The sequence below is a fragment of the Malania oleifera genome, chromosome 10 (genome assembly GCF_029873635.1).
Source record: "Malania oleifera isolate guangnan ecotype guangnan chromosome 10, ASM2987363v1, whole genome shotgun sequence".
Taxonomy (NCBI): domain Eukaryota; kingdom Viridiplantae; phylum Streptophyta; class Magnoliopsida; order Santalales; family Ximeniaceae; genus Malania; species Malania oleifera.
The window spans coordinates 73,995,878-74,140,056 of NC_080426.1; the positions used below are offsets into that span (position 1 = coordinate 73,995,878).

Consider the following 144,179-nt stretch of genomic DNA (forward strand, 5'->3'; position numbering starts at 1 on the left):
GTGGCCTAGGTCCTAATCTTGATGAATGCGTGTATCTCAAAGTAACCTATGCACATGTATTTATAATTCAAAGCCATTCAAACTTGTGCCTCTCACTCGTTAGGATTCTCAAAGAAAAGAGGCAATGTAGGCTTAGTTCATTTTCATTGTGACTTTATGGTCCTCTAAGCCTAAGTATGATATGCCAAGATTAAATCACGAAAAATCTAAAACCCTTGGCTAAGTAATTAGATAATGAAAAAGGCATAAACTGGTTTAGCACATAATTGAGGGGGAGCATTTATCTTCTATGACTATAAATTGAAATGTTCTCTTGATCCAATATTGTACTATATGCTTATATGCCTTTATGGGAACTGAATTGCACATTACTGTCTATACCATACTGATTAGTTAAATATTTTTGATATATAACATATTTTTCTTGAACTATTGATTGTACTACCTGATTGTATGCTTGTGTTGAAATCCTCTTACATGGCGGATGCAGTTAATGTGTATTGCATGTTAGTAGTAGTTTTTAGGTTCTCGTGTGCCTTGAACTGAATTAATAAATTGCTTATTTAAACCTATCAGGTACATGTTTTATGAAAAAATGTTCAATTTACAGATGGCATGCTGTTGAAACTTTGATAGCTTTTCCCAAAGTAAAACCTTGTACAAAGATGATTATGATAAAACAAATCTTAAAATTTTTTAAAGGATGAGTGAAAACCAATTGAAAATTAAATTCCATCCTTGCATAATCATTAGGCAGTTAGAGGAGCTAAGCTCCATCTCTAGAGAAAGAGCGTAAAGATCCTATATGCATTACTGTTGTTTATTGAAATATTGAGGCTCTTCAGAAAAACCTTGAACATTATACCCAGTACTTAAAGCTTCATAATTTGATATGGACTGTTCTTGGTTTATAAGGATCATGTTATGTCTCAATATCATTTTTCTAATGCATGTATAATTTGTTGGGATAATTATACTGGTTAAATTTTCTTTTTTAATCAATATCCAGTATAGCTCGTAAGAAACTTATACTACTAGGCATAATGAAGTGAATCTTAATTTGTATAAGCAAATCGTTTCACCTAAGCCGTATCTTCAAATTGTTAGGGGGAGCAACTTAACTTAACTTTCCCAGGCTCTGAAATTCCTAAACAATTCTAGCACTTTCATTTATGTTCTTAATATATATTGAGATGTGTGCATCATACTGATCATGAATGTTGGGTGTATTTGAATCATGACATGCACTGTTTTGGACTACACTGAATATCTAGTATGATTGATTTGAATGATGTGTATACTTGGAATCAATCAGGTCTTTGATTTATTTTTGGGAATTGCTTTATTTTCAAATGGTATGCTGCTGAATTTTTAAAATTTTTTCCAAAATTGAATCTTATATCTGAATATCTTGTGTTTACTTTCCTACCTTTGCCCCTTTCTTGCTGATGTCAAAAATGGGGAGAAATGTCTAATGCAAAATTAGGAAAGCTAAATACATTTAAATACATAGCAGAATTGAGCTTTATTGACAATTGAAACTGAATGCTTAATTTGTGTATGTTTGTCTTCATTCATCAAATGCTTGCACTTAAAATTTAAATTCTACGCATATACTTAGGGGGAACCTATTTGGCTTTGCCCACTTTTGCAAGTTGTTTTGTCATCATCAAAAAGGGGAAGAATGTTGACTCTATGAGTCTGATCTCGTTTTGATTATGACAAAACCAATGTTTCTCACATGTGCACCAAGCTTCTTGAATAGGTTCATCCTAAGCATGCACTGTTGGTAGGAACTTAAGCAAGCCATATGGACTATGAAGATCAAGCTTCATTTATGGCGTCTAAAGAATTGAAAGAATGAAGACCTCTTTGCTATTGTATTTGCATTCATTTTTAATTGGTATGTAATATTATTGGGTCTATAATAATTTAAGTTCAAGGGTCTGTAATAATTAATGCCTTATCTGCATGGTAGGATAGATAAGCTCAAGACTATAGATGGACCTTAGGGATCACCTTTCGGTCGACCGACGCCATATTTTTAGGGTATATGCTCAAAGGCCTTAGATCGACCATAGGACCCTAAATATTGCACAAAAATGTCCCCCATAGTCATGAAAACAAACATCCTATAAATAGGGACAATTTAATAAAGAGAAAAAGACCGAAATGCCCAAACTTGACATGTTCGGTCAACCAAACTCAGTTACACTGAGATCTTCGGTCGATCGAAACCCCACCGGGTCAACAAGTTGACCCTTCGGTCTACCAACCAAGAATATATTGGCAACCCCCTAATCGACCGAACCCCCACATAGGAAATTCAAACCGCCTGGTCGACCGAACCCTTAAGTTCAAAATATCTCGATCAACTGAAGTTCGACCAGTTCAGTTGACTGAACCGCGGAGGTTTGGAAAATTGCCTTTGGACTGTCAACAATCTTCTCAGTTCAAATTTTCCCTAGTCGACCAAACTTGGCACTATGGTTGACCGAACCCTCAAGATGGTCGACCGACCCTCTTGGGTTGTCAAAATTTACTGAGGTTAATAACTTTGTTATTTTTATTAACCTCATTTAAACTTTTTCAAAAATGACTCACATGTCCCAAACAATTATAATTTTGGGGAATTCTATATATAAAATTAGTGTGAGATTGACAAACATAATTAGCAAATACCCTCTGAATTTCAAAAAGTCTATTTCTCATACTTAAGCTTCATACTCCCATTCTTACTCATCCATATTGCAAATACTTCTTTGTAAGAGTTTTCTTGTGTTTATCTCACCAAGCTTAAACTCTCTCTTACTTGTTCCGATTGATATTTATTTTTCATAAAGAGTAAGTTTCAAGTTCTCCTAGAGGGCTTCGTAAATAAGTCTTCCGTAGGAAAACTTCCTTGAGCTTTTGAGTTTTGCATATTCATTGCAATACTCAAGAGTTCGTATTGTATTTTGTTTGTGAAATATTTTTTACAAACCAATTCCAAATATCTCTCGTGCTTATTTTTTGAGAAATATATTTTGAGATATTTGCTTGTGTGATGAAGATCTTTGTTGTTGTATCTTTTGATTGATAATATCATCTTGACACAAAGATCAAATAATTTTTACAAACCATTTTTGAATATCTCTTGTGGTTTATTTTGATAAAAATATTTGTTGAGATATTTGAAGTGTGTTTGTGATCTTTGTTGTTGTATTGTGATTGAGACTATTATCTTGACACAAAGATCCTATCACTTACACTCCCACGTACTGATTGCAATATTTGCATAAATCTTTGAGATCAGACACTAAGACTACACTGAGCTTATCTTATCATATCATTCAGTAGTGTGTTGATTATAGTGGTGTATATATGCTTGTGTAAGAAGCATTTGTTTGTACGTAAAATTTCATATTTGTTGTATTCCAGGCGTGGGCTTGAAGAGGGAGACTAGCTCTATTTAATAGTGCCAGATTGGCTTAGACCTGGTTAGGAAAGCTAGGTGCACCATCTTAGTAAGGTGTAGGTTGAGGTCATCCCCGCTAATTGACTTGGTTGTAAACGGTGCCGCTCCACCCATGAAGTGAGCTTATAGTGGAATCCTTGTGCTGGTGAGACAAGGCAGGGACGTAGGCACAGTTGGCCGAACCCCGATAACATATCGTGTGTGAACTGTTTATATTTTCGCAATTTATATTACCGCACGTGTATACTTTATTTATGATTGCATAGACTTACCCTAGGTTGTGTATTACTGCTACTAGACTGGTTGAACTAGGGATAAATTTTTAAATTTCCAATTCACCCCCCTCTTGGAATTGCACTAAAGCTAATAGATCACTCTGTTGCCTACCAAAACTCCTCACTGCACTAGCATAGGTGACCTTTGATAGATTCCGAACATCATCGTTTATCCTTGGGTTATGAGCGGTAGACAATTTAAAATGATTCGCCAACAGTGTACCGGTGACCGATTTAATCTCACTAAAACTCTCCAACACCTTCTCCACAAAACCACCCTAAGATAACCACAATCTCCATGCAGCTCTGTCCCTGTGAATCTCTAACCCAAGAAACTTCTTAGCCACACCCAAAACCTTCATGTCAAATTATTTTCTCAACAGAGTTTCCAACTAATTAACCTAAGTCAAAGTATTCCTAACAATTAACATGTCATTCACATAAAGCAACAGAGAAATCACTCACTTGCATCCTATCACCCTCTTCCCTTCTAGAAGCGTCACCAACTCTCACATCCGATTCTTATGTAGTAACTCCATCTCCTCCACCATCGCACTCATCCATCTACTTTTTCCTTTATTATGCACCACTTCTTGAAAAATAGTCGGAACCTTGCTGGTAGTAATGAATGCATAAGACACCAGATCATTAAATTCATGCCTGGGTGATGGCCTAATAGTGCATCTGGGTTCATTGTGATCCTGCTGCTCTCCCGAGCTAGGACTCCCTGTATTATGAACAATGTCATATCTTCCATGAGTTTCCAACTCCACCTGCATCATATGCTCACTACTGCTACAGTTTTTTGGCATCTGTTTCTCTTCATCTACTTGAGTACAATGCACCATGGTTTTCTCATCAAAAACCATGTCTCCACTGATCACCAACCTTGTTTTCCATTGAATCCCTCAGCTTGAACCCACCGTTCTAATACCCCACAAAGATGTACTGTCTAGAAATTGCACCAAGCTTAGATCTCACCTCACTAAAAACGTGCACGACTGAACATTCAAGCACTCTCAAACCGGAGTAGTCTACCACATAACCTATCCAAACTTCTCTTGTAACTTTTCCATCTAGTGATACCCTTGGCAATCAATTAATCGAGAAAAATGCCATACTCATTGATTTTACCAAGAATTTCCTTGTAAGCACTGCATACAATCTGGTATGCTGCTCGTAAAACTCCTTGAACTAAACCAGCGTACTCAATTCCATTGTATGACCAGAGGATCTTTCTCTTATTCTGGTTTTCCACCTCAGCCACAACTTAAACTTGACAAGCATCTTTGACTTGTGCCTTACGAAGTACACTAAGACCTTTCATGATAAACTCACAAATCACATATGTCCAACACGATACGCTACCCTCACCGGTCCCCAAACATCTAAATAAATGTAGTTAAGAATACCCTCCGTCTTGTGTGTGGCTATTTTACACAAAATAGTATTATCTTACTCAGAATCAGTAGCTGCAGCTCCATCTAAAGCTGTGGTACCCAACAGTACATAGATATTTCCCACTAACTTATATCCCTTTATCACCATTAAGATATGCCTTTACACACCTTCATTATTCCACTTTTAGATTTGTAACTATACCCGTTACAATCTAAAGTGTCCTACGAAATCACATTCTTCCGTAGATTCGGTACATGCCTTAGATCACATAATGTTCTCACAACACCATCATATATTTTAATTTTGATATTTCCTATTCCAATAACTTTGCATGAAGCATCATTTCCCATTAGAACAGAACTAGAATTTACTGACCTATAGGTGCTGAACCAATTTCTATTTGGTGTCATGTGATAAAAACATCCCGAATCTAGGATCCAAGAATCTGTGAGATGTTCTAAACCTGATGAAAGATAAAGCATATCACCAACATTGCTCCCCGAGTCTCCTTCTTCCACTACATTCGCAGATTTTGACAAACCTAATTGATTTTATACATTCCCCTTCTTCCACTTCGGACACTCCGACTTTATGTGCCCAATTTTTACGCACTTAAAACACCTTATGTCCTTCTTCTTTCCAGACTGCGATCGAGATTTATTACCACTCAATCCGCTCCAGAACTTGCTTCTCCCACGTTCCTAATTGCCCTTCACCACAAGCCCTTCACCTTATAAAAATCTCATCGTTGGCCTTCTTTCTTTGATGAAAACCCAGTAGAGCGCCTTTTACCACTTCTGAATTCAGGGTTTCTTTTCCCCATGTTAGAGTAGTAACCAGATTTTCATACGTATGATACGTAGGTAGGGAATTCGATAGCATCAACACCTTGTCTTCTTCCTTGAACTTCACATCAACTCACATCGAATTACTTATAATCTGATTGAATACATTGATGTGTTAGTTCAAATCCAAACTGTGACGACTCGAAAATTTCACTTAATTTCTCTGATACCAACTGTGACACCCCAAACCCAAAACTGGAGTCCGGAGTGTTATTCTAAATAAATCTTTGATACCGCATAAATACACAGTTGAAGATCTCCATAACAACTACCAAAGTAACTAAAATATCCTAATATAACAATAAATCCATCCCAGTAACACAATGAAGTTCTGAACTTATCAAAACGTAAATAAAATATCAACAATATCTCCAATATCAATTTAATACATCCTTAGGAATTTCAAGATAAACCCAAATAACAAAATTAACAATTAATTTAAACCTCTCTATTAGGTCCCACCCATGCTTCACTGCGCAACTCTGATCACTGTTATACTCCACATGGCATCTAAAAAATATTGAATAATCATGGAGTGAGACAACTCTCAGTAAAACGAAATACATTATTATTAGTGTGTGACAGATGAGTTCTATTGTGATAATTACTTATATATGTCTCTTATATTACCCCTAAAAATACTCAACATCAGTATAATCAATATGATGCAGTTAGATAAGTCTACTAACATAAGTTTTACGACATATCATGCACAAGGTGAAGCAGTTTATAATAAATCTACTAACGTAAGGTTTACCACATATCACAAACAATATAATGCAGTTCAATTACATCTACTAACGTAGGTTTTACAAAATATCACATATAATTAAATTTACACTTCTATAGCACTTCTATATGCCACACATGCCTTCTCCTTTGATTTATACGCCACACAGGCCTTCAACATCAGTATAGACTTCACATAGAGTTTCTATATTGAGCATCACCACTTCAATTTATATGCTACATAGGCCTTCGACATCAGTATAGACTTCACACATAGTTTTTATACTGAGCATCACCACTTCAATTTATATGCCACACAGACCTTCGACATTAGTATAGATTTTACACAGAGTTTCTATACTGAGCATCACCACTTAAATTTATACGCTACATAGGCCTTCGACATCAGTATAGACTTCACACAGAGTTTATACTGAGCATCGCCACTTCATATTTATATGCCACATAGGCCTTTGGCATCAGTATAGACTTCACACAGAGTTTCTATACTGAGCATCACCACTTCATATTTATATGCCACACAGACCTTCAACATCAGTATAGACTTCACATAGTTTCTATACTGAACACCACCACTTCATATTTCTTAATCAAATGCAAAATCTAACTTACCATAAAATAGAATTAAACTATCACATTCACATATCCACATCAAACCTGCCATTTCATGATTAATGGAATTAAATTGTCATATCCCCATACTATATCAAACCTGTCATTTTATAATTTCATAGTAATCCCATTATATACATATATTCAAAAACTAGTATTACGCCACATACTCACAATAACATACCATAACAATTTCAACAAGTTCATATAAAATTATTTGTTAATTAATCTCATGCCACACGGTTATACATTAAAATTTTCATTTAAGTAATTCGGCGGGAAAAAGTGCGTATTACTAAAATCTGGTCCGATTGTTCTTCGAAAATTCTATTTAATTTAAACATGCAATTTTTCCTAAAATGGAGGCATAGGAACCACCCTCCTAGTTATTCCCAAATATGCAATACACTCAAAAACGACCATTCCATACGCCCAAATCATACAGAAATTCAAATACAGCGTATACATATAATATACTCAAATATAATGGGTTCAAAATTTTTTAAAAGCTGACATAATGTATTCCCCTTACTTGCTTACTGGGAACGTGCCTGCAAGTATCCTTAACCGATGCCCGCGGTGTTCGCACAAATCCCTGTATTCACATACCTAAGTTTAAGAAATTATAATTATCTAACATTCCTAGGCTCATACGCTCCTGTTAACCGGTTAAATTCTTAAAAAAAAAATGCAGGTATGATCCATTTCCCATATTTAAATTTAATTTATAACATATTTAAAAAAACCCAATATTATCAAATCCTCGTAGTTTAATCTCTTTTCAAAATATCTCCAAAAATCTAATTTAATCAAATCCATACTGTTTAACTCAATTCCAAAATATTCCTATAAATCTAACTTAATCAAATCCCTATAGTTTAACTTAATTCAAAAATATTCCCAGAAATGTAATTTAATCAAATACTACAATTTAATAAATAAATCATAATTTTCATACTCGTAAAATTACTTAGAAATTCATATAAAATATTTCAGTAATTATATACCATGATTTAATGGGGTGAATTCCTAAAATAATTGACATAATTGGTATTCCTTACCTTAGCCTTGGAGTGGTGCCTAGGAAGTCCAAACCTAAAATCCACTCCGATTAACTTACTAAGAATCAAAGCCGGGATCTCATGCTGGTATTCATTTTTCGATTTGGCTTACGAATGAAGAAATAATCTAGAGAGAGAGTGGAAGAGCGTGAGGAGAGGGAGAGAGAGAGAGAGAGAGAGTGAAGCACAACCAGGGGGTTCAATTTGGGATTAAGAATTGGCTCAGGATGCTTCCTCCTGAAGCATCCTCATATCATATATAATATTTAATATCATTACTTATTATATTATATTGTATTAGTAGTATATATATATATATATATATATATATATATATATATATATATATATATATATAATAATATTTATTTTATTATCTCATTTAATTAGTCACCTAATTAGTTAATTAGTTAATTAATAATAATTTTTAAATTTCATATTTTTTCATTTAATAAATTTTTTTAACACTTATATGTATATTATTTTTGGGGTCGCTATATTGTCTACTCATAAAAATTTCATTCTCGAAATTTGCTACATATAACTAACACGAATTGATAGATTACACCTCATGTCCTGATACTCCTTGCTTCAACACCAACATTCAACAACTTTAATTCTCATTTCCAGTTCCCAAAGATCCTACACCGACATAAACTTTCTCCCTTTATCATCCTCTAATTCCAAAATAAAATTCCTTCTTCTCCTACCACCAAGAACTCTATGGACGAGTCTTAGAGTTACAGTACCCATCCCTAAATTAATTCATTCCTGACTCCTACCTCCAATTCATCTCATGAGCAAGTTTCTAACTCCCGAAGTATCACAATCTTAGTTCTTAAAGTTATTTTATCATATTTAAAGTGAACAAATTCCTACTGAGTACTCACAATAAACGCATACTCAATTTTGCATTTTGGGCAACTAAACAAGGTCTTTCATCTAAAATGTAACTATCAACTTTAAAAGAAAGGAATGTTCAAGCAGTACATTAAACTTCACAGTAGAGAATCTTATTAACAATACTACAATAATCAAGAATCCAATAATTCTTAGCATATTTGTTAAGCCTAAATCCCCAATACTTTTGTGATCACTTTTAAAACCTCTCAACATAGAACTCCACAAAGAATTCTTAGCGACAATCTTATCCTACAATAAAAACAAGGGTGGGTACTAATCTTGAAAAACTCTTGTATTATCCATGAAGACAATAGGAAACTGTCATCATAGGTGGCACTCAAACTTAATTTATTATTGTCCTATACCAAGATATTATATTCTTGCGTGCACATGCGCCTATAGATCCAAACCCAAGTTAAATAAAATTTAATTCACAACCCAACATAGACGTTTTCATTTACTTCTATGCACATTCATCTTTGATTCTACTATTCCCTGAAATACATCACCAAAATCTCATTACACCCATTACATGAGTCCGACCCTCAAAAAGCCATAAGCTCTGTACATCCACTTTTCTTATTCTGTTATGGGTGGAAGCCTTATACAATAGGGCAAACCCAACTTAAGTGACCTCCAAAACTTAAACAAAAGTTGTCAAATATTTCTTCGGTATAATTGGTTTATCTGCAAAATAACTCTTAACTAAGACCTTATCATCGACTTCCAATTCAACTTCTGAAACAAAAGGAAATAGTGAACCTCCATAATAATTGCTTCATTTCAAAACTATGTATTAAAAGAAATATGAGAAAACTTACCAAGACTAGTGTATCCTAGAATTCCTTTATGTTGCATCACCTCTATAAAAATTTTGGAAACCCCGAGTACAAAAACATAATTGTAAAACAAGGCAATTCCTAATATCCAACAACTTTGATTCTCAATTACCATCACTGAAAACTAATATATGCGGACCTTCATAGACCTATACTTAGAAGATAAGGAAACTAAATTAAGAAACCCAATTAAACAAAAATATCAATTTCCTAAATAACCTAAAATCTTGCTTCCTAAGCAATAGTATCCTAGAATTATGAAGATTTGTCCCCAATGAAATCACCACAAATAATCAACCAAATATACTGTTGACATTAGGAAGTTAATAATAAATCTCTTGGTAACAAACTGCATTATTTTTCCATTATCAGAAAGAATTCAAAGAAAAACTTTAAAACGCAAATGATAAATAATGAAGACCACAACTATTTTTCTTCTTCAACTAACTCAACATATTATGGGTTGAGTCCCAAATGCAGTGGTTCAACAATTTCAGTAGCAACATCCTCAACTACCCTTTTCTCATTGGTTAACTTCTCTTTGAATAAACCAAAAGGAAAACATCTCTTCTAACTAACAAAGTTTTAGCCTATAAAACAATACTCATTCAGAACCACCAAAATTTCCACATTACCCCCCACTGTTCACCAAATTTGAACAACCGAATATGACCTCCTTCTATCCTCAGGAGGTCTGTTTGCAAATTAAGCCACAACTACGCTTGTCTTCTCCAAACCCATAATCGCTTGCAACTCTTGCAAGAACCTTTGCTATTCATTTGTAAACCCAACTCTATAAGGTTAACATTCTAATTTTCTTTTGTCCCCCTCCTAGTCTTTATCTCGCTAACTTTTTGTAATGAATACTTTTTCTTAAATTTTAAAAAACGAAGGCAAACATTCCCAAATTTTATCTAACCACCAAATAAGGGAACCTAACTCTATTAACTGCAAATTTGGGTTTTCTCCTCCAGGCAAACAAAACATTATATCCAAACTTTTCCACTTACAATTTAAAGGGTTCTCTTTCAATCTGACACTATTCTGTATAAGTTTCGCTTCCATTCTATATATGTTTGCTCGTTTATTTGAATTCTAATTCTACATATTAAATAACTTTGTTGGTTTCCAAACTATTTTTTTTTCCTTAGCTTATCAACTTAATTTATTAGATTATCTTGTTACACAGACACAAGAATTGTAACTTCCAAATATGAGATGACTGGACCAATTGATCATGGGACAAGTCTTAAGACACCTTATGCATCGTAGTCTCTTTTACATGTTGATATTCCCTTGGATGTTGCACCCATTTTTATGGGCTAGTAATATGATTTCTTATTGCAAGATCTTCTCATAATCACCTGAATTAATTATTTCCATATCATTCTGTGTGTGGCTCCATTTAATTTAAATTTATCCCATTATTTTTTGCCTCATTTTATTTAACCAATTAAAAAGATCCTCACTCTTTGAAATTCTAAATTCATTGGATGCTTGACTCATGGGCTATAAAAGAATATCTTCTGTTCCTCTTTTGCTCGAACAAAATCTACATTTACTTCCGTGACATTTTTATTGCAATCTGCGACTGAATTTTGACCCTATACTCTCCTTAATTAGTGGCCCAAAAAACCATGGCTGATTTTTGGAACGACTAAATATTTTCTTTAAGCACAAGAAATATGAGAGAGAATAACATACACCAAAGAACTGTACTTTTCATGAAACCTGAGGATAATCAATATCCACATGGAATTCACCATTAAAGAACCCCTGGGATTTCTAAGCATCTAAATCCAAGGATAACCACTAACATTCTTTCAGCTGCTCTCAGATCCCCGCACACTAAACCATAAAGGAACCATAGAGAGCTAGGAGTATATTATAATGTGCAAAGGGTCGCACATTACAAAAGTGCACAAAATTCTATTGCAAATGGTAGCTCATTACTTGCAGTGACTATTTACACAAGACAAGATCATAGTGCAACATTCCGAGAGAAAAACGTCAATGGTTTGCCATGACTTTTCTAGAACCGTAGACTATTCCAGAAAAATCATTGTAAACCCTCGATGAATTTCTGCTTTCGATTGCGAGACAAAACTCCAAAATTCCAAATTACTTGATGTACCTTACTTTGCTATGCATCCTATATCTGATCGCTTCTACAACACCCAGCCTACCCATTCCTATCCTCATCCTACTTCATACCTATGCTCTTGTAATAGTCATCCCGAGAGTCTATAGGACCTGTATCCTAAACTCTAATACCAACTGTAGCGACTTGAAAATTTCACTTAATTTCTCTTATACCAATTGTGATGCCCCGAACCCAAGGTCTGGAGTGTTATTCTAAATAAATCTCTGATACCGCATAAATACACAACGGAAGATCTCCATAACAATTACCAGAATAACTAAAATGTACTAATACAACAATAAATCCATCCTTGTAACACAATGAAGTTTTGAACTTGTCAAAGCATACATAAAATTTCAATAATATCTCCAATATCAATTTAATAAATCTTTAGGAATTTCAAGATAAACCAAAATAAAAAAATTAACAATTAATCTAAACCTCTCTATCTAGTCCCACTCATGCTTCACTACGCTACTCTGATCACTGTTATGCTCCACATGGCATCTAAAAAATATTGAATAATCACGGGGTGAGAAATCTCTCAGTAAGACGAAATACATTATTATCAGTGTGTGGTAGATGAGTTCTATTGTGACAATTATTTATATGCATCTCTTATATTACCCCTAAATATACTCAACATCAGTATAATCAAAATGATACAGTTAGATTAGTCTACTAGCGTAAGTTTTATGACGTATCACACACAAGGTAAAGTAGTTTAGAATAAATCTACTAACGTAAGGTTTACGACATATCACAAACAATATAATGCAGTTCAACTACATCTACTAATGTAGGTTTTACAACACATCACAGATAATTAAATTTATACTTCTATAGCACTTCTATATGCCACATAGGCCTTCTCCTTCAATTTATACACCACACAGACCTTTAGCATCAGTATAGACTTCACACAGAGTTTCTATACTAAGCATCACCACTTCATATTTCTCAATCAAATGCAAAATCTAACTTACCATAAAACAGAATTAAACTGTCACATTCACATATCCACATCAAACCTGCCATTTCATGATTAATGGAATTAAACTGTCATATCCCCATATCCATATCAAACCTGTCATTTTATAATTTCACAATAATCCAACTATATACATATATCCATAAACTAGTATTACGCCACATACTCACAATAACATACCATAACAATTTCAACAAATTCATATAAAATTATTTGTTAATTAATCTCATGCCACATGGTTTTATGTTAAAATTTTCATTTAAGTAATCCGTCAGGAAAAAGCACGTATTACTAAAATCTAGTCCGATTGTTTTCCAAAAATTCTGAAATTAGAAATAGCTTTCCAAGAGGAGGGATGAATTGGACTTTCAAAAAATTTCTTTTAATTCCTTTTTAGAATTCTTAAACTTATTTTATTTCTTTTAACCAATTTGTGACTTGTTTGTTTAATTTGTTAAGCACTCAAGAACTTAGTTTCTTTATTTAATCCTTAAGCATACAAACATCCAATCATTCAACCAAACCGATCAACTATAATTAGAAAGCAAACAACCAAGCCAATACACAACACTTATGTAATATAAAAACTCAAGATGGTTGTTTGTTTATATTAGCCAAATTTGAACCAAACCTTGTATAAATGAATTTCCTTCTTCAATATGATGTGCAATATAAAATCCAATCACTCTTTCCAAATATTTAGAATTTAGATAAACTCTAATTAATTTCTCTTTGGGATGTTTAACCAAGTAACGTACTCTCGTATGGTTTCCGCAAGATATGGCTTAACCAACATATCCCTTTCAGTTTTCGCAACCCAAATCAAAATAAAACTTTAGCTTGACTCCAAAATATACGTAGTACATATGATTTTCAATTTAAACCATCCACGCAATTTAAATATGTACTGAAAATAAAGAGTATAGAAAGAGAGAGTGAGACGAAGATTTTTACAAGGTTCGGCTTATACCCAGCCTACATCCTCACCTTTGGTAAACCACCAAAAGATTCACTAAACCTATTCCTTTAATGGGAGGAACAAACCTTTACAACACTCCTTGGTTAAGGCTAGAGCCCGCCTTCTCCAAACGATATCCCCTCCTCCGATCACTCCTTAACTAGGCTAGAGCCCGCCTCTCTAAGCAATATCCCCTTGCTTAGCCAACGATCCAAACAACCCTTAGAATCGTCAATCTAAGAGATAAAGATCAAATAGATGCGTACAAAGAACTTGCTCCTCAAAGAGCTGGTTAGTACACCAATTACAGCACAACTAATATACTTCAAAGTAAATCACAGTATGGAAATTAACTTGAAGCTCAAGGAAGTATATCACCGATTAATTCTTTCAATGATTGAAAGATTTAGTATTTGTAGCTCAATTCTAGTGGAATAAGATCAGTTAAAACTCAGTTGAATTCGTGCACAATATGTGAGCTTGAGAGCAAGAGAGAGCCTTGAGAATTTGAGAGCAATTTGAGAGAGACTTTGAATTTTTTCAGAATTTGAATTCTTGGTTGTGTTGATTCAATGATCTTTGAGACTTATTGATAGAATTTAAAAGTGTATAACTTTATCCTCAAGTGGCTTGAAGTATCCCCCAAGTTTCCATAAATTTTGAGTCCCAAACAACCCCATTTAAAAATTTGACCGTTATGAAAAAAAATCAAAACAGCCGCGTGGTAGATGACTGTCCATTTTGGGCAGTCGTATGTCCAATTAAAACAAAGGGGAAGTAGGGTGTCAGTTGTCTGTCCAAACACGTATAGAAATCTCATTTTGCTCTGACAGTCGTCTGTCAAGTTCTTGACAGTCGTCTGTCATGCTATCAGCTTTGAGCACCCTTCATTATTTTGATCATATATTTTTTTTTATAACTCCAAACTTGATGATATTGTGTCAAATGAAATCTAAGAGAAAATACTACAACTTTCATGTTGAACACATTTTAAAATAAGGATGTTTTGATTGAGAAAAATGTACATCAATGCAGATGTAGAAAAATTAACAGCATTTGAGAAATCCTCTTTTTGGTGCTTTTCATTCCAAAACTGATTCTAACCTTTTTAAAACAATTTTTGACCTTATAAAAATATTTTCCAAGTATGTTCAAAGGTATTTAGGTCCAAGACATTAACCTAAGAGTTTCATACATCCATATTGAAATTGTTTGAAGTACTTGCATGAAATTTCCTAGACTCTTTCAAATTTTCAATCCTTGAATTCCTTGAGGTTTTTATGCTTGCTTCATCTTTCTTTGAGCTTTCCATGTTGATCACTTTGGCTTTCATTCTTGAAGATTTTTCTTTAATATCAATGCTCTCATGATCTTCAAGTTTTAATCTTTAAATCCATGCTTTAAGCTTGATATAATCATCTTTATCTGAGGTGCAAGCTCTCACGAACTCTTTAACCTTGCATTCTTTATTTAGTCTTGAAAATACATCACTTAACATAGCATGTTAAGATCTACTTATTTGTTAGCATCAAAATAGGATATTAAGCCTTGTAAGGCCAATAAATTCTATTTAATTTAAATATGCAATCTTTCCTAAAATGGAGGCACACGAACCACCCTCCTAGTTATTCCCAAATATGCAATACACTTAAAAATGACCATTCCATACGCCCAAATCATACAGAAATTAACATACGGCATATATGTATAATATACTCAAATTTAATCGGTTCAAAATCTTTAAAAAACTGACATAATGTATTCCCTTTACCTACTTATTGAGAACGTGCCTACAAGTATCCTAAATCGACGCCTGCGGCATTCACACAAATCCCTTTATTCACATACCTAAGTTTAGTTAGCTCAACCTCGAAATTATAATTATCTAACATTCCTAGGCTCAAACGCTCCCGTTAATCGGTTAAATTCTAAAAAAGCGTAGGTATGATTCACTTCCTATATTTAAATTGAATTTCTAACATATTTAAAAAAAAAACACTAATATGATTAAATCCCCGCAGTTTAATCTAATTCCAAAATATCCCCAAAAATCTAATTTAATCAAATCCCTACAGTTTAACTTAATTCCAAAATATTCCCAGAAATCTAACTTAATGAAATCCCTATAGTTTAACTTAATTCCAAAGTATTCCCAAAAATCTAATTTAATCAAATACTGTATTTAATAAATAAACCATAATTTTCATACCCATAAAATTACTTAGAAATTCATATACAATATTCCTGTAATTATATACCATGATTTAACCAGGTAAATTCCTAAAATAACTGACATAAATTGTACTCCTTACCTTATCCTTGGAGTGGTGCCTAGGAAGCCCAAACTTAAAATCTGCTCTCATAACTTACTAAGGATCGAAGTTAGGATCTTGTGGTGGTGTTCATTTTTTGATTCGGCTTACGGATGAAGAAATAATCTAGAGAGAGTGTGGAAGAGCGTGAGGAGAGAGAGAGAGAGAGTGAAGCACGACCAGGGGGTTAGAAGCATCCTCATATCATATATAATATTTATTATCATTACTTATTATATTATATTATATTAGTATTATATATATATATATATATATAGGAGATTAGATATATATATATATATATATTATGCTATTTATTTTATTATCTCATTTAATTAGTCACCTAATTAGTTAATTAATTAATTAATAATAATTTTTAAATTTCAAAATTTTAATTTAAATAATTTTTTTAATACTTATATGTATATTATTTTTGGGATCACTACATGAACCCTTTGCCATCTTAAGCCAATACAACTTTTGCTTAAGATACAAATTATTCGTTAAAGACTTCGACATATACTAGCTTTCAAGTTTCTGCCAAACAACCGCAGGAGATTCCTTGTCCATAATGTGATACAACACGTCATTGGCTAAAAAAAGCTTGATAGTCGCCACAATGTTCGCTTCCAATTCCTTCCAACTTGTTTGATCCATGCCTTCCGATTGACCTCTGTATAATGCCTTCACCATACCATGCCGCGCTAACAGATCTTCAACCCTCCTCTACCATAGTCCTAAGTTTCCCATTCCATCGAACTTAACAACATCAAACTTTGCAGAAGAAACCCCAAAAGCCATTAAGACCAATTGTTTTGATACCAATTTGTTGTGCAAATCAATGCGCAGCAGAAACAAACAATCTTACAATGCAGCAACCAATAGTGAAATATATAGAAAAACACAATCAATCAGATTATATGATAGCAATAAAATAATGACACGAAGAATTATGTATTTCAGCAATGCCTACATCTTCACTATATTCTATCCAAAGACATAGAGTTACATCATACAACATGTATATATTACACTTCTGGAGGTTTTCCACTTGAAACCCAACCTATACAACTTCCTAATTCAAAATTTGAAAACCAACGCTGAGTAACCAAGCAAAATCGTCAACAGTTTCAGACATACCGTCGATGGTTTACTGTGGAGACCAAATAGTCGATAAAAATATTAGGGATGCGGCTCATATTCAAAGCAGATCACATGCATTGGAGAAGGCTACAGGAAGCGAGGGTCAATGGTATGAGAAGAGTCACTAGGAGGAAGGCAAACCGTCGATGGTTTGGGCCTTAATTGTCGATGGTTTCAAGAAAAATGCAGAGGGTGTTTTCCTCAGCACCAAACTGTCGATGGTTTGGCCTAACCATTGATGGTTTCAGTTAGCGTAAATTACATAAATTCAAATTGGGCGCTTGTAGATTGGGTTTATCAGAGGGATTTCCTCCAAGGGATTGCGACAAATGTAGTTTAGATATACTAGAACACTTCCATATGCATTGGATTCATACTTAAATAATATTGTAACCCAAAGATTGTAGCTTTAACATTGATCATAGTGAAAGCCAAAGTGTTGCTCTTGTGGATGTAAGCTATTGCTGAAGCATGTAAATATTGTGCATTCTAGTTGTGTTTTTTCTTCTTCTTACTATTGTTTGCTTGCTTCTTGAGTATATTTCATCATCGAGTGATTGCATTGATGGTTGTTGATTGATTCGTGTGTGATTGTATGCTTTTGCTGCGTATCCGATGAACGAAACAACAACAAGTGGTATCAGAGCTATTGGTTCAACAATGGTTGGGGTCTTTTCGATTAAGTTTGATGTGAACAAGTCTATGGAACTCGTACTTTTGGGCTTTGGCAACAAAGAGTGAAAGACCTACTAGTGCAACAAGGGATGGTGAATGCTTTGTATGGCAAGAAGTTGGACAACATGAACGAAGAAAGTTGGAAGGAACTTGAAGCAAAAGCGATTTCCACAATTTGGCATTGTCTGACCGATGACATTATGTACAACGTCATGGGTGAGGAATTGCCGGCTATGATTTGTTTGAAGCTCGAAAGTTGGTACATGTCCAAGTCGCTTACGAACAAGCTGTATCTTAAGCAAAAGCTTTATTAGCTTAAGAGAGCGTAGGGTTTAGATCTTTCTCAGCATATTAACACTTTCAATCAGATCATTAGTGATTTGAAGCACGTCGATGTGAAGTTTGAGGAAAAGGATATGGCATTGACGCTACTAAATTGCCTACCAAAGTCTCCTACATACAAAATCTAGTTACGACACTAACTTGGGGAAAAGAAACCCTAGAGTTGGAGGACATCACGAGTGCATTGCTAGGGTTCCACCAAAGGAAGAAGGCCAGCGATGAGGGTTCACATGCTGAAGTGCTCGTGGCTAAGGGAAATTAGGATCGTGGGAGGAGCAGCTGTAGGTCTCGGTCAAAGTCCAAGAATAAGAAGGACGTGCAGTGTTTTAAGTGCGGAAAAAGAAGGCACATAAAACCTAAGTATTGAGTAAAGAGTTTCACATAAAAGACTTTGTGCGGCTGAGAAGATTCTTGGGGATAGATATTCATAGGGGCAGAGCTGCAGGGAGACTGTGGTTATCTTAGGGCAGCTTTGTGGAGAAGGTATTGGAGAGGTTTAGCATGGTTAATGCTAAATCGGTGACTACATCATTAGCGAATCATTTTAGGTTGTCTACCACCCAGTGCCCAAAGACGAATGATGACATTCGTGACATGTCAAAAGTCCCATATGCCAATGCAGTGGGATGTCTGATGTATGCTATGGTATGTACAGTACCGGACCTAGCACAAGCTATTAGTGTGGTGAACAAGTTCTTTTCGAATGCAAGAAAACATCATTGGGAAGTAGTCAAGTTGATTCTCATATACTTCAAGGGTACAATAGGCTATGGAATTATGTTTAGCAGAGAACAGGGTGATCCATCAGTGGTAAGTTATGTGTATATAGACTATGCAAGGGACTTGGATGACAGGAGGTCTACCATAGGGTATGTATTCACCCTTGTGGGAGGACCTATTGGTTGGAGGTACATGGTGCAATCACTTGTTGCTTTATCTGTTATTGAATCAGAGTACATGGCAGTGGTTATGGCTTCCAAGGAAGTGTTGTTGCTTACAAGATTGGTCAAGGAGCAGTGTATCCAGTAAGGTGGAGTTCAACTGCATTGTGATAGTAAGCGTTTCATCTATTTGGTGAAGAACCAAGTGTATCATGCGAGGACTAAGCACATAGATGTGCGGCTTCATTGGATTAGGGAACTGATTGCTTCTGGTGAGCTACTACGCACTTGAGAAAGTTCACACGTCTAAGAATGCAGTAGATATGTTGACAAAGCTTGTTACAACAGACATGTTCAAGCATTGCTTGGACTTGATTAACGTCTCTAGGTGCTAGATGGGAGGCATCCCAATCTACTGTCCTAGGTGGAGTTGCGGGTTATGCTTTTGTATTTCTCCTAAAGGGTGAATATTTGCCAAGGTGGAGATTATTGGAGTATGTGAGTCATATTGAGTAGAATAAATGCACAGGGAAAGCATGGTGAAGCAAGAACAAGGAAGATGGGTTGCTTCTGGTCGATGAATAGTTGGAAAATAAGATGAACAATATTTCTCCTAAAGGGTGAATATTCGCCAAGGTGGAGATTGTTGGAGTATGTGGGTCATATTGAGTGGAATAAATGCATAGGGAAAGCATGGTGAAGCAAGAACAAGGAAGATGGACTGCTTCTGGTCAACGAATAGTTGGAAAATAAGATGAACAAGCTATTACGAAGATGGAGGGATGAAATTTTAATTTTGAATAAATTAAATATGGAGGGTAAATTTGGTATTTTGGTTTTCGTCGCCTAAGACTACAAGATTTGGCCTTTGTGCTTTTTAACAATCATTAATTAATGAAAATTTTTGTTGTAGTAAATCTTAAATTAACAATAAATCGAGAGTGATAGTTCAATAACTACTAACACATAAAACATACAAATATAAACAAATACAAAGTTCATACTATAAGAATTAAATAAATTTATGCAAATTCAGACTTTATAGTGAATTTGTAACTTTAATGTTGTGTTTGGAAGTATGAATTTCAAACGTTAGATTTGGATAAAGTTTAATATAATTTTGTGTTACATATTCTTCAAATTCACACAAATCTAAATTTAAAATATGTCCCAAATATAAATAATGTACAATCAAGACAATATAAGTTGCGCTAACAGATAATAATATAATAGTAAAAGACTTGTTGGTAGAGTCTAATTTGAGAGAGAGAGAGAGAGAGAGAGAGAGAGAGAGAGAGAGAGAGAGAGAGAGAGAGAGAGAGAGAGAGAGAGAGAGAGAGAGAGAGAGTATTTTGAAGGGCTATTTAAAATTAAAATGTAAAGTTGAAACAAATAGTCATGAATAATTAATGAAAACAAAACCACTCTAGCAATGGTCAAACCCTATTCCTTGATTCAACTGGATTGACAAAACTGTATAATATTGGAAAAATAATAGAACATAAACATAAAAAAAAAAAAAAAGCATCCATAACTATGCAGGATACATATAATGCAAAAAATAAAGAACTCCAAGAATCCAAACTCGTACTCAAATTCTAAGAAAACACACTTTCAAATCCTCCTAACACACTAATAAGTAAGTTATGGTTTATTTAATAATCAAAATTTGTAATTCACTATATTGTTGAAACCAATCACACATGTTAATAAATATTAAAATTTTTCATTGTTTTGATAAGCATAAAAATGAACTTTAAATTCAAATTAATTTGAGTAAAAGAGAATAGCTCAGTTACATTTGACATTATTATATAGGAGTATTAACTTATATGTAACTTATTAACACATAATAAAGTTGGGTTTTAATTAATAATAACGATTAGTAAATCACTATATCATTTTAAATCCATCACATTATATATTAATAAATATTCACATTTTTTTTTGAATTTAGAAAAGCATAAAATAATTTTGAATTCAAATAAAATTTAATAGAAAGAGGATAGTTTAGATTAGGAATTATTTTTTAGAAGCATTGCCTTAGATTTAAGTTATTAATTAATGCGCAATAAAGTTGGTATTTAATTAATAATAAATATTTTTTCTGCTTGTCTAATTATTGATAAAAACTAGTAATCCATTATATCCTTTAAAATCTATCACATTATAGGCTAATAAGTATTTTTAAATTAAAAAAATAAGAAGTAATTTTTAAATTGAAGAAAATTTGAATAATTAAGTTTGATTTGGAATATGTAGAAGCATCAGCTTAGATTAGCTTATTACTACATAGCAAAGTTGGGGCTGGGTTAATCATAAAAATTAGTAATTCATATATCATTTGAGATTTATCAGATTATAGGATAGGTTAATCATAAAAATTAATAACTCATATATCATTTGAGATTTATCAAATTATAGGAGAATGAATATTCAAAATTTTAAAATATTTTTAAAACATGCAAAATTTGATATTAAATTTAAAATTAAAATGAATTGAAAGAGAATATTCAATTACATATGAAATTAACTTTTGGAATTAACTAACTTAGGTTTTATTCATATATAATGAAGTTATTTTAATGAATTATAAAATTTGTTTTAGTTTATTAATGTATAATTAAATTGAGATCTAATTTTTTTTTTAAAAAAAAATCTAATAGACAAATATATATAATAAAGTTAGGATTTAATAAATTGGTCTTGCTAGCCTTTCTGAGTATTTTACAAACATTAGCCTTCCCAAGTCTATGTTGCACTTTTCACCCCATTTTTCGTCCTCTCTGCTTTCCATTTGCGTCATCCTAACAATAACATACAATTTCTTCTTGTTTCCCTTCTGCCCCTCCTCCTTCTCCTCCTCCTCCTTCTCTCTCTCTCTCTCTCTCTCTCTCTCTCTCTCTCTCTCTCTCTCTCTCTCTCTCTCTCTCTCTCTCTCTCTAATGAGCGCTTGCAAGTCATATATTGACTGGGATGGTGAAGTCCCTGAACTATTAAATCCTAAAATCAATGGAGTCATGAGCAAAAAGTCCAATCCCAAATTGACATCGGACCCAAACTAATTAGGTTGGATCTTCTCTAGTAGCAACTTTGTGTATGTATATATCTAGGCCCAAGTCACTCTTTTCAAGTAACTAGTGCCAAATATGAATGAGGCTAAGTGATTTTCGAAGCTTTGAGAAAAAAAAATGCATTGGTAGGAGAGTGTTCCACCTTAAAAGGAAGCACTACATGAGTATTGATGCATGAAGCTGAAGTAAGAATATCAACTTATGTAGCGCCAAACATTGGTGAGAAAACAATGCCTTGAAAACCTCTGCAAGGTTCATCCACAAAAACAAATGTAGAAAGAGGAACAACTTCCAAATGAAGGAGATTAAAAAGGAACAAGAGCAACTCGCCAAAGTAGATCATCCATCATATTTTCTTTTTAAGAATAAAAGGAGAATTTGGACAAAATTGCTAAAATGGAAGTAGAAGAAATTAGAATGAATGTAGGGGGAGGGGGGAGAGTTGCACTTCAAATGAAAGTGACATGTTATAGAAATAACACATTTTAAAAATTCTTAAATGGTTGAGAATCAAGAAAATTTGAAGTTAAAAATACTTCAAAATAAAGAATGTAAAAAACAATTTTGTTTTTAAGACCCCCTTTACCAGATTTGTATAAATAGGTGAGCAAGTTTTTGAAATGCTAAGGACCGAGTGATCATCACCACACTCCAAGCTTGCTTTAGTGATTGAGGGATTCGTGTAGCAAGTGGATAGTGGGTAGGTAAGTTTAATGGAGATTGTGAAGAATAGTTTCAAAATCAAATTTATACATGTTTATAAGGACCTAATGTGGAGTTACAGTTTGGGACAAGGTTTGCATCAATACCAATGTTGATGTAGCCATAAGTCCACTCAATGACCTTGCATATGTGACAATATACAATGTGAGTCACTAGATAAAGAGGGAGGGAGGGGGAGAGAGAGAGAGGACAAAAGTTTTATTTCTCTAGGGCCCAAAAAAGAACCACATGGACTTGGGATGGTAATGTTTGTAAGCTATGCAAGTAAGACTAGAATTTTCCCAAATCAAATCTTGCATTCTTAAGATAAATAGTTATTCATTGACATACACAACTCCTTTTGAAAAGTAAGGTGTAGTCCCAAGAGGGGGGGGGGGGGGTGAATTGGATTTTAAAATTTTCTTTTAATTCCTTTTAAGAATCCTTTAGACTTCTTTTATTTCTTTTAACCAATTCTTGACTTGTTTGTTTAATTCATCAATCACACAAGAACTTAGTTTCCTTTATCCAATCAACAACACAATTAAACGACCAATCAATTAAGCACAATGTCCAAACCAAACAACCAATTTATTTGCCAAGTTTGAGTTAACTGCAGCACTTAAAATAGTTTGTTTGTTTATATAAGCCCTGTATATATAAAATTTGTACTTACTGATATAAAACCCTGTATTGATTGTTTTGCTTCTTCAATATGATATGCAATACAACATCCAATTAACACAATATCTACACTCCTCTCAATATTCATAACTAAACTAAACTCTTAGTTAATTTATCCTTGGACTGTTAACCAAGTAACGTACTCCCATATGGTTTTTGCAAGGTATGGTATAACCAACGTACTCCCTTTCAGTTTCCGCAACTCAAATCAAAATTAAACTTTAAGTTTACTTGATTCCCAAATATACGTAGTGTATATGATTTTCAATTTAAACCATTCATGCAATTTAAATATGTACTGAAAATAAAAAGTAGGGAAAGAAAGAGTGAGACAGATATTTTTACGAGGTTCGACTTATACCCAGTCTACGTCCTCGCCTTTGGCAAACTACCAAAGGATTCACTAAACCTGTTCCTTTGATGGGCGGAACATTACCTTTACAACACTCCTTGGTTAAGGCTAGAACCCGCCTTCTCCAAACGATATCCCCTCGTCCGGTCACTCCTCAACTAGGCTAGACCCCGCCTCTCTAAGCAATATCCCCTTGCTTAACCAACGAACCAAACAATCCTTGGAATCATCAATCTACAAGAAATAAATCAAATAGATGCGTACAAATAATTTGCTCCTCAAAGAGCTGATTAGTACAACAATTCAGAATTGTATATTTCAAAGTAAATAATAATATGGAATTTTAACTTGAAGCTCAATGAAGTGTATCACCGATTAATTCTTTCAATGATTGAAAGATTTAGAATTTATAGCACAATTATGATGGAAGAAGATCAGCGAAAACTCAGTTGAATTCGTGCAAATTGAGAGCAAGAGAGAGCCTTGAGAATTTGAGAGCAATTGAGAGAGATTTTGAATTTTTGCTGAATGGAATTCTTTGTTCCATTGATTCAATGATATTTGATGCCTATTTATAGACTTTAAAAGGTATGTAACTTGATCCCCAAGTGAATTGGGGTATTCCCTAAGTTTTCACAAATTTTGAGCCCCAAGCAACCTCATTTAAAAATTTGACAGTTATGAAAAAATTTAAAACACTCGCGTGACAGATGACTGTCCATTTTTGGTAGTCATCTGTCCAGTTAAACCAAAGGGACAGTAAGGTGGTAGTTGGCTGTCCAAACATGAACAGATACCTCAAAGTGCACTAGCAATCAGCTGTCCAGTTGTTGATAGTCGTTTGTCAGGCTGTCAGCTTCAAGCACCCTTCAGTTGTTTGATCATAACTTTTTCTATGTAACTAAAAATTTGACGTTCTTAGTGTCAAATGAAAGCTAAGATAAAATAATAAAACTTTTATGTTGAACACATTTTAAAATAAATATTTTTTGATGGAGAAAAATGTACATCAATGTAGATGTAGAAAAATTGATAGTATTTGAGAAATCCTTTGAGCTTTCCATGTTGATCACTTGGGCTTTCATTCTTGAAGCTTTTAATTTTATATCAATGTTCTCATGATCTTCAAGTTTTAATCCATGCCTCAAGCTTGATGTAATCATCATTTTTTGAAGTACAAGCTTTCATGAATTCTTTAATCTTGCACTCATCATTGAGTCTTGAAAATACATCAGTTAAATAAAGCATGTTAAGTTCTACTTGTTTGTTAGCATAAAAACAAGATGTTAAGCATTGTAAGGCCAAAACCTTCTTATGCCATGGGTATTTTCCTAAGCATTTTCACTAACACATTAGATGCAGAGGTACACACAGATGCACGATCTTATAGGATGGTAGAGCCCCAAGGTTAAAAAGTCACCTTTAATTTAATCTACCCAACATGTAATAGAGCGACATTTATACAATGACAAGACTACATCAATTATTGTCCAATCATGCTTATCCAAATACATTAAAACCCTCATAGATCCATTCAGTGATAAAGTAAGGTGGCATGATAGCCCTTTCCCTGAGTTAGTCAGTCACCTATTGTCACAAGTCAAGCTTGCTTAGGGCGTTATATTTTCTTTAACCACTTTACTTTCCTTTTGTACGTAGGATGGGCTACCATCATGTAAATAATAATATAGCTTTTGTTCATATATTGTCAATACCTTAGTGTAAATGAGAGTATGTGTAATGACCCGAAAAATTTAATTAATAAAAATAATAAAAGAAGAGAAAAAGGGAAGAAAAATAAATATTTCTAGGGTGTCAGCAAGAACTCGGCGACGAGCATTCTACCTTGGCTCGTCGACGAGGGCACATGTCTCATCGACGAGGAGTTACCGAGAGGGTTTGAGGTATTATAAAACTCGTTGATGAACTCACGGTCTCGTCGACGAGTGGTCTTCATGGGATCGTCGATGAATCCATGTGTCTTGTCGATGAGTCCCTGCCTATAAATAGCAATTCCTTTCATTTTCAGTGAGAAAATTCTGCATTTAGCCTCTCTCTCTCTCTAGAAAAATAGCCCTCTCACCTTCTCTCTAGGTTTCTTGCCCCATTTCTCCTCGATTCGACAATCGGAAGCTACCACGAGAATCGTGGGAAGATTCTCTACAACATAGGTGGAGCAGATTTTCGGTTTGGAGTATTTGGAAAAAACTCCAAAATAAGGGGAAGTGAGTTATTTTGGAGTTTTCTTAATAAATATAATTATTTGGACCCTAGGAAGTATTAAATGAGCGTTTGTTATGAGATTTTAGTAAGTTGGGATTTTTGGAATACATGGTCTCGTTTTTGTTCGATTTTAGGCAGAATCCCGAGGAGCTGGTAAGGGGAAATACTTTATAACAGTTTTTTTTTATTAATTTTTAAACCGGTTAAATTGGGGTATAAAATTCTATATGTATATTTTGTTAAATTTGGGTATACTGTTTTTGATTATATACTATATTGGGAAAAATCGTGTGGCATGAAAACAAATTTGATAATTAAATGGTTGCGAGTACTACGAAATTATGATTTATTTTGTGATTGTGAATATTGTTTGGGCTACAAATTCTGCTTGGTTGAAAATACTGATTGGTTGTTGATACTGTCTGATTGTGTATACTGTGGTAGATATGTGGATGTGCTTGAGTGGTTGAATTTGCTATTGACTTGTGTTGTGGTTCATGTAAATTGTGATATAGCATTGGCAGTGGTATGAGGAGGTCCTTATATCGTACCTGATATAACCGTTATATAATATTGGCAATGGTATGAGGAGGTTGTTATATGGGCGTTTATATTGGGGGGGGGGGTAAAACATTGGCAGTGGTATGAAGAGTTTGTTTTACCTATTTTCCTTGAATAGGGTGGTATGTAATTTGTGTGATGATTAGTCCTGTGTGGACCGTGTAACCTATGTGGTTGATAGTCCTATGAGGACTTGTCCTGTGTGGACATGTATTTTATATGGATTAGAGTCTTGTGTGGATGTTATATTCTGTGTGGATATGAACCCTGTGTGGATGTGAATGAAAACTGTACGAATTATCCTGTGTTGATGTGGGTCCTGTGTGGACTATGATACTTATGTAGTTGTGGATCTTTTGTGGGTATGCATGAGTTATGTATGGATCTCTGTGAAATGATGACAAGGAATGCGTGTATCTATAATTATATAAGTATTTGTGGTAAAGTTGAACTCTCCACTCGAGGGCTTGTTGAGGAAGGTGAGCACTTTGGTAGTTATCTATGGATACCAGAGCATAGGGAAGCCACTTGTATAGGCGGGCGACCTTACCTATTCTCGGAGACTTTACTTGGATACATAACCCGAGGGCTTACTGAGAAAGGTGAGTGCCCTAGTATTAGAATTAGAGCAGAGGGAATCTACTAGCGGGTAGACTTCCCTATTCTCGAGAATTATCAGTAAAAATATTATGTATGTATTTATGTGATTGGGTGACAGGGAAGTCGATAATGATGTGATTATAGAATGCATTTTCTCAGCCACTATTAATGGTGATATACAATGTATGTATACTTTGTAATTATATTTTAAATACTTGAGCCACACAATGTTGTAACTTATTTCTTCCTTACTGAGAGGTGTCTCACCCCGGCAAATATTTAATCTTTTCAGTTCTTCCAGGAGATCAAGCTTGGAAAGCTCTAGGGCGGGGTAGTTTTTGTGTGAGAGGATACCAGAACGGATCTGTGTTTAGTTTTATGTTTAGTATATTTTGTCCTGGTTATGTAATATGAAGAATGGGATTGTACTTTATGGGTTTGCATATGTAAATATAGAATTTCGGTATTTTGTTTAAGGTTATTTAATTAATTATGATGTGCGAATGGTATCAGATACGTATGGATGGTCTCATAACACTCAGAGCCCTATGTGGCTGGTCTGGGGCGTTACAGTATGACTTCTCGATTAGTTTTATGTTCCCTAGTGCTAGAGCAACTCTAGGAGAGGGTAAATGTTCATTAATCATTGTAAAACTCACTAAAATTTGTAGTTATATTTAGTCTGCTTTCTACCCTTGCTAAACATACATTGCCGGAGGTCTTATTAACAAATTATGTTGCTTCAATTTTTACTACATGATTGTCATTTACTTACATAAATTGCTTATTGCTTCCACTTACTTTGCATTCAACTATTGTGAATGCGTTTTTTGTTGTGACCGTGATATACTTTAGCTGACAAGTTAAGAAACAATTGCTTTAGCTAGTATCGCATGACCTTTCACAAGGTGTGAAGTGTTTAGCTTGTGAAAATTGGTATCCGAGTTTGGTTAATTGCTACATGAATTCTATTGCCCTTCGTATTGTGGGATTTTGTGAAGCATCAGTAAGAGACTATGCCAACCAATACCAAAACAATAGAGGGGCTAGAGGTATAGGTTGAGATAGCCAACAATGTGGCTTTAAAAATGGCTAGACTTTTGAATATTGATGCATTGGTAGGATCACAAAAACATCAACAAGGTTCCATTGTGGCAATGTCAGAGCACTTCCATAGTACTGTAGAAGCTTTATAGATCCAATTGGCCGATCTAAATGTCAAGATGAACTTGATGGTTCATGCTATGGGATATTCTAACTTTATAAGGATAAAGTTGGAAGAAAAAAGGTGCTAGAACCCTAAGCATGTTGCGGTGCACGCATTGCGAAGGAGTTGGAGGTCTTCTTGTTTGATATAGAACAATACTTTTGTGCAATGAGGACAAACTCAAGTAAGTGAAAATATTTGTGGCTACAATGTACTTGAGTGGTGACACTAAGCTATGCTGACATACCAAGTATGATGAGTTAAAGAATGGACAATATGTAATTGATTATTGGGTAGACTTGAAGAGAGAACTCAATGCCCAATTCTTTCTTGAGAATTTTAAGTACAATTCTCGACATAAATTATGAGACCTTAAGCATAGTGGTGTAGTTAGGGAGTATGTGAAACAATTCTCTACTTTGATGTTGGATATTTGTGACATGTTAGAGAAAAACAACTTATTCTAGTTTTGTGATGGGTTTAAACCTTGGGCAAGGACAAAATATTATTGACAAAGAGTTTAAGACTTGCATATTGCACAAGATGTCATGCAACACTTTGACTAAATTTCTAAAGAGAGGGGCATAGGTGAAAACATTCAAAAGTCTTTCAAGAAAGGATAATGTAAAATGGTGGAGTCGAAGCCAAGGCATCAAATTCAAAAGAAGCTTTGTCGTCTTAGTGTTTCAACACATTTAGTAGTAAAGGTAAGATGACAAGCTTTTTATGTTGAGACCCTTATAGAGTTGTTAATTGCCTTCACAATTCATCGCTCAATGTCTTGCAAGCTTGCATTGTGGAGGGGGCACAAGAAGATGATGAGGATGAGGAGGAAACCCGAGGATAGGAGCAATGCGGTTACTTAACACATTGGACAACAAGAAAAAATAACCTAAATTTACCTAAGTGAGAAGGTTAATGTTTGTGGATTTTGAGATCAATGAGAAAAGCACTTGTAATATGGTGGATACTAGGGCTACTCATAGCTTTTTCTGACAAGCATAAGCATAGAGACTCAACATAAAAGAGAATTAGGATGCGTGAAATTTTTTAACTTAGTAGCTCAGCCTACTCAGGGAGTCGTCAAGTAAGTGAGTATAAATCTTGGATAGTGGTAGAACATGTGAATTTCATACCCATTGCTAGTGGATGATTTCCAAAGTGATATTTGGAATGGAATTCTTTAGGGAGACAAAGGCGGTGCTGATGTTCATTTGTAGTTCCCTTTGTTTAATGTGAGATCACCTTTGCATGCTATAAGCTATTGCGATGAAGGGGAGATGATGAGAAGTTCCTTTTAGCCATGCACATCAAAAAGGGTTTTAGAAGGGGTAAGTAGAAATTTCTTGCTACGTTGGTGCTAAATGAAGGCATAGGAAAAAGCAGGTGTCTACTAACTTCCAAATTGTGTTGGATGAATATAAAGTTATGTTGGCAGGTAATTTGTCATACAATTTGTCTCCCCAACGGGGTGTGGAGTATGAGATCAAGTTGTTACCAGGGGTGAAGTCTCCTATTTAAGGACCACTATCAAATGGTGTTTCCAAAGTTATTAGAGTGGACCAAGAAACTTGAAAAGTTATTGGAAGTGGGCTATATACAGTATTCCAAAGCATCATTTGGAGCACCAATTTTGTTGCATAGTGAGGGCATGCAGATTTGTGTGGATTATCATGCGTTCAACAAAATGATTATGTGCAACAATTATTTCATCCCACTGAGTGTTGATTTGTATGATTTGCTAAGTCATGCCAAGTATTTCATCAAAGTTGACTTGCATTTAGACTGCTATTAGTGAGGATAGCATATGGTGATGAGCCAAAGAATACTTGTGTAAGGCAGTACGAAGCATATAAATTCTTGTTAATGCCTTTCAGGTTGATAAATGAGCCAGCAATATTTTGTACATTGATGAACTAAGTATTTCATGAGCACATCAAAAAGTGTTTGATCATATACCTAGATGACATTATTGTTTATAGTTCCACTCTAGAGGAATATAAAGAGAATCTACGGATGGTGTTTGACAAGATGAAGGAGAAAAACCTTAAAGTGAGGAAATGCCCTTGCATTCAGAGGAGTATCAAATTTCTTAGTCATGTGATTGAAAAAAGTCGTATCTGGATGAATATGGAGACAGTAAGATCTTCTAATGTTGAACAAAATCTTGTCAAAGATTCTGTTTCCTAAATCTTTATAAAGCTGGTGGAAGAGGCAAAATCGCGTTGTCAACTTTGGTTTTTGAAGACCTATTTGGTTTGCCAAAATTTGGTGACCATTTTGAAAAAAATAAAAATAAAAAAGTATAGACCACTAAGCCATTAGCTAGTCTAACATGCTTTTCCCGCCCATTTTTGAAAATGGAGTTTCCACTTAATTTATTTTTCAAAAGGTAAAATAAAGAATAGCCTTTTAAAGAGATTGAGTTTGAGATTAGAATTGTGCATGGGGGAGGCAACACTTCAAATCCTCATTTTTGAGGATTCAAAGGGTTAATACCCTAAAATACCTAATCTGTGATGCCTCGATTTTCATACCATTTTTTTTTTTCATTTTTGTCTCCAATAAATAATAAATATTAATCAAATATCTGCCATGTCAAAAATTCTGATACCATTTTAACATAACCCGACCCGAAATGGGTACTGGGTAAATAGTCTATCTCATACAAACAAACCTAACAGCGGAAGTAAATATTTACAAACCATCCAGAATACAAATAACCAGAGTTTTATGCATCCATACATATCCCAAAAATCTATAACGTACCCTAGGGGATTACACAAGCATATTCCCAACACAAATCATTTACCCCGTCTATCAGGGTACTGACTCCCCTTTATCTCAGAGCTCTATTTACTAGTCTGTCATAGTTTCCTAAAATATTTAGATATTTGGGTGAGACACCTCTCAGTAAAATAGAATAAATTATTCACAGTGTGTGGCAGTATGAGTTTAGTTATATCATAATATACTCATTTAAGTGATTACATCATCTAAGAAAATATACCGATATGTACTCATGATCATATAGATATAAAATATAATTTCATAAGCGATGTTACCATTTCTTAGACAACTCATAAGTGATGTTACCATTTCTTATACTTACACATATACAACCAATATTTATCAGCGAAAGTTTCCGAGGATAGGGGAGATTACACGCCCATATATGTAGCGCCCCTCTGCTCTGATATCGTTTGTAACCTTACCCAATTAACTTGGGTGCGGCTACAATTGATACTTATCAGGGCACTCACCTTACTCAGTAAGCCTTCCGGTGGAGAGTTTTACTTCACCCTAATTAATTATGCAATTAAAATAACACTCTTTCATTTCTCATTTTCATTTCATAAACTAGCTCATAAGTGTCCACCAGTAACAAATACACATTCTGTCTGTAATTCATGGCTACCCTGAGGATATTCACATCGTCATGCTTCCCCCCCATGACCGGGTTGTGAGGCCCGAAGGCTGGACCTAACCACGGTTGACCTACCCGGTTCGATCAAAACAATGAAACTGTTTGTCTGTAGTACGATTGGCCTACCCACTTTTGGTCCAGATGCCAGGTGGCAAAACTACCCTTTTCACTTGCTCAATCGACTGTCACGCCACACTCTCCACAAGACCGTGTGGTTGCACTAACACCTCGCTAGCAATGGTACCATGCTCTTTATCCAACTCCAGTTCATCAAGGTTCTCATTTCTACATTTCAGTATTCGCATTTCAGTATTCGCATTTCAATATTCACATTTCAGTATGTTGGTACATTTTATCACATCAGAAATATTCTCACCATTTTCTATTTCATTCCCATCATATCAGTACACAATCCATCTCATAATAGTACATATGTCATTTCACGTATTTCAATATTTCTCAATAAAGCATATCGATATTTCTTATTTCCTTGTTTATCATAGAAACTATTTATATATATATATATATATATATTTGTTTATTTATTTATTTATCATATTCTATCATTTTCCAGTAAAATACACATTGGTATATCACAATTCATCGTTCTTAATAAAACAATTCTATATTCCACTTTTCATCATTTCCCATATTTCAAATCTCATATCATCACCATTCAGTATATAAAATATAATTGGTTTTCATTATCTTCATATTTTTATAAAACATTTCAACATATATATCATAGTCTCTTTATTCTCAGTGCAAATCACATAACACAGTTTCAAACACCTTTTCAGTATAAATCATATGCTACACAATTTTATTTGATATTCGTATCATAATAATCTCAAGCAAAATATCATATTCTCTTTTTCACATATTTATTCAACCAGTAATTTTAAAAAATAACTGTTATAATTTATTCCCCTCACCTGCTTACTAAAAGGCCTGCTAAAAATCTCCAAACCCTTGCCTGCAGCGTATGAAGCTCAAAATCCTGAAATCACATTTTCCCTAATTCAATCAACTCAACCCTAGAATTACAATTATCTTAATATTCCTAGGCTCACACGCTCATATTAACCAGTTAAATTCTAAAATTGTGGGTTCGATCCACTTTCCATATTCAAATTTAATTTCTATCATATTTAAAATATCAATATGATCAAATACCCAAAGTTTAATCTAATTCCAAAATATTCCCCCAAAATTCCATTTAATCAATTTCCTACAATTTAACTTAATCCCAAAAATCTGATATAATCAAATAATCCAATTTAATAATCACCTATTATAATTTAACCAGTTGAATTTCTAAAATAATTGATATAATTTTTACTCCTCACCTTAACCTTGGAGTGATGCTTAGGATCCTCAAATGAAAAATATGCTCTGACTAACATAATGAAGATCTAACTTAGGACCCTGTGGTGGTGTCCGATCGTCAATTTGGTTGGAAATTTAAGAGAAATTGAGAGGGGGGGGGGGAGAGAGAGAGAGAGAGAGATTACCTTATCCCAAGATTTGTGCCTTAGACGCTCCTACAAGAAATCCACTCCAATTAAAATGTCGGTGGCGGAGAATGGAACCGAGGGATATTTTTCGTTCTCTGATCGACGCACGTTTGGCCGAGGAAATCGAGGAGAGAGAGAGGGAAGGCGTGAGGAGAGAGTAGGAAAGTTTGGATGGAGAGAGAGAGTGTTGGAGAGAGTTGGCGAGAATCACGCAAGGAGGGGGGCATTCTCTGATTTCAATTGAATTGAAATCGAGAAGCTTGAGAAGTTGCCTGATTTCACTTTACTTTAATATATATTATAATAATATAATATTAATAATGTTTAATTAATTAATAGTCTTAATTAATTTTACATTTTTTTTTTCGAGTTACTACATTCTTCCCTCCTTATATAACCTTCGTCCTCGAAATTTTCTAACTTACATTTATCCTAATAGAATTTTCCTTAGTAGGCAATTCTCAGGGATACCTTGTCTCCCACGTCAAATTCCAATTCTGGTCGGCGAGTCTCTGTATGACTTTTTTGCTGACTCTGAGCTGCTCTGATTCTATCTATGATAAGTTTGACTTTATCATGAATTTTCTGAACCAGCTTTGGCCCCAAAATCTATCTTTCCCCAATGTCATCCCAGTATAACTGGGATCGACACCTCTTGCCATATAATGCCTCATATAGTGCCATCTTAATGCTGATCTGATAGCTGTTATTATAAGCAAACTCGACCAGTGACATAAACTGTATCCAACCCCTTCAAAGTCCAACACACATACCCATAGCATGTCCTCTAAAACCTGTATCGTCCTCTCCATCTGCCCATCTGTCTGAGGATGAAATGTTGTGCTGAACGACAATTGAGAACCCATAGCCCTCTACAAACTTCTCAAAAACTGAGATGTAAATCATGGGTCTTAGTCTGAAACTTTAGACACTGGCACGCCATGCAATCTAATTATCTCTTGAAAGTACAACTCCACCAATATGCTCATGGAGTAGTTAACTCTAATAGGAAGGAAATAGGTAGTCTTTGTCAGTCGATCTATGACTACCCAAGTAGTGTCCTATTGACTTTGGTGTATTCCCAAAAGGGGGGGGGGGGGTGAATTGGAATTTTAAAACTTTTTCCTAGGTTAAATTCTCAACCAGTATTATGCAACCTAAAGTCTTTATAAGCAAATGCCAATTACCCACTAATATAAAACTGAGCAAATGATCAAGACAAATATAGCAAGCTCAGTATTCTACAAATAAGTATGTATGAAAATATTTAAAGCAATTGAAACATTCACAGCAATTCAAGTACAAGCATACATGGGCGGAATTGAAAGTGTGGAAATTAAATAGAGAGCCGACACAAAATATGTTATCGGCGTTCGGCCAATACTGCCTATGTCCCCGCCTCAAGCTCACAAGTAGGAGGATTTCCACTATGGCTCACTTAACAAGTGGAGCGACATCGTTTTACAATACCTTACCAGGGTGGTGTACCTAGTTTTCCTAACCGAGTCAAAGCCAATTCGGGAGTATTCACAAGGCTAGTCTCCTTCTTCCGATCATACGTCAGGAATACAGAAAATATAACAATTTACGTACAAACAAATGCTTCTAATATAAGTAGATATGTACCATTATGCACAATCAATCAATTCACTCAAATATGATATGAACATGAGCTCAAGTGAGATCTTGAAAATTTAATTCAAGGTAAAGTATTCTACAAGTGAATATTCAAGATACCTCAAAAACCCTAGTCAAGCATCAAGCAAATTTTTTATCAAATAAATCACAGCAGACACTTAGGGCTTATGCTTGCCATAGATTTTTCAAATAGAGTATGCAAATGCCAAGACTAGCAAGCTAAAATAAAAATCTTCCCAATCAAATATTTATATATTAAATACTATGGGAATGATCAAACAAGCAAGAACTCTCAAAAATGGATTTTCAAAAACGTTTGAGTATGAGAGAGTATTTGCCAAGAGAATGATGTGTAAAGTTGTATGCTATGACCACAAACAACTCCATTCAATCTTGCAATTAATTTGTAAGAGAGGGAAACAAATAAAATACACTCTCTATTTCAAAAATGATATTTTCTAGTAAATATGAAAGAGGGTATTTGAAAATGTGTGCTTGGAATGCAAAGTGTATGTCAAAAAGGGTATGAAATTTTGAGAGGAAATTCCCAAAACGCTTTTTCATAATCTCACTTTAATTGAGTCAAATGAAATGATATATAAAGGTGGGACTCAAAAAGTAACCAATGAGACACAATGGGAAATATTAGAAATGTTTAATTTAAATTTTAACCCTAATTAACCTTAATTACCGCAGTAAAAATAAAGCAACCAGAGAGATTTGGGTGCCAGACCCTTGGTTCAGTCGCCCGAACAGACACATGAAGAAAAGTGCTTTTTAAACATTGCGCCTCTCACGAATTAAGATTCTCCAGAAAAGAGGCTATATAGGCTTTGTACATTGAAAGAATATCGATTGTGACTTTTTGGTCCATTAAAGCCTATGCATTCAAAGCCAAGCTTAAATCTATGAAAATCTTATAATGCTTGGCTAAAGAACTAGAAAATGAAAATGGCATTAAATGAGTTAAGTACATAACTCAGGGGGAGCTTTTATTCTTCATGGTTATATAAATTGAAATGCTCTCTTGATATCATACCTTTCATGCTCATATGCCTTTATGAAATCAACATTGTAGTCTACTATCCATAATGTACTGAATGATTAAATTTCCTCTATGGATAGATTATTTTTTGTTAATTTATAATTGCTACCTGATTGCATGCTTAATCTAAAATGCTTCCTACAAGGCGGATGCAGTGGATAAGAATTGTATGTTGGTTGTGGATTTTAGGTTGTTGCATGCTATATATGATCTATTTTTGAAAACAACCATTTATTAGGTGCAAGTTTTATAGGAGAATGTCCGATTTACAGACGACATGCTGCCAAAATTTCGATAGGAATTTTCGTAAAATAAAACCTTGTACATAGATGATTATGATAAAATTTATGTTAAAATCTTTTTGAAATGATGAGTGAAAACTAATTGAATATTAAATTTTATCCTTACATAATTATCGAGAACATTTAGGAAAGCTAAGCTCCATTTATATAAAAAGTGCATAAATGACTCATATGCATCACTTCACCTTTTGAATATTGGGTGTTGGCCTTACAAGGCTTAAAATCTCATTATCTTGTTTTGATGTTAACAAACAAGTGGAATTTAACGTATTTGTGTGATTAATGTTATTTTAGGGCCCATATATGAGAAAACAAGGTCAAAGTATTCACAAGGATCAAATGAAGCTTAAAAGAGTCAAAGCATGGATTTAAAGATGATATATTAAACCTTGAAGAATATGAGGACATGAATAAGTTGTTGAAAGCTAAGGAATATTAAAGTCAAATGAGGCAAAGAAAGGCAAAGTAAGAAAGCTCAAAGAATATGAAATCTTGAAGAAAAGATGGACTCAATCCAAGGATAAAGCATGAAGACTCGAGAACCTAAAATGAGAAAAGTCTTAGAAGTTTTTATGTAAGTACTTTAATGTTTAAATATCGTTTGAAATATTATGAAACTCTTAGGTTAACTTATTGGACTTAGATACCTTTTAAAATGATTGAAAGATATTTTTATAAGGTCAAAAATTATTTTATAAATGTTAGAATCATTTTTGAAATGAAAAGCACCAAAAAGAGTTTTTCCAAATGTTGTCAGTTTTTATACATCCGCATTGAGGTGCATTTATCACTATCAAAACCTCATTATTTTAAACAGTTTTCAACATAAAAGTTGTAGTATTTTCTCTTAAATTTCTTTTGAAGGCATGAAAACCTAATTTGGAGTTATAAACAAAAAGTTATAGCCAAAATACTAAAGTAGGGTCACAGTTGTCAGCCAATCGAATACACTTTTCATGGGAGGAACTTCAGCTGACTGAACAGCACACATAACCACTTCAGATGACCGAAGTTTAACTTCATATGTCTAAAGAATAACTTTAGATGACTGAAGATTAAGTTCAGTCATCTGAAGATTTTTTGCTGAATTTGTTTTAGAGGTAGAACCACCTCAGATGACTGAACCCAAGACTTCAGTCATCTGAACACTGTTAACATGCAGAAATTTCAAAAATTTTATTTTTTAAATATTATTTGCTTGGGCTCCAAACTTTCTAAAAACTTGGGAAACACTCCAAAGAAACTTTAGTAACATGGAAACAAGTCTAATTTCCTATAAATACATGGTTTTCCAAATCAAAACTCATCCAAGAATTGAAAAATCTGTTTTAAGAAACTGAAAGCACTCTTGTTCTTCCAAAGTTCTCTTGCTCACTCATTGCAAATCTCTTTTGTTGATATATTCTAAAGTGCTAATCCTTTCTTCTCTGAATTCCTACTGCTAATCCTCATCTAAGAAGAATATTGGTGAATTCTACACTTAAGCTTCATTCTATTTCATATTGATATTTTACATTGAAGTATATAGTGCTGAACTTGCACTAACTTGCTCTTTGTGAGAGTATATTTGTACGCATATTATATCTTGTTTCTTGTAGTTCTATAACATTCCAAGGATTGTTTGGATCGTTGGCTAAGCAAGGGGATATTGCTTAGAGAGGCGGGCTCTAGCCTAAAAGAGTGACCGCACGAGGGGACATCGTTTGGAGAGGCGGGCTCTAGCCTAGTGAAGGAGTGTTTGAGCGTGGGGTATCGCTTGTAAAGGTTTTGTTCCACCTGTAAATAGAACAGGTTTAGTGAATCCTTTGGTGGTTTACCAAAGGCGAGGACGTAGGCTGGGTATAAGCCGAACCTCGTAAAAATCTCTGTCTCACTCTTTCTTTCCCTATTTTTTATTTTCAGTACATATTTAAATTGTGTGGATGGTTTAAATTTGAAAATCATATAAACTACGTATATTTGGAAATCAAGTAAACCTTAAAGTTTGATTTTGATTTGGGTTGCGGAAACCGAAAGGGAGTACGTTGGTTGAACCATTCTTTGCGGAAACCATACGGGAGTATGTTACTTGGCTAAACATCCCAAAGATAAACTAACTTAAGAGTTTATTTGAATTCTGAAGTTTGGAAAAAGCAATTGGATCTTATATTGAACATCACATTGAAGAAACATTTTCATTTATACAGGGCTTTGTTCAAACTCGCATTTACTACAGGGCTGAACACAATACAAAAGCTGAAAGTTACATATACCATTAATATATTGTGATTGTATGGTATAAAGCTTGAGATTGAGTGAACTGTGTTTATATTTCAGAAAGTGCTAAATCTTGAATGATTTCATCAATCTAATAGTGCTGAAGTGAATTTATAGTTGGCAATCAAATTGGTTGTTGGTTTGAGCATTGTGGTTGATAGGCTTGACTAGTTTAATTATTTGTGTGGTTGAAGATTGAATGTTTTATTAGTTGTCTTTTTTATTGTTTAAGAGAAACCAAGTTATTGTTTGATTAAAAAAATAGATAAACAAGTCAAATAATTGGTTAAATATTGAAAGAAGTTAATGACTTTAAAAAAGAACTAAAAAGAAAGTTTTAGAAGCCAATTCACCCCCCGTCTTATGAAGCTATTCCTAATTTCATTGAGGCTCTTCTAAAATCCTTGAACATTATATCCTGCTCTTGAAGTTTTATGATTTGATATGGAATGTTCTTGGGTCATGAACTCTATTACATGCCTTAATATACATATTCTGATGCATAATGGTCTATAAGGAGACTATATTGAGCAGATGATAAAGACAAAATCAATCCATACTTAGTATAGTTGTGCTTTTAAAAAAAAGGTTATACTGTTTGGCATACTTAATGGAATTAATCTTTATCAAGTATAAGTACTTCCCTGTATCTAAGCATGGATTCAAATTGAAAGGGGCAGCATCTAAAACTAAACTCTTACCTTGATATGCTCTTCAAGACCTTTAGCTTAGATCTGTTGTGATTTCATTGTGGCATGTGCTTAATCATGAGGATTTTGTTGAATATCTTGAATAAAAATATATTTCTTTGCCACATGATCTTTGTATTTGCCATATGATCCTGTTTTAATCTTTCGATATATCTTGTGGATCAATGTGGTTTCTCTTTCTAGTTATATTATGGATTGCACTTAAATGCCAAATTAGAAAGACATTGTTTGCTTAAGCATTGAATTAAAATGTTTTTTTTTTTTTTTTCTGCAAGCATTTGCCCCCTAGTACTTCTTGATGACATGAGAAGGGGGATATATATTTGTATACATATATTTTTATTATTTGGAAAGAAATGATTTTACATGTGACATATCTTATTTTCTTATGTGCCTATATGCTATATCTTTAAAATGGTTTTAAAGCCCAAAATACTATATGATAAAAAAAGGGGAGAATTTTTTTTTTTTTTTTCTGAACTTAAACGTTAAAAAGGGGGTAACTGATTTTTTAAGGGGAGTTTGCTCTGCTATGTTCTTTTTTTTTTATGACCAAATTTTTTTTATACTTAGCCTAACCCTTTTGCTGATGCCAAAAAGGTGAGATTTTTAGTAAGAAAAATGGTAAATTTTTTTATGACCAATAAGGGGAGTGGTTTGCTGAGCTGCATGCATGTGTGCATGTGCTTTATTGTCAAAACTAAATGCATATTATCTAAAATGTCTTCTTTTGCAAATATGTCTTATTTTCAAGAAATGCATATTGTTAGGGGGAGCTTTTTCTAGCTTATCCCATTTTGCGTTTGTCATCATAAAAAAGTAGAAGATTGTTGACTTTTTGAGTCCGATCTCTGGTTTTGATGCTGATGAAACACAAGGATCTTATGTGTGCATCTAATTTGTGAGTAGGTTTACAATACAACATACACATGAGAGTGGATTTATGGAAACCTAAGGAACTTAAAGATCATACTCCTAGCATATTCAATGAGAAAATGAATAGCAAAAGAAGAAGACTTGTTTGTGCTTCATTTGTAAAGGCATTTATTATATTTGGGTCTGTAATATTATGATCTGTAATATTTGCATCTGTATGCATGATATGAATGAGCTCAAATGACCATAATTTGACCATAAGGAACCATAGGATCTTAGGGATCGAAGGTTGCCCAACGCCGAATTTTTGGGACTAATTATAAAGCTCAAAGACCTTAGATAGACCCTAGGTCCTTGTATAGACACTTTGAAAAATCCACACTATCATCTATGCAATCAGGGGTAAAAAAAAAAAAGACTTAAGTTTTAAAATTTAAAGGGCTTTGGGTGACCGAACTTGTGCATTGAAAATGCCTCGGTTGACCGAATTTGTGAAAAGTCAAAATGTTGACTGAAGGTTAGGCGACTGAACTGAATTGAAGTGAGTGTTCTCAGTCAACTGAACATTTAATCCTGACTTTTCCAACAACTCGGGCGCCTCAACTTCATAGTTATTTTAACCTCGAACAATCGAAAGTTGAAGTTCAGTAGACCGAACTTAGGCCCAGGTGACCGAACCTTGAGCAGGTTGGAAATTGCCTTAGACGTAGCCACCCGAAGCTCTGACCAGGCACCCAAACATCAAAAATGCACTTTTCTTCATGTGTCTATTTGGGCGATTGAACCTATGGTCTGGGCGACCGAATCTCTTGGGTTGCCTTATTTTAACTACCGTAATTAGGGTTAAAACTTAATTAAACATTTTCTAAAATCCTTAATATGTCCCTAACGGTCAAAAATCCTCCCAACTCTATATATGCCCCTTCATAACTCTTGATTAGATATGAGATTAGCCCAAAAATTCTCTCAAAATATATACTTAATTTTTTTTACTCTCTTTTATTATTTTTTTGATAAATCTTACAAGAGAACATTGTTTTTGTGCATTCATTTTGGGCATTAGTTTTTACAAATCATTTAACTCTCTTTTCATTCTTCATTTGAAAAATCTATTTTGGAAGATAGGTTTTATTTAGGGCATTTTTTTATTCAAAGCATTTACTCTCAATATTCATACTTTGAATATCATTTCTTTTGGGACTAAGCTTTTGGAATCTCCCATATATTTTATTGATAAATATTATTGGGAGAAAATCTATATTGGTTATTTTGAAAGACTTGAGCACATTTATCTTGTGCTGGGAAAGTTTTATTGTAATCGTGCTTACACACACACATATTATTTTTGCAAGTTCATTAGAAACTAAAACCCTAGCTTCCTTTGAACAAGTTTTTTTTTTTTTGAAAATATTTTAGGAAGAGATCTTTTGGGGTTGAATCTTTGAATATTCACTGCATACATTTTACTCAAAGATTCCAATAAGTTATTTTGAGAAAAATCACCATACTCACACTGACTTTATTTTCATATCATACGCGAGTGCATTTTGAGCTGTAGTGTTGTACACATCTTCTTGTATTGTAAGCATATTTGGTTGTACAAAATATTTCATTTGATTATCTGTTGTATTCTCGATGTATGATGGGAAGAGGGAGACTAGCCCTGTGAATACTCCCGAACTAGTTCAGACCCGATTAAAAGAACTAGGTGCACCATCCTGGTAAGGTGTTGTAAAGGGTGTCACTCCACCCGCAAGTGAGCAACCATAGTGGAATTCTCTTCCTTGTGAGCTTGAGGTGGGGACATAGGTAGTATTGGCTGAACCTCGATATCATATCTGGTGTAAGCTTTATTTATTTGCAATTTATTTTTCACACCTATATGATATTTTTCATTACACTGATTATACTGTTTATATATTGAATTGGTATATGTTCTAGACAGACCCCAGAATGTGGTATATTGCTGTTGAATTAGTTATATTTAGGAAGAAATTTTTAAATACCCAATTCACCCCCTCTTGGGAAAACACCAATTCCAACAATTTTTACTTTGATTTGCACATTGAATATCAAATGTTTGTATTTTGGTTTTTGTAAAATCATTTTTTGAAAAAGCATCCTTACTCTACTGAGCATAACTCATATCATATTAGAGTGCATGTTATATAAATTTAATGTTGTACATCTTAACTTAGTTGTAAAAGCATTTTCATATGTACAAAAATGTTTTTAATGTACCAGTTGGGTTCATCCTAGTAATTGAACTAGGGAGTCTCAACCCCGTAAGTGAGACCAGTTCGGTTAAGCCTGGAAATTGAACTGGGGAGTCTCAACCCCGTAAGTAAGACAAGTTGGGCTCAACCTTGTAAGTGAGCTGGGATTTTTCTTGCCTCGTAAGGATAGGATGTAAACGACTTCTACTCTGCCCGTTTAAGTAAGCAGGTTTAGTGGAATCCTTGGGGGCTATGCCCAAGGAAGGGATGTGATTGGTTTGGATGAACCTCAATAACAAATATCGTGTGTGTGTGTGTGTGTGTGTGTGTGTGTGTGTGTGTCTCTCTCTCTCTCTCTCTCTCTCTCTCTATCTCATTTACTTTTTACTCTTTAATTTTAGTATGTGTATGCTTGTTCATGTTTTGTTATAACCATCTTGCATGCACACATAATTAATTTAAATGAGATATGCAACACACGTGTATGTATACACCCATTGCTCACTTACTTTACATACATGTTTTATTTCGAATGGGATATGATATGTGGTGAATTAGCATGATTTTTTAAATTAGCGAAAAAGTTTTAAATGTCCAATTCACCCCCCCTCTTGGGATCACACCAATTCAAACAAACACTGCTCATAAGGGAGGGTGACTTACCCTAGGTCTCCCCAATAGACGGATGCATGTCGGGATGGGTTCTTGAGGGCTCAGATGGTGACGCATCAGCACCGATGTGCTTCGGCTCTCTTGAGGATGCTGCATCCTGGTGGGATACCATAGTGAAGAGCCTAGCCCAAACGGATCAACGACCTCCTGGTGCCATGTCTGCAAAATTATACACAAGTAAATATGGGAAGATTGCATATTAAATGGATGCATAAAAAATATATTTTTAGTTATTTACACATATCAAATACATGGTGACAACATTACATGCTTACCCCCTATACATCCTCAATATCGATATCATCCTCACTTTCTAGTATGTCTTCCTCCTCACTACAGTACTTGACCATAGTTTCATCTTGCCCATCAGTTTCATCATTGTCGATGAAGTCAACATGTATAGATGGGTCAATTCCAATGTTAGCAACCCCTATGTGTTCTATCGTGGCACCAACCCTATTCAATGGTATATGATTGGCTCCTTCCTCAGCCACATTGAAAGCAGATTGAGTTGTTACACTGACAGATGACTCATCTTCTTGGAAAGCATCCTCGCTAACACTTTTCTCGTCATCTGCAACTTCTATAATATTATATAAACTTCAGGGAGGAATTTTTTGGGCCACATGCCATTGATCCCGTAGAACACTTATTCTACCTACGTTGCTAGCACAAAAGGGTCATTTTGATACCATGTATTACTAAAATTGACCAGTAAAGTAGGCATCCATGTTCATCCCACTCTTTTTATTGTTAATGTCCCACCAGGCACACTTGAACAAGTAGACGAGTCTATTGGCTCCAAAGTTCAGCTCAATAATATCATCAAAGACACCAAAGTAGTCAATATCCTCATCTCCTTTTTTGCCTAACACTGTAACTCCACAATTTTGGGTTCTTCTATGCAGTTAGAGGGATTTCGTATGAAATCTTAACCCTTTGACAACGTAACCACTGTAGTGGTTAACTTGTTGATCGGGGCCACATGCGAACACATACAAATCTTTAGTTGTCGTTGGTTCTTTATTATAATACATGAATTTCATCTATTAATTAAAAAGAAGTTTAGATGAGTAAATCGTCATTATTGAAACTGTACATTGCTTCAAACTCACACACACTTTGTTACTTACATGCCTCCCAAACCAATTGACAAAATCCTTTTTATGCCTATATATACTTAGTTGACATTAACATGTACTATTGTTGCATAAAGTGAACATAAAGCCGAACTTCTAGACCAAAATGAAATGAATGTTGATGAATGACATAAGAAGGAATTTGTCAATTGATTTGGGAGCCATCATTTTGGTCTAGAAGTTTAGCTTTATGTTCACTATATGCAACAAAAGTACATGTGAATGTCAACTAAGTATATATATATATATATACAAATTTATATATAGTGCAAAGTAAGGAGTTAGGAACCACATACTCGATATGTGGCACAATTTCATCACAATTATTGAGGACGTAAAAATGCACCTTTTGTAGGTTCTCCATATTAGTGAAATTATAAACCTGTCCACCGAACGACCGAACATTTCCCCGAAATACACAGCTCCTGGGTTCTTCATTTTCAGCAATACCATGAACGTCTGCATTTCAATCCTCACAAGTGAACCTTGCGTGTCAATATTATGTAATTATAGATGCATTGAGCAAAATGTAAGATATTCACTATCAATGTATGGCTTAATGATTGAACCTTCTGGTCGTGTCTCATTGCGCACATAACCCTTCAAAGTTGACAAGAACTTGTGCATTTTATATAGCATTAGTGACTTCTATGTACAAATAAAGCAAGGAAATCATGTGAACATTGTAGAAGGACTTTATAATTTACCTCTCAATAGGATACATCCAACGATATTGCACCGATCCTGCAATTATGGCCTCCCTTAGTAAATGGACCGTTACGTGAACCATCACATCGAAGAATGCTAGTGGAAATATTTTCTCTAGTTTGCATAGTACGATTACGATGTCCTCCTCTGAAAATAGGATTTTGTTCCCAAGAGGGGGGTGAATTGGGTTTTAAAAAAAATTTATGTTCTTTTTAAAAATTTTGTATTACAACAATAAACACAACCCAAACACAATCACAAAGTACTTGTAAAATAATCAATCCTAATCAACCACAATCAATACAAAATAACCAAGCACTTGATTCTTGTGATAATAACCCTATAGTAATATGCAATGCTTATTGGATTTGTGTAAGCCCTGTGTTGAAATTCATAATCACACTTCTTTCCAAGGTTCAATTTTTAAATAAACCTTCAGTGTAATAAGTTTAGTATGATCAACCAACGTAGTCCCTTTCAGTTTCCACAATCAATGCTGATCAAACAAAAGAAAAAAACTATCTTCTAGTCTATATAATACCCAAACACTTAGAATTTAGAAATTGTAAAGCATCCATGCAGTTTGTAAAGTATGCTGAAAAATGAAGAGTAGGGAAGAGAGAGAGGAACATAGATTTTTGCGAGGTTCATCTTATACCCAGCCTACGTCCTCTCTTTTGGCAAACCACCAAAGGATACACTAAGTTAGTTCCTTTGCCGGGAGGAACAACACCGTTTACAACACTCCTTCGATTAGGCTAGAGCCTGCTTCTCCAAATGATATCCCCTCGCTTGGCATGACAATCCAACAACCTTGAATCATCTAGAAACAATAAACAAGTAGAGAGAAATTTGTGTACAAGAGACACTCTCAAAACAGAGCTGGTTAGTACAATATTCAGCACAAATATACTTCAATGTAATTCAATATAAAGAGATTGAAGTTCAATTGAATTTAGATCACCGAATTTATCTTTCCTGTATTGAAAGATTATGACTTTGAAGACTCAAATTCGGAGTTAGGATCAGTAGCAATTCAGTAGTGAAAGCAAGATGAGCACAAGAGAGATTTAGAACTTTGAGAGTTCATGATTGCTGGAAAATTTCTTGGTGTTTAAAATCATTATAGTTGGGGCTATTTATAGATGTTTAAAAGATAATTCCTTGCCCCACAAGTTTTCTTGGAGTAAACATCAAGTTTCCAAAAAAGAGTAGAGCTTAAGAAAACCAATTAAAAAATTTTCCCGTTGAGTTTTTAAAATCCTATTTAAGTGGCAGTCACCTACCATAATTTGATAGTCGCTTGCCATAGTGAAAACTCAACACAAAAAAGGCTGACAGTCACCTACCAAGACACAGGCAGGAGCCTGTCTTGACCACCAAGGTGCCTGACAGGTCTCAAGCAGCCGCCTGGGAGCCTACTACCTCCCAGTTTTTATTTCTTTTAATTTGGCACTCTACTACTTATATTGGCAGTCGCCTGGCTCTTAGAAATTTTCTTTTCACTTTGAAAACTTCTTTCCTCACTTGAGACCTTTATCATTTTGATTTAGAAAACATATTTTAAGGTCTTTCAAAAATTTGTTTCTTAGAGTTTTCAAGCATAAAGTAGCATAGAGTTTTCAAGCTTAAAGTAAATTTCTCAAGCATTCTTAAGCATAAAGTACTCAAGCATCAGGTAGTCAAACATATTTTTCTTTTTACTCCCTCAAACACTCTCCCCCTTTATCATCAATCAAAAAGGGAAAGAGGATGATCAATCATAAAGCATATTTAAGTTTGAACTAAAAAGTGCTTAAGGCCATCTAGAATATGATACAAGTAAAAATGCTGGCTGGTGAAATACATAGAAGTATTAAGTACCAATACATAAGATAAAGTATCAAACACCACAAGGATCAAGCACGTCATTCTAAATCATCCTTGAATACACTCCCATCATCTTCGTCTTCTTGTTCCTTAGAATCTTCAGTAGATTCATCATCACTAGATGGAACTGAGCTGATATCCATCGGTGTTGTACCTTTAGAAGAGCTAGTCAATTGCTTCTCAATTTTATCAACACACTGAATAAGGGTGGAGCAGTGAGTTTCCACTGTGGTAACCTTCTCCTGAAGTGTACCAAGACTAGATTGCATCCTATTGCTGAAGTTCAGATAATGATAGATAGTGAGTGTAAGATGGAACAAACCAGGAAGGAGTATCTAAGTCTGGATGAACTGAAGTAGCAGGCATAGAAGGGTAAGGAGGAGGCTCAAGTGTGAGGTGTCGACGACCTTTATGAAACTAGCCTTGAGTGGTTTTCTTATAACTCATTCGCTTAAGAATTGTGTCAGAAAATATGTCATAATGGGTTTTTTGAATGAAGTTATAAAATGGTGTGAGGATGTTATGATTGGCAAACACCATATTCAATATCCCATCATATGGTAGAATAATGCGAGGAGTGTCAACTTTCATATTAATCCATTTGATAATAAGACTAAGGCGATCCAGCTTTTTCCTTTTTAAAATGCACCACATGATGAAACAATCTAGAAAGGAAACATGATCATGTGAACCAGATCGAGGTAGGTTTTTATAAGTAATGAGCTTATGCAAAATTATGGCTTAAAAATTCAGTTGTTTATAGATAGGTGGATTTCCAAAATAAGTGGGTTCATCATTCATCACAAGAGGTAAGAATGCCTCTGGGGTAAACCTTTGTGCCATTATCCATTGTTTTTCAACAATTTGAACATCAAAATCTTCCGATTTAACATGAAAGATTTTTCTTAAAGATAAGGGAGTGAGTTGAATACTCTGCCCTAAGAGGTCAGTTTTTATCCCTTCTTCTTGTTTCTCTATGTTTGCATAAAAAATCCTTACCAAGTTTGGATAATACCCTTTGGCCTGATAGGTGATAAATCTTTCCCAACCAATTTCTTTGAAAAGCTTTAAGATTTTAGGAAAGTTAGAATTGAAAAATTCAAAATCAATCACTGTGCCTAGAATTGGTTCCGATGAAGCTATTTGATTTCGATAAAGATGTTTGGCTTGAGGAGTAACTAACCATTTCTCGACTTCATAGTTGTTGATGCGTGAGGAGGAGGAAGCAACCTTGTTTGCAACCATCTTTGTTTGTGGCATGTTTGCTTGAGATTGGAATCTGAGAAACCCTAGAAATTGGTGATGATAATGTAGGTTTTGAGTTTGGATTATGATTTTAGATGGATTTTGGAAAAGAAATAAGCTTGAATAAGAGTAGGAATGAAAGGATTGAGAGTGAGAGGAGAAGTGACAGGTGCCTGAGAGCTGTTAAAATGAGGCAGAATAAGGTTTTAAACCCTTACCCACCGCGAGGCAGACGCCTGCCACGAAGAGGCAGACGCTTGGCGACCCAAAAGGCACCAAGTCAGTAGCATGGCAGTCGCCTGACACTCAGGTGGTAGTCACCTGCCAAGCATATTTTTCTAAAATAACTTCTTCAAATGACATCTCAAATATGCATCATTCCTAATTCTCGTCTAATGAATATAAATTGATCCTTAGATAGTGGTTTTGTGAATATGTCCGCTAATTGATCATTTGTATTAATGAATTCTAGAATTATTTCCTCTTTCTGTACTGATATCTCAAGAAGTGATGTCTTATGTCAATATGTTTCGTTCTTGAGTGAGATACTGGATTTTTTGAAATATTTATGGCATTTATGTTGTTGCTCTTTATTGGAATTGTTTGATATTAAAGTTTGAAATCTCTTAACTGTTGTTTCATATATAATGTTAGAGCACAACAAGTCCTAGCTGCTATGTATTCTGCTTCAGCTGTGGATAATGCCACAGAATTTTGTTTCTTTAAAAACCAAGAGATTAGTGAGTGTCCTAGAAAGTGACACATCCCACTAGTGCTCTTTCTATCTATTTTACACCCAGCATAATCCACATCTGAATAACTTATCATTTCAAAATCAATTCGCTTTGGATACCATAAGCCTAGATCAAGTGTGCCTAGCAAGTACCTAAGTATTCGTTTAACTGCTGTTTGATGTGATTCCTTAGGTGCTGATTGAAACCTGGCACATATGCATACACTAAACATGATGTCAGGTCTACTTGCTGTCAGATACAATAGGCTTCCTATCATTCCTCAGTAACATTTTGTGTCCACTTGTTTTCCTTTTTCATCTTTGTCAAGGCTTGTTGAGGTGCTTATAGGGGTTCCTATGAGTTTGCTTTCTTCCATATCAAACTTTTTCAACATATCCTTAATATATTTAGTTTGATTTATGAATGTTCCATTCTTAGCTTGTTTAATTTGTAACCCTAGGATGTAATTCAACTCTCCCATCATACTCATTTCAAATTCTCTTTACATACATGCAGCAAATTTTTTACATAATTCTTCATGTGTTGCACTAAATATAATATCATTAACATAGATTTGTACTATTAGCATATTTTTATTTTTAGTTTTTATGAATAGAGTTCTATCTACCTTTCCTCTTGAAAAATCATTTTTGAGTAAAAAATTGCTTAGTCTTTCATACCAAGCTCTAGGAGCTTGTTTCAAACCATACAAAACTTTTGTTAACTTGAATACATGATTGAGATTTTTCATGTCTTCAAAACCTAGAGGTTGTTTAGCATAAACTTCTTCATTTATATATCCGTTTAAGAACGCACTTTTTACATCCATTTGATATAGTTTAAAATCCTTATGGGCTGCATAGGCTAGGAGCATCCTTATTGCTTCCATTCTTGCTACGGGGGCAAAGGTTTCATCATAGTGGATACCTTCTTCTTGATTATAACCTTGTGCTACTAGCCAGCCTTTATTTCTAACAACTACCCCATTTTCATCATTCTTATTTCTAAAGACCCATTTAGTTCCTATGATTGAATGTTCTTTGGGTTTAGGTACTAGTTGCCATACTTGACTTCTTTCAAACTGATTTAGTTCTTCTTGCATAGCCATAATCCAAGAATCGTCATTTAAGGCTTTTTCAATGTTCTTGGGTTCATCTTGAGATAAAAATGCATAATGGTTGCATATATTTTTCAATGATGCTCTAATGGTTACTCCTTTTGATGGTTCTCCAAGAATTTGATCTTTTGGATGACTTTTAACATATTTCCATTCTTTTGGTAGTTCTTGGTTTTCTGTGGGATTTTCATTTGAAGTTTCACCATTGTTTTCCTCTTTCATTTCAAGATTTTCTTCTTTTTGTGAGATATCTTCTCTTTCATCATTCTTAATTTCTTTTGCAGAGTGATTTGATTCATCAAAAGTTATATGCATGGATTCAACGATAGTAAGTGTTCTTTTATTATAAACCCTATAGACTTTACTATTGAATATCCTAAGAAAATGCCTTCATCTGATTTTGCATCAAATTTACCTAAATCATCTTTATTATTGAGAACAAAGCATTTACATCCAAATACATGGAAGTAAGCTATGTTGGGTCTTCTATCTTTTCATAGTTCATAAGGTGTTTTATCTAGACTTGATCTAATAAACACCCTACATATAACATAACAAGCTATATTTATAATTTCAGCCCAAAAGTACTTAGGTAAATTATTTTCATTTAACATGGTTCTTGCCATTTCTTGAAGAGTTCCATTTTTCCTCTCAACAAATCCATTTTGTTATGGAGTCGTAGGTGATGAGAAGTTATGGTTTATACCATGATCATCACAAAATTTATCAACATCTTTGTTTTTGAACTCTCTACCTTGATCACTCCTAAAGTTAGTTACGTTATAGTCTTTTTCATTTTGTAGTTTCTTGCATAAAGTTATTAACACGTTATAAGCTTCATCTTTATTTGCTAAGAACAATACCCAAGTATATCTTGAATAATCATCTACAATAACAAGGGCATATTGTTTGCCTCCTAAGCTTTATGTTTTAGTAGGACCAAATAAGTCTAGGTGCAAGAGATCTAAGGGCCTACTAGTTGATATGTACTTATTCTTTTTGAAACATGTCTTGACTTGTTTTTCCTTTTGGCATGCATCACAAATGTTATCTTTTATAAATTTTGTATATGGTAATCCTTTTACTAAATTTTTCTTGGATAGTTTAGATAATAGGTTCATACTTGCATGTCCTAGTTTCCTATGCCACAACCAACTAGTTTCATTCATGGTAGCCAAACATGTCACACTTTGATTAACTAGGTTATCAAGATTTATACAATATACGTTATTTACCCTATGAGCTATGAATAAGGTTTCATCATTCTTAGGATTTTGAATAATGCATTTGTCTTTCTTAAAAATGATTTCAAACCTTTGTCACTTAATTGACTAATACTCAAAAGATTATGTTTTAAACCTTCTACCAACAACACATCATCAATTGTAAGAGAGGGTTCTTTACCTATTTTACCAATGCCAATAATTTACCTTTGGCATTGTCACCGAAGGTTACATATACCCCATCGTTTTCTTTTAGTGTGGTGAACTTGGCCCTATCTCCGGTCATGTGTCTTGAACACCCGTTGTTCAAGTACCACTTTTCCTTTTATGGTGTTGTCCTAAAGCACACCTACAATGAAGGATTCATGGTGTTAGTTTTTGGAACCCAAATTTTCTTAACTTTCTTTAAATTATTTCTAGTTCCATTGTTTACTTTCCATTCATCTTGAACTTTAACATATTTCCTTTTGAGTGGGCAGTTAAACATCACATGTCCTTTATTCTTGCACATGTAGCAAGTAGTATGTTCATGTATATTGGCTGAGGAAGTACTAGCATAGTACGTTGCTTCTTTAATAAAATATCCCATGAATAACTCCTTACTTCTTTTTTTTTTTTTCCATTATATCTGATCCCTTCTCTATTTCCATGCAATCTTTGTTGTTCAATCATCTTTTAAAAATTTTCTTTACCTTTGGTAAAGTTATAAATAATTTTCTATTTATCCTCTATTGACTTCTAAAGTTCAGTTATTTTTAAATCCTTCTTATATTGATCATCTACTTGTATTTTGACTATTTCTTGAGTCATATCTTTTATTTTCTCTTCTTACATTTCAATATGAGATTCTTTCTCCTTTTCAATGGATTTAGAAAATTCAAATTGTTTCATTAGTTTTTCATTTTGTTCTTTCAAGGTTATGTTTCTTTTGGAGACTTTGACAAACTTTTTATGTAAGACAAATAACTCAGCTTGTAGTTCTTTATAGGAGGGCATTCTATTGCAAGATTCATCACAAGATTCGTTACTAGATTCCGTTGATGAGGAGTGGTAAGAATTTACCTCTTCATCATTTGCCATGATGCACATATTAGCTATCTCTTATCCGCTTGACTTGTTCTCCATTTTGCTTGAGCTTGAATCATCCCATGTAGCTTTCATGGCTTCCTTCTTCTTCTTTTTATCCTTCTTGAGTAAAGGGTAGTCCGGCTTGATGTGTCCTAGTTTCTTGCAATGATAATATGTAGGATGGTCATTTTTACTTTTGTTTTCTTTCCTACTTGTTTCCCCTTTTTTCAGATTTCTTTTTACTAAACTTTCTATGGAACTTTTTATTTCTCCTATAGAACTTGCCAAGTCTTTTAACGATGAATGCTAATTCATCTAGGTCTAGATCACTTGATTCACTTTCATCTTCGCTTGAGCTTTCACTAGTTGCTTTTATGGCAATGGACTTTGAAATTAGGAATAGCTTCCCAAGAGGGGGGGTGAATTGGAATTTTTTTTATATTTTGCTGATTTTTTAATATTTTTCTTTAGATACTAAATAGAGCACAACAGATAATTTATAAACACTCCTTAGAATACTTGCAATTTAAACAAACAAGATAATCAATAAAGCTAAAACAATTTAATCACTCAATCAAGGATGATATTGCTTTTGTTGATTTCCCTGTGAATATGTATCACCTGCTTTGAATTAACTTTTAGTATGTGCCTCTCTTGATTAAGATTTCCGCAGATTAACCAACGTACTCCCTTTTGGGTTTTTGCAAACGGTTAATCAAAATGTACTTTCTAAATACCAAGAATCTTTATTTCTTTCTCTTTGAAACTTGTTACCTGCACTTTGAAGTCATACAACACAGCAAGCAAAGTATATAAAATAAAGAGAAAGACATAAGATTTTTATGAGGTTTGGCTTCAACACAACCTACGTCCTCACCCTTGGTAAAATACCAAAGGTTTACACTATAATAGTTCCGTTACCGGGTGGAACAACGCCTGTTTACAATCACTCCTTTGGTCAAGGCGAGAGCCCACCTTCTCCAAACAATATGCCCTTATTTGGTCAACATTCCAACAGCCTGGAATCGTTCAAAATCTACAAAAGAAATATCAAAACCTGATGTACAAGAGAAGCTCACTCAAAGAGCAGATTAGTACAGATAAGAACTATGTACTTTAAAAGATAAAATATCAAAATGAAATAAACTTTTGAAGCTTTTCAAAGAATTCACCAAAATCCTTTTCTCCAGATGAGAAATCAGTAGTTCTTCAAGATTTGATGAACAAAAGATCATAACAACAATACTTTCAACTTTGCAAGAGATCGAGTAAGAGATTTTTAGAGCAGGTGAGCTTTGAGAGAGTTTCAATGCTTGGATAGATAATTTTGATTCACAAGAACCATGTATTTATAGGCTTTCAAGTAGGTTCTCTTGTTGTAAGAGTTTCCTTAAAGAGTTTCCCAATTTGTTAGAAAATTTGGGTTTCAAACGGCTATAATTTAAAAATAAGAATTTTAAAATTTTTGCCCATTGAACAGTGTTCAATCATTTGAAGTGTCGTGGTCAGTCAATTGAAGTTCCTTAAACCCTTAAAAAATTGAACTGGATACAGGGTCAGTCAACTGAAGTTAGAGTTCAGATGACTGATGTCGCAGGTTCAGCTGACTAAAGTTGCAAGTTCAGTCGTCTGAAGTTTCTTACACCCTTAAAAAATAGAATTGGATATAGGGTCAGCCATCTGAAGTCAGGGTTTAGATGTCTGATGTCGTAGGTTCAGCTGAGTGAAGTCACAAGTTCAGTTGTTTGAACTCACTGCTGCAACTCTCTGCCTGTTCTGGAAATTCTTCAGTCATCTAGACTTATTTTTTAGATGACCGAAGTTATTCTTTAGATGTCTGAACTTAATGTTCAGTCAACTGAAGTCTCTACTTCATTCATCTAAACTGAAAAGTTCAGTCAACTGATCTTACTGAAATCTGTTTTATAAAAGGCTTTCTTTAAAACTCTTTTGCTCTCTCATGAATTTAATAAAAACTTAATTAAATAAGTCTTTAAACCTTGATAATCTCTTAGAAAAAGCTTCAAAGTATATTTCAAAGATATTTTGCCTTTTGAAATACTTACAAATATGTTTCCTAGGCCTTTAAGCTTGAGTTCTCTTAGCTCATGAGATGTTTTGAACAATTTTCTTGAGCTTTAAATATATCAGGCCCTTTTTGAATCTTTGAGAAGATATCTTCATACTCGACTTATACTATTCTTCTCTTAAACCATACTTGATCCATATTTCCTGAAACATCAAAAATCAACCTTTTTCAAGTTAAATAATCCTTTGTTTGTTATCACCAAAATCAATTGAAAGACCTTGTTAGGCCAACAGACTTCTTATGCTTAGGTTCAGGGTTTCTTTCTTTTAATGCCATTTCATGAGTGAGTAGTGAACCTATAAGTTCATCTAGTGAGGTAGTCTTAAGGTTCCTACCTTATGTTATTACCGTGGCCTTTGGTTCCCATATGGAGGGAAAGCCTCTTAGTATTTTTTGAATCATTTCATAGGTGGTGTAGGTCTTTCCTAAGGCACTTAGAGAATTTATTATGCGAGTAAATCTAGTATACATACTAGTGATTGTTTCATCCGGATTCATTTTGAAAGCTTCATACTCACTGGTTAGCATGTCAATCCTATTGTCTCTAACATCTACCGTTCCTTCATAAGTTACTTCTAACTTGTCCCAAATTTCTTTGGCTGTTTTGTAGGTCACGACTTTATTGAATTCATTAGCGTCTAGAGCACAATACAAGGCATTTATGGCACTTGAATTTATTTGTAGAATTTTGTAATCTATATCGGTCATGTCCTTTTTCTCTTTAGGAATTTGTTTTCCATCCACTATTTTGATAGGAATTAGATCTCCATCCATGACAACTTCCCAAGCTTTCCAATCCATATGTTGAAGATAGATTTGCATTCGTTTTTTCCAAAAAGTATAGTTATGTCCACAAAAGATTAGTGGACGGGTTGAGGATTGGTCCTCTCCGAAGGGAGCTACTCCTATGTGTGCCATTCGATATTTTTATAGCTTCTTGTTAAGATTTACTATAACTAGGCTCTGATACCAATTGAAAATAAGATATTGTTCCCAATAGGGGTGGTGAATTGGGTTTTAAAAAAAATTTATGTTCTTTTTAAAACTTTTGTATTATAATAATAAACACAACCTAAACACAATCACAAAGTACTTTTAAAATAATCAATCCTAATTAACCACAATCAATACAAAATGACCAAGTATTTGATTCTTGTGATAATAGTCCTGTAGTAATATGCAATGCTTATTGGATTTGTGTAAGCCTTGTATTGAAATTCACAATCACACTTCTTTCCAAGGTTCGATTTTTAAATAAACCTTCAGTTTAATAAGTTTAGGATGATCAACCAACACAGTCCTTTCAATTTTAGAAATCAATGCTGATCAAACCAAAACAAATTATCTTCCACTCTATTTAATACCCAAACACTGAGAATTAAGAAATTGTAAAGCATCCACATAGTTTGTAAAGTATGCTGTAAAATAAAGAGTAGGGAAGAGAGAGAGGAACACAAGGTTTTAAAGCATCCACACAGCCTATGTCCTTGCCTTTGGCAAACCACCAAAGGATTCACTAAGTCACTTCCTTTGCCTAGAGGAACAACACTGTTTACAACACTCCTTCAATTAGGCTAAAGACCATCTCTTCAAACGATATCCCCTCACTTGGAACGACAATCCAACAACCTTGAATCATCTATAAACAAGAAACAAGTAGAGGGAAATTTGTGTACAAGAGACACTCTCAAAACAGAGCTGGTTAGTACAATATTCAACACAAATGTACTTCAATGTAATTTAATATAAAGAGATTGAACCTCAATTGAATTTAGATCACCGAATTTATCTTCCATGTATTGAAAGATTCAAACTTTGAAGACTCAAATTCGGAGTTAGGATTAACCACAATTCAGTAGCGAAAGCAAGATGAGCACAAGAGAGATTTAGAGCTTTAAGAGTTCGTGATTGCTAAAAAATTTCTTGGTATTTAAAATCATAATAGTTGGGGCTAATTATAGATGTTTAAAAGATAATTCCTTGCCCCCCCAAGTTTTCTTGGAGTAAACATCAAGTTTCTAAAAAGGGTAGAGCTCAAGAAATTTGCTTTTCACTTTGAAAACTTCTTTCCTCACTTGAGACCTTTATCATTTTGATTTAGGAAACATATTTTAAGGTCTTTCAAAAATATGTTTCTTAGTTTCTTTTTATTTATAAGAGCTTAAATTCAATTTATATTGAGGTTTACATGATGTACTTACATAGAGACATCCATAAAACTCTAAACTTTTGATCTTTATGTAAATCCTTGCTTCGAAATCTTTCCTTGATCATATATTATCTTTGAGCTTTCAATCAACTTTCATTCTTCAAGCTTTTATAAAATATGTCCATCATGAGCTTTATTATACCTTGAGTTTGGCTTTGAAATACTTGAGCTTTACCTACTTCCTGAAACGGTTCAGTTTGAAAACCATATCAAACTTATCTTGATTAGTTATCATAAAAAAAGGAATTGTAAGCCTTGTTAGGCCAACATCCTCTAATCATTCAAGTATGTTTACGCTTAATTTATTGGAGCTCAACTGTTAGAAAAAGATCCTCAGGTTAATCAGCACCAAGCAAACATCTTCAGTCAAGTGTCAACGAAGGAAAATGGGTAGAACCCATTGCAGAAGGACGTGACAGTCATGGCTTCTCGTCATCATCATGAATCAGATACCACTATAGTTGTATTCCTATTTCTTTCATATCTTAGCAAGCATTTGTGTTGTCCTTTGTCTTCCCATTTACATCCAGCAATGTACAAATGACATTCTCACAAATGTTCTTCTTGATGTGCATAACATCCAATTTGTGGCGTAATGGAAGATCTTTCTAGAATGAAAACTTGAAGAAGATGATTCTTTTTGTCCAATTTAACTCATTCTTAGCACGTTTCCTTTTTCTACTGCTCGATGCTTTCCCAAATTTCACATCTCTTATCAACTTGAGTTGGTTTAATATCTCTTCCCCATTTAGTTAGTTTGGTTACAACCTTCATTCAGGATTTTCATTAAAGCTTCTGGCACCATGAGTCCTTCAAGGATGTCCAGGTCATATAAAATGACGATGACACATAAAGCATAACTTGCGTCCATACTTCAAGGATAAGGACCCAGCATCCTTATTGTTGACCTTATAGGTCACGCCCGGTTTTGATTATGAAAAATACTCATAATATCTAATGGATGTTTGAGGCTTTGTGCAGAAACCAGAAATTGTCAAGATCAAGATGCACATAGAGCAAGTGAAGATTGAAGACCAAAGTCCATTATGTTGTAATATATATTTATTTCATTTTCAAAATTGGTTTGTAATAGTAAATTAGGGTATTTTACTTGTAATAATCACACACCCCACGTGCATGGTCTAATAGGTAAGCTCATATTTAAAACACAACTAAAATTGGACCTAAAGAGACCTTAGGACACTCACCCTTGCGCTTATATGTGTTAGACACTTTAATAGGGTGATTGTGTATTGAAATGAGACCGACACTTTGTGCACTTTTAGTCGATTGGAACATGTAGTTCATTCTGCCCCTAGTCGATCGAATTCGGTCTGGGTCAACCGGTTGACCATAGTTCGGTCGATCGAGCCATGACAGTTCATTTGACCTTGGTCAACCGAAATCCCTTGAAGTCAATAGTTTGACTTCTTGGTCGACCTAGACCTTTTTGAACTACACCAAATTGGTCGACCGAGTTCCCACGTGTGGGAACCCAATGGTCTGTTCGACTAACCAGGTAGTTCATTTTCACCCTGGTCGACCGAACCGCGCCATTTTGAAAAATCACCTTTCCCGGTTAACCGACCCTAGAGTTCAAATTTGGCCCAGTCGACCGAGCCATAAGAACTTCGATCGACTGAAAGTATTATGGTCGACTAGTGCTCTCGGATTGCCCTGCATTTTTACCATGGTTAACTTACTTTTATCAGAGTTAAAATATTTAAAACATCATTAGTCTTTTCTAATAATCTCGACTATGTCCCCAACGGTTATATTTCATGGGGTGCCGATAAATATCCCTTCATTTGGGAAAATTAGACAGAGATTAGCCAACTTGATTAACAAATTTTCTCTCATTCTCAAAAATCCCACTATTTATTTTTATACTCCCAATCACTCATACTTACTTTCTTCAAGTTCTTAAATCCTCTGTAAGTTGATTGAGTGTTCATTTTCATAGGGTTGCTCTCCCACTCGCACGTGATTGAATCATTTTTTACGAGAGCTAAACCAAAGTGCTCTTAGGGGGCTTTGCTCATAAGCCTAACCTAAGAAGACTTGCATTAAGCTTCCGAGTGTTGCATTTGTCTTGCAATATCTTAGAAAGCTTGTATTTGTTTTTTGGGTTGCAAAAACATTTTCAAATATCTTATGTGGTTTATTTCGTTATATTTTTGAGAAGATATTTGTGTTTGTGATATTAATCTTTATTGCAATATTTATATTTGTTGAATACGAAGATTTAATATCTTTCGCAAACCAAGCATATACACTGTTTTGAGATATCCTACTGATTGATATACTTGTGACTTGCTTGACATCTTTGTGTGAACACGTTTGATTGAATATATTGAGATACAAAGATTACTTGTTCATACTCTCATGCACTCATTACACTAATAGCAAATGCATTTGAGAGTTGAAATATTAGACCACACTGAGCTTACATATTAAATCATCTTGTTGTATATGTGACTGATCGCATTTGGGTACATATCTTCTTTACACGAAAGCACAATCACTATACCATTCTTATTGATTAAGCAAATACTGTTGTATTTCCAGGTGTGGCCTGAAGAGGGAGACTAGCCCTATGAAATAGTCTCGGATTGGCTTAAACCCAGTTAGGAAAGCTTGGTGCGTCATCCTGTTAAGGCGTGTTGGTTAAGGTCAGCCCCGCTAATTGACCTGGTTGTAAAGGTTGAGGTCAACCCTGTACTAATTGACCTGATTGTAATCGGTGCCGCTCCACCCTTAAGTAGCTGTTAGTGAAATCCTCTAGCTTGCAAGCTAGAGGCGGTGACGTAGGCACAGTTAGTCGAACCCCGATAACATATCGTGTGTTTATTTATATTTTCGCACTTTATATTTACCGCACATATATGTTTTGGTGTGAATGATGCATATAATTTAAACTTCCATATATTATATTTATCAGCGCATTAGAGATTGCTTAGAAAGACTTTAGGTTGTAATATCTTGCTAACATCTGGTCTTACCTAGGAGAAAAGTTTAAAAATTTCAATTCACCACCCCTCTTGGGAATACACCAATTCTAACACTTATTATGCACTGGGCATGCTAAGTAACCTTTTGTGCTCCAGCCCGATAGATTGCTATAAGAGGGGAAATAATTAATTATCTACAATAGTGCAACATGCATCCGAAATGTTGTCTTAGTTTTCATGTCAAATATCTCCACTCCTTTTTCCTATAGTTTTTTCAACTCATCAATTAATGGCCTCAGGTAAAAATCAATATCATTACTAAGTGCCCTCAGTCCAGGAATAAGCAGAAACATGTAAATGAAGGGTTCTTTCATACATCGCCATGACAACATATAATATGACATCATCATAGCTAGTCACATGCTATACGGGTTGTTCATGCTACTAAAAGGATTGAAACCATCTAAAGCAAGGCCAAGTATGATGTTACGAGGATCATTAGCAAACTACGGATGCACTTTATCGAACTTGGCCCAAGCTTCTGAGTCCACTGGCTGGCTAAGGTGTTTTCCTCTTGAAGAAGTTTCTCTTTATGCCATATCATATTTGCAGCAATCTTTCTGCACATGTATAATCTTTGAAGCCTCGATATTAATGGACAATATTGTAAAAAATTTTAGGGGATCATTTTACCCTTCCTCTGATTACTTTTATACCTCGATTCACCACATTCTGGACACTCGTTCGTATTTTCTAATTGACCATCAAAATGTGCGCAATCATACCTATACGCATGTATTGAAGTGTAACTGAGACCCAATTCACACATGTATGTCTTATCCTCTTAAAAATACTTTAGAAGTGTTTCACCATCAAGTTGTGCCGCCTTAATGAGGCTTAAATGGATATTGAATGTGCTATAAAATAACCCATGCATTGTCCTTGTATGGAGCAACTTTATCAAGAACTCCAATTTTGAGAACTTTTTACAGTTTGGATATAAGGGGACCTATTTATCCCTTTCCAAATTAGCAAATGGTTTACTGAGGTTATTTAACTGACTAGGATCGCAAGGTATAGTTCCTACTAAAGTATATTCAGCACTAGTGCGTGACACATTGACATCCTCCATGTCCACTGCAATCCCCTTTTGTAAGCTGCTTAACATTTTGATTATCCGTTCTGAACGTGTATCACCACCTACTTTATTTTCCCCCTCATCTTGATCTTCATCATCATCACTAAGAAGTGTGTAATCTTCACCGTGAAACACCCATGTTGTGTAGCTCTTGTCCATTCCATTGTCTAATAAATGTGTTTCAACCAAATAAATGTGTCAAAATGTTATGTTTTGGCATTTTTTGCAAGGATACCTTATTCTACTAGAATTGTCTGAACAAGGATGCACAAACTCTATGAAATCATGTACCCCTTTCACATATTCTGGCAGAAACCTACCCCAAGCCTTCATCCAACTCTTATCCATGTTCATTAATTAGCCTATAACATGTTCAAGTAAATTAATTTGATTATATTCTCATAATTTTTTATAAGGCATGCATCGTGAATTCTAAAATAAACCACCTTTGTCTAAAGGGTACGGATCCTATCCCATTTAGGAATGTTGCATTTACATTGGAGTCAATCCCTTAAATTCCTTTATCTTAGTCATTCTAAATTTCGGTAGCATCTTCCCATGGTTCCCTAAGTACACGAGACGAGGGAAGTGAATATGTTGCTAGTTTTTCATCACTAAAAAATTGTCACGACACCCCACTATGCACCCATAAAAAACAAGTAGAGACGCTCTTGAAATATGTAATGACAATGAATAAAGCATGACCAATGACAACAATGTAAATACAACTTCCTAAACTATCCACATTGGATAATTCAGGAATGGTTGAAATACAACATCACTAATAAAAAATAAAACAAATAACTAACATGTTCAATTGATTATTAATCTACAACTACGACTAATAATCAATTAAATATTAATTGATTTGTCTCACATGTACGATGAAGCATGAATGTATAGTAACCAATATTGAATGGGTCTAAGGTTTAATGAACACATGCATATAATGAATGACTAAATAGAACAATGAAATGTTAGTAATTAATTAGGTGTTCTAATCTTATTTAAGATGAAATAGGTTAGTGGCAACTTTGTGGATATACATTTACCATTATCTCACCATCTACTCCCAATTCTCTCTCACATTAAGCTTGCCCACTTAGTCAATGCAATTTAGAGATTTACTCCCTCTCCCTCTTTCCCATACTTCAGATCTATAACACTGTAGAGATTCCTATTTTCTGATCCTTCAATATTTGTATATATCTAGGATACTAGCTAAGTACTTGGGTGAAGATCTATAATAAATTGTTAATTTATATTTATAGATGGTTCTTTTTATTCATTCCAAAATTGAATCATATTTCATTAATAATTAATATGCTATAATATGTAATAAAATAATATATGAGTACTTTTACTATATTCTAAATTAAAAAAAAATAATATTTTTTTAATCAACAATAATCTTACTCTTAATATATATTCATAAAACATGATTTTAATGTAATGACCCAAAAATAATATGCATGGAAATGTAAAAAAAATAATAATAATAATAATTATTTAATTAATTAAACAAATAAAATGAATAGTGTGTTAATGATAATAAAAAAAACTTATTGGAATATATATATAGGAAAGAAACATTTAGCTTACGGAAGAAGCTTAGATTGGAATTGAAATTGGGAATTCCATTTGCAATTGCCAAGGCCGTGCTGCATGTCTCTCTCCCTCTCTCATGCCAACTCTTTCTCTCTCCTCACACCTCCCCTCTCTCTCTCTTTCCTCAATTTCCTTAGCCAAACATGCACCAATCGAAGAACGAAATTTACTCTTGGGTTCCATTCTCTGCCACCGACATTTTAATCGGAGTGGATTTGTTGTAGGAGCGTCGTATGCACCACTCTTGGGATAAGGTAATCTCTCTCTCTCTCTCTCTCTCTCTCTCTTCTCAAATTCTCTCAAATCTCCAGCCAAATTGACGATCTAACACCACCATATGGTCCTAGGTTCGGTTCTCGTCATGTTAGTCGGAGCAGATTTTTAATTTGGGGATCCTAGACACCACCCCAAGGCTCAGGTGAGGGGTACACATTATGTCAATTATTTTATAAATTCAATCGATTAAATTATTTTATGTGATTATTAAATTAAAAGTATTTCATTATATCAAAATTTGCGGGAGTATTTTGGAATTAGATTAAATTATGGGGATTTGATCATATTGGTATTTTTAAATATGATAGAAATTAAATTTGAATATGGAAAGTGGATCAAACCTGAGTTTTTAGAATTTAACCGATTAATGGGAGCGCGTGAGCCTAGGAATATTAAGATAATTGTAATTCTGGGGTTGAGTTAATTGAATTGGGGAAAATGTAATTTCAGGGTTTTGAGTTCCGAACACCGCAGGCGTGGATTTAGGGATTTTAGCAAGCCTCTCGGTAAGCACGTAAGAGGAATAAATTATAAAAATTATTTTTGGAAATTACTAGTTGAGTAAATATGTGAAAATGAGAATATGATATTTTTCCTGAGATTATTATGATGCGAATATCAAATAAAATTTTGTGGCATATGATTTATAATGAAAATGTGTTTGAAACTGGGTTATGTGATTTGCACTGAGAATATAGAGACTATGATATATATATTGAATTGATTTATGTAGAAATGAAGATAATAGAAACCAGTTATGTTTTATATACTTAATTGTGATGATATGAAATTTGAAATATGGAAAATGTTGAAAAGTGGAATACAAAATTGTTTTATTAAGAACGATGAACTGTGATATACCATTGTGTATTTTACTAGAAAATGATGGAATATGACGTATATGTATGGAAATGTTTCTATGATAAATGAGGAAATAAGAAATATCAGTATGTTTTATTGAGAAATGTTGAAATATTGAAATGAGAATATTGAAATGTGAATATTAAAATGTGAATATTGAAATGTGAATACTGAAATGTGAAATGAGATCCCTAATGGACGATTGTTGGATAGAGAGCATGGTACCATTTCTAGCGAGGTGTTAGTGTAACCACATGGTCTCGTGGAGAGTGTGGCGTGGCAGTCGATTGAACCAGTCAAAAAGGGTAGTTTTGCCACCTGGAATCTGGACCAGGAGTGGGTAGGCTAATCATACTATAGATAGACAGTTTCATTATTTTGATCTAACCAGGTAAGCCAACCGTGGTTAGGTCTAGCCTACAGGCTGCACAACCCGGTCATGGGACGAAGCATGATGATGTGAATATGCTCAGGGCATCCATGAGTTATAAACGGAATGTGTATTTGTTACTGGTGGACACTCATGAGCTAGTTTGTGAAATGAAAATGAGAAATGAAAGAGTGTGAGTTTAATTGCATAAGTAATTAGGGCGAAGTAAAGCTCTTTGCCCGAGGGCTTACTTAGTAAGGTGAGTGCCCTGATAAGTATCAATTGTAGCCGCACCCGAGTTAATCGGGTAAGGTTACAAACGATATCAGAGCATAGGGGCACTACATGTATGGGTGTGTAATGTCCCCTATCCTTGGGAACTTTCTCTTATAAATATCGGTTGTATATGTGTAAGCATAAGAAATGGTAACATAACTTATGAAACTATATTTTATATCCATATGATTATGAGTACATATTGTATATTTTATCAGATGAGGTAATCACTTAAATGAGCATATTATGATATAAGTAAACTCATATTGCCACACACTGCGAATAATTTATTTCGTCTTACTAAGAGGTGTCTTACCCAAATATCTAAACATTTCAAGAAACTATAACAAGCCAGTAGATAGAGCTCCGATATCGAGGGGAGCTGGTACCCTGGTAGACGGGGTAAGTGTTTTGTGTTGGGGCTATGTTTGTGTAATCCCCTAGGGTACATTATGGTTTTTTGGGATATGTGTGGATGTATAGAATTCTGGTTATTTGTATTCTGGAAGGTTTGTAAATATTGACTTCCACTGTTAGGTTTGTTTGTATAAGATAGACTGTTTTCCCAATACCCATTTTGGGTCGGGTTATGTTATAATGGTATCATAACTTTTGATATGGCAGATATTTGATTAGTATTTATTATTTATTGGAGACGAAAAAAATAATGGTATGAAAATCGAGGTGTCAGAATTTGGTATCAGAGCCTAGATTGCTAGGTTTTGCACACTTTAGTAAACAATGGAATACAATACCAGAGTATAGGAATGGATTTCAATGAGAATAGAGGGTGGGTGTATTGGGAATTGAGTTAGTCATTGTGGAGGATAAGATTAAAATTTAGGGTTCTATCTTGCGGCCTAGAGGCAGGAGTTCCGTGACTATTTTTGTGTTTTTCCTGGGGCGATGACTTTAACCAAAGTAAGCTATCGCTGATTCTTGTTTTTGAGTGGTAGGACTGAATCTTAAATTGGGAATAAGGATGTTTAGTCGATTGGTGGTAAAAGGATATTTTACGATTCTTAGTTGGATAAATGTACTAGTTATGTTATGAAGTTAGGGTCTTTAGATTATTTTGTTCTATTTCTAGGGAAATTTTGGTAAACCCTTGACAGTTTTGTTTCAAAGGAGAGGGACTGGAACCTGAGATATTAGTTGGTTGGGTAGGTCATAATTTCTGTGGATTTAGGTTTTGGTCCTTAAAATAGCTTAGGGCATATAAGAAGAAGGATAGTTAAGGTTTGAGACTGAGTGGTGCGTTAAGACTTACCTTGGAAATGAGGATATTTAACCATTTTCTTGGTAAGAAAATTGTATCAGTTACATTAAGGTATCGGAAATCTAAGATTGTTTTGGTTCTATTTTCAGGATGGACCCCGGGAATGATAACACAAATACTACAAGTAGTGGCAATGTGGGGGCTTCCAACATAGGTGGCAGTAACTTTGAATAGGTGCAGCGTAGTGCAGGCCAAAAGGTTATGGCAGGGATTGTGTAGAACTATGTGGGACAGAACTGCCCACTAGCTAACCCGAGCTGCACTGTCGAGCAATTTATTTTTATGAATCCCCCTACTTTTATAGGGGGAGCCGATCAAACCATTGCGAAGTAATGGATCGAAGAGATGGAAGGTATATTCGCAAGTTTCCGCTGTATAGATGAGCAGAAAGTTTTGTATGCTGTTTTGAAGATGACTAGGGAGGCCAAGCGTTGGTGAATGTCGGCAAAGTTGCTAAAAAAACAAAGGCCAGAACCAGAAACCCTAACATGGAACCATTTTAAGGAAATTTTCAATGATTGATACATTTACTCTTCTACCAGATATGCCCAAGTAAAGGAGTTTATGAACTTGAACCAAATGAAGAGATCTATGCCTCCTGAATTTCAGGCAGGTACTAGTCAAGGGCCTTGGAGAAAACATGGTGGCAGTGTAGGCTAGAGAGAGGGAATGGGAGATCATACTAAATAGGGTAATCTATCATGCCCTCCTTGTCTTAGGTGTTACAAGAGACATTCAAGGGAATTCCAAATTAAGAGGTGATCTGTTATCAGTGTGGTAGATCTAGACACGTGGCACATGACTGTCGTGCGCCACCTAGTAATATGTATGCTTTTGGACAATTCTGGGAAAACAACTAGGCACCCCGAGGTAGCAAGCAGAGGAACATAGCCCAGGCGCAGGTGTATTCCTTTACACCAGAAGAGGCGGAGGCTGTAGGTGACGTAGTGACAGGTATTTGTTAAATTTTTTTCATATAAAGCTATTATTCTATTTGATTCAGGGGCGACTGATTCCTTTATAGCCCGAGAGTTTATTAGGTTTTGTAGGTTAGAAACGTAGCCCTTAGATTTCAGTTTGTTAGTGACTACGCCGACCGGGACTGTATTGTTGTGTAGGAAGGTACTTAGAAACTATCCAATCTGTATTCAAGGGAGGACCTTGCTAGCTAATTTGGTAGTTTTGGATATGCATGGTTTTGAGATAATTTGGGAATGGATTGGCTAGCTTCTAATTACGCCAGTATTTATTGCTACTTGAGAGAGGTAGTGTTCAGATCTCCACGAGAACAGGAGTACATATTTGTGGAAACATGTGTGCGTACCCCACCATGGATATTACCAACCATTCAAGCATGGAGATTGCTATTGGAGGGATGCCAAAGATACTTGGCCTATGTAAAGGAAGCATCAGAAGAGGAGTTGAGGTTAGAGGATATCCTGATAGTGAGGGATTTTTCTGATGTGTTTTCGGAGGATTTTCCAGAACTGCCTCCTAATCATGAGGTAGAATTTGCTATTGATCTAGTTCCAGTGAGGTAGAATTTGCTATTGATCTAGTTCCAGGGATAACACCGATTTCTAAAGCATTGTACATAATGGCATCAACATAACTAAAGGAGTTGAAGGAACAGTTGCTAGAACTGTTGGACAAGTGGTTTATTCGGCCCAGTGTGTCGCCCTGGGGAGCGCCAGTATTGTTTGTGAGGGAGAAGGATGGGTCGATGAGAATGTGCATCGACTATAAAGAAATTAATAAAGTTACTATCAAAAATAAATACTCGCTTCCTTGCATTGATGATTTGTTTGACCAACTTCAGGGGACACAAACTATTTCCAAGATTGATTTATGAGCTGGGTACCATCAGGTAAAGCTTAAGGTAGAGGCTATTCCTAAGACAATGTTTAGGACTCAGTATGGCCACTATGAGTTTCTTGTTATGCCATTTGGACTGACAAACGCTCCTACTATGTTTATGGACTTGATGAGCAGGATTTTCCATTAGGTACCTGGATCAGTTTGTTGTGTTTTTTTATAGATGATATATTGGTGTATTTAAAGAGCCCTGAAGAGCACAAGGAACAATTAAGGATAGTGCTTCAGGTGCTGAGGGAAAAGAAGTTGTATACAAAGTTAAAGAAGTGTGAATTCTAGTTGAAGCAAGTCACTTTCCTCGGACACGTGGTATTTGGAGGTGGCATTTCCATTTATGTGAGTAAGATTGAGGTTGTAGTGGATTGGAATAGACTAGAAAATGTGCAGGAAATCAAAAGTTTTGTGGGATATGCTGGGTACTACCACATATTTGTTGAGGGCTTCTCAAAATTGTAGGATCCTTGGAAGAGATTAATTAGGAAAAGTGTGAAATTTGAGTGGATCGACGAATATAAGCAGAACTTTCAGGAGTTAAAGCAGCGGCTCATCACTGTGCTGGTTTTGACGATTCTTTCAGGAGAAAAGGGTTTCATAATTTATAGTGATGTATCACACAAAAGGCTCGGATGTGTTTTGATGCAGTAGGGGAGAGTTGTAACATATGTCTGCTGACAGATGAAAGAATATGAGAAGAATTACCCTACCCATGATCTGGAGTTAGCAGCGGTGGTCTACGCACTGAAAATTTGGATAAGGTGCAGAATGGATAGGGGGCAGAATTCAGTATCTCAGATGATGGAGCCTTGAGGTTCCACACTAGGCTGTGCATACCTGTTAACCCTAAGTTTAAGAGGATTATCTTGGAGGAAGCACAATAATCCCTTTATAAAGTGCACCCGGGAAGCACTAAAATGTATAGGGATCTTTATGAGTCATTTTGGTGGAGCAATATGAAGAAAGAGATAGTTGAGTATGTAAAGTAGTGTTTGACATGTCAGTAGATGAAAACACAGCATTAGAGACCGACAGGATCATTGCAGCCACTTCACATCTCCAAGTAGAAGTGGGAGCATATATCAATGGATTTTGTCACAGGATTACCACCGACATTGCATGGACAAGATGCCATCTGGGTAGTCATAGATCGATTGATGAAGACTGCCCATTTCCTTCCTATCAGAGTTAATTATTTTATGAGTAGACTAACATAGTTGTACATATAAGAGATATTTAGACTTCATGGCGTGCCAATGTCCGTAGTTTCAGATCGAGACCTACGGTTTATATCTCATTTTTGGAGGAGTTTCCAAAGAGCCATGGGTCCTCAGTTATTGTTCAGTACAACATTTCATCCTCATACAGATGGATAGACAAGAGGACTATACAGGTACTGGAGGATATGCTGTGAACTAGTGTGCTAGACTTTGGGGGTAATTGGATACATTTTTTGCCCTTGGTTTAGTTTTCTTACAATAACAACTATCAAGACATCATTGGAATGACACCAGTGTTATATGGTCAGAGGTGCTGAACTCCACTGTATTGGAATGAAGTTGGTGAAAGGCAGATTTTGGGACCGAAAATTGTACAATAGACTTCTAAGAAAATCCCACTGGTAAAGTACTCTGACGTAATCATGCAATTGAGGAAACTTCATGGGAGTTAGAAGAGGAATATGCTAGAGGCACCCACAATTATTCAACGAAAACCAATTCAAGTAGGTAAGTATGACTGTTCCGATAAGTGTTTGGTTAATAGATGATGATTAGCAAAATTTTGAGGATGAAAATTCTGTAAGGAGGGAAGAATGTAATGACCCAAAAATAATATGCATGGAAATGTAAAAAATAATAATAATAAATTAATAAATTAAACAAATAAAATGAATAGTGTATTAATGATAATAATAAAACTTATTGGAATATATATATATATATATATATGATATTAATATAATATGGTTTAATGCTATAATATAATGTAATATACATAAGAAAGAAGCAATTAGCTTACAAAAGAAGCTTAGATTGGAATTGAATTTGGGAATTCCATTTGCAATTGCCAAGGCCATGCTGCATGTCTCTCTCCCTCTTTCACGCCAACTCTTTCTCTCTCCTCAGGCCTTCCCTCTCTCTCTCTCTCTCTCTCTCTCTCTCTCTCTCTCTCTCTCTCTCTCTCTCTCTCTCTCTCTCTTTTTCCCTCTCTCTCTCTCTCTCCTTGATTTTCTCGGCCAAATATGTGTCGATCGGAGAACAAAAGATACCCTTGGGTTCCATTCTCCGTCAACGACATTTTAACTGGAGTGGAATTGTTATAGGAGCATCGTAGGCACCACTCCTGAGATAAGGTAATCTCTCTCTCTCTCTCTCTCTCTCTCTCTCTCTCTCTCTCTCTCTCTCTCTCCTCGATTTCTCTTAAATCTCTAGCCAAATTGACGATCGGACACCACCACAGGATCCTAGGTTCGGTCCTTGTCATGTTAGTCAGAGCAGATTTTTGATTTAAGGATCCTAGGAACCACTCCAAGGCTAAGGTGAGGGGTACAAATTATGTCAATTATTTTAGAAATTCAATCGGTTAAATTATAATATGTGATTATTAAATTAGGAGTATTTGATTATATCATATTTTTGGGAAATATTTTGGAATTAGATTAAATTGTGGGGATTTGATCATATTGGTATTTTTAAATATGATAAAAATTAAATTTGAATATAGAAAGTGGATCGAACCCGCATTTTTAGAATTTAACCGGTTTAATGGGAGCGTGTGAGCCTAGGAATATTAAGATAATTGTAATTCTGGGGTTGAGTTAATTGAACTGGGGAAAATTTGATTTCAGGGTTTTGACCGCAGGCGTGAATTTAGGGATTTTAGCAAGCCTCTCAGTAAGCAGGTAAGGGGAATAAATTATAACAGTTATTTTTAGAAGTTACTAGTTAAGTAAATATGTGAAAATGAGAATATAATATTTTGCCTAAGATTATTATGATACGAATATCAAATAAAAGTTGTGTGGCATATGATTCATACTGGAAATGTGTTTGAAACTAGGTTATGTGATTTGCATTGAAAATAAAGTGACTATGATATATATATTGAATTGTTTTATGTAGAAATGAAGATAATAGAAACCAGTTATGTTTTATATATTGAATTGTGATGATATGAAATTTGAAATATGGAAAATGTTGAAAAGTGGAATACATATTTGGTTTATTGAGAATGATGAATTGTGATATATATATATATATATATATATATTGAATTGTTTTATGTAGAAATGAAGATAATAGAAACGAGTTATGTTTTATATACTGAATTGTGATGATATGAAATTTGAAATATGGAAAATGTTGAAAAGTGGAATACATATTTGGTTTATTGAGAACGATGAATTGTGATATACCAATGTGTATTTTACTAGAAAATGATGGAATATGATATATATATATATATATATATATATATATATATATATATATGTTTCTATGATAAATGAGGAAATTAGAAATATCGCTATGTTTTATTGAGAAATGTTGAAATACTGAAATGAGAATATTGAAATGTGAATACTGAAATGTGAATATTGAAATATGAATACTGAAATGTGAAATGACTAAACTCATACTGCCACACACTATGAATAATTTATTCTGTCTTACTGTGAGGTGTCTTACCTAAATATCTAAAAATTTTAGGAAACTGTGATAGACCAGTAGATAAAGCGTCGAGATAGAGGGAAGCTGGTACCCTAGTAGACAGGGTAAGTGTTTTGTGTTGGGGATATGTTTGTGTAATCCCCTAGGGTATGTTATGGATTTTTGGGATATATAGAGATGTATAGAACTCTGGTTATTTGTATTCTGGATGGTGTGTGATTACGCACTTAAATTGTGCAATTGGGTGCTTTAATTCATGCAATGAGGTTTATATTTTTAATTAAATATTTAATTACCCTCAATATTTTAACACTGTATCTTATTTATAATATTTGGATTTTATTCAGTAATTTTTGAATTTTTAGTATTTTTTATCATATGGCAATTATTGGAAGCTAAAACCGACGCTACTTGGTAATTTGTGTGTAATTTTCCCATTCAAGCTCCAATTAAGATGATTCAAATTTTGTGGAAAGCCACAAAAATTATCTACAACTTTCGTGTTTTAAGTTTTGAGAGATACATGCTTTAAGATGGTCAAAATCGCCCTCGTTTGCTGGGAAGTAGAAAAAGAAGAAAAGGAGAAACAAAAGGAAAAAAAATAAAAAATAATATATATATATATATATATATATATAATACTTACATTGATGTGACTTGGCCATGCAGCTGGGTCTGGATCCTTGAAGGTGCAACTGGGCGTATGGCAGCTCCCCCCTCTCCCTATATATTTTTCTCTTCTTTTCTCCAAGCAACCCGCACCCTCTCCCTCCTTCTCTCTTCCCTAACTCATTATCTCTTCTCCCCTCTTCTTCCTTCTATGTAGCTTTCTCAACTCTTCTCTTCTCTGTCTACAATGCCCCAGGCTCCCCTCTCTAGCTCTTGCTGCTCTTTTCTCTCCTCTTCCTTCTCCTCTCTTCTCTCTCGGCCTCACCCTCTCTCAATTCCCTTCTCTCCCTCACCCGTCCTCTCCTTCCCTTCCTCTTTATCCCTTTCTTTTCTTCTCCTTCCTACTGTGTGTAGCCACACGAAACCCACGACTTGCTACTGCTGCTGGACCCAGAGAAGCCGCTGCTACTATTTTTGCTAAAGGCGTGATGCCGCTGCCCTTCAAGTTATTACGGTTGCTGCAACCACCAGCTGAGAGGTTCCCACTCCTCCTATTGCCATCGCAGCCGTGCCACTCCACCACCAGCTACTGTTGTAGCTGCTACCAAGGACCCGAGCCACCCACCTGCTGCCATCACAGCCAAGCTACCCTATGGCCTGCTGCTGCTCCACCGACCAGCCCCTGCTGCTGCCTAAATTCCTCCAACAACCAGACTCTCTCTCTCTCTCTCTCTCTCTCTCTCTCTCTCTCTCTCTCTCTCTCTCTCTCTCTCTCTCTCTATTTTCTTTCCTTTCTTGTCTTTAATTTTCTTTGATTATTGCCTTTAAAAAATTTTGTCATTTGTTTGGTAGACTTTTAATTAAAGTATTAATTTTTAATCTTGTTTGGGTGTTGTTCTTGAAGTATTTAAATTCTTTCCCTCTTAGTTAATGTTAGTAGTAGATTTAATTTTTCTTGAATTAATTTTAATTGCTTAAGGTCCGGTTTGGTTCTTGAAAAAAAGAGAAAAAAAAAGAAGAAAAATACAAAAAGAAAAAGTATCTTCTTTATGGTTTAAATTTGTTGTCTTTCTTTAGAAGTTGAATTTTGTTGGGTTTTATTTAAATTAAGTTCATTTAATTAAAGTTTAAATTTTTATTGTGTTTCCATTAGAGTTGAAGTGTTAAAGAGTTAATTTTGGGTCGCGTTATAGATTGTATTGAAATTTAATTAGAATTTGTGTTCTTTTTTAAAGAATTGCATGCTTTAGCTGCTTAGTATAGTTTTGATTTTTAGGCTTTGGTTCAGAATTTTAAACATAGATTTTCCATTTCTCATTGTTAAATTCAGTGCATGTAAGGATTTAGAATTTAAATTGCACTTTATTTTAATTCGTCAAAAGAAATCTCAAACACCCCTGAAAAACCCGAATCTAAACTGTGTTTAGTACCTTTTTGTTTCTAATTTTTTGATTGGAATTACGTAAAATTTGAGATTAAACTACATTCCCTGAGGAGACGATCTTGCCTTTGGGCTAAATATTACATGACATAACTCCTATACTTGAGATAGCTTCCGAGCTACTTATTTTTCGAGTGAGTCAAGTTTTTGACGCCGTTACTGGGGAATGTCAGTCTTAGTTTCAAATTAGCATTTTTCCCATCATTTTAATTTTTCTCATGAAAAAGATTTAAAAAAAATTGAGTTTTGAAAAAAAAATATATATGGCTACACCTGCACCACGCACGCTTATGGATTTTTTGCATCCTATACGAACCCCACAACCATCTTGCATCATATTGCCTGAGAATGCACAGAATTTTAATATTAAGTCTGGAATGATATCTGTGATACCTCAATTTTATGGGATGGAGTGTGAAAATTTGTATAGGCATTTAACTAATTTTGAGCTTGCATGTGTTACATTCATAGATGAGGATACTACTAATCAGACATATAGATTGCGTCTATTTCCTTTTTCATTGAAAGACAAGGTTAAGACGTGATTTAATTCTCTTAAATCTAATTCTATCTCTAGTTGGACTGATATGCAAAACAAATTTCTACATAAATTTTTTCCCTTACAGAGAACTCAATTTTTCCAGGAATAGATTAGTCGATTCATGCAAGGAGCTGATGAGACATTTCATAAAAGTTGAGAGAGATTTAGAGATCTGGTTAACATGTGTCCCTACCATGGATTTGAATCATGGCGCTTGGTCAACTATTTCTACATTGCATTAACTCCTGAATCGAAATAGTTCATTCATTCTATGTGTTTAGAATATTTATTTGACAAGGAGCCTGATAAGGCATTGAATTTTCTAGATCATTTAGCTAGCAATGCTCAGCAGTGGAACATTAGGATTGACAGAAGACCAATTGCAACACAACCATTGAAAGCAATACATGGTGGAGAGTGGTATGAACTGAAAGATGATTTTTGGTTTGAGGCACGTCTAGGTGAACTTGCCAAAAGAGATGAGGCTATGGAGATAGAAAATGAGAATAGTATGGAGCAACTTTTGAATCAACTTTCCCAATCCTATGCACCCCCTTATCAGCCGTCATATCATCAGGCTGCCTTTCTGCATCAGTACCAGCCACAGCAGATCTCTAAGAGCTATGCACCTTTAGGAGTTCAATCTAATGCAGCACCTGCTCCACTGAAGAAGTCTCTTGAGGATGTTTTTTAGAAGTTCATGCAGATTCAAGTCACAACTAACAATCAGTACACTCAGGCCATAAATGAATTGTGGGACATTTTTAATGAGATGAGCATGCAGTTGAATATCTTAGAAAAAAAGGAATTTCTGGTCGAACCTCAGCCTAATCCTCAAGAATACTAGAACCAATAGTAACAAATACATAATGTTTCTCTTAAGACCGCAGAGGCCTTTATTACTTCGAGAAGTGGAAAAGAAGTTCACCAACTTGAGATACATATCGATAGACAACCAGTTGTCCTGGCACCTGAAGTTACGACTGAGATAGATGACGTCAAAGAAAAATCAGAGGAATTAAGCACAGAATTGAAGAAGTCAGTTAAGGTGGAGACCGAGACTAGTAAGGAGTATCAACCTGTGGTACCTTATTCTCAAAGCTTGGTAGTCGTGGAACCGTCATTCTCGACAATGCTGAAGCAAATCTTCGCAATGGTAAGATGATTGGTACACCCGATAAAGAGGGTGAGTAGAATGGTGAGAATTTAACTTTCAAGGAACCAGGTAAAACTTTTAATGCTAATGCTTCTGGCAAATAAAAGGTAACTGTTCTAACACCGGTGCCTCAAAGACCGGTTCTAAAAGAAGTGAAATCCCTAGAAAATATACTAAATAATGATCTTTTCTCGTTAAAACAAGGAAGGCAATCTGCACATTTTTTGTCTGGTACCTTAGAACATATTGATTTATTTAAGGATAACTTTTGTGCAGCTAACAAGACAGATTCATTGTGGTGACTCAAATTTGGAGACTCGCCGATTCATTTTATAGACCTACACCTACGAGATGAAATTCCTCCAGAGCCTCCGCTAGATAGACTGTGATGTTTTCTTTCTCTTCTTTTCATTTTGTTTTACATTATTTTGTTTTTAGTTAATTTTCAAGAACATTTTCTTGTAGTTCATTTTTTGTTTTCCATTACTTCTCCACCTAGGTATGCCCTAATTCTCCCGTGCAAATTTTTTCTATTTCCTCTATGCTTTCACATTGAGGACAATGTTCCACTTTAGTTGGGAGGGGGGGGGGGTGAGAATTTTTATGTGATACTGTGCACGTCTACTTGTTGGGTTTTGTATTAGGTAATAAAAAAAAGAAAAAAAGAAAAGAAAAAAAGAGTATTGAGGAATTATATTGACTTATGCCATGATTAACACTGACATATACCCTTCACATACTTGCATATAACCTAAGAATTACACACTTGAGTCATTTATGTGTAGTTTCTCTTTATATGGTTTATTTAGGAAATGCAACTCCATGAAGGTTGACTGGTAGTTCATTCGTGTTAATCTAGTTATATAAACTCTTGTATTTACATGGTATCTCATGAGGATGAAAATACACGTTCACGTGATTTGTAGCACTTAGGGTTTCTTGTGACCACTAAGAGAGCGCTTGTGACGACTATGACACCTTGTGAGGTACTGTTAAGCCATTTATCGTTCTTTTGAGTTTTAATGTTAGCTGAAAGTTCATGAAACTCAACTTTCCCTCTTTTTTTTCTTTTGGATATTTTTGTACACTAGTCTTGGCTTTTGACTTGCTACCCTAGAGGTGGCATCTAGTGGGGAGTTAGAAACCTAGGTCTTGTAGCCTACTCAAAATGTCAATGCTGAACCACCCTTGGAGATATACTTAGTTCATGGACTACTGTTTGAGCTTAATTCCCATTGGTGTATTAAGACAATAAAAGAAGTGTAATGATTGTCCTAATTGACCAAGGAAAGACAGAAATTGAAGAATGAGAAGAAGAAAGAATAAGAAAATTAGAAATACACATGAAATGAAAGATTAATACCTACTTCATAGAAATGCATAAAAATTCATAGACACGACACATGTTCTCCACATATGAAGACTCTTCAACCGCTTAATGCCTCAGATGTATTCACGCCTAGTTTGTGAATATAAGTTAATCTAGGGTGGCCTTGGTTGGACATGGCAAGTAGGTGAGAAGATGCTAGAGTGAAGGACCCGACACCTCACAAATAGGCTGGATCCGTTTTAGACTACTCGACTCCATACATTTAGCGTTTGTTCCTTGCAATATGTGGGACGTTTGATCGCAACACTCCTCCTTAGATATGATGAGTGAACCCATCCTTTTTGAGTATTTTTTTATGGTAAACCATTTAGGCTGAGTCAAAACGACCGTTCTGTAGGTGTCCACTGGTAGCGTGGGTGTAACGAGTCATACACATTATATATACCTTAAGATTTCACCTGTTTATACTCGAATTTATATGACTAATTTAACTTTGAATTGTAATTGTTGGTTAACTTTATGTGAATATACTGATCTTAATGGTTATCTAATGATGAAACTTGCATGAGTGACTTACTTCGAAGTTGTGTAAATTATGTATGAATGAGATTGTGTGTAATCTGGTGATATTCCTGTATGTGAAATGATATGTTTGTGTTGCATGTGCATTCATTTCATGTTTTCTAGAGTTAGTACTTATGGGTACTGCCCTAGAATTCATTCACGTTGTTTGCTAGAGACTAGCAAAACGTTAATTGGGGAGGTGTGATTACGCGCTTAAACTGTATAATTAGGTGCTTTAATTCAAGTATTGAGGCTTACATTTTTAATTAAATACCTAATTACTCTCAATATTTTAATATTGTGTCTTATTTATAATATTTGGGCTTTATTGAGTAATTTATGAATTTTTGGTATTTTTTATCGCAGGGCGATTATTGAAAGTTAAAACCAACGCTACTTCATAATTTATGTGTAATTTTCTCATTCGAGCTCCAATCGAAATGATTCAAAATGTTTTGGAAAGCCAAGAAAATTATCTACAACTTTTTTGTTTTAAGATTTGAGAGATACATGCTCTAAGACTATCAAAATTGCCTTTGTTCGCTGGAAAACAAAATAAAGAAGAAAAGGAGAAACAAAAGAAAAAGAAAGAAAGAAAATATATATATAACACTTACCTTGATGTGACTCGGCCATGCAGTCGGGTCCGGATCCTTGAAGGTGCAATTGGGCGTAGGGCAACTCCCCCTCTCTCCCTATATATTTTTCTCTTCTTTTCTCCAAGCAACCTGCACCCTCTCCCTCCTTCTCTCTTCCCTAACTCATTCTCTCTTCTTCCCTCTTCTTCCTTCTCTCTAGCTCTCTCAACTCTCGTGTTCTCTGCCTACAGCGCCCCAGGCTCCCCTCTCCAGCTCTCCCTTCTTTTTTCTCTCCTCTTCCTTCTCTCTTCTCTCTCGGCCTCACCCTCTCTCAATTCCCTTCTCTCCGTCACCCATCCTCTCCTTCCCTTCCTTTTTCTCCCTTTCTTTTCTTTTCCTTCCTGTTGTGTGCAGCCACCCGACACCCACAGTCTGCTGCTGCTGCTGGACCCAGATAAGTTGTCACTGCTGTTTTTGCTGAAGGCGTGAAGACGCTACCCTTCCAGCTGTTACGACTACTATGACCACCATCTGAGAGGTTCCCACTCCTCCTGTTGCCATCATAGTTGTGCAACCCCACCACCAACTGCTGCTGTAGCTGCTGCCAAGGACCCGAGCCACCCACTTGCTGCCATCATAGCCGAGCCACCCCATGGCCTGCTGCTGCTCCACCATCCAGCCCCTGTTGCTACCCGAATTCCTCCAATAGCCAGACACACACACACACACACTCTCTCTCTCTCTCTCTCTCTCTCTCTCTCTCTCCTTCCCTTTCCCTCTTTGTTTTTTTCTCTCTTTTCTTTCCTTTCTTGTTCTTACATTTCTTTGATTATTGCCTTTAAAAAATTTTGTTACTTGTTTGGTAGACTTTTAATTAAAGTATTAATTTTTAATCTTGTTTGGGTGTTGTTCTTGAAGTATTTAAATTCTTTCCCTCTTAGTTAATATTAGTAGTAGATTTAATTTTGCTTGAATTAATTTTAATTGCTTAAGGTCCGGTTTGGTTCTTGAAATAAAAAAAAAGATGAAAAAAAATAAAATCTTCTTTATGGTTTAAATTTGTTGTCTTTCTTTAGAAGTTGAATTTTTTTGGGTTTTATTTAAATTAAGTTTGTTTAATTAAAGTCTGAATTTTTATCATGTTTCCATTAGATTTGAAGTGTTAAAGAGTTAATTTTGGGTCGCGTTATAGATTGCATTGAAATTTAATTAGAATTTGTGTTCTTTTTAATAGAATTGCATGCTTCAGTTGCATAGTATAGTTTTGATTTTTAGGCTTCTGTTCGAAATTTTAAACCTAGATTTAAATTGCATATTATTTTAATTCGTCAAAAGAAATCTTAAACATCCTGAAAAATCCAAAACTGAACTGTGTTAAGTGCCTTTTTATTTCTTATTTTCTGATAGAAATTACATAAAATTTGGGATTAAACTGCATTCCCTGAGGAGGTGATTTGGCCTTTGGGTTAAATGTTACACGATAGTACTCCTATACGTGGGATAGCTTCCGAGCTGCTTATTTTTCGAGTTAGTCAGTGTGTAAATATTGATTTCTTCTGTTAGGTTTGTTTGTATAAGATAGAATGTTTTCTTAGTATCCATTTCGGGTTGTGTTATGTTAGCATGGTATCAGAGTTTTTGACATGGCAGATGTTTGATTAATATTTATTATTTATTGGAGACGAAAATGAAATGGTATGAAAATCAGGGCGTCATATATCATCTTACAAGCCTATAGTGTGTCAAGAGGAATGTCTATATAATAGAATGTATAAGTGAAGGAGGTAGAAACATCTCAATGAAAATAATGTCAAATATTGCCTTATATATCACTAATAATACTCCCACCAACTTTCCAAAAGATTGGTAAACATAAAAGAATCAAATTTCTCATGTTTGATTATCAAGGAAATTGAAGAAATTTTCCTAAATTTTAGTCATAGTAGAACAAATTTTTATTTCTATAAGAATTCAAAGCAAGAGAGCAAAAAAAATTTTTAAAAACAAAAAGGAAAATTCTGAAGTTAGTCTGCCTAGATGACTGAGGTGTACCCTCAAAAGTCTGAAGATGCAACCTCAGACGACTAAAGTTTTACTTCAGACGTTTGAAGAATTTCTTTAAAAGACTGAAGAATTAGTTCAGTCAACTGAATATTTATTGAAACACAGAACAAGCAAAACACCCTCAGAAGACTAAACCTCCAATTCAGTCGTCTGAGCTGGGACTTCAGAAGACTGAACCTAACGTTTAGTCGTCTGACCCTGTGTCCAGACTATATTTTTTAGTGCTTTAAGGAACATCAGAAGACTGAAGTCGACATTTCATTTGTTTGAATATTGTTAACGACTATAAATTTAAATGTTTTAAATTTCAAATAAAGGTTGCTTGTGCCCCAAATTTTCTAAAAACTTGGAAGATACTCCAAGTAAACTTGAGCAACATAAAAAAACTTTTCTAAGCCTATAAATATATGGTTTTGAAAATCAAATTAAGAGAGAACAACAAAGAATTGAAAAAATATGTTGTATTGTTGAAAGCACATCTTGCTATCTTGCCGCTCTTGCTCAACTCTTTGCACAACCGAATTACTGAATTTTTGAAGTGCTGGTCATCACACTACTAAGTTCTGAGTTGCTAAATCTCAACTTGAAGGAACTTGGTGAATTCTTCTCTTGAGCTTCAATTTTATTTCATATTGATATTTAATTATTGAACTACATAGTGATTGAATTTGTACTAATCTGCTTTATGTGAGAGTGTTCTTGTACGCAACTATTTTTTCTTGTTTCTTGACGATTCCAGGTTATTGGATCATTGAACGAGTGTGGGGTATCACTTGGAGAGGTCTTACTCTGCCCTATTGAAGTAGTGACCGAGTGTGGGGTATCACTTGGAGAGGCACAATTCTAGCCTACTTAAGGAGTGTTTTAGCATGAGGTATCGCTTGTAAAAGGTTTGTTCCACCCGGAAAGGAATGATATAGTGGAATCCTTTGGGGGTATTGGCCAAAGGCGAGGACGTAGGCTGGGGATAAGATGAACCTCGTAAAAACTCTTGTCTCTCTATTTCCCTATTCTCTTTAAATTCCAGCATACTTATAAATTGCGTGGATGTTTTAAATTTCATGATCATAAATACTACATAGTTTGGAAATTAAATGAACGGAAGTTTAATTTGTTTTTGGGATTGCAAAAACCGATAGGGAGTACGTTGGTTGATCAATAATTTGCGGAAACCATAAGGGAGTACGTTGATTGGTTAACACCCAAAGATTCTTTAACTAAAAGTTTATTTAAAGTCTAAGCTTTTGGAGAGAGTGTTGGTTTTTAAATTGTGCATCAAATTCATTAATACAAGGATTGAATCAATTTCATTATCTACTGGGTTTGAATCAAATCCATTAATACAAGGCTTTTTATCAGAAAGCATACATTCTCAATCTTTATCTTGAGTGCTGAATCTTGCAAAACATTCATATTCAAAATCTACCATTGAATCAATCTTGACAGTGCTGCAGTTCATAAGTTAACTTGTTCTTGGTAAATTGATTGGTTGATTAAGTTTTGTTTAATTGTATGGTTGTGGATTGAATAAAGAACCAAGTTTTTATGGGATTGCTAAATCAACAAGAAGTTAAGAATTCATTGAAAGGAATTAAATTTTTTTAAAAAAAAACCAATTCACCCTCTTCTTAGGACAGCTCCTTAACTTTCAATTTGTATTAGAGGCAGGTTATAACAAATCCTAACAAGTAGTTATACAAAGACCTAGATGGCACACATAGGAGTAGCTCCCTTTGGAGAGGTTCAATCCTCAACTAGGCCTCCAATCTTTTGTGGTTTAAATTACACATTTTGGAAACAAAGGATGAGAATTTATATTCAAACAATGGATTGGAAGGCTTCGAAGGTTTTCACACATGGTGACTTAATTCCTACAAAACTTGTAGATGGAAAAGAGGTACCTAAGGAAGAAAAAGAGATTACCGAAATAGATCACAAAATGCTGCAAGTTAACTCTAGTGCAATAAACGCCCTATATTGTGCACTTGATATTAATGAATTCAATAGAGTTATGGCATGTAAAACAGCAAAGGAAATTTGAGATAAATTGAAAGTTACCTATAAAGGAACTATAGATGTTAGAGATAGTAGAATCGACATGCTCACAAGCAAGTATAAGGCTTTCAAGATGAACCCGTATGAATCAATTACAAACATGTATATTAGGTTCACATACATAATAAATTCACTAAATGCTTTAGGGAAAACATATTCCACCTATGAGATGATCCTGAAAATCCTTAGAGGACTTCCTCTTATATGGGAACCAAAAACTACAGCTATAACGGAAGGAAGAAATCTCAAAAATACATCCCTAGATGAAATCATAGGATCCCTTCTCACCTATGAGATGGCCATGAATGAAATAAGTGGTAAATCTAAAGCTCAAGAATCTATAGCTTATAAAGCATCAAAAGAAAACTCTAGTGATGAAGATGAAGAAGATGAACTAGCCTTCATATCCAAGAAACTTGCAAGAATACTAAGAAGGAAGAATAAATACAAAAGAAAAATGCAAAACTCAAGTTCATATGAGGTAGAAACTAAGAAGAAAAAAACAAAGAAAGAACTACCTACATGCTATACTTGCAAGAAAGTTGGACACCTAAAATCAGATTGTTCAAAACTTAAGAAAGATTCTAAAAAGAAAAAGAAAAAGGCAACGAAAGCAACTACTTGGGATAATATGAGTACAAGTAGTTCCGATAACGAATCAAGTGACCAAGAGGTTGCTTATACTTGCTATATGGCTTGGGATGACGAGGAAAGCTCCTCATCCAAATCAATTAATGATTCCTACAGTGAGTCATCTAATGAATCTGATGATGATAGTATGTCTTCTTATGAAGAAATTCAAAATGATTTATTCAACGTTCATAAGATCTTAGTTAATGTGACTAAATGATACACATCATTGAAAAACAAGAATGAAGGTGTTATGAAAGAACTAGAATCTCTAAAACTTATTGAAAGTGAAAAAGATTTAAAAATCCATAGATTAGAAAGCAAGAAGGAAAAGGTGATAAAAGAACTAGAAGTTCTAAAGTCCAAAACTTCCATGGATAATGAAAAAACCTCTATATTTCTGAATTAGAAAATAAAATTAATAAGATGTCTCTAGACCAAGTAAAACTACAAGAAAAGCGCAAAAATATACAAAATTTAGAAATCAATGATCTTAAAGGAAAAATTGAAGATCAAGGAAAAATAATTTACAATTTCAAAAGAGGGAAAGAAAACTTTGATAGAATGATAGGTGCACAAAGAATGTCTTTAAATAAAGAAAGCATATGTTTCAATGGAGTTGCAAATACAAAGAAAAAGAACCTTTATATGTGATACTTTACGAAAGCATCCAAAAATTGTGCTAGCACCTCTTCTAATGCCTATACTCAAACTATATGCTACCTATGTAAAAAGAAGGGACATATAAAGTTTGAATGTCCATTAAAAAGGAAAGATGTGAAAATTAAACAAGTTTGGAAAGTAAAAGAAACATCTCTTGTTAAACCATCGAAACCTAAAAAAGTATAGGTACTAAGATGAAAGACTAATTCATAAAATGACATCAAAGATATTTGGATAAGTTATTCCCCTTAGAAATTAAGAAAGAGAACCTTAATTGAACACATCTTCAAAGAACAAGGATGCTATATGTAGGCAATGCTAAAAAGATGATTGAAGCCTAATAATTTGATAAAACACAATAGGGAAGTAATTTAGAAATGTTTCAGGATAAGAATAGAAGGATTTCTGAAAATTTACAGACTTCAAACGTCTGAGTTTGTAAGCTCAGATGATTGAACACTGTAGCATAGAAGGTTCACGTGACTGAACCTGGACTTCAGTCTTTTGAAGTGCTACTACCTGTTCAGTTTCCTGATTCTGGAAATCTTTAGAAGACTAAACAAAATTAGTAGTCTTCTGAGGTCATGAGAACTATATATTTAATAATTTAAAACCTTAACTTCAGAAACGGAAAATCTCAAATATAAATTTAAGAGCTTATTGATAACTATAACATTGAAACAAATACAAACAAAAATGGAATTGTTGGCCAAAATCATAGGATGATTTGTACAAGGCTTAACTTTCTAAGGTTTGGAAAGCAATATGAAATGAAATCAAAAGAAAGAAAATCTGAAGCAAAATTGAGCTTATTGTAAAAGCTATTTGAGAAAAATGAAAAATATTTGAGCAAAGCGAGAGGTAATTAAGTTGAATGAGAAATACTTAAGAAACATGAGAAACAATTTGAACAATTGTAGCACAATGCACAATACAATAATATGCTCCATGATTATATATACGGATATGCTATGCTAAAATGTTGACATGTATGATTTTTATATTGCCAAAGACAAGATATTGACTTGACTCATGTTGAGAATTTATGGCTCACCATGCATTGCAAATTTGAGCATGAAATTATTAAGAATGGTTATAAAGCATGAATCTTGGCATGATAAGATATTAGTATTGGTATCTATGAAATATATTGGTATCTATGAGTATGATAATTGATACTTGAGCATGACAACATATTTGTATGCATGAGCATGTGATGATATTGATATATGAGTATGAGATTAATTCTTGACCATATGAGTTTACATGCTAATGATAAATCACTATATATATCTCTTGCATGATTGACTAATGGAAAAACATAAGCATGTTATGACATAGATGATATTGAAATAATATTGGTACTATTCTTGATAATGGTATCCATGAGCACTTAACATGAAAATAATTTTTTTTTGGAGTATGGCATGATAAATTTAAAAACACAATTGGTATCTTTATGAATACATAGTTTTCAATTGGTATCACAAATGAAAATATGAATTTATTAAATATGAGATACATTTCATTCAGGGGGAGTTCGACTTGTTAAATAATGATATTTTAGGACTCAAGTATGTGAATACAAAGTCAAATGCTCACAAGGATCATTCAAAGCTTATGTTCCAAAGAAAGATGATCAAATGAAGCTTAAAGAGTCAAAGCATGGATTTAAAGATGATCTAATAAAACTTGAATATTATGAGAACATGGATGTTAAAGAGGACTTACTAAAAGCTTAAAGTGTATTAAAGCTTGAAGACAAGATGGAGCCAAAGAAAGACAAAGCAAGAGAACTCAAAGAAAGAAAAACATGAAGACATAAGAGCTTAGAATGTCAAAAGTCATAAGAAGTCTTTATGTAAGTACTTTGTATTTAAATATCTCTTGAAATATTTTTGAAGCTTTTCTAGGGTTAATTATGGACTTAGAGACCTTATTTCAATGCTCGGAAAATGTTTCATAAGAATTCAAAGCAAGAGAGAAAAAATGATTTTTGAAAACAAAAATGAAAATTCTGAAGTTGGTCTGCCCATACGACTGAGGTGTACTCTCAGAAGTCTAAAGATGAAATCTCAGACAACTGAAGTTTTACTTTAGACGTATGAAGAATTTCTTCATAGTACTGAAGAATTAGTTCAGTCAACTAAATACTTATTTGTTGAAACACAACACCCTCAGAAGATTGAACCTTTAGTTCAGTTGTTTGAGCTGGGACTTCAAAAAACTGAAACTGAAGTTCAGTCGTCTGACCCTGTGTCCAAACTATATTTTTTAGTGGTTCAAGGAACATTGGAAGACTAAACCCAATAGTTCAATCATCTGAACACTGTTAACGACTAGAAATTTTAAATATTTTAAATTTCAAATAAAGGTTGCTTGTGCCCCAAATTTTTTAAATCTTGGAAGATACTCCAAGTAAACTTAGGCAACATGAAAACACTTTTCTAAGCCTATAAATATATTATTTTGTAAATCAAATTAATAGAGAACAACAAAGAATTGAAAAAATATGTTGCATTGTTGAAAGCACATCTTGCTATCTTGCTGCTCTTGCTAAACTCTTTGCATGACTGAATTACTGAATTTTTGAAGTGCTGGTCATCACACTACTAAGTTTTGAGTTGCTAAATCTCATCTAGAAGGAACTTGGTGAATTCTTCTCTTGAGCTTCAATTGTATTTCATATTGATATTTAATTATTGAACTACATACTGATTGAATTTGTACTAATATACTCTATGTGAGAGTGTTCTTATACGCAGCTATTTTTTTCTTGTTTATTGATGATTCCAGGTTATTGGATCATTAACCGAGCATGGGGTATCGCTTGGAGAGGTCTTGCTCTAGCCTATTAAAGAAGTGACTGAGTGTGAGAAATCACTTGGAGAGGCGTAGATCTAGCCTACTTAAGGAGTGTTTGAGCATGGGGTATCGCTTGTAAAAGGTTTGTTTCACCTAGAAAGGAATGGTATAGTGGAATCCTTTGGTGGTATTGGCCAAAGGTGAGGACGTAGGCCGGGGATAAGCTAAACCTCATAAAAAATCTTGTCTCTCTCTTTCCCTATTCTCTTTAAATTCCAACATACTTACAAACTGCGTGGATGTTTTAAATTTCATGATCATAAATACTACATAGTTTGGAAATTAAATGAACTGAAGTTTAATTTGTTTTTGGGATTATAGGAACCGATAGGGAGTACGTTGGTTGATCAAAAATTTGCAGAAACCATAAGGGAGAACGTTGATTGGTTAACACCAAAGACTCTTTAACTAAAATTTTATTTAAAGTCTAAGCTTTTGGAGAGAGTGTTGGTTTTTAAATTGTGCATCATATTGAGAAGGCAAATTCATTAATACAAGGATTGAATCAATTTCATTATCTACAGGGTTTGAATCAAATCCATTAATACAAGGCTTTTTATCAGCAAGCGTACATTATCAATCTTTATCTTGAGTACTAAATCTTGCAAAGCATTCATATTCAAAATCTACCATTGAATCAATCTTGATAGTGCTACAGTTCATACGTTAACTTGTTCTCGGTAAATTGATTGGTTGATTAAGTTTTGTTTAATTGTATGGTTGTGGATTGAATAAAGAACTAAGTTTCTGTGTGATTTCTAAATCAACAAGAAGTTAAGAATTCATTGAAAGGAATTAAAAGAAATTTTAATAATCCAATTCACCCCCCTTCTTGGGGCAGCTCCTTAACTTTCAAGACTATTAGTGACGGTTTATGAGAACCATCACTAATATTATGTCATTTAAAACCGAACATAAAAATTTCATAACAATGACCATTCTTACAAATAAAAAAAAAAAATACTGCTACAATGTAGCCTTGACAATAACTACATCGCCCAAACCCCACTAGCTTAAGATCCAAAAAATTCAACAGCAAAATTCCAAACATAGCAAATGTCAAAGAAGCATTCAGTAAATGGTAAAGTACCATCAAACTTTTAAACAGTTATCAACAAACATGCCACAAGTAAATTTACCTATAAAATATTATTCTATATATGAGGTTTGTGCCCAGTTGATCTCTTAAATGCTCTTAATAATTCCCTGGGAAAAAAATATTGAAGTACAATTGAGGAAAAGGGGGGAAATAAAAAAATTAAACAATTGAATTGAGATAAATGTTTTATATTCTTGCCAAATTATACCGCCATGAATGGCACCCCTTTGGGGATCTTGAATCGACTTATAAAGGTCAAGAGGATAATTTCTTCTTTGTGAGGCTGCGCAGAGACAAGTCCTTTATACTTGTTAACCTCTTGACCTTTTTCCTCCTCAACAAATGTATTATTAATAACAATTCTAAAAACAGTCACTAAGATAAAGATTATTAGTGACGGTCTTTCTCTTCAGGCATTCTACTTAAGAACATTCTCTTCTCGTTATATTTTATCTTCAACTCATCCATATTCTCATTTGTGGTGTCAAGCACACTGGCTAGGTTAGCCACAACATTATTTCTATCATGTTTTGCTTCCTGGACAATATCAAAAACTGTTTTTTACTATCCATTGCTACGAAGATAGTCTCCTATTGGCCCTTCTGAATTTTAATCATCTTCATGAGCAACCCACCCATGCATAGATATTTGAACCAAGCTATTTCTTTCATGCATCCCATTCCTTTTTACTGTGATGAACAACTTCAAAAGATCTCTCAAACTCTATTACATTTAAAACCTAGTCCAGTCATTACAAAACTTCACCACAACTTCCTTGGTTTGTACATGGTCATTCCAAAAGGTATGAACTTCAAGAGGTTTAAATTTAGAGAATCTTTTCAACCAATATTCACTATCAATGACAACTCTTTCATCTTTTTCGTCCACTATGTTAAGAAAAATTTGAGTCCATGAGCAAACATGTAGATCATTTTGCTCTGGAATTTAAGAGATGGGTGTTGGTTCAACAAGGCGAGGTGTTTGGTCTGACTTATCAGCTAGGTCAGTTTCCAAGTATTTTGCCAAGGCAAGGTCATTTTTATGTTTGCTTTTGCTTATTGCACTTGATGGCCATTTTTGTTGCTCCATTAGAAGTCTTTGTGAATAAGTCTTTGCAAATGATTTTTGTCCACTGAATTTGATGCACACTGCCCAAGAAATTAGAAAAACCATCACTAATAGTTTTGACCTTTTTCCTCATCAACAAATGCATTATTAGTGATGGTTTATGAGAACCATCATTAATACTCTTGATCTTAATTTTTTTCGATCAACGAATGCATTATTAGTGACGGTTCTAAAAATCGTCACTAATATTGGACTACTAGTGACAGTCTTTCTCTTCAAGAATTCTACTTAAGGACATGCTCTTCTCGTTGTATTTTATCTTTAACTCATCCAAAATCTCATTTTTGGTGTACGCCCATTGGCTAGGTTTGCCAAAACATTATTTCTATCCTATTTTGCTTCCTGGAAAATATCAGCAATTGTTTTTATCTATCCACTGCTATGAAGATAGTCTCTTATAGTCCCATCTGAATTGTAATCATCTTTATGAGCAACCCACCCATGCATAGATATTTGAACCTAGCAGTTTCTTTCGTGCATCCCATTCCTTTTTAGTACTGTGATGAATAGTTTCAAATGATCTCTTAAACTGTATTGCATTTAAAAAACCAATTCAATCATTTCAGAACTTCACCACAACTTCCCTGATCTATACACGGTCATTCCAAAAGTATGAACTTAAAAATGTTCAAATTAAGAGAATCTTTTCAACCCATATTCACTATCAATGAGAGCTCTACATCTTTTTCGTTCACTTTATAAAGAAAAATCCCAGTCCATAAGTAGACACACACACACACACACACACACACACACACACACACACACACACACACACACACACACACACATATATATATATATATATATATATATATATATCATTCAACTTTGCAGTTTGAGAGATGGGTGTTGGTTCGATAAACAGAACGAGATGTTTGGTCTGACTCATCAGCTAGGTCAATTTCCACGTATTTTGCCAAGGCAAGGTTGTTTTTATGTTTGCATTCACTCATTGCACTTAATGGCCCTTTTCATTGCTCTATCCATTAGAAGTCTTTGTGAATCAGTATTTGCAAAGGGTTTTTTGCCACTGCATTTGAAGCACACCATCCAAGCAATTAGAAAAATCATCACCAATATTCTTTACTTTTTTCCCTGTCAACAAATGCATTATTAGTGACAATTTTAAAACCATCACTAATACTTACACTATTAGTGATGGTTCTGAACCGTCACTAATAAAAAAAAAAAAAAAACATCGCCAATAGTTTTTTGCTATAGTTTGAGAGGGAAATGTAGTTTTTAGTGATGAAAGTATTATTGAGACTTTCTATTTTGTCACTAAAAGCATATTATTAGTGATGATTTAAAAAACGGTCACTGATACTATTGGAATTGGTGTATTCCCATGAGGGGGGGGGGGGTTGAATTGGAAATTTAAAACTTTCCTAGGTCAAATTCAAATCATAATCAGTATTTCCCAACCTAGGGTGTTTCTAAGTATTAACCAATTCAGCAAAAATCAAACTGAGCAAAAATGTAAAGTAATTGAGATAATCTCAGTATTTTTGAAACATTTATAGTAATTAAAATAACAACATTCACTTAACGGGTGGAGCGGCACTGGTTACAACTAGGTCAAATTACCAGGGCTGACCTCAATGTTTACATACAATCCTTTTGGGCAAGGGGCAAGATTATCACCCCTTTAGGCCACGCCTCGAATGCAACAAATAATCAATACAAATTTCATGTACAAAAATACGTGCTTCTTCAATAAGCATATTTGTATCAGTATAACCAATACACTACAATATGATAGGATATGATAAGCTCAATGTAGTTTGAATGTCTACTCTCAAAATAATGCAAGTATAGCAATCAGAGTATGAGAGTGTATGTTTTAGGATCTTTGAATCAAGATAACAATATCAATTACAAAGTGTAGTATCAAAAATCTTGAGCACACAAGCGAATGTCTCAAAAATAATTTTCTCAAAAATCAAGCACAAGAGATATTTGAAATTAGTTTGTAAAAATATTTCACAAACAAACACAATACGAGCTCTAGAGTTTTGCAACAATAATGCAAGACTCACAAGCTCTAAAGAGTTTTCCCAAAGATGACTTATGAACGAAATCACAAGGGAAAACTCAAAGCTTACCCTCAATAAAATCAATCTCAATTAAATACAAGCAATGAGAGTGTAAGCTTATAGTATGATCTCTAAAACACTCTTAATAAATGATTTCCAACAAGAAGAATGAGTAAGAATGGAAGTAGTGAGCTTGTATATGAAAAATGGGTATTTGAAAATTTAGAGAATATACTGCTATTGATGTTTGCTAATCAGTTCCTAATCAAACCAAATGAGGGAGTATATATAGACACTCCAAAAAATATAACTATTCAGGACTCATTTGGTATTTTTGAGAAAGTTTAAGTAAAGTTAATAAAAAATAACCCCGGTTTAACCTCAGTAAAAACTGAGCAACCTGAGAGTTTTGGTCAACCGAACTAAGGGTTCAGTCGACTACTTTATAATATTCGGTTGACCGTGGAGTTTTTCAACAGAGAATATGGTCAACCATATTTGGGCGATTTTGAACTGTTTGAGGTTCGGTTGATCAACAAAAAGTTCAGTCGGCTATTCATACAATTTGGTCGACCGTGGCCAAACAGAACTGAAAATTTGGTCGACTGAATAGTTAGGGTGTCAGGAACGTGGCAGTTCAGTCGACTGTGGAGTGCAAGTTCATTTCAGAATGGTCGAACAAATAGTCAATATGTTGACTCTGGTAAGTTCGGTCAACCAAAGCTTCTACATAGCTTCAGATTTGGTCAATCGAAACACTTTCAAATTTTATTTTAAGTCCAGATTCTTGCTAGAGTTTACCCCTGATGCACATGGTATGATTTGTAAGAAAGAGGAGATTTGTGAAAGTGATTGTGTAGGGACCTAGGGTCGATCTAAGGTCTAGACATTTTAATTTAGTCTAAAAACCTAGCGTTGGTCGACTGAAGGTCGACTGGAGTCTTTTCTATGGTCATTGAGTTTTTAGTCCTATCGTGCATGTGATACAGATATTACAGACCATATTAAATATTACGGACCCAAGAGAATAAATGCAAATACAATAAAGAGAGAGGTCTTCAATCTTTTGCTACTTTGGATGCCATATATGAATATGCCGAGAGTATGTGCTCTTTAAGGTCTTTCTGGCATCCATTTTACTTTCATGTGTGTATTCTGAAAGATTAACCTGTTCAAATATTTAGGCACACACAATAGTAACATATGGTTTGTCATTATCAAAACAAGGGATCGAACTCAAAAAGTCAACAAATACTTTCGTCACTTAAAACCGATTTTTTTTTTGGTAGTGTTTATGTCTCAAAGCTTGGATTTTCTACACTATGAGGCCTTGGCTATGTAGAATTAATGATTTTTTAGGCGTTTTAGAGGTTGAAAGACAAAAGAGAGTAGGTAGCCTAATTTATTAATTTAATTAAATAATTTATTTAATTTTTTAAAATGCATAAAAAACACTTTAATTGTAGAAAATCACGAAAATAAGAGGTAGCCTAATTTTTTTATTTTAAAATTATTTTCTTAATTTGTTTTACTTAATAATTTATTTTTAATATTCCTTTAATATGGTTGTCTCTAATTTAAAAAATGGTTTCTTTTAGGTTTTTCATCAACTTTCTATTTGGAAATTTTTAGGGAGCTCTTTCACAATCTTTGGGGATTTTAAGTTGGTTTTTTCTTCTTCTTAAATATATTTTTATTAATTTCTCTTGCTTTTTTGGTGTTTTTTTTTCCCTTAAAAAATTCATTAAAAAACACTTTAACTGTAGAAAATCACAAAAATAGGAGGTAGCCTAATTTTTTTATATTAAAATTATTTTCTTAGTTTATTTTACTGAATAATTTTTTTAATATACCTTTAATTGGGTTGTTTCTAATTTTAAAATTGGGTTCTTTTAGGTTTTCCATCAACTTTCTATTTGGAAATTTTTAGGGAGCTCTTTCGCAATCTTTAGGGATTTTTTTGTTGGATTTTTTTTTTCATCTTAGAAATTTTGTCTTAATTTCTCTTGCATTTTTGGTGTTTTTTCAACCTTTATAGATTAATAAAAATTCACAAAAATGAAAAAAAAAATCCTAAAAAATTCCCAAAAAAGTTGGAGTGGATGTTATATTTTTAAGGCTTTCAAAGTGTCTTAAGCTAATTTAAGTCTTAATTTGAGTATGGGGGTCAAAGAATGTATGAAAGCCAAGCCTTGGTGGCCCATGCACCCTATTTTTGTTCATCTACCTATTTGTGAATGTAAGGATGGTTGAATTATGATTTTTATGTTTGTTGCCATTTTTATATAATGAGAAACCATGCTTGAACCAATCTCTTAGTGTTGAATGGCTAGATGTTTGGAAATATGAAAAATCCTAAAATACATTATTGAATTTGATGACGGACCTCAAGATGGTGTCTAATGCATACATTAGAGGATCTTGAGGTGAGGGTAATCATCGGCTTGTGCAGGGTTGACCCAATATCTATAGAAAGGTAAATATACATTAAAGAACATTCACACGATAAAATTCATCCTACGATAGACCTTACAGTGGAGTGTTGTGCATACATTCAAGGATCTAGATGTGAGTATAGTCACCATCTTGTGCAGTTTATCCAATATATTAAAGTTTGGTAAATCTAAATATAACCATAAGCTAATTAAGCATCATTCATAAAACGAGTGTGTAGGGGTGCTAGTACCTTCCCCTCACATAAGCGCGCTCCCGAGCTTGGTTTTGGTGCGTATACCATTGGTTATGGATTCCTTGGACCACCCTAAGTTAACTAGTTGACCAATCAATCTATAGTAAATCATAGGTATTCTAACCTCACCTAAAATAAAGTAGGTTAGTGGCAACTTCGTTGATAGATTATTGACCCATATCTCATCCCCAAAATACCAATCAATCTATAGTAAATCATAAGTATTCTAACCACACCTACAGTAAAGTAGCTTAGTGGCAACTCTGTTGATAGATTTTTGACCCACATCTTACCACCAAAATACAAATTTCACATTTTTAAGTTCACCACTTTCGTAGAGGTGATTCAAAGATTCAACCTAGTAAAAGTAAGCCTTTGGAATGTGTTGATTAGCTTGGCGACTTTATTAGGGATTTTAGAGACTTGAGCCAAGGATTAGCCTATGATTCCCTTGAGTCTAACCCATCAAGACTTGATATTATTTTTCTAAATACTTGTGTGTTTACTTGGGTGCTTTGCATGTATAATCAAAAACCTTGCATGCTATCATAGAAAAGGTTGTTCCTTTTCTATAATTAGCTCATAATGTATTAGTGTAGCCTTTGAGAGACACATTCCACTTAAGATGTACGTTGTCTGTTATAACCTATAATATGTTCGGATGAGGACTTTGCTATCCTTAATTAGTGCATGCAAAGACAAAATGAGAATTGACAGTTGCCAGGGTTTAGATCCTACCTTCACATAATGAGTGTGACGCCCTGAAAATCGCCAAGTGGGGCCCGAGTGCCACGTGTTCCAATCACCTGTATCTGATACCATAATTAATATGCACGTAGCGGAACATAAATAAATAACCTCAAATAAATACTAGAGTTCTATATAGCAACCCAAAAACAAATACTACAACATCCATATATCTATATCCACAACTAGTATTTAAAACATAATCTCGTACAAATATATCTATACATATATCAGTATCTCACAATACCCCAAAAAGAAACCACCAAATACAATCCCAGCCTAGGCCTTCAAACTCGGTCTCCAGAAGAACCTGAAAAGTTGTTAATCCACTAGGGTGAGACACTTCTTAGTAAGGGTGGAATAAATTATAACAGTGTGTGACAAATGAGTTTTAATATTTACATATCAAAATAAACTGCTTCTCATATAATATCAATAACAACTGAGAAAATATACCATTAATAACATTCTCGACAGCTAATGTCATACACACATCCAATATGCACAAGTACATAATTTTTATGCAGGCGAAAGTCCCCAAGGATAGGGAAGATTACCTGCCCATACAAGTAGCTTCCCTCTGATCTGGTATTAAAACTACGTTCCAGAGCACTCACCTTACTTAGTAAGCCCTCAGGTGAAGTATTACCTCGCCGCGAATCACACATCTTAATTATTTTAAAGGCGAAGGTTTCCAAGGATCGGGATGTCTACCCGCGCATACAAGTAGAATCCCTTTGCCTTGATCCCAAGAAACTACCTAGCAGAGCACTCGCCTTTCTCAGCAAGCCCCCGGTGGTATGTTTACCTCCCCGCATGCACACACATACATTCACAATGTGCTATACCATTATTTTTATGCTATAATTAAATTCACATGCGCACAACACATCCATACAGGAATCATGATCTCATACTTCATATTCCAATATCCTCAGTACGTGGCCCACATAGGCACCTACATACTTCTTATCTACACGTGGCCCACACAGGCACAACTATCCACACAAGAGTCAAACATAACAATTTATTCATTATGTCATAATCATTCCAAACATCCCCACATGCAAACCCAAATACCACAGTAATTCATATTCAATTTATTAGGAAAAATTACTCCCATGTCACACGAATTTAATATCATATGCAATTATCCCAAATTTAAATCTTAAACAAAATCATCATTTTCTAGTACTCAGACGATTCTAAAAATCATATAGATAAATAATAAATTTCATATGCTTGTAAATAACCGGTTCACCTTACTAAAATACTGATATAATTTTATTCCCCCTTACCTGATTCCTTCCATCACGCCTACAGGGCTCCCAAACTTATACCCGTGGCGCTCACCCGAATCTTGATTCAATCAAATCAACCCTAATAAAATATTATTTTAACATTTCCTAATTTACAATAATTAAATACCAATTAATTTCTAAATAACGCATTTATCCTAGTTTTGTGGCTATTTCCACAACAATCCCACGAGAAATTTGCTCCGCTAGATTTGTAGAGAATCATCCCTAGATTCTCGTGGGGGTGTCTGATCGACCATTTAACTTAAAATTTAAGAAAAATTGTGGTAAGAATGAGAATTTGGCTTACCCTAGGAGATATGTCCACATTAATCCTACTACAAATCCACTTTGGTAGATATGTCGGTGGCAAAGAATGGAGTTCAGTGGTATTCTCAGATTTTCAATTGGGCGAGAATTTGCCGCGAAATTGTAGAAAGAAGAGGAGTGGAGAACGTGAGCTGAGAGAATTTTTTTTTTTCTCTTTCTTTCTTTCTTTCCTGTCTGCACGTGAATCTTTTTTTTCTTCTTTCTTCTCCTCTTCCAGCTTCTCTAAAAACTTAGCCTTTAAGTTTTTTTTTTCTTTTTTTTTCTTTCCTTTATCCATACTTTAAACTTTTATATATACTTATATACATATATATATATATATATATATATATATATATATACACACACACTTATATATACTTATATATACTTACTTATATCTATATACTTACATATATACTTATATATATATATATATATATCCAAAATCCTCAAATTTCTTAATCTAATTAATTTTATTAATAATAATAAATTTTTTAATTATTATTATTATTAGTATTATTCTTATTTTTGGGTCGTTACATTCTCCCCTCCTTAAAAGAATTTCGTCCTCAAAATTCGCTAATAAATTATAAAACAACGAATCTGTTTAACATTTAAGTCCTTAATTGAAACATCAAACAACCAGGTTATACCCAATTCAACTTAACCCTCAAGTTCTAATTTTGAGTTCCAGTCTCCCTGCTTAGAAACATCACCGTCAACGGATTTACCGTGTTTTTCTGAAACTGGCCGGATTCAGAAACTCATAGAAGTCCATCAAGTATTTCTGCCTCTAAGCTACGAAACAAAACTCAAAATTTCCTATCAACATCCCAATCTACCAATTTCCATCCTTATCCTTATTCGTACCTATACTTGGTATTAATCAATCCTAAAGTCTGCAGAACCTATAACCTAATGCTCCGATACCACAATGCGACGCCCCGAAACCCGCCAAGTGGGGCCCGGGTGTCACGTGTTCCAATCACTTGTATTTGATACCATAATTAATATGCACGCAGTGGAACATAAATAAATAACCTCAAATAAATACCAGAGTTCTATATAGCAACCCAAAAACAAACACTACAACATCCAGATATCTATATCCACAACTAGTATTTAAAACATAATCTCGTACAAATATTTCTATACATATATCAGTATCTCACAATACCCCAAAAACAAACCACCAAATACAATCCCAACCTAGGCCTTCAAGCCTAGTCTCCAGAAGAACTTGAAAAATTGTTAATCCACTAGGGTGAGACACTTCTCAGTAAGGGTGGAATAAATTATAACAGTGTGTGACAAATGAGTTTTAATATTTACATATCAAAATAAACTGCTTCTCACATAATATCAATAACAACTGAGAAAATGTACCATTAATAACATTCTTGACATTTATTGTCATACACATATCCAATATGCACAAGTACATAATTTTTATGCTGGCGAAAGTCCCCAAGGACAGGGAAGATTACCCGCCCATACAAGTAGCTTCCCTTTGCTCTGGTACTAAAACTACCTACCAGAGAACTCACCTTACTCATTAAGCCCTGAGGTGAAGTATTACCTCGCTGCGAATACACACATCTTAATTATTTTAAAGGCAAAGGTTTCCAAGGATCGGGATGTCTACCCGCCCATACAAGTAGCATCCCTTTGCACTGATACCAAGAAACTACCTAGCAGAGCACTCGCCTTTCTCAGCAAGCCCCCAGTGGTATGTTTGCCTCGCCGCATGCACACACTTGCATTCACAATGTGCTATACCATTATTTTTATGCTATAATTAAATTCACATGCGCACAACACATCTGCATAGGAATCATGCATCTCATACTTCATCTTCCAATGTCCTCAGTACGTGGCCCACATAGAACAACTGCGTACATGTCAGTTCGTGGCCCACACAGGCACCTACGTACTTCTTATCTACACGTCGCCCAGACAGGCACAACTACCCACACAGGACACATAACATGGCCCACACAGGCGCCATTATCCACACAGGATATAACGTGGCTTACACAGGAACCACTACCTAAACATGGTACATAACATGGCCCACACAAGTGCCATTATCCACACAGGATATAACGTGGCCCACACAGGCACCACTACCCACACAAGGTACATAACATGGACCACACAGGTGCCATTATCCACACAGGATATAACATGGCCCACACAGGAACCACTACCCGCACAGGGTACATAACATGGCCCACACAGGCGCCATGATCCACACAAGATATAACGTGTCCTACACAAGAACCACTACCCACACAGGGTACATAACATGACCCACACAGACGCCATTATCCATACAGGATATAACGTGGCCCACACAGGCACCACTCCAGCTTCCGCAACACATGACCCACACAGGCACCACTATTCACCAGTATCTAATCCCCATGACCTACCCGTCATACATCAGTAGAACAAGCTCCTCGACCTGCCAATGTCCTACACATATAAATTACATTATGATCAACTCCTCAACCTACCAACATCTTATCATGATTTATATCTAGGCAATATAACAACCTCCTCATGCCAACGTTATATTGAGATGCATACGAATAACCACACCAGTTAGTTCCCAAAGACGCATCAATGCATTTCCACACAAGAATCCAACAGATCAATTCATTTCCCACATAGTTTCCCAACAAATCAATACATTTCCACACAAGAGTCAAACATAACAATTTATTCATCATGTCATAATCATTCCAAACATCCCCACACGCAAACCCAAATACCACAATAATTCATATTCAATTTAATTGGAAAAATTACTCCCATGTCACACGAATTTAACATCATATGCAATTATCCCAAACCTAAATCTTAAACAAAATCATCATTTTCTAGTACTCAGACGATTCTAAAAATCATATAGATAAATAATAAATTTTATACGATCGTAAATAACCGGTTCACCTTACTAAAATACTGATATAATTTTATTCCCCCTTACCTGATTCCCTGAATCACGCCTGCAGGGCTCCCAAACTTATATCCGCGGCGCTCACCCAAACCCTGATTCAATCAAATCAACCCCAATAAAATATTATTTTAACATTTCCTAATTTACAATAATTAAATACCAATTAATTTCTAAATAACCCATTTTCCTAGTTTTGGGGCTATTTCCACAACGATCCCACGAGAAATTCGCTCCGCTAGATTTATAGAGAATCATCCTTAGATTCTTGTGGTGGTGTCCGATCGACCATTTGGCTTAAAATTTAAGAAAAATTGAGGTAAGAATGAAAATTTGGCTTACCCCAGGAGATATGTCCACGTTACTCCTACAACAAATCCACTTTGGTAGATATGTCGGTGGCAAAGAATGGAGTTTGGTGGTATTCTCGAATTTTCAATTGGGCGAGTGATTACGCGTCAAAACTGCGTAATTGGACGCTTAACCCGGGCTTTACCGTTTATATTTTTAATTAAATATCTAAAATTGTCCAATATTTTAATAAAGTGCCAAAATCATCATTCTTGAACTTTATTGCACTATTTATGAAGTTTTGGTAATTTTTTGTCGCATGAAAATTCCCGGGAACCAAAGCCGATACCTGTTCGTATTTCATGCATAAATTTTCCGTCCGAGCTTCGATTGTGACAATTTAAATTTCTGGAGAAAGAGGAAACGATCATCTACAACTTTCATGTTTTGAGTTTTGTGAGATATGGGCTCCAGAAGAGCAGAATTTGTAATGAACAGAGAACAAAAAAATATAATAATTCGGGTCCTCTAAATGGGTCAAATCTCTAATCCGGGTCTAGGGCTTTCTTCCCCAATCTCTATTTATTCTTCTCTTTCCCTCTTTCCCAGCGAGTGCCCTGTGCACCAAGCTTTTCTCTCCTCTCATTTGCTCTTCTTCTTCTTCTTCTTCTTCTTCTTCTTCTTCTTCTTTGGTTTTGTATTTTTTTTTTCTTTCAATTCTGTTTTGTTCTCTTCTCTTCCTCTCTTCCCTCTTCTCCTTCCCTTGTCTGTTTCTCCCTTACCTTGCCTTCAACCCCTGCCCCGAGCCCTCCTACTATGCTTCAATCTGCTGCAACTGAACCTCTGTTTTTATTTTAATTTTCTCCTTGAATTCTCCCCTACTCTTTTCCTCTCCCTCTTTGTTCTCCCTAAACTCCCTCAGCTTCCCTCTGCTTTGCTGCCAGCACCCGCTCCCTGAAGCTACTCCATCACAGCAACACCATACCAGATCCCCAAAGCCACTCCAGTGGAGACTCTTCTGCCGCAGTTCCACACAGCAGCTGCAACCACCTTCGACAACACAGCAGCAACACCTGTGAGCAAGCCAGCATCTTCTCCACTCTGCTGCCAAGCTATCCTCTGCTGCAACCCGTGAAACACCAGCAGCAGCTCCGGACGAAGCACCCTCTGCTCTAGCCTCCCCGAAGCCAAACTCCAGCTCCAGAGCATCACTGCCACAGCCAGGACTCCGGCTAGCCTCCACCAAACCAGTAGCTGCAGCAGCCATGGCCGATCACACCAAGAACCCCCAGCTCTCGGCCACATCTTCAAGGATTTCTCTCTCTCTCTTCTTCTTTTTCCTTTCTTTCTTTATTTATTTCTTTTGATGGATACTATTGTGTTTATTATTATTTATCTATTTTATTTGCAAGTTTGAGTTTTTGTGTTTTATTTTGTAATGGTTATTTAATTGTGTTTTTTTCTTGTGTTTTGTTTTGTTTTGTCTTCCCATAATTTAGTAGTAGATTAATTTAGTTGTTCTCTTCTCTTAAAAAAATTTAATTTTTAATTGAAGTTTGATTTAGTTTAGGTTTCTTCTTGTTAAAGTTCGTGTTTTTATATATTGTCTGGGTATTTCTTAAGTTTTCAAAATGCTAAATTTTGGTTCGAATTCTCGATTTTTGTTAAAGTTTCAATTTTTAGTGCATGTTTGTGTCTGTTTGAGTTTCCATAGTGTGCTCTTAATTCCGTGTCCAAAGTTGCCATTTTTAATTAGTGCGTGTCTCGATGTTTCCTTAGGTAGATTAGAGTTTCCATTCTTGCATGTTTTAGTTCCATGTTTTAGGTTTCTAGTTTTTATTAACGCGTGTCCCAATATTTTTTTAAGTAGACATAGGGTTTCTATTCTTATTTTCTTTTATTTAGTGCATTTTAGTTTAGGACTTTAAATTACATGTCATTTAATTCAAAGTGGAACTCAACAATCTTGAAAACCCGAATCTGAACTGAGTTCAATGCAATTTAATTTTGATTGGGAGAACATAAAATCTGAGCTTAAACGCATTCCCTAAGGAGACGATCTAGCCCTTGGGCTTAATATTATACGACAGAACTCCTATACTTGGGATAGCTTTCGAGCTGCTTATTTTTCGAGTGAGTCAAGTTTTTGGCGCCGTTGCAGGGGAATGTCGATCTTAGTCTCAAATTTGCATTTTTCCCGTCATTTTTATTAGTTTTATGAAAAATAAAAAAAAATAGAAAACAAAAATAGAAAAAATTTTGAGTTTTGAAAAATGACTGCACCTGCACTGCGCATGATAATGGACTTTTTGTAGCTTGAATATGCCACTGCATCCTCTTCCACTATTTTGCCTTATGATGAGCTTAATTTCATGATGCAGCGCGGGAGGACATCACTGCTACCCGAGTTCTATGGGATGGAATCTGAGTGCCTATATCAGCACTTAGCAGAGTTTGAATTAACCTGCAACATGTTTTTCTCTCATGCTAGAGCTGACGAATCTACTAGACTGAATTTATTTCTTGCTACTTTGCAGGATAGGGCACTGATTTGGTTTCATTCTATGAGACCTTATTCTATCACTAATTGGACTGATATGGAGCGTGAATTTCTACATGCATTTTGTCCCTCACAGAAAACTCAATTTTTGCAGGAACAGATTCTTAATTTTGTGCAGCAAGATGAAGAGACATTTCGGGCTTGCTGGGAGCGATTCAAGGATCTACTAAGCACTTGTCCACATCATGGGTTCGACTCATGGAGGTTAGTTGACTGTTTTTATACTACTCTTACCCCTGATTATAAGTGTTTTGTCCAGACTATGTCTAATGGAGAGCCCGTCAGCGAGGATCCAGATCAGGTATTATCATTCTTTGATTACTTAGCTGACAATGTCCCACAGTGCAACACACAATACACTTAGACACCCATGACTGTACATCCTATCAGCACAATTAGTGGTGGTGATGCATATGAACCACCAAACTGCCCGGATATTCATCCGCCTCAATATCAGCCACAACAGATCTCTCCGAGCTGTACGTCGTTAGACCTTTTCGAGGATAGCATAACACAGATGGCAAACATGCTCCAGCAGTTCATGCAAACTCAAGTCAATCATAATAATGAATTGCGGGACACCATTAATGCGATAAGCATGCAATTGGATATTTTAAAAAACGAAGAATTGCCCGTGGAACCTCAACCTAGTTTTCAAGAGTACCAGTCACCACATCAACAAATACACGATGTTTCTCTTGAGATAGCAGAGGCCACCACTACTTCGAGAAGCGAGAAAGAATTTCCCCAACCTGAGATGCTCATCGTCGAACAACCAGTTGTCCTAGCACTAGAAGTCATGGCTGAACCAGAAGAGGTCAAAGAAAAATCAGAGGAAACGGGGCCAGAAGCAGAGCAGTTAGTTGATGAGGAGACTGATACTCATACGAAGTACCAACCTGTGGTACCTCATACTCCGAGCTCAGAAATCGTGAAATCGTCACTCCTACCTGAATCAGATGTTAAGGAGCCTAATGTGGAGGTAGACTCTTGTAGTGGTATGATGATATGTACACCCGATAAAGAGGGTGACCAGTCTGGTGAGCATATAATTTTCAAAGAACCAGGTAAAACCTTTAATGTTAATGCTTCTGAAGAACTGCAGGTAATCATTCCGATCACTTTCTCTCAACCATTAGTTCGTAAAGAAGCAAATTTTTTGGAAACGATGTTGAATAAAGACCCTTTCTTGTCAACACAAGAGGGTCGACCTGCACACAAATTGTTTGGTATTTTGACACGCATTAATTCATTTGAAGTTGATTTTCGTGCAGGTATGATGACTGATCGATTGTGGCAGCTTAAATTTGGAGAACCGCCGTTGCAATTTATAGACCTGCGGCCACCAGATGAAATTCCTCCAAAGCCTCCGCCAGACAATTGTGATGTTTTTCTTTTCATTCTTGTCCTTTTATTTTATCTTGTTTTATTTTTAGTTAGTTTTCAGGTTTATTTTCTCGTAGTTCGATCTTTGTTTTCCATTATTTTGCCACTCAGGTACGCCTTACTTTTCTCATGCACAGTATTTTCTATTTCCCCTATGCTTTCACATTGAGGACAATGTTCCACTTTAGTTGGGGGGGATGAGCATTCGCATGTAACATCGTGCACGTACACGTATTGGGTTTTATATTTCAAAAAAATAAAAAAACAAAAAAATAAAAAAACAAAAAATTTAAAAAAAAAATCAAAAAGAAAGAGAGAAAGAAAGGAGGAGCACTGAAGGATTACATTGCATTATGCCAAGCTTAACACTGACTCATACCTTTTGCATACTTGCGTATAACTTAAGAATGACACACTTGAGTCAATCATGCATAGTTTCTCTTTATATGACTTTATGACTCCATGAAGAATCGATTGGTAGTACATTCGTGTTAATTTGACAATATAATTTCCTGTATTTACACGACATCTCACGAGACTGAATAAACACATTCACGTGATTCATTGCACTTAGGGTTTCTTGTGAGCACTGAGAGAGCACCCATGGCGACTATGACACCTTGTGAGATATCCTTGAGCTATTTATCGTCCTTTTGAGCATCAATATCAAATCAGAGTTCACAAAACTCAATTCTATTTTTTTGGATGATTTCTTGTATGCTAGTCTTTGTTTTTGATTTGCTAGCCTAGAGGTGACGCCTAGTGGGGAGATAGAAACCTAGGTCTTGTAGCCTACTCAAAATGTGAAGGCTGAGCCACCCCTAGAGATAGACTTAATTCATGAACTCCTATTCGAGTTCAATTCCCATTGATGGTATGAAGATTACAAAAGAAGTGTTAATATTGTCCTTATTGCTCAAGAAAAGACAGAAAATAAAGAATGAGTAGAAAAAAAGAATAAGTTACACATGCGCATGAAATGAAAAGTCAATGCCGGCCCAAATACATATCACAAAAAGTCAAGGACGACACATATTTTCCACGTATGAAGATGCTTCAACCGGTTAATGCCTCAGATTTATTCACGACAAGTTTGTGAGTAAGTTGATCTAGGGTGGTCTCAGTTGGATATGGCGAGTAGGTGAGAAGATGCTAGGGTGAAGGACCCGACACCTCATAGATAGGCTAGATCCTTTCCAGACTAGTCCACTCCATATACTTAGCATTGTTCCTTTTAATATGTGGGATGTTTGATCGTGACACTCCTCCTCACATATGATGAGTAAACCCATTTTCTTTGAGTGTTCTTGAGGGTATACCAGTTAAGCCGAGTCAAAGCGACCGTTCTGTAGGTGTCCACTGGCATCCTAGGTGTACTGAATCACACACATTACACACACCTCGAGAGTTTACCTGTTTATACTCAAACATATATGATTGCATTAACTCTGAATGTACCTCTGATTAACTTCATGTGAGTATACTGCTCTTAAATGACATATAAATGATGAAACTTGCATGAGTGACGTGCTTTGGAGTCGTCTGCATTGAATATGAACAAGCTTGTGTGAAATTTAGTTATGTTCTTGTATTTGAAGTGGTATAATATTGTCGCATGTGCATTGATTTCATGATTATTGGAGTTTGTAGTTGTAGGCACCGCCCTGAAATTCATTCACGTCATTTGCTAGAGACTAGCAAAACGTTAGTTGGGGGGTGTGATTACGCGTCAAAACTGCGTAATTGGACGCTTAACCCGGGCTTTACTGTTTATATTTTTAATTAAATGTCCAAAATTGTCCAATATTTTAATAAAGTTCCAAAATCATCATTCTTGAACTTCATTGCACTATTTATGAAGTTTTGGTAATTTTTTGTCGCAGGAAAATTCCCGGGAACCAAAATCGATACCTGTTCGTATTTTGTGCATAACTTTTCCGTCCAAACTCCTATTGAGACAATTCAAATTTCTAGAGAAATAGGAAAGGATCATCTACAACTTTTGTGTTTTGAGTTTTGTGAGATACAGGCTCTAGAAGAGCAGAATTTGCAATGAACAGAGAATAAAAAAATATAATAATTCGGGTTTCCTCTAAATGGGTCAAATCTCTAATCCGGGTCTAGGGCTTTCTTCCCTAATCTCTATTTATTCTTCTCTTCCCCTCTTTCCCAGTAGGTGCCCTGCGCACCAAGCTTTTCTCTCCTCTCCTTTGCTCTTCTTCTTCTTCTTCTTCTTCTTCTTCTTCTTTGGTTTTGTATTTTTTTTTTCTTTCAATTTTGTTTTGTTCTCTTCTTTTCCTCTCTTCCCTCTTCTCCTTCCCTTGTCTGTTTCTCCCTTACCTTGCCTTCAACCCCTGCCCTGAGCCCTCCTACTGTGCTTCAATCTGCTGCAACCGAACCTCTGTTTTTATTTTAATTTTCTCCTTGAATTCTTCCCTACTCTCTTCCTCTCCTTTTTTGTTCTCCCTAAACTCCCTCAGCTTCCCTCTGCTTTGCTGCCAGCACCCGCTCCCTGAAGCTACTCCATCATAGCAACACCATACCAGATCTCCGAAGCCACTCCAGTGGAGACTCTTCTGCCGCAGTTCCACACAGCAGCTGCAACCACCTTCGACAACACAGCAGCGACACCCGAGAGCAAGCCAGCATCTTCCCCACTCTGCTGCCAAGCTATTCTCTGCTGCAACCTGTGAAACACCAGCAGCAGCTCCGGTTGAAGCACCCTCTGCTCCAGCCTCCCCAAAGCCAAACTCCAGCCCGAGAGCATCACTGCCACAGCCAGGACTCCGGCTAGCCTCCACCAAACCAGCAGCTGCAGCAGCCATGGCCGATCACACCAAGAACCCCCAGCTCTCGGCCACATCTTGAAGGATTTCTCTCTCTCTATTCTTCTTTTTCCTTTCTTTCTTTATTTATTTCTTTTGATGGATACTATTGTGTTTATTATTATTTATCTATGTTATTTGCAAGTTTTAGTTTTTATGTTTTATTTTGTAATGGTTATTTAATTGTGTTTTTTTTTTTTTTGTGTTTTGTTTTGTTTTGTCTTCCCATAAATTAGTAGTGGATTAATTTAGTTATTCTCTTCTCTTAAAAAAATTTAATTTTTAATTGAAGTTTGATTTAGTTTAGGTTTCTTCTTGTTAAAGTTCGTGTTTTTATATATTGTCTGGGTGTTTCTTAAGTTTTCAAAATACTAAATTTTGGTTCGAATTCTTGATTTTTGTTAAAGTTTCAATTTTTAGTGCATGTTTGTGTCTGTTTGAGTTTCCATAGTGTGCTCTTAATTCCATATCCAAAGTTGCCATTTTTAATTAGTGCGTGTCTCGATGTTTCCTTAGGTAGATTAAAGTTTCCATTCTTGCATGTTTTAGTTCCATGTCTTAGGTTTCTAGTTTTTATTAACGCGTGTCCCAATATTTTTTTAAGTAGACGTAGGGTTTCTATTCTTATTTTCTTTTATTTAGTGCATTTTAGTTTAGGACTTTAAATTACATGTCATTTAATTCAAAGTGGAACTCAACAATCTTGAAAACCCGAATCTGAACTGAGTTCAGTGCAATTTAATTTTGATTGGGAGAACATAAAATCTGAGATTAAACGCATTCCCTAAGGAGACGATCTAGCCCTTGGGCTTAATATTACACGATAGAACTCCTATACTTGGGATAGCTTCTGACCTGCTCATTTTTCGAGTGAGTCAGCGAGAATCCGTCACGAAATTGTAGAAAGAAGAGGAGTGGAGAACGTGAGCTGAGAGAATTTTTTTTTTTTCTCTTTCTTTCTTTCCTTCCTGTCTGCGCGTGAATCTTTTTTTTTCGTCTTTCTTCTCCTCTTCCAGCTTCTCCAGAAACTTAGCCTTTAAGTTTTTTTTTTTTTCTTTCCTTTATCCACACTTTAAACTTTTATATATACTTATATATATATATATATATACTTATATATACTTATATATATACTTTCATATATATATATATATATATATATATATATCCAAAATCCTCAATTTTCTTAATAATAAATAATTAATTAATAATAATAATAATTTTTTTAATTAATTAAATTTTTTTTTTTTTGGGTCCTTACAATGAGCCATATAAATCCTAACCATGGGATAAAACCTGAAGTATAAACCTGGTGCCTAAGGACTTACCATTTTGGGGTAGAGGCATTTCCTTCTCCATATGAGTGGCAACCTACCTATCTACTGGAGTTCAATCCTTATGTGTGCTTAATCCCTTGATTGTGAATAATTGGATAATTTTAAGTTTGTAATGTGTTTTATCCTAGTGCTATAATGCATCATTCAATAAATTGGGGCAGTTGCACCATGACTTATGTTAGAATTGGTGTATTCCCAAGAGGGGGGTCAATTGGAATTTTAAAACTTATCTCTTTGGTTAAATGAAATACCCGTATAATACAACCTAGGGTCTTTTTATGTAATTCCAAATGCGCCAATAAATATAGTGTGCGAAAATTTAAATCAAGTGCATCCTTCACACCATAACACAAATGTGTAGTAAATAACATGCGAAAATGTAAACAAGACACACGATATGTTATCGGGGTTCGGCCAACTATGCCTACATCCTCGCCTCTAACTCGCAAGCTTGAGGATTCCACTAAAGGCTTACTTAAGGGTGGAGCGGCACCGATTATAACCAGGTCAATTAACGCAGGGCTGACTCAAACTTTACAACTAGGTCAATTAGCGGGGCTGACCTCAACCTACATGCCCTAACATGATGGCGCACCTAGCTTTCCTAACTGAGTTTAAGCCAATCCGGAACTATTTTGCAGGGCTAGCCTCCCTTTTCAGGCCCGTGCCTGAAAATACAACAGTATGTTCACAATCGATGAGATTGGTACAATGATTATGCTTTCATGTAAAGCAGATATGTACCCAGTTACACGTTTTTATATACACCACTAATAAGATATAGTAAGTAAGCTTAGTGTGGTTTACAATATGTCAACTCTCAAATAAATATTTGCTATCAATGTAATCAGTGTGTGAGAGTGCAAACCAGTATGTTCTTTGTTTCACTAGATATCCAATCAACGTGTTCAAACAAAGATATCAATCAAGTCTCAAATATGACAATCAGCAGGATATCTCAATCATGTAAATAACAAACAATGTATATGCTTGGTTTGCAAAAGATACTTAATCTTCGTATTCAGCAAATGATATGGAAGTTAATGAATATATTGCAACGAAGATCAATATCACATAAACAAATATCTTTTCAAAGGCACATCAAAACAAATTACTCAAGATATTTGAAAATGTTTTGAAATAGTTTTTGCAATCCAAAAAAAAAAAAAATACAAACTTCTTAAGATATTGCAATGAATATGAAATACTCATAAGTTTTATACAAATCTTCTTAGGAGAGACTTATTAACAAAGTCCCCTAAGAACACTTAGGTTTAGCTCTCGTAAAAATTGAATCAATCTAATAAGAATGGGAGAGAAAACCTATCAAAGACAATCACTCAATCAACTTACAAAAGACTTTTGGCAATAAGAGAAGGTAAGTATGAGTGTTTGGGACTTAAAAATGAGTATTATAGATTTTAGGAATTTCAGAGAGTCTCTCCTAATCAAGATAGCTAATCCACCCTTAATCTTTGCAAATGATGGGCTATTTATAGAAGTTGGAAGAATTATAGCCGTTAGGACATGTAGGGTATTATTAGAAAAGATTAAATGATGTTTAGTGATTTTAACCCTATTAAAAATATTTAACCACAGTAAAAAATACAAGGCAACCCGAGAGCACTGGTTGACCATAAGACTTTCAGTCGACCAGAGTTCTTATGGCTCGGTCGATTGGGCCAATTTTGAACTTCAGGGTTGGTCGATCGGGATGGTGTGTCTGAGGCGATTTTTCAAAATCAGCGTGGTTCAGTCGACTATGGTGAAAATGAACTAACTGGTCGGTCGACCAGACCATTGGGTTCTCACACGTGGCAACTCAGTCGACCAGGTTGGTGCAGTACAAAAATGACTTGGTCGACCAGGAAGTCAAACTGTTGACTTCGATGGGTTTTGGTCGACCAGGGTCAAATGAACTATTATATCTCGGTTGACCGGGCTATGGTCAACTGGTTGACCCAGACCGGATTCGGTCGACTAGGGGTAAAATGACTTGTATAGGTTGGTCGGCCGAAAGTGCATAACTTGTGCATTTCAATCCTATTTCAGTACACAATCACCCTATTAAAGTGCGTAAAGCATGCAAGTGCAAAGGCGAGTGCCCTAGGGTCTTTTTTAGGTCCAATTTTAGTTGTTATTCATTCTAAGTTAACCTATTAGACCATGCACATGGGGTGTGTGATTATTACTAGTAAACACCCTAATTTACTATTACAGACCAATTACATGAATGAATTATATATTATAACGCAAAGTAATTAGGTCTTCAATCTTCACTTGCTCTATGTGCATCAAGATCTGACAACTTAAGTTCCTGCACATAATCTTAAACACCCATTAGATATAATGAGTATTTGTCATAATCAAAATTAGGCGTGACCTATAAGGTCAACATTCTCCTCCTTTCTGATGATGACAAATATGATCAACAAAAATATGGGTTTAAGCCTAAGAAGGCTTCCCTTAACAATATGCATCCAATTAATTCCATTATTTTTGCCCCTTTCCATCTTCCCCTTTTGGCAACAGAAAAAAGGGCCATATGAGTTAACACTCTAGGCAATGGGTAAGTGTTACATTTATACAGTATAAATTTTGGAAAGTTTTGAAAAATTTCAATAAAGTGCCATTTGTAAATTGGACTTTCCAAAATAAATCCTGTATAAAGTGTAACCTGATTGAGTTTATATATCCTAGCAGTTTATCCACAACTACCCAAACAGTTCAGTATGGTCCAACAAGGAAGTATAAATTTCAATATCATCATGAAGTGGACAAAGGAGCTATGCATCACAAGAAATAATTAATGTGCATAAAGGCCAATGTGATCATGCTGTAGATATAAGAGTCATATACACAAGCAAGAATCATTTTACTAAGTCTAATCCAATGAGAAATACCAACAATTATAGTGTAGTTAGACTTGTAAATTTTACTCGAAATTCCTTAAATATCTAATGATTATGTGAAGATGAGGTTTAATTTTCATTTGGTTTTCACTCATCCTTTCAAAAAGATTTTAAAGTTAATTTTATCATAATCATTTTTGGTGTCCCAAAACAAGCATGTATTTTTGCATGGTAGTATGATGAGAGCATATCGGCCTAATACCAAGTGTTACAAATGCACGGTGAAGAATACATATTTGTTTCTCAGGGGCTAATGATTGTGATATTAAGTGACTCCCCCTAAAAATGTGCATTTGCTTCATAAATTGACTTGAGTATAATTCAAATACCATTTTAGAAACACAACTCAAGATTTAAGAAAATAAAAAATTTAGCTGCATTTTGTTTGAAAATATGATCAATCCATAAGAACCTACCAATGTCTAAGCACGTTAAGTTTACACGCGCAATCAGCTCCAAGAAATATAAAGATTTGAAGCAAACAAGCCAAGCATGAATATTTAAAGTCTAAAAGTTCATTTGCACATGAGATATTCAAATATTTCAGCCTTTTGGGTAAATGTCTACAGAAAATTCGGCAGCATGCCGACTATAAACAAGACATTTCCCAAAATTAACTTGCACAAAATTGATTCTCAAACAGTACTATCTCAAGAGTTTAAGGTATGCGAGAACCTAAATGTACTAGCAGTCAATTCTCATCAACTGCATCCGCCATGTAGAAGGCATTCTATACTAAGCATGCATTTTAGTAGTATAGTCATTTATGTACAAAGACTCACGCAATCCTAAATTCTACCAAATATATATGATCATAATCAAAAACAAAAAACATCACAGGATAGTATTTGCATGTGGTGAGTGTGATCGTCTTGATAAAACAAAAAAAAAGTAAAAGCTGTTTTATATAGGTACAGACCAGATGATATAAAATAAAATGAATCATAGCCACACATTCTGATTTGCAGGCTACCCTCCTGAATCTAGAACTCTCCCCCATCATCACCACCATTGCCACCATCACCGGCATCGAAGTCAAAATCCATGGTCATCCGATCTCTCTCATCCTGCATCTCCTAAATACATTTGTTCAGCTCACTGAAGCTGACTGCCATGGTCCTCTCTAAATTTGTGAATCAACTAGCAGTAGAGATGGAGAACTGTCGGAACTCATCATGAAAGGAAGTGGATGACGATGCCAAATCTCATAGGTCTAACTGGACTGATTCTCGAAACTGTCTAAATGAGTCAGATAAACTAGTGATGGCAGCCATTAGATCAACATTCGACGATTGCATGGGCTGTGGAGGCTCCTGTGGGGCCTCCCCCTGTGCTGCTACACCCCTAGAAGGCAATCAAATGTTTCCAACCAGCTCATACCCCATAAGTCTCAGGGTGATGATAGAGAATATATCAGCAAATCGCCTTCTCTTCAGTGAAGCTACATTTGTGCGTGTGACTCCAATGGATCGAAACATCTTATTCAGAATTCCTCTATACGACATAATAATTCTGTGGCCAATCGTTTTGGCCATCATCCATCGAATCATTAAACTGGGCAGATCTAGCTTCTTTTGAGCAAATAAACACTACATAATAAAGCAATCCAAGAAAGATACATGCACTCTAGAACCTGCCTTGGGCAAGATATTATATGTGATCAAGTGGTGCATGAATTTGGCTTCTAAAGTAAATTTCCTATATTATGGAGGATGGTTTTGGTTGGCTGTACCTGGATCGAACATGGTCAGGTTTGCAAATGTGGCAACCATAAATTCCTATTCATGAGTCCAGGAATTTACCACGTCTGGGCACTCAAAATCTCCATGATCTATATCAAAGACATCGGAAAGATATTGTGCGTCGAAATGAACATCTATCCTTAATACTCTGGAGAAACATCCATTTTCATCATTCCCTAAATTTGCATAAAATAACCTAACATATGTCGGGTAGTGACCACTAGGCTGATAAGATATAAAGGTTTTCCAGCCTTGATACTCAAACATGTTCATGATATTTCCAAAATACTGATTCATAAACTCCAAGTCAAGAATCTTACCCAATATTGCTTCCTTAGGATGAAACTCCTGCATGTATTAAATCTTAGAGCGATTTGTCAAAAAGTAGTCGTCCTCAACTTGTGCCAGATCGTGGGCTTCAATGTGCTCATTTTGATGGGCCATGAAGGATTTGGTATGGGTCTTAAGGGTTTTGAACAATACGTGGAAGATCAGTGTGGAAAGCTCTGAAATTCTCCAATGAAAATAAGCTTTGAATGTGGGAAGAGTATATATATATCGCAGTTCGATCAACTAGGAGTAGATATGGTCGACTGACGGTTCAAATTCTTCATGAACCGACACTATTTGGTCGATCGGAGAAAATTTGAACTGAGATGGACGGTCGATCGAGATGGAGTACTGTGCCTATGTTTGGTTGACCACGGGAAAACCAATAGGTTCGGTCGACCGGATTGGAGAGGTTCACGGAGGGTCAGTCGACCGTACGTTCAAACTCAAGGGGGGTTGGTCGATTGGGAGCTTTTACTTAGTCAATGCTTGGTCGACCGAGCATAGTAAATTTCTCCTATTTGGCTTCACTTTGATCCAAAGTTCTACCTTAGGTTCAAATTTGATATATTGAGCGTAGATTAGTTCCTAGTCTTGCTGTTACTACAACCTCTAAACTTAGAGACTCAGTTAGAGGATAATTTCACTTTGACTGCACTTTTCTTTGAGTCCTAACTATTTTGGCAAAGTGCACTAAGGAGTATGTGACTTTTCTTGAACAATGCTTTTTGGTGATTGGAGAGTATCCTTCAGATATGATGACATAGAGAAGCAAGGATACGTATCAAGGAATGGGTGAAACTCCACCAAATATGATCATGGTTTGGTGAGTATTTCCTATGGAGCGATTAAACCAAAATAAAAGGTTTTGTAATTTAACCTCAAAGAGATCGATCCCCTAGTGGATACCTTTAATTTGGTTATAGCTGTGAGAAGCACTCAATATACATATTAGTCATTTATGATCAATAGTGCTTTAAGCCTAGAATGATGACTAACCATTTTATTAGGCATTTCATATTCAAAAGTGAGTTTTAGGGTATAATGATATATGATGTAAGATGGAACCCTAACACTCAATTTTTTGCAATGGGCAACAATGGCTTAACTAAAGTATTATATTTAACCATAGGTTAAGCATTTGGAAATATTTACCTAACAATGATGCCTAGTCCATTTGGAAGTGAAGATTATTCAATTTCTTAGTATGGAAAAAGTATATAGTGAATACATATACTTAAAAATTTTCATTTTAAGCACAACCCACTTCCTAAGCCGACAATCATCGAAATCCCTAAACCTAGGAGCTAAGGGAAGATTAAAATATTTATACAATTTCTATTGGAATTCGATCTTCCTTGGATCCTGAGAGATTCACCATCATGATAATTCAATTCATTTTCTTATCCAGGCCTCTGGCATAACTAGATGGACATGAAGATAGAATGTGCCTTTTTTTCTTTTTTTAGAGTGTAAGCAGGTTTCGTAAATACATGAAAGATTATGCTTACTGCTCTTATTTTTGCTTAAAGAGGCATAAAAATAGCAATTGGATTTAAAGGTTGACCCCTTCTTGACAATGTTTTTCCTTTTAAATCTTAAGGGTTTATTATGATTCTTTTCTTCATTTTTGGCTTCGAGTGCAACTCTAGAATAATCATCCATTTCCTTTTCTAAGCAAATAATTTTTAAGATCTTCTTAATCTTTCTCTTTTCTGAGATGGCATAATAATCTTTTATTTTTCTTAACTGCTTTGCCATGCTTTTATTTTCCTTTCTCAAAATGGATTTCTTCTTAGATAACTTCGCTAGAAATTTATTTGTTGACTCTACGAGTCCAATCTTGTTTTGATAATGACAAATCACTTGATATTTGATATATGCATTAAGTTTGTGAACAAGACTCACACTAAGCATGCACGAAAAGATAACAAATCTTGGCAAGATCCATGGAACTCAAAGAGTACGGGAATCAAGATGCAAGTGGCAAAGTTCAAGAATATCTTGGGAAATGGTATTTAGAACTCATGTATTAACATTTTCATATGATTTAATTTGAGGCTCATTATAACTTAGAATCGTTTTAGGATTCATGCATTTCATGTACATCATTAGGAAACTCTCATGGACCTTGAAATGTTTTCAAAATCATGAAAAATATATTTTATGAAAGACCTAAGAAAAGGAACCAAGCAGATTTTTTAGTTAGAAATGAAAATTTGAGAAAATGAGGATTTTGGTCGCCTAAACTCAAACCTCAGTAGCCTGAAGAATTTCTTCAGTTGCCTGAAGATTAAGTTCAGTCGCCTGAAGAATTAAATAGAGAAGACAGAACCTAGCCGAGGCTCTTCAGTCGCTTGACCTTGGAACCTCAAGCGCCTGAAGTTGACACTTTAGGAGCCTGAAGTTGAGTTCGGTTGCCTGAACTCGCGGGAAAGCCTAAAAATTAGTTCTTTATTAAAAAGACACGTGAAGTATCTTATTGATCCAACGGCTGAGATTATTTCTAAGGGTAATATAATATATATTATGAATATCTAAACCCTAGAACACAAACTAAGAGACACAACAAGAAAGATATACATCTCATTGCAAATGAACCCTAGAGCCGATTTTCTGCACTTCAATCTTCTTCCATCTTCGTTGGGAAAATCTCTATTGAAATCAAAAGGGCATTCATTCATCCAACTAAAATTTAATCCAGTATTAAGATTTGATTTGTCAAGTTATTACTTTTCAAGAACCTCTCATCTCTTTACATGTTTATCATTAGAAAGAGGTTTTGATCTTGAGTGCGTCTTGTTTATATTTCCGCACGTTATTTACTGCACATGTGTGTTATGGTGTGAATGATGTGCTTGATTTAAATTTCCGCACACTATATTTATTGGCGCATTCGGAATTGCATAGAAAGACCCTAGGTTGTGTTATACAGGTATTTCATTTAACCTAGGAGATAAGTTTTAAAATTCTAATTCACCCCCCCCCTCTTAGGAATACACCAATTCTAACAATTGGTATCAAAGCCTCGTCGCACTAGACTTAAACGGTTTTGCAAAAAAGATCGCAATGGCTCAAATTGGTGTATCCCCATTCGGTGAGGGTTAGTGACCTTTCAGTCCTCCTATGTTTTGTGCTGTTGATTACACCTCGTGGAAAATTAGAATGAGCATATTTGTAAAATCTATGAATTAAAGGGCCTGGCAGGTGATTGTAAATGGAATTTGTATGCCTGTAGAAAATTATATTAATTTGATGCATGCAAATTCATATGTCACGGGCATGCTATATTGTGCTTTAGATACTAATATTCTTCATGAAATTATGGCATGTAGTAGTGCACAGGAGATCTGGGATGAACTAGAAAAGAAATATAGAGAATCCCAGGAGAAGGAGATCGTAACTCCTCTGAATGCTTCGAGCTCAAATGATCAAGAGGAGGTAAATTATGAGCTAGAAATCAACGAGGAGGTATATGATTCTCACTCTAGCCTGTTTGATGATTCTTGTGATGAATGTTGTGATATGTCATATACTGAATCATCTATTGATAATACTATAAACGGTTCATGTGATGTTTACTATGAAAAATCTTGTGATGAATCATTTTATCGATCATGTGATGTTTTGATTGAAAATTCATGCACTGATTCATATGATAATCCTTGTGTCAAATTGTGTGATGAATCATGTGCTAATTTGATAAATGAAAGCTTGCCCTCGTATGAAAAGGTAGATAAAAATTTATTGAAAATGAATAATGTTGATTAAGGTGTAATCCCAAGAAGGGGGGGGGGGGTGAATTGGATATTAAAAAAAATAATCCACTTAATTTCCTTTTACACACTTCTTATAAGTTTACCAACTACTTCTAGTTGCTCAATTATGTGTGTGTGTGGCAATCCTATCTATGCATGCAATATACTCAATTTAAATATAGCGCGAAAAATAAAAAGTAAAAGGAAGAGAGAAGACAAATGCGATTTTACGAGGTTCAGCCGACTTGGCCTACGTCCTCGCCTTGAGCAACCGCTCAAGGATTCACTAAAAACCCTGCTCCTTAAAGTGGGATGGAGCTTCCCTTACAAACCGCTGCTTACAAGAGGTACAGCTCCCTCCTTATCCGCTACTCACAAGAGGTACAGCTTCCTCCTCACACCTAGTTTACAACCCGAACCGTGTTTACAATGAAATATGAAAATAACACTCAAAACAATGCTTCTAACAAAAGCTTGTGAGTGCAATTCAATTTTCTAGTACATTAACATATGATACAACTTGAAGCTCAAGAATGTATGAAAAATGATACAATCGTTCGATGTATGATATGTGTCAACACACAAATTCGTATTTAATCAAAACTCCCAAGTGAAAATATATTTGGAATGCTTTGGAGTCCACTAGGGTTCTTGATTCACTTTGTAAAGATGCACAAGTATATTTGAAGTGAGCTATTTAACAAATATTTGACTTGAATACAACTCAATTAAAAATCACAAAGTTTTCCTTCAAGTTCCAATATTTTAATCAAAGTAGGTTTTTCAATAAAGCCCAATGAACAATATATATGAATATGTGTTTATGTACTTCTTGAATCGCCAATCAATCAACCAAGCTAACAAGTTTTTCTCAAAACATGATCTTTTCGAAAATCAGTTTTTCTCGCTAATTGACATGTTTGTAAAGGTTGAGGTCAGTCCTATGCTAATTTACTTGGTTGTAATCGGTGCCGTTCCACCCTTAAGTGAGCCTTTAGTAGCATCCTTGGGCTTACGAGCCCGAGGCAGGGAGGTGGGCACAGTTGGCCGAATACCGATAACATACGTTTTAAACTTCAGGGTTAGTCGACCGAGATGGTGTGTCTGAGGTGATTTTTCAAAATCAATGCGGTTCGGTCGACCAGGGTGAAAATGAACTAACTGGTCGGTCGACTAGACCATTGTGGGAACTCGATCGACCAAGTTGTTGTAGTACAAAAATGTCTCGATCGACCAGGAAGTCAAACTATTGACTTCAATGGGTTTCGGTCGACCAGGGTCAAATGAACTATTATATCTCGGTCGATTGCGCCGTGGTCAACCGGTTGACCTAGACCGGATTCGGTTGATCGGGGGTAAAATGACCTGTATAGGTTGGTCGGCCGAAAGTGCATAACTTGTGCATTTCGATCCTATTTCAATACACAATCACCCTATTAAAGTGCCTAAAGCATACAAGTGCAAAGGTGAGTGCGCTAGGGTCTTTTTTTGGTTCAATTTTAGTTGTTATTCATTCTGAGCTTACTTATTAGACCATGCACGTGGGGTGTGTGATTATTACTAGTAAACACCCTAATTTACTATTACAGACCAATTACATGAATGAATTATATATTACAACGCAATGTAATTAGGTCTTCAATCTTCACTTGCTCTATGTGTATCAAGATCTGACAGCTTAAGTTCCTGCACATAATCTCAAATACCCATTAGATATAATGAGTTTTTGTCATAATCAAAACTGGGTGTGACCTATAAGGTCAACAACTTAGATTCTCTTGCTCAACATATAAGCATCCACTATCACTATTTTTATATAGGGGATACCCCCTTATTCCAGCTCAATTTGTAAGAACCCTCCCACCATGCTCAATCTATGAGCACTCATCTTTCTATCCTTAATCTAGGGGTCACCCCTAAATCAGTGTTCATATGTGAGCATCCTTTTATTGGTGTTGAAGCATTGTGAGCAAGCTCGCAATCCATGCTTAACTTGAAGGAAACCTATTACTCATCCTTAATTTAGTGGCATTTTCTCAATTTATGCTCAGTCTACAAACACTCATGATTGCATGCTTAAAGTGTGAGTGTTCATCCATTCAACCCTTAATCTAAGGGCACCTTGTTGTAAAGGCTCCATTTACAAGCAATGAATAATCATGCTCAATCTTTTAGCCCTCTCCTAGCTATGTTTAACCTAAGGACCCATTTATTCCTCCCAGCTATCTATGCTCAGCCTATGTGCATGTATTTTATATACTTAATCTATAAGCTTGCGACCTTCAATGTTAAACTTTTGAGCATCCACTTATGCTTAATTTGGAATATCCTACTATATGCTCATTAGTGTCTAGTTAAGGAATCTTTTGCTTATGCTCAATCTGTAAGTGTCCTTTTGGTTCAATCTGTTGGCATGCCATCAAATTGACGGTTTTAAAATTCAATATATATATATATATATATATATATATATATATATATATGACATTTATCAAATTTTGTTAGTTAATTCCAAAAAATGAAATAAGAGAAGAATAAAGTATAGCAAAAAATTACGTAAGAAATATGCAAAATGAAGTAAATATGTTCATTCCCTAATGATGAAAAAATATAATAAGAAACATGAAAAATGAAAGATACACTCAATCTGTAATACTTATTAGTGATGGTTTTAAAATTTATCACTAATAAGTAGTTGTCATCGCCGTTTTAGTGACGAATTTGAAATCATCACTAATAATGACTGAGCTATTACTAATAAGTATTAGTGATGGTTTTGGGTTATTAGTGACAGTTTCAAACCGTAACTAATAACCTTATTTTTTTATGTGAGGGTCTTGGGTTGTAGGTTATCCTTGTTGAGGAGGGTTTCCAAGGCAAAAGAAAACAAAAAAAATGTGCTTTTGAATGTCCTCAAGGTTGGTTTTTCCCTTCTTCACTCGACAAGCTATGATAGTACATGATTTTTTTGCTCTAGTTTCTCACAAATGACACCAAACTATTGTTGATGCAAAATTAGCATATCTATGTACACCAAGAGTTAAGGATCCCGCTGTCTCTTAGTTGTAGATAATTAAGGATTTCTTGAAGCTTGACTGCAACATAACCCTCTAACTCATAGCTTTATTAACAAGTATTCAAGAAGAGGTTCAAGAGATCGAGCTTTTTAATGTACTTCACTTGTCTAACCTCCCCTCTTCCTAACTTATATAGGGTGCCCATCAACTCCTATGGTTGGAATATCTAAGATAACCTATAATCATGATTGATCAACCATTAATGTATGATAATTTTCCTGATTCGTATTGCCTAATACAACAACTAAGTTAAGATGTGAGAATCATGGTTGACCTTATTTTTGGGAATAGGGGTTTGTGGCAACTTCACAAAACTGTTGAAGTGTAATGACCTACCTATTTTACCATAATTAATTTTTTTTTATAATAACATACGTAATGCTCCCCATAACCTGCTAAACTGACATAATTATGATCAACCTAGACCCAAGGGTACCAGGGATATATCTGTCATACATCTCTGATACCTAAATAGTGGAAAACATAAATTACATACATACCATCCAACAGTTACAATACTAGAGAACTACTAATCTGTCATATATATATATATATACATCCCAAAAGACCAAAAGGATAAATTTAGGATCATAATCCAAAAACCATCTGACCCTACCTCAGTAACTCACCCTCCCACCGAGGTAGTATAAACTGCCTTTACTAACGTGGAGTTCAGTCTGCCTATCTAGTTGGATTCCCTGAAATGTTTTGTAAGCTGGGGTAAGACACCTATCAGTAAGGGAAATAAACTAACACCAATGTGTGGCAACATGAGTATTTTCGTGTAATACATAATATAAGTACATAAATCATATCTAGTAAAAACTGTTGATATCGTATTTGAATAAAACATGATACCTCATAACATGATATGCCGTACTAAATTACTATACATGAAAATCATCTTATATAACTGTACAATACATAAACAATACCCATGATGGATAGCTAACTGATGTCATGTATTACCCCCACATGACTGGGTTGTGCGGCCCGAAGGCGGGCCCTAGCAATGGTTGGCTAACCACGCTAAGTCAATCATGAGTTTGTAAGTACGATGGGCCTGCTCCACTTGGTCCGGAATGCCAGGGGAGCGCCTGTACTACCATGAAGCCACATCGACTGCCATCTCCCACACTCTACATAAGATGTGTGGTAGCACTATCATGAACTTGTACTTGAACGTGAACTTGAACTTGTAGTTACAGTACTGTGCTCGTGAAATCTAAACTAAATCATTCGGGTTCTGATAACATATAGTACCTTTCATATACTGATACATAACTGTTTCATAATCGTAATAATATCTGACATGTTAATATTTCATGAAATCTTGCATATATATAATAACAGCATCTGAGCCAACATGAATCATGACATCTGCGCCAACATATCATAACATCAAAATTACGGCATCTACGCCGACGTATCATAGCACACTGAACATGAAATTCTTATACTATTTAACGTAATATTCATAAAATCATAGTTCTTGTACTGTTTTCATGGTTTTCCAGAAAAACTAAGAAGAACATGCTTATTCTGGGGAAATCATAATATTCTGATATAACATAATTTCACGGAAATAATACTCATGCCACACAAATATGAATAATACCTTTAAGCATAAAACCTGATCTGAAATCTTATTTTCTGTTAATTAACATTAAATCCATTTTCTTGTTCCACTGCAGTATTCCCAAACACTGTGCTAATACATACATAATTTTTGAAAATTAATGTTGTAATATGGTAAATAATTTCATAAAAAATACTGACTTAATTTATCCCCTTACCTAACTTATTGAAAAGCCCACAAATTACACCAAAATTACACTCATGGTGCTCCCAACTCAACACCCTGAATTTTACATTTCCCCTAACAAAACTTCAGTATAAACCCATCTAATACATTTCCTTAGTTCAAAAATACAAAATATCTTAAGAAAACTTAAAATAATCAACTTACCCAAATTTGGAATGATTCCCAAACTTCCCAAATCGAATTTTTGCTCCGACTATGTTGTAAAGAATCTCCCCAGGATCACCGTGGTAGTTCTGATCAATGAACCGGGGGGAATCAGAGCTAAAAACCTAGAGAGAAGTGAGAGAAATCCGTGTAGAGAGAGAAAGAATTAGATAAAATGAATTTGTTTCCGCTGAATTCGGTTTTGGGGTTATATATAGAGTGCTGTCCACGAGGCCTCGTCAACAAGACATGTCGCCTCGTCGACGAGTCAATGAAGGGAGTTCGTCGACAAATACCTTCTCCTTGTCAACGAGTTTCAAATTCTAGAAACAGTCCTCTCGGTAATTTCTTGTCGAAGAGACGCGCATCCCCATCGACGAGCCCAAGAGCCCTGCTCGTCGACGAGCACTTCTTCACTTGCCGATGAGACCCTACTGAAATCCTTTTTGAAAAATCTTTTTCTCTCTTTTCTTTTATTATTTAATTACTATAATTCTTTGGGTCTCTACATGAAGCGCTTATCCATATAGAACAAGGGTAGGCAAGAAAAATCAAAACATTGAATCAAGCTAAAAAATCAAATCGAACCAAATGATCGTTTTTTAGTTTGATTTCGGTTCAAAATTTTTAATTTCTAAGGACTCATTCAATAACCATGGTTAACCAAAATGAACATGTATAGCATGAATATGTACGTACAAATGCATATATATACTATTTTGACATTTTAATAATTTAAATTTAAAAAAATTTGCATTGTACTAAGATTGATTTTTAAATTCTAATGATGAATATTGAAAATATTACATGCTCATTGTAGCGAAAAAAAATATTTAATTTATAGTGACTTTAAAATTTGAACTTGTATCTAAAGGTTGGGTTCAATTAATCATTTCATTTGCTATGTGTTTTCACTTTTTAGTAAACTGAAACTTGGATTCTATTAATTAATGGATTGAGAGTATTATTTGATTAACCAAACTATGCCCAATGCTATGTGTAAGCTTGCATGTTCAGCTCCTTATTCATACCCTCATCAACAGTAAAACGTGTGGGTGTATGTTCCTGTTAAGCAATAATTTTTTGTTGGCTTTTGTAGGGTGGAATTGATATAATATTTAATTCCTCATAGAGGTATATTCACGTAAAGAATGTCTTTAGTAGAAATGGAGAAGCTAATAATCAAAGCCCCCCCTAATTGATTTGGTAGAAATTGAGAAAGAAAGGTGACCATGGTAGCTTTCGAGAGACGTGTATTAGTATATATATATCCTAGCATTTGGCATTAACATGCATGGGGACGAGATGGTCCCCCACGCCCACATGTGAACTCCTTTCCTTTGTTGTTTCCTCCAGCTTTGGTCGCCTAGGCCTTCAGAACTGGCAGTGGGAGGCAAATCATTCGCCAGCCAATTTAGGGAAAGCTGTACGCTTCACTTTTCCTTCGTGGCTTTGTTGTGGGGATACATAGTAGCTAGATGGCGGTTGGAGCAAACAAAGCCGACGGCTGCAATGTCAAAGCAATGGCCCAAACGGAAGAAAGCACAAAACGCATCTACCTTAGTTTAATTATGGCATTTGCTCCGGGCCAAAACTGCATAATACACAGAATATCCCTTATAATAATTAGCTGATGCACCACTGTCTTAATTACGAGACAACGCATGTGTTAATTATTTTGCTTGCATTGGAATGTTATTATTATTATTATTATATATTGTATGTAATCCAGTTTTAATAATTAAGCTAATATGCTTTGTACCAGGTGTAGTTTAGGGCGAAAGAAAAGTTGCTAATCATTGTATCTAATTATATTTTTCTCGCTCACAACTTTTTATTATTTTTAAAGCTATATATTAAGTCTTAATCCAAAGGTATAGGACACAATAAGCTCAAATAAGCTAGAAGGTTTTCTCCTTTTTCTTCCATTCCCTTCTTAAAGTGAAATCCTTAATTCAAATAATTTTGGAGAAAACTTAGTCCACTTAGTGTTGCATGTTATAGTAAACTGTGCTAATAATGTTGAAAGTTTGGGCATTAATCCATAGCGGCTAATGTAAGGGAGTCATGTCATATCTGTGGTTTTCGTCCCTTTGCAGCATGATTGGACTTGCACATGGGCTTCATCCACTGGTAGGGACGACCGGCATGCCTCCCAAGAAGCACCCCACATAATAACCAAAAATCTCATCTTGTTAACTGTCGTCTTCTTGCAGGTTTCATTTGCCACACAACCCTACCTGCCCTTAGTTTCACAAACCATGCATTGTGTATTAAAGATGATTAGTACGTAGTTTGATTAAGCCCTGCATCTATATATATAGGTAGGTAGTTGTGCAAGTTTAATCTAGATGCCTAAATGCAGGAAAGTACTGATGGCGTTGGACAACTTTGAGTGGGACATAAGGGAAAACCTCGACAAAAGCCATCAAGGCAGAGGTGGAAATACCTTAGCTTTGAAGAGAAAAATCCACACGTAACGCTAACCATGTATGTCATCTTTTTATCTACCTTTCCCGTCCAAACAAGGGCAGGGAAAAAGAAAGAGAGGAAAGATAATAAATGGGAAAAGAGATGGGTTGCTTTATGGGGTTGATATTGACTTTGTATCATTGGTTAATCTTAGCTAGCTAGTAGCTAGGATATATCCCCTCACTACTCCTGAAGTTTTTTCTCATATAACTTTTAAAAAAAATAAAATTAAATAATACCCTATTTTAGGAAATATTTCTTAGAATGATTCTCACGAAATCTCGCTAATTGGTCCAACGAGATTTGTTAGCGAGATTTACTATACATGAATGATGCTGCTGTGGACGTGTGACAAATCTCACTGGTTCATCCAAGGAGATTTTCTTGGGAACACTAATCACTCAACCATCCGGCGTTGGATGCGTGGCAAATCTCGCGGGTTCGTCCAGCGAGATTTGCTTCGGCATACTAATTGCCCATCCATCCGGGTGTTGGACGCGTGGCGAATCTCGCTGAACCAGCAAGATTTGCTTCATCCCTTACAGAGCCCTTCCTGCTTCTATTTTTTGCGCAAACAGAGAGCAAGGTCCTCCTACACAGGCTTTGCAGAGAGACCTGGAGGCAGAACAGGTGACCGTTGCGGAGGCTGGACGTGTTGCAGGTTGTAGGTGACCATTACTCGTCAGGAGGCTTCCTATCCGTTGAGGAGTAGCTATATAAACTCGAGGAGATGGGGTAAGTTGATTTCCACTATTTGTTTGCTGATAAATTTGAAATTAATTTTTTTGATCGAAGAGTTTGTTTGATTGATAAAAGAGTTTAGTGTGCCTTTTAATTTGCTATTTGAAGGCTTCGTTTGGAAACACCCAAGTTTAAGGTTAGGGTTTTTTGTGTTTGAAATTTATTTTTTATGATGCAGTATGTATGCCCTAACAAAAACTAGATGCATGATTTAAATTTTTTTGTTTGGATTATATAATCATTTTGTATTTCAATGTTCTTCAACATATTTATAGAATCATCTTTCTCTTATTTGATATATTTGCATTTTTATTTCTAAATGCATGTTTCAATTCTGATTCCATAAATTTTATTTGTATTGTTTTTTTTTGCCATGTGATTGATGATTGGAAACCTTAAGATCCATCATTTAGAATTTCAAGTGTAAATCAGCATCACTGTAGCTAATAGAGCTACCTATTCCATACCTCACTCAAATCTACCTACCTTGGAGCAAGGCTACATGCCACCTTGGGGGATGCTGGTGTTCTTTTAAATTGTCCGGTTACTCTTTGTACTGTTTTGATATGCAGTAATGAAATGACAAGAAATCAATTAAGTAGGAATAAGTTTTCACTTGATTTTTTTTTTTCATTATGTTGGTCTCACTTCATTTTTCAAACAAACCAAAATAGTTTATAGCTTTACTCTTTCTTCATATACTTCAAAGAAAGAACTATTCTCCACTTTCATCCCCTTTTCTCATCCTCTTGTCCTCGTTCATTTCCTCTTTTCAAGCTCTCACTAGGTTGAGAAAAAGAAGAGCTAACAGTATATCACTTAAATTTTATGCTTAATTTATTTTCTGTTTGGTTGCTGAGAAAATATATGGAAAAAACAGAAATGATTTGAACATAATTGACAAATATTGATAAATTTATATGAATGATATAACATTTATAAAAATTTCGTGTGATAGTTAAAACTTTAAAAATTATATATTATATGATTGAAGATAATCATATGCTATTTTATTATATATTACAATATATTAATTATTAATGAAACTTAATTCAATTATGTAATGATGAATAAGAATTATTTATTAATTTAAATTAAAATTAAAGATTAAAAATACTAATTTAATTGATATGATAATTGTTAATTGATAAATAATAGTATATTACTTTAATTAGTAAAAAATAATTAAATTTTAATTAAAAATTAAAATAATTAGCTTTTAAGTTTCTAATTATAAAAATATGATTATTTTTATTCGAAATATATTTAAAAATGGCTATATATTATTTTACTATATATTATGACATATTAGTTATTATAATTCAATTCTGGATTGAACAAGAACAATTTATTAATTTAAATTAACATTAAATAAATTAATATGTTGAATTTAATTTGTAATATTCATTTTTATCATAATTTTATATCATAGTAATATGATATAAATATACATTAATAACAAGATTATTGTTAATTAAATATAACAATCTTATATTATTTATTAACCTATTAATTATTAATAAAATATAATTAAATTATGGAACAAATAGAAAGAACCATCTATAAATTTAAATTAACATTAAATAAATCAAAAAATTAATTTAGTTATAGATACTATTTTTAACATAAATTAATGTGATAATCAAACGTTATAAATATATATTAATAATAAGATTATTTTTAATTAATAAATAATATTATCTTATTTTAATTAACAAAAAATAATTAAATTTTCATTAATTATTAAAATAATTAGCTTTTAAGTTTCTAATTATACAAATATTATTATTTTTATTCAAAATTTATTTAAAAATGACTATATATTATTTTACTATGTATTAAGACATATTAGTTATTATAGTAATATGCTGGAAAATATACTTTAATAACAAGATTATTGTTAATTCAAAATAATAATCTTACATTATTTTTTAATAGAAAATATTTAAATATACATTAACCAGCAGTGGGAGGGTTTTTTAATAGAAAATATTTAATATGCTACATAATTCATACTCATTATCGGTTTCAATATCATAGCAGATACCCGTAACCTAACGTTGGAAGTCTAACCTCTGGTTTAATGAAGCTATGGTCGTCACTGGCGAAACCATTGCGTAATCATTTGCATATTTTCATAATTATATTATGATTATATTGTTTCAATTTGATTTGTAAACAGGGTGACAATTTGATCTGAATGTCTTTTGTATGGCTAATGCAGTGATGTGAATTGCATGCGGGTAGATATTATAGGTTCTCGCATGCTCAGATTGAATTATTACATTGCTTGCAAATGTTTCAGGGACATGGTAAAAATGAAAAAAATGTTTAAATTATAGACGACATGCTACCGAAATTTTGGTAGAACATTTCCTAGAAAAGCAACCATATACTAAGATGAAAACAATTAAATACATGCAAAAATATTTTTTAAAGGACGAGTGAAACATATAGGGAAGATTGCATGCTCATGAACATATAGGGAAGATTGCACTAGTTAGATGATAAAATTTGAATAATAGATAACTAGTGTAGTTGCGTTAAAAGGATGCTTACACTGTCTCGTATATTTAGTGAAATTAATTCTTGATTATTATAAGTAACACATATCACTTATACATATAATTTTGCTTTGCGTAGGTCTTCTTTATTTCCCGAGCGCCGATCTAAATGGCAGGAAGTTCAAGTAGCGCTCCAGTGACAGTATTTGTTGGCCTAACTAGACTTTTCAATCTTATTTTGATGATAACAAAATGAAGGATGTTTTAACATGTAGTGTTGAGTAATACGTTTTTAGGTAAAAGGACTCTCAAGGTTGATAAACTAAAAGTTCAATGCTAATCTAGTGGAAGCTCCTCAGAATACCAAAGGCAATGTATGACAAATGAAGAAGTTAAGGGCAAGCAAAACCAAAGTCAAAAGTGAACCTTAAGAGGCTGAAGAAGGCTAAAGGACCTACTGATTTAAGGAAATCATAATTAGAAGGAATGTTGTAAGTACTTCTAAACCAAATGCCATTTAGATATGTGAAACTCTCATAAATCAAAAAATGAAATAAAAAACTAAGAAACACCTTGTTAAAAGAGCTTAAAATATATTTTTAAAATCAAAGCAACAAAGGTCTTAAAGGAAAGAAAGGTTTTGACAGACGACTGCTAGAGAAAATTGAGACGTCTGTGAATGTTCTGCCAAACGACTGTCAATCTTTTGTATATATTAAAAAAATTGATTTGTTCTTAGACAGAAGACTGTCCCCATATGGACAGACAACTGCCACCCTACTGTGTTTGAAATATATGGGTGAAATAATTTGACAAGCGATTGCCTGTGTCCTGGCAGATGACTGCCAGTGTTCTGGGTTTAAAATTTAACCATGACAGACGACTACCTATATTCTGGCAGACAACTGCCAGCATTCTGAGTTTTAGATTTAATCATGGCAGACGACTGCCATGTCGTGGCAGATGACTGCCACGCGGAGCAGATTTCAGATCTCAAACAGGAAGTTCTCTTTTAAAATTTTGAATTTTAAAATTAAGTCAACAATTTTTTTTCAAATATTACCTAACTTGATGGGGATATTAATCTTTAAAAATGCGTAAAAATACCTCCTTGGGTAATGAAAAATTTTGAATTTTAAAATTAAGTCAACAAATTTTTTTTTTCAAATATTACCTAACTTGATAGGGATATTGATATTTGAAAAAGCATATAAATACCTCCTTGGGTAATGAAAAATTTTGAATTTTAAAATTAAGTCAACAATTTTTTTCAAATATTTCCTAACTTGATGGGGACATTGATCTTTGAAAAAGCATATAAATACCTCCTTGGGTAATGAAAATTTTGAAATTCAAAATTAAGTCAACAATTTTTTTAAAAATATTACCTAACTTGATAGGGACATTGATCTTTGAAAAAACCTATAAATACCACCTTAGGTAATGAAAAATATACATAAGATAAAAGACAAAAGAAGAGAGATTAATAAGTCTTTTGCTGAAACTCTTCTTGTGCTGAAATTCTCCTTGAGCTCCATCTGCCCACATCATTTTGTTGGAGAGAAAGAAATTCTCCTTGAGTTCAATTTGCTCACATCTTTTTCTGGAGAGGAATTCTACTATTTTGGTAGATTGAAAATATCAAAGCTCGGTTTCGGGTTGCAATTCAATTTTTTTTAAGAACTATCAGTGACTTCTAAAACTTTAGAGCTTCATATATTTTATTTTGTTTTGCTTTTTAGAAGTACAATTTAGATCTCAATTTTTACAACCTGTTCTAAATTTTGAGAGTATTTTTTGTACGCAAATTTATTTTCCATCTTCTTGTACTTTGAATGGTTCAAAAGATTTATTGGATCGTTAGACCAAGCACATGCTTGTGCTTGGAGAGGATTTTCTTTTCCTGAAAAAGAGGGTAAATTGTGTAAGGCTTTTTGTTCCACCCGGAAGGAACAAGATTTAGTTAATACCTTAGGTGGTTGACCTAAGGCAAGGATGTATGCTAGGGTAAGTCGAACCTCGTAAAAAGTGGTGGTGTTATTCTCTTCTCTTTAGTCTGCTTTTAATTTCAGCAACAATATAACTTGTGTGAATATTTTAATACTTGAAATCATAAAGTAATATTTATTAGAATTTAAGTAAACCCAAACGGCCTAATTTGTTCTTGGGCTTGCCGAAAGTGAAAGGGAGTATGTTGGTTAATCGATTTTTTGCAGAAACCGAAAGGAAGTACGTTGATTGGTTAACAACCAAAACTTGTTAGCTGAAAGTTTAATTAAGTTCTGATATTGAAAAGGTGTTTGGTTGTCATTACAATATTCAAATTCATAAATCAACAACAAGAATTGAACATTCATTTGCAGGACCACCTTTAAATATTCTGAATTGATTTCTTGTCTTGTGGTTGTTGTGTGTGAATGGTAAATTAATTGATTGTGTTTATTGATTGTGCATTGATTAAAAGGAAATAGGAGTTAGTGTGTATTGCCTAATTAACGAAAATACATGAAAACTTTAAGAGATTGTAAAAAGAGACAAAAGCTCCTAAATAGGATCAAAGAAATCTTTAATAAACCCAATTCACCCCCCTTCTTGGAACTACACCTTAGGTTTCAGTATTGTTGTATATAGGGGGGACGTTATAACCGGAGTAGATGGTGTTAGTTGTATTACTCTGCTAGTTCGACTAATTCGAATTGGCCATAGGTGTAAATTAAATAAATTGTATACAAAGATATACAAATATTTGCATATTGATCCAGATCAATATGCATTGCGGGTGACCGCAAGATACCCTTTGCGGTCATTCAATAATATAGTCCTCTACGAGGCTGTTCCCATATCTGATGATTATGGTCTGCGCATTGTGTTGAATGGACACTGTGTAGGTCCGACATATTTAACTATGCAATTATATGTCGAAATCATTCCTCAAATGGGTGTAATCGCGTTAGGCATCCAGAGGTACCTATTGAGCATTTGGATGAAGTAGAGGAAGACACCCAACAAACACGTCATATCGATATGAGTGCGGAGATTGGTGATATGCCTACTGTGGATTTCAACGAATACCCAAAATCGTCTTTCGAGCCGCCGACGTACGAAACACCTGTTCCTGACATATATCCGTGGGGAGGTTGTAAAGAAGTCCTAAAAGAGGGTCCAAGATAGAGAGTCCTAGATCATTGTTCGCCATTGCCAACGAAACATTGGATGAGGGAATGAACATTACGAATGATGTAAATCTTCAAGATGAAGACACGTATGAGCAGGAAATAGGTGAAGGGTTAAATAAGTTCCCTGATGATGTGAACCCACCCCCTCGTGAAATGGATGATGCCACGTTCGACGCACAGTTCATGGACGAGCCTCCGATGTATGGTCATATTGACTAAATGCTGCAGATTTAATTGCGGCGGATGAGCTTCCTATGCGTGTGACTCATTGGGATGAATCCTCTGAGTTGAGTAGGGGTGTGCTCTTCGAGTTGAAGGATCAGTTGACTGCAGCAGTGCAAATGTATCCCACTTGAACCCACTATAACTTCCATGTTGTGCGATCTACCCCAGACTTTGGGTTGCTAGGTGTAAGGAGCACGATTGAGGATGGAGATTGCGTGCAATGTATCGAATGAAACACCGATTATTCAAAATCGCCCAATATGGTGGTCCGCACACATGTCTGAACGAACTTCTCTCACAAGACTATAACCAAATCACATCATTCCTCATTGCTAGGGATATAGTGAATATGATAAGGGGAGATGCATCGACGTCGATCGCCACACTGAAGGAGTTCATAGATCGTCGCTTTGGCTATTCAATCTCATATAAGAAGGTTTGGTTGGGCAAACAGAAGGCAATTGCCCAAGTATTCGGCGATTAGAAGTCTTATCAAACGTTAACAAAGTGGATGGAAGCGATGTGCGCCTATAATCTTGGGACTATAGTCAGGTGGAGGTGGACTCCTGTTCTAGGTAGCCAGAACATCGCAACCTTTGTATCCGTATTTTGGTCGTTTATAGCATCTATTTAGGGTTTTCGTCACTACCTTCCCATCATATGTGTGGACAGGACACACTTGTATGGTAAGTACAAGGGAAAACTTATTATTATGATGCGCTCGGATGCAAATAGGCAAATATTTCCCCTAGCATTCTCTATTGTCTAAGAGGAAATTCTGAACACATGGAATTGGTTTCTGTGTTGTCTTCATTCCATTACCGATAGGGACAACATTTGCCTTATATCAGATTGGCATCTAGGAATCTCACTACAGTGTAGCGCAATCCTAATTGGCAACTACCACGTGCCCACCACCGATTCTGCCTTCGACACGTGGTCAACCATTTTAATACAAAAGTACGGAGTGTCAATCTTAAGTGTATGGCTGAGCGAGCGGGAAGGGAGCATCAGGTGAGAAAATTTGACATATGGATGGAGAGGATATTCGATGATGGTGGGGAACCAGCGAAGTCGTTTTTCAATCAGATCCCTTCTCATATGTGGACTCAGTGCCATAATGGTGGAAGAACATATGAGAACATGACCACTAACCTTGTGGAATGTTTCAACGCCATCCTGAAAGGCACTCGTAACCTTCCAATAATGGCCCTTGTGCAACTAACATTTTATTGCATTGCACATTATTTCAATAGCTGACGGGGGGCTGCTAGTAACGCAATATATAGAGGAAATGCATTCACTCCGCATATTTTGCTAGCAATGGAAAGATGGAAGTTGGAGGCGACCAGACATTGTGTCACAACGTTGAACTGGTTGAGAGGTAGTTTTAGCATCACAACCGCGTAGTTGGGGCCCCATAAAGGGAATAACGTCCAAACTTTGAGCATCCAGAGGCGCGAATGCTCGTGTGGGAATTGGCAAACTTTACACTTTCCTTGCTCCCACCTTCTCGCGGCATGTGCAGAGGCATGACTGAACACAAACCAGTATGTTGAGTCATGTTGGAGCACTGACGAGCACTTTGTGACATATGCTGGGATTTTCATCCGATTATGCACGAGACGTATTGGTTAGCATCCTCGTTGTCGAATTTGCAAGCAAATCCTGCATATGCTCGACATAAAGGTTGGCCTGTAAGCTTACGTATACACAATGAGATGGATGCACGGGAAGGTAGGAAGATTATCACGTGCAGCATATGTCATCAAGAAGGACATAACTACACGAGGTGTCCGAGAAGGACACAACTCGGGGATGCAGCCGTGCCTTTGCACTGACCTATCACTTATAGGGGTTCGTGTAGAGTCCTATTATTACCTTTAATTGCCCTCCAAAGGGTGAAGGAATGCTTTGGGGTGCTGCCACACGTCCACACTTCCTTATTCCAAGGAACCAAACTTCCTTTATTTCTCTACAAGTTATAGATTTTGGAAGTGCAGATTTGGCCATCAACCACCCACTGATCAATAAGACATTCAGCTGCTCTTTAAACCCCACAAGGGAGAGTCTTCATGCGTTGTTGTTGCATCCCACAGATTGACCCCATTCAGATAAAGAGTCCTTATTTTGAATATTCCAAAGAGCCCTTGTGATTAAGGCTATGTTCCAAAGGATCATAACTTCCCTTATTTAGCCTCCAAGATATCTGTATGGAAAGTCCATAATCTGAAACTTAGTTATCTCTTTGATTTCCCTCATATCCCTATTATTATTATATTGACTGTATTTCAATGATGCCTTTTTGCAAGATCAATCTAGGGCCGCCCGATTCCAGTGTACTGACGATGGACGATCGTCACTGGTCCAGCCAGGCGTGGACCGATTTGCACTTTGATGTCTTATATTACCGAGGGGGCACACAGGTCATACACGATAGGATAGGCACGGACCCTCGCATTGTTGATTGGATATAAGAGGCAAGCTTCTATAAGATACACCAGATTGGCCATATCCAGTTGGACTGGCATCTAGTGACCGCCTTGGTGGTGCGATGGAGGCTAGAAACGCACACATTCCACCTACTGCATGGGGAGGCGACTATCACCTTCCAAGATGTTGCGGTGTTGTTCAGGATGCCGATTGATGGGAGGCCCATCACTGATCGTACTACTGGACCAGTATGGGAGGGGGCGCTGATCAGGGGGGAGCATTGTGCCACATGTGCAAGAGATTGTTAGGAGTGGTGCCTGCTGAGGGCGAGATAGTTGGTGCCTGCATCCACATGCAATTTCTTAAGAGCAAGATGTTTTTCCAGCTCCCAATAGCTGCAGATGGTCATACAGTAGCGTGCCACGCATATGCCCACTTGCTGCATTTGATATGTGGGACGCTATTCTGTGACCTCTCAGGGAGTTATGCGCACTTAATGTTCCTTCCACTCTTTATGGAGCAAGCAGAGATACGCCAGTACAGTTGGGGGTCCACAACATTAGCGTGGTTTTACCGAGAGATGTGCCACACTGTTGACGTGTCCCACTCGTTGATTAGAGGAGCACTCTACCTATTACAAATTTGGGCATGGGAGTGATTCAGGTCCTTAGCTCCTACGCATTGTGGTGTCTAGTGTGTTATTGAGAGGGACTAGGACGATTGCCCGATTGACCCAGCCCCACTCGCATGGAGGTTAGTAACTTCATTCACAACGCATTCGTGGTATGAGTACTACAAATATTAATTCATAGTACGTACTAATCGTTACACCTGTTGACTTACGTATTATTTTGTATAGGTGGAGGGATCATATGTTGGTGCCAAATGTTGTGCAACATACGTTGCCCTGGTACAGGTTCGAGTTGGACATTCACCGGGAGCATGAGGTATAGTATGATTCATGTGTATTGATAGTATTGCATATTTATAAGATAGTCGTGCCCACCTCTTAAATTTTGCTTATGTTTACGCGCAGTTCATATGGGGCGACACGGATGACATTCTAGTCAACCTACCGGTTGATTATGCAGCTGGGAGGGACCTGTGGGTAGCCTGAGTGCCACTCATATGTTTTTATATTATCAAGTGGTATCTCTCTGACCGAGTGATGCATCAGCTCGACTATCAGCAAGGCATTCTCGACCGCTTTTTGATATTGGGGGTCGATGTATGTGGGGACGACCTACACAAGATTGATGGACGTGGTTGGGGGAACATGGATTGGGTTGCCAAGCATGCGATGTACATGACTATGTGGGGGCATAGGCGAGAGTACATCACACAAGAAGTGGAGGCAGACGGGCTGATAGGTTTGGAGGACCCATATTATACGTGGTATAGGTCCATCACACGACGCTTCGTGGATAGGACCGCGACGGTCTACATGAGCCTCATAAGAATACTCTAACACACCTAACTTTTTACTGTCTACATTACGATGTCAATGTGGTAACCACTTTTTTCGTATGCTGCTGACGAACATATTACACCAGGTCGACCTACTCTCTTCAGAGCCCGCTGTTCAGATTTTAGCGAGAGCAGGTTTGGACATTGTCCACGAGGACAGGCGACGGATCCTTGTACCATAATGGGCCCCGACACCACGAGGAGGTTGAGTAGCTCCAGTATGAGGAGGTCGAGCAACTTTCTCCAGTCGTCTACCGAGTGTGGCCTTCTCACCGCCCGTTGTACAGGAAAAGTATGTATTCGGCCCATCCACGCTGTATGCCCCATCTACAACCGCCAATATTGCGGACTTGTCTAGTAGATAGGCGGATGCCCCATCTAACTCTGCCACCACCCCGTCGATGTCATACCTGCTAGACGACCCTATCAATGCATAGGAGGTGGATGCACCCACTTTGCCACCTCAGACTCATTTAGAGACTTCATATGAGTTAGCTCCCCATCCGCTTTGCATGGATAAAGGTGATGCAGTACCTATTGGCAGAGATGATGGACATGTAGCACATTGACGAGCCCGGATGTTAGACGTGGAGGAGCATCCAGGAGAGGGCAGATGCAAATGGCAGCCTCCCTGACACCAGAGATGACCTCCCTGCGGAACCAAGTAGTAGATCATCATTTGAATAGATCATCATTGTATTATTTAATTTGTACAACGTCTATTTGTTTATTATTTCATTTTTATAGATCATCGTTATATAATTTCATTTGTACAACATAAATTTGTTTATTTTTTTCATTTGTATAGATCATCATTGTATTATTTCTTTTGTACAACATCTATTTGTCCATTTTTTTCATTTGTATAGATCATCTCTGCTCCTCAGGAATTCCATGGATTGCACTAAAAGATGTGCCCGTTTGAGTGTTTCTCGACTTCCATTTCTCTTCTATCATTTGTGCTTTAGAAAGGTAGACCTGCTCATACACTAAGCACATATATGAGATACTGTGGTTTGTCATAATCAAAATAGAAGACGGAGTCAAAAAGTCAACAAGTTTCTTCATATCAAAATTCCCCTCTTGAATCTTACTAATCTGGTATGACTTCTTCTTCTTTTTCCCACATTAATGGTTATTTATCTTCTTTTGTAGAAACCCTAACAAAATTGGTATGCCTTCTTCGTTTTTCTATTGTTCTTGAATTCTCTATCTATCTGCATATTTTCATAGGCACCGAAGCATAACTATTTTCAATGTAGCATCATTTACACAAGTCACACATAATTATTATGCCTTCTTCTTTTTGTACATTTTGAATGTTTTGTTATTGTTTTTAGTTTGGGAAAGTTCAACAATGAGTTTATCAATATCCTCTCATCATTTCATTTCAAAATATTTTAATTCTCCTTCATCCTTTTGAACCTTAACTCCTGCTTTCTAATTATCAATTTTGTACTAACGTTGTTTTCTTGTTGCATTTCTATATAATATATTACATACATTGAAGTAGAAAATATAAAGATTAGTTCATGCTGCATATAATTAATTTCATAGATGTTTCCACAAACAACTTAATTAGATAACTAAAGCAACTTATAATTAATTAATTAAGTATTGTCAAATACATATAATAAAAATTAAGGACATCTAGCTACATACATATACAGACACACACACATGCGCGCGCGCACACACACACACACAATATGATGCATACAACTAATATACTGCCACTTACTATACATTCCACAGGATAATGAGTTAATGATTAATTTTTCCCAATTAATATAATGCATATATGTGGTAACTATATATTATTTAGCCTAATTTAATTAAGACAACTAATCAAAATCATACATAGTAATACATGATGGAGGTCGAACCCATGAGGCCAATTATACCTATTTCATTATTCATTAGTACTATGCTTTTGAATAGAATTCCTAAATATATTCAATCAACATACGTACATTATTATATTCACAATTGTATATATAACATATTTATATAAACAGTAAAAAAATATTTGAACTTAATTCATCCATTTAGTTCTATAATTAAGTTTTCTAAAATAATATATATCTTCTATTATAAATTGATTTCATCCATCTAACTACTTGTGTCTCTTTTTGAGCACAAATTAAATTTTTTTTTTTGTTTTCAATTTTTATCTTTACTTTTTAATTAATGTTATATGACTACATATTGATGGTATTATGATAGTATTTAGTGCAAGGATGGCTATAGTTAAATTTCAATAGCTATAGCTTGTAGTTTAGCACCTACTACATGTGATTTCATTGCTAGTGTTAGTACTGATGTTGTACATGCAAAGTGGCATTTGCAGGCAAGGAGTGGTGTTAATTCAAAAATTATATTATGGAGGTATTATGCCACTATTATTTTTGCTTCTTTTATGACCGTTGGATCCAAAAGTTTAATATTGTCATTATTTATTCTGTATTACTGGTATCACTACTATCAAGAAATCAACATTTCTATTTTTTTCCTTACTTGGGATTTGAGTTGTTCAAATAGCAGTATTTACTCTTCTATTAAGAACTGGTTAGTATGTGTAGTATGTGTTGCAAAAAGGTGATCTCTTCCTACTAATTGTTGGAGAGAGGCCTTGAAGTTGTTTTAGAACAATCACGACCAAAACATGCACATTCACAATGATACAAATAAATTATGTAAAAATTTCGGTAGAGTTGTTTATGAAAATTAGATATGTGCATTTTTATTGACCTTATGGGTCATATTCCTGTTTTGATTATGAAAATACTTTGGTATTTTATATCCATCAAGTTTGTGTGTAGGTTAATATTAGCAAGATCACTTTATGGCATATGAAGACTTAAAGACCAAAGACTCAGAAAATTCATTTTTGTTGTAATTTATTTTATACTTATTCGGGTCTGTAATATTTTAATATGGTCTGTAATAACTGCATCAGCATGCATGATAGGGATGAATGATCAAGACCGTAGATTGACTTTAGGGAGGTCAACCGATGCCGGATTTTTGGGGTATCTCTTAAAGGCCTTAGACTGACCTTAGGACTCATAATTCTACACGAAAAAGTTCTCTATTGACTTAGAATTATTTATCATATGACTAGGGACAATCTTATAAAGAGTATAGGATTGAAATGTTGGCATGTTCGGTCGACCAAACTTCAATACGTAGAACCATTTGGTCGATCGAACCTACTTAGGGTCAACGGTTTGACCCTTCTGTCGATCGACCTTAAAATGAGTTGCAATGCTCTCGTTGACCAAAATGGCACATGGGGAGGTCCCAACACCTTGGTTGACTGAACCTTCAGTAGAAAATTGACTTGGTCGACCGAACACTCAAGTTCGGTCAACCAAATTCATGTATGTTTGACCAAACCTCGGAGGGTTCAAAATCGCCTTTGATTGATCGACCATCTTCCTAGTTCAAATTCATCCTAGTCGACCGAACTAAGCACCCTGGTCGATCAAAACTCTTGGGTTGGTCCAATTTTTAGCTGAGGTAAATAAGGTTAAATGGGGTTAATTTTCTTAAACAGTTTTAAAACAAATTTCATATTCCCCATTGTTTCCCAACGGTTACTTTTTGAGTCCCACCTATATATACCATTTCATTTGACTCAATTAGGCATGATTAGCAAAAAGTAATTAAGAAATTCTCTCTCAATTTTTTATACCCGTTTTTGCTATATCTTTCACATTCCAAGCATATATTTCAAAATCTCTCTTAGATACTCACTAGCAAACATCCTTTTGAAAATAAAGAGTTGGTGTTATTCATTTCCCTCTCTTGCAAATCAATTGCAAGATTGAAGGGAGTTTGTTTGTGCTCATTGTATATCTTTACATATCATTTTCTTGGCAAAGACTCTCATATACTCATACATTTTTTAAATTCAATTTTTGAGAGCTCTTGCTTGTTTGATCTTTCTCATAGTATTTCATTCATAAATACTTGATTGGGAAGATCTTGATTTTTTCTTGCTAGTCTTGGCATACATATTGCAAGACTTGAAAGCTTGCTCACTTTTATTTGACAAATCTTTTGCAAGCTTAAACCCTAAGTATTTGTGGTGATTATATTTGATAAAATATTTGTGTGATACTTGATTAGGGTTTTGAGGTATCCTTGAATATTCACTTGTAGAATATATTTTCTTGAATTAAACTATCAAGATCTCACTCAAGCATTAAATCCTTATCATCTGTGAGTGCATATTCATTTGGGCTATATTGTGGTACATATAAGCTTGTAATAGAAGCACTTGAATTGTATGTAAAATTTAATACTCATTGATTGTATTCCAGGCATGGCCTAAAGGGGTTTGATCTAGCCTAGAAGGATCAGGTTGGGGTCAACCCTGTGAATTTGACTTAGGGCCTTCTCCGCCTCGTAAGAAGAGTTTGTAAAGGTTGAGGTCAGTCCTGAGAATTTGACCTGATTGTAATTGGTGTCGGTCCACCCGTTAAGTGAGCAATTGTGGTAATCCTTTGGCTTGTGAGCTGAGACGGGGACATAGGCGGTAGTGGCTGAACCCCAATAACATATCTGGTATTAGTTTTATTTTCTAAAATTTACTTTATTCACCTATATGTTTATGTTTATTGCTTGAATATTTGATTGGATTTGCAATTACATAGAAAGTCCCTAGGTTTGTGTAACACTGGTTGTTGGATTAGTTGAACCTAGGAAAAAATTTTAAAATACCCATTTCACCCCACCCCCACCCCCCCCCCCCCCATTTGGGAATACACCAATTCCAATAATTGGTATCAGAGTCTTGTAGAATTAACTTAAACATTTTTGCTAAAGATTGGGATGACTCACATTGGTGTATCCCCATTCAGAGAGGGACGATCACCTTCCTGTCCTCCACTGTTTTGTTGTGTAAATTACACCCATTGGAAAATTAAAATGAGTATATTTATAAAATCTATGAATTGGAGGGTCTAATAGGTGATTGATAAGGGAATTTGTATGCCTGTTAATGAAAATGATACTAATATGCATGCAAATTCATATGCTATGGAATTATTATATTGTGTTTTAGATTCTCATATTTTTCATGAGTTTATAGCATGTAGAAGTGCTCAGGAGATCTGGGTTGAGCTGGAAAAGAGATATGGAGAGACCTAAGAAAAATAAACTACCACTCTAGAAGCTCCAAGCTCAAAGGATCAGGTAGTGGCATATCATGAGCATGTAGCATTTGTAGTCAGTGAGGTATATAATTCTCACTCTATCTCTTTTGATGACTCCTGTTGCGAATGTTTCTATATAACATGTACTGAATCTAATGATAAATCTATTGATGATGCATGTGATGATTATGGTAAAATAGTTTGTGATATTACTTATGATGAATCATCTACTGTTTTTATTGATACTGCATGCATAGATTTATATGATAGTTACTGTAATAAATCTTATGATGAATCATGCAATGAGCTAAATGATAAAAGCATGCCTTCTTGTAAACTAATCGAAAATGCTTTGAGTAAAATGCATAAGCTTCTAGTTAGGATGTCCAAATAGAAAATGATTTTGAAAAAAAAAAAAAAAAAAAGGTTGGTTAAACAATTAGAGGAATTAAAAGATTATCATGCCACCTTAGAGAAGAAAAAGTTAAAGAAAATATTATAAATAATCTACTAGGTTTTTTGGAGGGAGAAATGGGAGATGATAAACCCTTAGGAATAAAAAATAAAAATCACTTTAAAAAGGGTTCAGGCTTGATTCATAATGCCCTTAGTTATTCACCTGTCTCATCAAATGAAAATAGGAGGTGTAAGCAAAATTTTTCACATGCATATAATACTTACTTATATTACAAAAAGAAAGGGCACATCAAATCTTCTTGTAAATGTAGAAGTGTTAGAGGCTTAAATAAAAAAATGATGCGGGTAATCCTAAAGGCAAACCTCTCAGAACGAGAAGATAAATGGATTCAGATTTAAATTACATATTCATTTATTCCATCCTTAAATCTTAAGGTTAGGGGGTATGATGTTTGAAAGGCCTGGGAAGTGGTTTGTGCCTAAAGCTAAAATTCTAGAACCTTAAAATACTGAGATGAAAAACATAAATCATATCTTGAATAAATTCTCAAAGTATGTCGAAGTAAAATCCACTTCCAAATGGACAAGGCATGTTTGCCTAGTAATTAATTCAAAAAGCTTATCCCATGCCTAAATGTAGATATCCTAAGTTAAGCATATTTTTGTCTATTGCACAAGTTTGGTCTTAGGGAATTCATCTTGTCATATATCATTCTTCCCTAATTACATTCCTTGAACATAAAGACCTCAATCAAAAATCAGTCATCACTTTAGGCTTAAGCACTAATGATCATTAGTCCCTATTCTAACTAGTGCTTATTTAAAATTCCATCCATCCATCGGCTTGTATCCTGACATAAATCATGATCATATCCAAAGGGTACTTGTCATCCTCCAAAGAGCATAGCCCTAAGAATTCATATCCTCCACATTGCTCTTTTTCAAAATAAGTTAGGACATATTCTTTAGAATACTTATCTCGTACAATGTCCTGCTACTACCAAAATACTCTTCCGAACTTACTAGAGATTAAAACGTTAAGAGTATTTATTCTAACTTGTGTCATAAGCTCTCAAACGTTAACATCAAATTATTTAGAACTTCATTTCATTAGATCAAGTTGAATGGGTAAAATAATTGTACTAGGTTTCAAATTCATATTTTAAAAGAAACCTGCACACGAGCACTTAAATCTGAAAGCCATTTGAACCCGTGCCTCTCACGTATTAAAGTTCATCAAAAATGAGGCAAAAGCTGGCTTATGACCCCAAGAAATATTGTTTATGACTTTTTGGTCCTCTTAGCCCAAGCTTCCAAAGCCAAGTTCAAGTCATTGAAAATCTTAACAACACTTGGCTAAAAATTTGAAAAATTTGAAAAGGCATAAAATGATTAAGTGCATAACTCAGGGGGAGCGTATATTTTTTGTGGTCATATAAATTAAAATGCTCTCATTATCTTGTAACAATTATGTCTATATGCCTTCATAAGAACTACACTGAACTTAAATCCATCCACTGCTCTTTAGTGTTTACATTCTTTGATGGATAGATTATTGTTTATGAATTGATGATTGCTACCTGATTGCATGCGTAGTCTAGAATGCCTCTTGTATGGCGGATGTAGCTAATGTTAATTGCATGCTAGTAGTGAATATAGGTTCTTGCATGTTTAAAATTGAAAATTGTTGCTTGAATCTATTAGGTGTTGGAACATGAAATTTTGGGAAATGTTCAATTTACAGTCGGCATACTTCCAAAATTTCGTTAGGACTCTCCCAAATTAAAACCATGTGCCAAGATGATAAGGATAAAATGCATGCTAAAATGTTCTTGAAAGGATGTGTGAAAGTCAACTGAACATTTAATCATCATCCTTATATGAAACTGCATGCATAAGTACACACTTAGGGAAGCTGAGCTCCATCCCTAGAAAAAGAACGTAAAAGACTCATATGCATCAGTGTTATGCTTTTCGTATATTAAGGCTCTTCTGAAAAAATTGGAACATCATATCCAACTCTTAAACCTCTATGAATTGATATGGATTGTTCTAGGTTATGAGCATTTTTGCAATGCCTTAATATATATTCCTTTTTAATGCATACATGTTTATAAGAAGACTATACTAACTGCATGATTGAAATGAATTAATTAATATCCAATATGATTTTGTAAAAGATTTTAATTAACTGCTTGTACTACTTGGCAGAAACTTGGATATACACTGATTTCTGTATTATACAACTTAATTGATTTAATCAGTGGATATCTCAATTAATTCAGTATTACCCAATTATTCTAACGTATTTTACATATTTATATATACCAATATGTAAAGCATGCATAGCAGGTATAAAATGAATATAAGTTTGGAAATATAATAGAGATAGGGAGAGAGCGCAGACACCGAATTTTAACAAGGTTCGGCCAAACCCGGCCTATGTCCTCGCCTTGGGCAAAACCCCCAAGGTTTTCACTAATCTGCTTCTTTAACTGGGACAAAGCTTCCCATTACAAACCCGCTGCTTACAAGAGGCATAACTTCCTCCTACTCCACTGCTTACAAGAGGTACAACTTCCTCCTACTCTGTTGCTTACAAAAGGCACAACTTCCTCCTTCCCGATTCACAACTTGAACCATCACTACAATAGATTGATGAAATTCGTGAACACTCATATGCTTCTAAATAAGCTAATGAGTACAATAAAAATTCCTAACACATATTCATATGATAAAACTTGAAGCTCAGTATGTATGTAATGATAAGATCGTTATATGAATGATATGCTTCAAAAATTACCCTTTAATCAATATCTCCCAAAAAATGATTTCTTAAAAATAAGAACTTTGGAGATCTTAGAGTTTGATTTTAAATCCCTTTATGCAAGAATAGGAGATAAGATCTTTTTAAAAAATAGTCCTGAATATTATGCAGATCTAAGTTCTTGCTATCAAATAACTCGTACGATTAAATAATTGAATAAAAATATGACTTTGAATATTTCAAAGATTTAAACAATATTTTTTTAATACTTTTTGCACCAATAAGATAGATCTCTTTGAATAAACATACAACCGGGATTCAAACTTTAGAATGCTATTCCCAAAAGATATTTTAAATACATAACTATGGGAAAATAAGTTTCTTGCTCCCAAAAATATTTTTTAATAAACGAATAATGGAGAAGATGATTGATTAATAAAAAATTGAAAGCTCAATAAACTATTTTTCCAAACCTCAAGATCAAACCTAGATTTAGCTGAAGTTTCGCGTGTATTTGCTCAGATCTTGAATATGTGAATGCCCAAGTAAAAGTGTGTTCTTTGCAGTGCAGGGAATGATTCTTAGCAATAGTATTCAAAGCTTCTCAAGAGATGTGCAAGAATGCTCAAAGCTCCTCAATCATATGCAAAAAGTGAGGCACTAGGTTTTAGAGGTTGTTTATATAAGTAATCTCAGCCTTACGATAAGTCCTGACCATTGGATCAATTTGATTAAGTGAATAACCCAGGTGTTTTCTTGCTAAAGTTCAAATTTTTAAAGTTCCCGCAAGTTCAAACGACTGAGCATTCAGGTTCAGACGTCTGATGTTTCTTAAAGCACTGAAAAATATAGTTTGAACACATGGTCAGATGACTGAACTGTGGGTTCAATCTTTTGAAGTCCCAACTCAAACGACTGAACTGAAAATTCATGCGTTTGAAGGCGTTTTGCCTGTTATGTATTTCAGTAATTAAATCTTCAATTGACTGAACTAATTCTTCAGTCTTCTTAGGAAATTCTTTAGATGTCTGAAGTAAAACTTCAGTCATTTGAGGTTGTATCTTTAGACTTCTGAGGCTACTCCTCAATCATATGGGCAGGCCAACTTCAAAACTTTCAGTTTAGTTTTCAAAAACATTTGAACTCTTTTGCATTACTCTCTTATAAAACATTTTCTATGGTTCAAAATATGTTCTCTAAGTCCATGTTTAACCCTCGAAGTTTTTCATGAGATGCATGTGTAGGGTATATTTTGAGCTTCTAGCTATATTATACAAAATGTGCACATACATCAATTCTAAATACCCATTTTTGAGTCCGATCCCTGGTTTTGATAATCACAAATTGCAAGTTTCTTATGTGTGTGTCCAGTGTTTGAGCAGGTTTGATATGTTAGCGCACACATAAGGAAAAGGATGGTGGAAGTCAGAAGACCTTAACGCTTACATCAACTGGCGTTTTCCCCGAAAGACAGAAGAGCAAAAGAAGAAGATATTTTGTTTTAATTGTATATGTATTTTTGTTTCATTATTTAGTCTGTAATAATTTATGGTTTGTAATAACTGCATCACATGCGTAATAAGTATTTATGCTCAACATGACCATAGACTGACCATAGGGAGCCACAACACCTTAGGGATCACCCTTTGGTGGACTAACACCGGATTTTTAGGGATTAACTCTCAAAAAGACTTAGACTGACCTTAAGTCCCCCATGCATGCATAAATGAGTGCCCTATTAAAATTAAGTTAATAATCATATGAATAGGGATGACACTTTAAAGAGAAAAGGACCGAAAATGCCGAAATTGGCATGTTTGATCGACTGAACTCAGTTATACTGAGATCTTCGGTCGACCGAACCCCACAGGGTCAACAAGTTGACCGCTCGGTCGACCGAACAGAAATATATGGGCAACACCCTGGTCGATCGAACCCGCATGTAGGAAATGCCAACTGCCAAGTTGACCTAACATCGTAGTTCAAATTGACCAGGTCGACTGAGCAGTGCAGATTTGGAAAATCACCTTTGAACCCCTTAAGTACGGTTGACCATATGCGTAGTTCAAAATTCCCCCAATCGATCGAACCTAGCCACTCGGTCGACCGAACCTTAAGTTTGGTTGACTGGTGCTCTCGGGTTGCCTAGAATTACTAAGGTTAAAACACGGCTAAAATTTATTAACCTTAATTAATTTTTTTATAAAATGACTAATATCTCCTGAGTGGTTATAATTTTGGGGAGTTCTATATATACCTCCTCATTTGCAAAAATTGGTCAAAGATTAGAAAAAGTCATTAGGAAAATCCTCTCAAATATTTTATACTCCTTTTGCTATATACTCAATATTTCAAACATATTTTTATACACTCTCTTACATATTTACTAGAAAATATCATTTTGAAAAAGAGAGTTTGTTTTTCTAAGTTCTCCTAACTTGCAAATCAATTGCAGGTGCAGGAAGATTTGTTTGTGGTATTGTGCATCATTTCAAATTATTTTTTGGGCAT

General features: G+C 35.0%; 1 protein-coding gene across 1 annotated transcript; it reads left to right on the forward strand.

The window, feature by feature from the left end:
- The first annotated feature begins 132,105 nt into the window (after positions 1 to 132,105).
- Positions 132,106 to 132,513, forward strand: LOC131166732 (serine/threonine-protein phosphatase 7 long form homolog). Its single transcript, XM_058125306.1, has one exon. The coding sequence runs from the start codon at positions 132,106 to 132,108 to the stop codon at positions 132,511 to 132,513; it is 408 nt and encodes a 135-aa protein (XP_057981289.1).
- Positions 132,514 to 144,179: the final 11,666 nt, after the last annotated feature.

What these genes read in the sequence shown, in the direction of transcription:
- LOC131166732 (XM_058125306.1), top strand. Translation starts at nt 132,106, where the DNA reads ATGGGAGGGGGCGCTGATCAGGGGGGAGCATTGTGCCACATGTGCAAG.